Here is a 144,179-nt window from a genome sequence, read left to right as displayed (position 1 = left end):
AAATTCTGGAAGGAGCTAGATGATGTAGTTCTGAGCATCCCAGACAGAGAGAGAGTCGTAATTGGTGCAGATTGTAATGGACATGTTGGTGAAGGTAATAAGGGTGATGAAGAAGTGATGGGTAAGTACGGTATCCAGGAAAGGAACTTGGAGGGACAGATGGTGGTAGACTTTGCAACAAGGATGCAAATGGCTGTAGTGAACACTTTTTTCCAGAAGAGGCACGAACATAGGGTGACCTACAAGAGCGGAGGTAGAAGCACACAGGTGGATTACATCTTGTGCAGACGATGTAATCTGAAGGAGGTTACCAACTGTAAGGTAGTGGTAGGGGAGAGTGTGGCTAGACAGCATAGGATGGTGGTGTGTAAGATGACTCTGGTGGTGGGGAGGAAAATTAGGAAGACAAAGGCAGAGAAGAGAACCATGTGGTGGAAGCTGAGACAGGACGAGTGTTGTGCAGCTTTTCGGGAAGAGGTGATACAGGCTCTCGGTGGACGGGAAGAGCTTCCAGAAGACTGGACCACTGCAGCCAAGGTGATCAGAGAAGCAGGCAGGAGAGTACTTGGTGTATCTTCTGGCAGGAAAGGAGAGAAGGAGACTTGGTGGTGGAACCTCACAGTACAGGAAATCATACAAGGAAAACGGTTAGCTAAGAAGAAGTGGGACACTGAGAGGACCGAGGAGAGGCGAAAGGAATACATTGAGATGCGACACAGGGCAAAGGTAGAGGTGGCAAAGGCAAAACAAGAGGCATATGATGACATGTATGGCAGGTTGGACACTAAAGAAGGAGAAAAGGATCTATACAGGCTGGCCAGACAGAGGGATAGAGATGGGAAGGATGTGCAGCAGGTTAGGGTGATTAAGGATAGAGATGGAAATATGTTGACTGGTGCCAGCAGTGTGCTAGGTAGATGGAAAGAATACTTCGAGGAGTTGATGAATGAGGAAAATGAGAGAGAAGGGAGAGTAGAAGAGGCAAGTGTGGTGGACCAGGAAGTGGCAATGATTAGTAAGGGGGAAGTTAGAAAGGCATTAAAGAGAATGAAAAATGGAAAGGCAGTTGGTCCTGATGACATTCCTGTGGAGGTATGGAAGCATCTAGGAGAGGTGGCTGTGGAGTTTTTGACCAGCTTGTTCAATAGAATTCTAGTGCGTGAGAAGATGCCTGAGGAATGGAGGAAAAGTGTACTGGTGCCCATTTTTAAGAACAAAGGTGATGTGCAGAGCTGTGGCAACTATAGAGGAATAAAGTTGATGAGCCACACAATGAAGTTATGGGAAAGAGTAGTGGAGGCTAGACTCAGGACAGAAGTGAGTATTTGCGAGCAACAGTATGGTTTCATGCCTAGAAAGAGTACCACAGATGCATTATTTGCCTTGAGGATGTTGATGGAAAAGTACAGAGAAGGTCAGAAGGAGCTACATTGTGTCTTTGTAGATCTAGAGAAAGCCTATGACAGAGTACCCAGAGAGGAACTGTGGTACTGCATGCGGAAGTCTGGAGTGGCAGAGAAGTATGTTAGAATAATACAGGACATGTACGAGGGCAGCAGAACAGCGGTTAGGTGTGCTGTCGGTGTGACAGAAGAATTTAAGGTGGACGTGGGACTGCATCAGGGATCAGCCCTGAGCCCCTTCCTTTTTGCAGTGGTGATGGATAGGCTGACAGATGAGGTTAGACTGGAATCCCCGTGGACCATGATGTTTGCAGATGACATTGTGATCTGCAGTGAAAGCAGGGAGCAGCTGGAGGAACAGTTAGAAAGATGGAGGCATGCACTGGAAAGAAGAGGAATGAAGATTAGCCGAAGTAAAACAGAATATATGTGCATGAATGAGAGGGGTGGTGGGGGAAGAATGAGGCTACAGGGAGAAGAGATGGCAAGGGTAGAGGACTTTAAATACTTGGGGTCAACCGTCCAGAGCAATGGTGAGTGTGGTCAGGAAGTGAAGAAACGGGTCCAAGCAGGTTGGAACGGGTGGAGGAAGGTGTCAGGTGTGTTATGTGACAGAAGAGTCTCTGCTAGGATGAAGGGCAAAGTTTATAAAACAGTGGTGAGGCCAGCCATGATGTATGGATTAGAGACAGTGGCACTGAAGAGAAAACAGGAAGCAGAGCTGGAGGTGGCGGAAATGAAGATGTTGAGGTTCGCTCTCGGAGTGACCAGGTTGGATAAAATTAGAAATGAGCTCATCAGAGGGACAGCCAAGGTTCGATGTTTTGGAGACAAAGTTAGAGAGAGCAGACTTCAATGGTTTGGACACGTCCAGAGGAGAGAGAGTGAGTATATTGGTAGAAGGATGATGAGGATGGAGCTGCCAGGCAAGAGAGCTAGAGGAAGACCAAAGAGAAGGTTGATGGATGTCGTGAGGGAAGACATGATGGCAGTTGGTGTTCGAGAGGAGGATGCAGGAGATAGGCTCTCATGGAAAAGGATGACGCGCTGTGGCGACCCCTAACGGGACAAGCCGAAAGGAAAAGAAGAAGACAAGAGCTGTAGCTACAATTCTGCCTTTATTAAGATAATAATGTTAAATTTTTCCTCGACATAGTCAGAGAGGTATTCATTTAAGCAGACAGTATCATGCAGTGTAGTGTTAAAGCAACATGTGTTCCATTAATGGTAAATATATCAGAAATTACTCTTGCTTTGCATCTCATTAGATTGAGATGTATCGCCCGTTTTTAGATTTATATCATTACTATTAATGTTCCATTGTCTCCCTGCGTTTAGGTGATCTATGACCTGGGTGCTACTTTCATCTCCATCTTGCTGGTTTGGGCCGGTTGCGCCTGTCTGGTCTTCCTTAACTGCTTCATCAACTGGCCTCTGGAGCCCTTTCCTGGCCCAGAGGACATGGACTTCACGTAAGAAACCAAATCTCTCTGAACATATCCATGTGAGACCAATTTGTGAAAACAAGGCCTGGTTCCATGTTACTGCAGCTATTGTAACCCTCTCACAGTAGTTATTAATCTAATATTTGAATGACTCTAAATACTGTGTTGTACCTGTGCCCACACTAGCTTTGATCCATTTCCACGCACACATGCACCATAACATAGACATTACATGCCCCTACTCATCTGCACATTTAATCTCAGTGCAATTCTGCCAAGGCCTCAAGACAGGAAAGACTTTAAAACTACAAAATTCACTGTCTTTGCTTCTATTCAACTGAATCTGTTGTTTCTCTTTTTTTTCTTATCTTTATCGCCCCCGATCCAGTTAAATACTATTGTTGGTCATCATCTTTGACATTCTCGTATTTACACAACTCCCTCCCACAGAGTGAAGATCAAGTTTAGCTGGCTGGGATTTGACCACAAAATCACAGGGAAGCAGTTTTACCGGCAGGTGACCACCGTGGGGCGCCGTCTGAGTGTGAGCAACTCAGCGAAGCCGCAACACCAGCCGTCCAAAGACCTCACATCACAGGACGCCAGCAAGATGTGCCTGTCCACCGTCGACCTGCAGGTGACGTGCAAGCCGCCACAAGGTGGTAAGTCTACAGTTGTGGAATTTGTTAGAAATTAATTTGTGACAAAAGAAGACGAGAATACTCTTAGGTTTGAGAGTGTGGATGGTTGTTTGTCTCCATGTGCCCTCTGATTGGCTGGTGACCAGTCCAGGGTATAACCACTTCTCTCGCCCTAAGTCAGCTTGGTTCGGCTCCAGCTTACCAATGGTCATGAGAACAAGTAGTACAGAAAATGGATGGATTTACAGAAATACTTCATGTTAAAGTTGTCTCAATTTATTATAATTTTTTTAAATAAGCAGCTGAGGAGCCATGTAAGAAATGAATGAAATCCCCAACCGTGTACTTGGTGTCTTTAGGTTGACAAGAGGCACTTTTACAGTTCAACAAAATAAGCATTCCTTGTGCTGTGACCTTTCAGTCGGCACTGAAACAGTCCAAGTAATTGTGATGTGCCCTTCGTCAGCATTTCAAAATCCATCGAAGAGCGTATGCACACGAAACACATTCTGAACTGTGAATGAACCACGTGTGCCAGCTTTGTGTAAATGAACAAACAAACAAATTGTAGTCTAAACCATAAATAAACCACAAAGTGTGATCTCAAAGCAGTTCGTTAAACCATAAATATACCACAGAATATGATCTCAAAACAGTTAAATATCATTTCAAACTCATCTTACTTTATGCGTAAAAATAAATTGCTTACAGATTTTTTGATTTTGGAAAAAATGCACTTAGACTAACAACCCAGAATCAATTTTGTTCCTCCCTGACATACAAAGATTTCTATAACTCAGTTGAGATTTATCACTTCAATATTTTCCTGATACCAATTACTGCTTTCCTATTAGCCAGGGCTTTGGTGCCATCTTGTGGCATTTTAGGGCATGTCCAAAAGAGCACAAAAATATGCAAATAGTGAGTTATTTTTTTTTTTTGTAAATAGCTGAGGTAAGGTTTTGCAAATAGGTGAATTTGTGAATGGGGCGGAGGAGGGTTCACTGTACTTGAGTTCAGACATGCTCAGTAAAGTAACTTTATTTAGGGAGCATATTATTGTAAACTGATTACAGAATCATAAACAACTGGAGGATGCCCATTGTGATACATTGTGGTCATCAATTGATTGATGCATAAACAACATTCCACAGTGGAACATAAGCATTGGAGAAGCAGTTAATGCAATGAAGTGAGTGAAAAATCACAGACCCACCTCAGATTTATAAACCTTTGAGGCCTGACCTTGATCTATACAAAATAATTGGACACACTAGTACGTAATGTTCCTCTGAAATCCCCTTTTACCTCTGGCCTACATCAACACAAATGCTGCTGTTACCTCCTGCTTACAGCAGTCAATCCAGCTCACTCCCAGGCCCTTTGGCTTTCCCACTTTTTTGAGGGTCAGGGACTCCCAGTGGGGTGTGTAGGTCGGCTGGTTGGATTTGGTATTTTCCCTCTTTGTCCCTTTTGTACCAAATGGACCGTGGAATTGATTTTGAACTCATTTTTAGCAAATCCACTCAGCGGGTGTAAGGCTTTTTGGAATTGTCAAGAGGCAATAAAGCAGCATTATTGTGTAGACACAAAGACAGTAGGATTATGCAAAAATGGGAAATATGGACAATTTTAATATCAATCAGTTTATCCGGAAAATTATTTAGTGTCTGTTTATGATTTAGTTTCACTGTTCATCCATTTCTATACGTCTACTGTACAGTCAGGTCACATGTAACTAGACCTCCACTCGAACTACTAGCAACTTGAGTCAGACTCGAGCTGTCACCAGATATTAAAGGTGACAGATGTGATCTCGCTGTCATTTCCCGTGCAGATCAGACGTTCATGAAGAGTGTGTTGAGCCCCATCTTCCTCCTGAGCCTCATCACAATGTGTGTCACCCAACTGCGCCTCATCTTCTACATGGGCGCCATGAACACCATCCTGGAGTCGCTGACGGAGGGAGATCTCAGCACGGGTGTGTGTGTGCGCGCGCGTGTTCTTTCACATAGCTTGGTAGTGTTCCTCCTTTTGCCATCTCACCGCTTGAATTTCTTGTGCTGGATGTTTGTTTTTAACCACTTCACACGGTTTATGCTGATACTGTAACGCCTAACAATCTTCTTTCACCCAGCAAAACTGTTCTAAACTTCTGGTTAACACCCCTCCTTGTTTGCACTTCTGTCCATCTCTTGCTCATTCCTCTTGTCCTGTCATGCTGCCTTCCTGTTGCTGTTGCAGTGGAAAGGATGCAAGTGGGTAAGAGACTTCCAGCCAACCATTACAAAAATCTAACACCAGTGCTTTTCAGTTCCCTTCCTCAGCCGTCTTGATGTTGTGAAAGTACGTCTGACTAAAAACATGAGGTCACAACCTAAAAAGGCCTGCGACGTCAGCCGAATCTGCTCTTTTTACCTACAAATCTACACTTCTTTATGCTTTAACAACACAAAACTTATTTTTAACTTTAATATCACTGTTGTTTGTCTCTCAGTAAGCACATACACGTCCATCTTCGGCGTACTGCAGCTATTGTGTCTGGCGACGTCCCCGGTGATTGGCTACGTCATGGACTGGAGACTGAAAGACTGTGAGGACGAAAATGATAAGAGTACTGTGAGGTGAGATATAATCGAGACACATACAGTATCTAGCAGGTTGGAAACAACAAAAATAACTAAAAATCCAACTTGCTTAATTGTTCGCCATCAGGGAGCCTGGCCAGCCTCGTCGGCCTGACAAAAGGATTCAGAAGATAGTCAATTCCACCCGAGCCTTCATCTTCACCAACTTACTCCTGGTGTGCTTTGGAGTCACTTGCATCATGCCCAGCCTCCCGCTTCAGGTACGCACACACAGACGCCATGGTAAATAGAATTGACCCACTTTAATCCTGGGCTTGTTGCGCTGTGCACACTATAAGAACAAAATGTTCGGACACAGTTAATCAATCAAGGGTTGGACAATACCACCCTGAGCCCACTTCCATCTTACCAAGACAGTGGGAAATATTTGGGGAATGGGGTTTTTTTTTTTGTTTGTTTTTTTTTTGTTCCAGTGTTCATAAAGGCACACAAGGATGAGCTTAGTGTGAAAGAACCTCAACCACATCAAACGCCTTTGGAGAATGCACGCAGTGTTGAAATCATAGGGATTTAGTGACATCTAGTGGATCAAATACACATTGAACCGTATTTGTTTAGATTTATGGAAGCTACTGCAGCAACTGACTTGCTCGTTAATAGAAAATGTGTAATTTTATTTTGTTTTCAGATTTTGTCTTTCATCCTACACACAATTGTCAGAGGCTTCATCCATTCAGCAGTTGGAGGCCTCTACGCTGCCGTGTAAGTGTATGATATGTTCAGTCCTGTAATACACATGATATCATGGAAGAACCTGCATGTCCGTGTTTTGGATTCCGCAGTCTTATTCCTTATAGCGCAAGTCTGCCTATTTCACATAATGTCTGGTGTATTGTATGTTGTTGTCTTCTCATGCTCTTCTTTTAACACCACTTGTTGAGGCTGTTTCATTGTTTTGGAATAAGTGTTGCCAACAAGCCACAAAAGTCAAGGAAAAAGTGAAACGCACAGTTAATGCTTTGATGCCTGTTGAACTGAGATTGGTGAGATACTGTATACCAGGGGTACCCAAACTTTTTCTTCCAAGGGCCGCATACAGAAAAATCGAAGGATGTAACGGAGAGTAAACAAGCGTAATCTGTTTTAAGATGACCTCGACACAGAGCAGAAAGTAGAGCACAGAAAATAAAAATGCGATTCAAAGGCACGTCGTGCCGAATGATGTGTGATTGGTGGAAAACAAGGAAGTAGGAGATGAGAACGAATTTCGTTTTCTTCTCTTCTCCTGCGTTGGCACCCAGTGTAGAAAGTAGAGTCACAAAAGGCAGGCATTATGACCTGGGCTGTGTCACTGTGAATTTAGTATATGCCACATGTCTCAAGGCAGGGTCGTTTGGGGCCACTCTGGTAGAATACAACCATGAACCAAATGCACATATTTGTGTTTTACGATAAACCTTCATAGTCTGCGTCGAACATTAGTACCCATATACCTCAAAGACAAACTATTATGATGTTCTTTCCCTGCAGGTACCCCTCTTCTCAATTTGGCAGCCTGACAGGCATGCAATCTCTGATCAGTGCTCTGTTCGCCCTGCTGCAGCAGCCTCTATTCATGGCCATGGTGGGACCCCTGGAGGGAGACCCCTTATGGGTAAGCAAGCAAGCCCATGGACAAATATATGATTATCAATAGAGAGGGCGGTTGATTTTCCTCCTCAGCACGGTATAATCCATAGCACGTGTGACAGATTCAACTTCATGCGTCTTCAGGTGAACGTGGGCCTCTTGGCGCTGAGCATGCTGGGATTTTGTCTGCCCGTCTACCTGATGTGTCACAGCCGACACCTGCAGCGTCTCAGAGACGAGCGCGATGACGACCCAAAGATTTACGTCAAGATGGAAAACGGGAGCAAGATTGAGGCCTATGTTTAGACCGAGAGGAAGCGCTGAGATGAGGATGACTTCCAGAGACTTGGTGAGATGAACTACACAGATGACGAGAAGAAAAGAGACAAGACGGGAGTGGCAGAGGTCGCTTGCCTCTTGTAGGGACTCCATACTGTTGCTGTGGCGCCTCTCTGGGTTTGTCAGTGTCCTGAATATGCACACAATCACAAACACGGTCATTGCTGGCTAACTGTGTTTCCTGCACCACTGCACACAGTTTCACCATCACTGACATTGAACACTGTGAGAAACTGGATACACGCAAAGACATGCATACAGCATGCACGTCATTTCAAGTTCCCTGGCGGCACAAATGTATCACTGAAGTGAGCAGTAAACAGCGACAGAAAGCAACGCTGCCTGTAACAAGACATCCCTTTCAACCTTTTTCCATTTTTATCCAAATCATACTCTGCCTTGTTACTGCTCAGTCTGTTCTTCTAATGAGAGATCGGAACAGCACCCTAAATGGAAAGCCCCAGTGCGCAAATTTACCAGAAGAGTAAATGAGTACTGGGCTTTGAAGCCACAACACAAATATATAACCATGAGGACTTCTGCTTCGGGACTGGTGTGCTCTCACATAACAAAAGACATAGTCCAATTTCACATATAATAGACATGCAAAGTGATGTTGTGGCTCAAGTAATATTTTCTTGCACTTGAACTTGAGGGCATTAAAAGGAAACACAGACAGTAGTATTGGTAGCAAAACGGTGGTGGACATATGTTAGTTAAGTCACGCCGACATCATGCAGCGTAAGAAAACGTTTTCACTGCATGTTAGAGACTCAGGCTGCTAGCTGCGTTGCGTTCAAACTGCCCTGTCTGTGTACTTTGTATCACCACCTTATATCCAAGTTTAAAAATGTGCTCTTTTTCTTTTATGTTTTGCAGGATATTGTTCAATCATTGTTGCTTATATATGTTACAATCATGTCAGGTTTAAGAAAAGGAGACAGGAAAAATCTGTAAAAGGCGTGGTGTGGCGCTGGACTGCCACGTCATTTGTTAGTGTGGCTTAGCTGTAGCAATAAGTGCCTCTGTGAGTTGCCAGCCAATCACACAGTCAAGCAACATACATTCGTTTACATTTTTCCGGTACTCTATTTCGAAATTTTACAATGTGTTCAATAAAATGCAGCAAGAGGAGAATCTGGAATCACTTTACACACTGTATATTTCCTTGGTTTCTTTTCCATTTGTTTTGATCCTCACTGTAAAGCAAAGTGTAAAAGCGATAGCAATACATTTACACTCACCTCTAGAGAGTCAAAGGGAACATTTTACAATGACGTCTGAATATGAGCAATAGAATCCAAAGGGATGAGAATAGCTGCAAATATCTTATGTTGACAATCCAAAGATGTGTTCTGTCTGGCATTAACTCACCGAGGCACTTCAAAAGATGGCCATCACCCTAAGAGTGCCTCTTGTTATGTACAAATGATGGAAGAAGTGTGTCGCACCCCTCTCCCTTCCATCTTTTGTTTCCATCCATCCATCCGTCCGTCCGTCTGTCCACTAATGACTCCTCATGACAGCGGACTGAGCTGAGAGTCAAGCCTCGGCCCCCGTTAGATGCTTCCCATGAACGACTCGCTGAGAAACGAATGGCACACGATGCACTTTAGACCCCTAGAACGGATCTGTATTTCTGAATAGTTTTGCCCCTGTATGGGGCAAGAACAATGCTCGGCTGCTGGCTGGTGGTGCATGTCGCAAAATAATGTAAAAATCGAAATATGGGAACAGAAAGACAGAATATTTTTTTAGAAACACGCGCAAAAGAATATATTTCATAGCATGAGCATTACGTTGCGTTTATGTGCAGCATTGGGTTTATGTGCAGGGCACAATATGAGTCTTGCCTCTCAGCTCAAGAATGTCCATCTAGACAGATTGGAGGCCTTCTTAAGTTCATAAATGTATGCAAACTTACTTAAATTTCAGTGGCTATATTTACGTGAACATAATGATGACTTTCCCGCTGGTTTTTGTTCAGCATGCATGATATTTATGCGAATGTGACGACTGACATAATTTTGTACTTTTAAGGCTCTCGCAGATGCAGATACAGAAATCTAAGAATAGAGAGCAACTTAGAATAATTCATTTTACACGTTAATATAGCCATTGTTTTCGGTTGTTTGTTTTTCAAAGTATATATTGTTTTGTTCAGGCCAGACAGTGCGCGCACGTTACACTTTTTTTTTTTTAAATTTCAACCAATAGTATACTCAGCTTAGATCCACAAACAAGCTTTTGTACTAGTCATACATTGTGCGCACAGAAAATGTCCTACGATCAGTGTGTCCTACGTTAATTTTTCACATGTCACTGCATTATATTTTCTTTCACCCTTATGTTTTCAAAGAGAACTGAAACAATGAGTGATGTGTTGTCAGCTAAAATCTCTATTTGCTCCCAATGGAGAGAATGACTGCATTTTTCCTTCGTGTTATAAATGACACCCCATCTATTCTTGATTTCATCACCTCTCTGGTCTGATGTGATTAATCACAGCCTCCTAGGCTAATGAATTTGCAGTCTGATTGATGTATTGATGAACTGTTTGTCCAGTGACTGTCAATCAAGGTGCCATATATTCCCTTAAGATGCTTCATGTTATGTTTGTGATGATCGAAATCTGAGCTGAAGCTTTCTTTTTTTTCCCCTTTTTCTTTACTCCGTTGACAGGAAATTTTGTATGAACATGTTTTTATTTCAACTTCTTAGTTGTTTTTAGGTTTTCAATTCCCCCCCCCCAATTTTCTTACGTTATTATATTTTATTTTATTATTGTATCACAATCTATACATTGTCCTTTTAAATCATGTTGTAACTTGATGAAAAAAAAAATCCATTCAAAGAATACAGTGTAATTTGTATAGTGTGTAATTAAAACACCAGTAATGCACATTTCTGCATCGTTGAAGTACATCACTAGAGCAGTGGGAGGCAAAATTTCACACAAGTGTTGGACCGTACAATTGGTAAACCTGATGAGCAACAACTTACACCACGGTAAAGTTATTTCAAGAACATCGATAGTGGTTGTGACATAATAAACCGGTTGGACCTGACTCTACCGTTCCCATATTAGTTGGACAATGCACGCTCCATCCATTAAACCAGAACCAATATTGCAGTCTATTTTTTTTTAAAAAGCAGACTTTTGGGCAGTGTGGAGGTGAACATGAGTATGGAAAATGTGGACCTGGAGAAAAGTTAAAAGCAAATTTCTTTATGCTTTATTGCTGAAGTAATCAATTGCACACTCCAAGCTGAACATAGAGCAGAAAAATAGATTGTTGTGAATAGTGCCACAGACTATCTAGATATTAAAGGAATAACTTGTAGGGGGTGGGGGTAGGGGGGGGGGGGGAAATACATGATGAACTGAGAAACGGGGAAAATATACAAAATGAGAGAGATTCTCAGTGCCATCTGGTAGAATAAGAACAAATTGTCATTAAAGTTACGAAAGAAAGAAATAAGCTATGATGAAAATGTGAAAATTCATTCATTGTAGACAACATAAAAATGGGTAATGGAATAAATTGGAATTCATGCGCCACACAACTATGAATTACAAAATTATGAAACAGAAAAACGAATGAATTGAAAGAGAAGAGACTTGAAATGTGTAGGCTAAAAACAAATATAAAAGATTAACAGGAAATTGTTAAGTGTAAAAATATGAGTAAAAGAGGAACAAAATAAGTGTAATAGGAGAGATATTTACATAAGAGGATTTTTGAGAAAATACGTCAAATATATAATAATTTGACATCTACAGGGTGGCCCAAAAGTTGCCATTGTTTCCTTCCTTCCTTCCTTCCTTCCTTCCTTCTCTCCTATATTGCTATCGAGTGCACTTTCTTTGTTCTTGCCTCAGATAATCTGAGTGGCCGTTGAGTTGTATTAGGAGTTAAGTTTGCCGACTCGGGTCCAAGTGGGAGCTCGGAAAGAGATTTGCCACCTTGAGCATTTTGCCATCGTCTCCGTTGATGATGATGATGATGGTTTTTGCGACGCTTGAGCGTTGTGCACTTCGCCTTTAAAATGAGTCAACGCGTGAGCCTGCGTCACGAAGAGAAAATGGCTTTTGGAGAGACTTCCGGCGACGGACCGGAGTTACCTGAAAGTAGGTGGGGGGGGGGGTGTGCCCCTCCCTTCAGTGCTCGAGGTTCTCTTTATCCTGGAAGAGGCGAACCGTGCGAATTGACGACTTTGAACACTTTAAAAGAAGCTGCTCGGGCTTTCTTCCCCCCCCACCACCCCCCCGTTCTCTCGTTCGGACAGCGGCAACATGCATATTCGAGAATTGTGAGTAATTTGCGGTGGTTTCAAACTGGCGACGAATGAAATTTTAAAGGTTATTATTTTGAAAATGTTTGGAAACGAGCTCGAGTTGAATGACTAAAAGAAGCGTCCGCCGCGACGGGTTCCAGGTCAGCAGCACCACGTGACACCGCGACGTCATGCATTCGCTGCCATTGACGGGTGTTTAATTAATATCTCTACGTTAACATGGGACGACTGGCACTGAATGAGTTGAAACGGGGAAGAGGGGGACATTACATTGCTGAACTTTTGTATGGAGTTGCGCGGTGACGGAATTGTTTTGCTGTTCACTTTGCTATTATAATTGACAGCGTAACTTTTGTTGTTGCGTTACGACGGCCAAGTCAAAGAATGAAAGCATTATTGGTGGGCTTAACATCCAGGAGTGAGCTGTCGTTGAAAGGCGCAGACGCATGCCTCGTCTTAAAAGTAGATTTTCTATCAAACGTTTTGTACGTTTACTTGGTGATATTTAACTTTAGGTTGGTTTAAAGGAGAAAAAAATAAATACAAAATTTGTAACTTTCACTCATGAAAGTGAGCGACAGGTGGCAATTAATTAGCTATTGTGTCAAGGAGCATGGGAATGCTCCTATTGGGACTCAAACGCACTCAGTTTACTGTACATGGTTTACACCCAAGCCTTTGTCTTTAGTCACATCACAGTCTTGATTTGTTTGTTCAGTCCCTCTTCCTCCTCTTCTAGTTTCTGTGGAACTTGTTTAGTTTGTTCAGTCTCAAATCACATGAAAGCAGAGATCTGATTAAGTCCCTAGTTTGGTCTAAAGATGAATGAGTCGATATTTTAAATACTGACTACATTTATTTTAATTAGTTTGGGTGCATTTTGAAATGTCACTAATGCTATTCAGCCTTTACCAGCGGCACTGGTTGCTGTACATTTGGTACCTGGGTCTTCAGTGGGGACTTAGTATGGAATCAGATTCGTACCAAAAAGAATCAAACTTTTTCAGTCGCAAACAAACAAACAAAAAAGATCAAACAAAACTTTTGAATTGCAAGCAAAAAGTATGACATTGAGAGAAATAATCTAGCTCAAGCAAAAAAAAATAAAAATTCTTACTTTCAATGAAAATATTTTTTGCTTGCGATGATGATATTCGCGTGTGCGTTCCCTGACTTTGTGCTCTCGTTCCAATCTCTGCGCAAGTGCGCTCCCTGACTTTGTGCTCACTTCCAATCTTTGTGCGTTTCCTTTTTTTTGGCAAGTCTGTGAACCAAAACCATTTAAAATGGCTCGAAACAGAATTAGTCGATTCCAACCCCAGAACCAACTCGCCCTGGAGCGCAATTGGCACAGATGCCCACCAAGGAGCCCGCCAATCCACCTGACGACCTGCCCCCACCGCAGCTCTGGCAGCGGTGGGGGGCGAGCGCCGGGATCTCACCAGACGGAACCGCGACACATTCCAGGGCTTTTTTTAAATGCACAATCACCTCTACTCTTCATTTTCTTAGGAGCCATATTAAGGGCAATGTGAAACATTGTTCGTTCTGGGCAATATAACTTTTTTTTTTTTTTTAAATTTCTTTAATTTATTTTTACACACACAACACATCAGGCTGAAATATCTGATTGGACGAATAATTTTAACATACCACTACTGGAAGCAGTGCAGGCAAGCAAAACGCTACTAAATTAAGAGAATAGACTGTTGGGAATGCATAAATACAATTTCATGGAACAAATATTATAATTTAGGTTCTAAATATAGGTCAGTGCTTCTGATAGTGTTTAGACCAGCTAAGAATGCCTTGCTGGCCCTGATCGCTCACCTCTGGCCTTTACACACCAAGTCATCAAATGCCTGTTCATTCTTGCTGGTCTCTGCAGTTTCTGCTGTGTTATAGGTCAGATTTCTAGCATGCTGTACATTCAATTTATCTACTGTAGTTGGAAAGTAATTCGAAGACAGTTAGATTAAAGGCTTGTTTGGAAATATCAGGCAATGTCCATCATTGGAAATTGACTTTGACCAAGAAAATTGAAGGATTTGAAAATTTTAGACATTGTGTTTGTTGACATTTAATAAATAGAAAATCTTGTTTTCCGTTGTATTCCAATGTTCTAATATCTGATATTTGTGTTTCTATCCTAGCCGAATCGTCCTGCCCATTTCAGTGGATGAGGTAAAGACTTTCATACATACTTATTTTATCAAAGGACTGTTAAGTTGGATGTTGTTAGTCAATTCTGATAATTGCAAAACAGTCTGTCCAATGTTAATTGAGCTATTTCTTTTCTCTGGACTAAAGACATTAAGACTGAAGAGGTGAACCATTTCAGGAAATAAAAATTTCACATTGTTTTGGTAATTAAATGTCTTCACCCACACCGAATCTTTAGAGCATGATTCGACAGAACAGCGACGTGTACGTCCAACCGTGCGTGGTACCGCTAGCTTACTAGGCTACATAACATTTTATTGCCGAGCCGTAGCGTATTAAAAGTATGTCAACATACCTCAAGCAAGCCTTAAACGAGCGTCCTCTCCTGTCCTGAGCACCGGTGACCACCAACACAGGTTTTTCCCCATTTTGTCCTTATAATACAGTTGGCATGCTCCACTCTTGTTGTCGTTGCCTGGTAACGAGTGTATCTGGTCGCACTTGAGTTGACAAGATAAATGATCCCAATGATCGTAAAAAACAGGATGCGGAATACAAGATTTTATTGCAGTAGTCTGACAGTGCAATCATGAAAGAGCAAATTTGTCTTTTTTTTAATAAATAACTTCATTGGCCATCAGATATTTACAGTACTGTCAAAAGACACGACAAGGCTAAAAATAAACTAGCCTTTGGATTCAAATATACTGTGCACGTGACGACACGGAGTAAATGTCTTTTGCGGAGCCGATCAATGGCAAATTATGACATTAAAGCCAATTACCCGATCAGGATAAAATGCTAAATATCGGCCGATGCCGATAAAAATCGGTATAAAGTCTAGACGTAATTGCACAAATCTGTATCTGTAATAAAGCAACAACAGTCACATAGCGGAGGATTACTGTATCTGTACTCTGTGATGATAAATTGCAGGGATTCATTGTTCCAAGGCTGGGACTTACTGTTTCCAGACATGTGCATGTTCGCCCGGTACGCATGAGGGTGTTTAAGAAGTCATCATGGGAAAATCAGGGCAACTTGACAGCATGCAAGCCAGCCGTTTAAAAAGAAGACAGCAACGGGGGTAAATATGGCCCAATGCGCGCAGTCGACGTGTTCAGTCCAATGATAACAAGTTTGACCTGTTTGCTGATTGCAGTTGAATGTAAACTGGCAGCCCTGAAATCTCACAAAGGCTGGGATCACATCCTTTAGGTGGAAAAGAAAACATTCGAGTTATACATGTTATACATAGCTAGTGACATTCCTAAGTTCCAAGTCAACTACCATGGACAACTCCTCTTCATTCAAATGTTGTTTGTCTGTATTAATGATGAAAGATAGTCAAACAGTGGGATAAAAAAAGTTTCTTAATTATATGCATAAATTGGTCATAGTGAGTCAGATTTTTCTCTAAATCACAAGAATAAACAGTCTGCATAAACTAATACCACACGAACAATTACACTGTGTTAATATTTTTATAGAGCATAACAAACATTCACAGGACAGGGAAGAAAAGTAAGTGAATCCTTGGAGTTATTAACTGCCAACTTTTTCACTTACCGATATTGCAGCCTTGAGTTTTGGTTGATACCGATAGCGGTCCGATCCGATTTCAGCAATAATCACACATAATTTACTTATTTGTTAGTATGGAATGTTAGAAAAGGCTTGATCAAAGTGATATTACTCAAACATAGAACGATAATTAGCTACAGTAGGTATGGGGAAAAACTGACCCATTTATTACCCAATGAGTTATATAAAGTAACTGCTGTGCATGTCTTGACCTTGGAAGGCAGTGTGGTGCACGGAGACAATGAGATGCACATTTGCAGTAGGAAAGAATGTAGAAGGCGGCACTGTGGGCGACTGGTTAGAGCGTCTGCCTCACAGTTCTGAGGACTGGGGTTCAATCCCCGGCCCCGCCTGTGTGGAGTGTGCATTTTCTCCCCGTGCCTGCATGGGTTTTCCCCGGCCACTCCGGTTTCCTCCCACATCCCAAAAACATGCATGGTAGGTTAATTGACAACTCTAAATTGCCCGTAGGTGTGAATGTGAGTGCGAATGGTTGTTTGTTTGTATGTGCCCTGCGATTGGGTGGCAACCAGTTCAGGGTGTAACCCGGCTCTCGCCCAAAGATAGCTGGGATAGGCTCCAGCACGCCCGTGACCCTAGTGAGGATAAGTGGTACAGAAAATTGATGGATGCCAATTATTAATAAAATTGCATTTATGGCTATGACTGCATAGCTGCCAACCTATAGAAATTCACTTTCAGAACAATTAGAATTTCCATACTTCCAAATTATGTCAAGAACATTACCGTGGGACAGTTATTTCAGTATATTATGAATGTTATATATATATTATTATGTACTATGTATGGCATACTGTTCAGTTTTACAACAATCATTGATGATTGTTAATTATGGCTTCAATATTTATTTTAAAGTATTTATTGAATCAACCTGCCAGACTAATGTGACTACCAACTAATGACTTATTTGGGTGTTTTGCGACTGTCATAGCTTAGCAATTAGCATGGTGTTCCTATCTGTCTCGTCCATACTTATTACGATACTTGTCAAAAAGTGCAGTTTATTCACTGTCATGGAGGCGATGATTAGTGACTCATGCTGTGTTGACAGTGTGCCTCGCGGCTCGGCACTGTATTTAGCTGCACTTAGCTGTAGCTCATGGGTAGCTGGAGCAACGCAAAATAGCATGTAACAGGCATTCCACCCGCAAACAGCGGAAAGCAGTAAGCTTGGGTGACAATAGGTATGCTCCATTTGGGCTAGTAGCTGCTAGCATGATGACGGAAAAGCCACACGGTTCCCATAATTCGTTGCGACATGCAAATTTGAATTATTACAGTAAAAAAGACGTTAATCTTGACTAATGCGTTTGTGTTACTAGTAGTTTGAATGCATGTGTAATTTAACATTTATGCTTATTTAAAATGTATGGTTGATTGACTGCACTATGTCATTATCAAATCATGAGTGTAGGGTGTGTGTAATAAAGTGACCTCCCAATCAGTTGAACTGCATATTCAGCGAAGCTCTATAGAGCATTGCTTCTTAACAAAAAAGGATTCTCCCACTCGCACGTGCCAGGCCTCAGTTATCAACATGTGATATGTTATTTCGGTCCAATACAGAAAATGCACTTTTGGGCTATTTTCGACCGAAACATTTCTGGGGCTGAAATTCTGGCACATCACTGGTTCACATACTTTTTTCCTTCCACTGTAATCTTTCCTAAATGGCTAAATGTACCACTGATATGATGCACAAGTGGATGACGAGACCAGAATGTATAGCAGGCAGATGTTAGATGAGTTTTTCCCCTGTGCCTGTTTTTTTAGGGTTATGTAGGTCTGAACAAGCCATTAATACAAGCGTGATGGGAGTCACTCTTTCCTATGTCGCCTGTGGAGAGGAAGAGTTGAGGGTGTAGGGGCAGTGGAGAAAACGCTTACTTTGCTGATTTCTAAATGTCGTTTTCTTGGTCGTCTAAAGGGAAAATGTTCACTCGTGGTCCATAAAGTTACAACGAAGTTAATAATGTTAGAGGTTTATTCCTTAAATTGCCTTGATTGAGTCTGGTGACATTTGATGAAATAATCCATGATTTTCTTTGGTTGTTACTTAGTAAAGCAAGTAAATAAAACTGTCTTGTTTTTCAGTATCAAGTGGGCCAGCTGTATACAGTAGCAGAAGCCAGCAAGAATGAGACCGGTGGAGGAGAGGGCGTTGAAGTGTTGGTCAATGAGCCCTATGCGAAAGATGGGGAGAAGGGACAGTTTACCCACAAGGTCTACCACCTAAAGAGGTTACTTTGCACGTAACTACCTGAACATTCATTGGCCCACCAGGAGCAAACCAAAATGACCCACTAATGAGAAAACGTTTTCTTTCCATTTGTATTTTATTCCATTGCTTAAATGTGTGCCATTCACAAGATCAATTCCCATATCCTGATATGTGGAATCATGTAAGGCTTTGATATTGTTTGGAGTGTCTACCCTAAAATGCTGTACCATTGTACACTGGTTTTATTAACTTTGTTTTGCTCCACATAGGCTTGCCAGTTGAATGAACTGTCTTGCCAATTAGAGCTTACTTTAGCAGCCAGTTGCAATTCAAAACAAAATCCTTCATATGACATGAATGTTTGCTCCTACAGTAAAGTGCCACGCCTCATGCAAGTACTTGCTCCAAAGGGTTCTCTTGAGGTTCATGAAAAGGCCTGGAATGCATATCCCTACTGCAGAACCAGTGAGTGCCATTGAATGAATACTACAAAAAATAACTTGATGCAGCATAAATGTATAGTCTGTAAGGTAAGGTGGATGAAATAGACTTCTATGAATGGAAATATGTATTAACTAAAAGTCTCTACTCTCCACTATATCCATTACTCATGGACACCCCTGATAAAGTTCTCAGTGTAAGTAATAGTTTCCTTTTTATTTGTACTTTGGTTGAAACACTTGTTTATGAAAGATGGCGACAGTGGCAAAAAAAATGAAATGCTGCAGTAATGTAGCTAGACACTTGAGTGCACACACAGATGCTTATAAGTTAACTGTAAATTCACAGAGCGCATGAAATTTGACTGACCCAATGGTATGTGCCCTATGTTTCCAGAATGAATACATGAAGGATAAATTCATAATTAAGGTTGAGACATGGCACAAGCCGGACATGGGAGAACAGGAGAATGTAAGTCGTGTCATCTGCTTGTTAAGTCGTAGATGTGCAGTATATACATTGGAATGTATTGGGGTTGTCTTATAGTTTATCCATCCATCCATCTAATCTAGCTAACATATCTCTAGACACACCCATGTATTCCTTCACCTGAATGTTTTAGAGGTGGATCTCAATAAATGTGAATATCATAGAAAACTTTAATTTATTTTAGTCGTTCAATTCAGAAAGTGAATTTCATACATTTGTCACGACACGATGGTATCAATTTTAACTGGACCCAGAAGCAGGTGGAGGCTGAAGAAGTTTGTGGAGAAGGGTTTATTGAGAAGGGATTCGGAAGTGGAGTTATGCTATAACGTGGTTACCCACTTAGCTGCTTAGCTGACAAAAGCGACTTTGGATTGTTCGGTGGGGTATCTTAACAGTTGTAAAATGAAAATTAGGGAGGAATTTGCTGCACTTACCCAAGTCCCCAGAGTACGTCTCGGGGGGGAGGAACATGAGGCTCTTTGTACGGGAGGCGGGATGGATTGGAGTCTGCCGACTCTGAAGGCGTATTTATGGGAGGGTGGTCGGATTGCATTTTGGAAGAAAGGTTTTATGAATCTGTACCTGTATATTAATGATGATATCACTTTCTGAATTGAACTACTTAAATAAATGAAGTTTTCTATGATATTGTTAGCCTAATTGCATAGTTGCCGAAGTATTTTTTTTGAAATGTTTTTTGGAAAGCAGTGGGGGGGAATAATAATAATAATAATCAACAAACAAGAGGAGTCCATTTGCACTGATTCAACGTTTGTGGATTACCATGACCTGGCTACTGATAATCTACATATAGAACAAAAACATATATTTTTTTAGCAAGCACATTGGTATTTTTTATTGATATTGTGACAGTAAGTTAAAAATTACTTGGAACTATGTTATTAGGATAAATGATATTGTAATTTATTGCAATGTACTTGTATTTTTGAAAAGTAAAAGAACTACCACCATGTCTTCATTTTACATCTTGTTGCAGATACATGGACTCGACAAAAGTGATTGGGAAAAAACTGAAGTTATCAACATTGATATTGCTGACAGAAAATGTGTAAGCGACAAGGTGAGATTAAGAAACAAAAACAACTTGGCGCTACACAGATTCCATCACAGACTACTTGGAGTAGAAAATGTTCTTTTTTGGTTGCTTGACATCTATAACTGTGTGGTTAAAATGCACATGCATTCTCTTTTAAGGACTATAAAAAAGATCAGGATCCAGCCAAGTTTAAGTCAGAAAAAACAGGAAGAGGGCCCCTGGGTCCTGACTGGAAGGTATACATTGTCAATTGAAAGAATAATGGCATTTTAGTGAAAGAGTCATGAAACAGTTTGGGGTTTTCTGCATTTTGTGTTTTCAGAAAGAAGTTCTCGACAACCCTAGCTGTCCACATATGTGTGCCTATAAACTAGTCACAGTAAACTTCCAGTGGTTTGGCCTGCAGTCAAAGGTGGAGAGCACCATTCAAAAGGTTTGGAAATCATATTAGCATCTATTGGGCTGATAGATGAACTGCCACACAGGTGCGTGTGTGCATGCACGTGCATTTTCCGTGTCAAATTGTGTGCTTGTAATGTTCTCTCTTCTGCAGATTGAGAGGCGTATTTTCACTCACTTCCACAGACAGTTATTCTGCTTGATTGATAAATGGATTGATCTTTCCATGGATGACATCCGGAAAATGGAGGAAGAAACCAAGAGAGAGCTGGATGAGGTGATTTAACAGTAGCATACTTATTTCATTGCTAAAGACAACCATGGTGCCTTTTAAACATCTTTACAACCCATCTCTCACATACTAGGTACTTTACGACAATGTATTTCTACCACTGTATCATTTTGTTTCATTTTCCTCATCAAGCCTTCTATAATCTGTCATGATGATGTTACATTCATGATTTTGAGATGAAAAAGCAATAAGATTTCAAACTTAAAGGTCCTACATTTTGGCTATTCAGACCTCCATAGAGTGACTCTCTCACATGGATTTAGTATAAAAGTTTCAAATTCATTTAACTTACTCAAAATTTGATTCGCCATTGCACAATGTAGCAATTCGCAGATTACGGCCAATCAGAATGCACATAAGATTTCACACACAAAGAAAATACATTTTCGTATGTATCCCCACATTCTCACCCACATCCTCTCTCTGTAGCAACCCGCTTCTTCCTTAACCGTCACTCTATCTTTTTATGGTTTAATTTCGGTGCTAAAATACAATATACCATATGCGCAGCTTCAAAAGCCTTTACAGGCTTGCCGTTCAGGGTTTCCATAAATCAAATTACTCAATGTGCTAGTGTGAGTCTCCAACTGTCATTTTTTTCGCGATGGTCTGGTCCAAGTCGTGTTCGGTTGCATCGTTCGGTGTGCGACGGGCCGTAGGCAGTCTCTCCAAATCACCTGCAAATTATACAAAATGCACCGTATTGTAGGTCACAGTTTGTGTGCTTTTGAGCTTTATCCATCCATCCATTTTGATGAGCGACAGGCTATTCCAACCGACTTAGGGCGAGAGATGGAATGCGCCGGAGACTGGTTGTCAGTCAATTGAAAGACACATATATATAGAGGCCAAAACACATTTACACCAATGCACAATTTGGAGTCTTCAATAAACCTAAAATGAATGCTTTTGGAAGGTGGGAGGAAGTTGGAGTACCCTTAGTAAACTCGCGCAACTCCACTTAAGAGGGACTGAGCCCAGATTTGGACTTAGAACCTCTTGACTGTGAGGCAGGCGTACTAACCACTAGCTCAGTGTGCCGTCTAGTCATTTTATGTTAATTCTATAATTTTTTGAGGGCAATTTTTGTTGATGTGGAATTGGTTGCTATACTCCACTGCAATGATGCATGTCTACAATATCCCTCTTTGTAACGTGTGTCTTTCCACAGATGAGGCAAACTGATGAAGTCAAAGGCATGGACATGGATGAATGAGGGGGTAAAGATTTCTTTGGTTAAAGTTGATTAATAAATCGTACATTTCACCTGTTGTTTTATCTTTCAAAAACAGTATTCTGCTTTTCAGTTGGTAGCTCTCATGCAGACTCCCCCCACGACACACTGGACCAAGACCTTTCCCTCCTGATCCAAGAATACTACAGTGCTTCAATTTTAAAGCAATTGGGTTTATTTATGTACCTAAATACAAAAACAGTAGCATCAGTAGACATGTTTGCGAGGTGCTTAAACCTTGTAAATTGACTGGCACGAGGCAACATTTTTCGGTTATCCTATGTCAGTGATTTGTCATGTCTCGGTTGTACTCGATTGGTGCATTACCATTTCATTGTTGATTTGCCTACAAAAAATCAAGTTGCCAGACTTTTAATATAGTTCACCTTTTAATGCAATGAAGCACATGTTGCCTTTGGGACTTCTGTCTTGGCAGTGACTATTGTTTGGTGCTAACAGACGATCCTCTGTTCACCTGTTTCCGGTTTACATGCCATATGGGTTTCACTAAAGCTCCATGATATTGAGAATTTCCATTTTAAAAGGCTCATTCGGAGGAGGATGGAAATACTGATGTGTAGTGGCTGGTTGAGGTTACTGTTGTTTGGTAAATTTGAACTTTTTCTTTTTTTTTTTTTGGGTGCAGGTGCTATTGATAGTATTATTGTACTGACAGCTTTGCAAAGTTTTGGTAACCTTCTTTCTTACATGACATTATATTGGTTTTAAAGTAATCTGTTGGGGTGTCTACATTCAAGTGTATATTAAATGTACAATTTTGTCATTTGTTCTCTTGATTTACATTTGCATAACAAACAATTGTTAGGAAATGAACAATGCATACATGAAATGCTGTTTTGTGTATGAGTGTAGCGATCATGCTTATACTAGCTTTACGATAAGGTCAGTCATGAGACCGTAGAATATAGTCGAACCCAATTTCAAGCGACACACTGCGTTTACATTCACAGAACACACGAACCAACCCCCATGCACAGTTGCCCAAACTGCAAGGAAATAACTTCTCAAGCGTCAACAGGAGACAGTTGGAAGTAAACCATAATACATAAATACAGTTATACAAATATTAATCCTTAGCAGTGGCGAGGATAGCCCTATTTTGGGTGGGCTCGAGCCCACCCAAAACTTTCCTTATCTTACCCTATAGCTTTGTCTTTTATTTATTTAATTTATTTTCTCCTTCCCCTCCATCGTAAACTCATTTTGTTCATGATCGAGAATGAACTGCTGCAAATGTTCGGTCGTGTGCCTTATGACCATTTTATAGCCTATCAGCCCCTTCTGTTGGTGGAGAGTTTATACTGCAGTAAAGGTCCCCTCTAATGCTGTGAACGTTGGCACAGTGCACCCGCAAAGTATTCACAGCGCTTCACTTTTTCACATTTTATGTTACACCCTCATTCCAAAATGTTTTGCAAATTTATTAAAAATACAACCCCAAGAGATCACATGTACATAAGTATTCACAGCCTTTGTCAAGAAGCTCAGACTTGATCAGGTGCATCATGTTTCCACTGATCATCCTTGAGATGCTCCGACAGTTTAATTGGAGTCCACCTGTGGTAAATTCCGTTGATTGGACTTGATTTGGAAGGGCGGACACCATTTTATTTTATTATTTGTTTGTCCTGTTTGGTTGTTCGGTCAAGCATAATGGAAAATCTGTATCCCTTTTATGCCAAAACAGTTTTACTGTGTCGCAGTGTAGTTTTTAAGGTTCTGCTTTGGTATTATAATTGAGGTTTATTGAGAATCAGACTTGATCAGTCGAACAGAACAAAGTTTCTAGAAGGGAGAAAGAAACAAAGACAAAAGACAAAGCACTAATTGTAAACAGGATGAGAGAAGTAAATCATTACATTATCGACAACAATGAAACGCTAAATATGAGTGTTGCATGGGGCTGCAGTGCTACACCCTGTGAGGGAAGGACAGGACAAGATAGAACAGGACAAGGACAGGAGAAGAAGCATGCAGGACCAGGGTCGTGAACCCGGCTGTACAACTGAAGTGTGGCATTAATTATGTGAATTATAAAAGTCTACAGGACGAGAGAATAAGTGAGGGGATACACAAACGATTTGCATATTCATGAGTTATTTGTTGCAGTAAGGGGTGTGTGCCTGCGGATACATGCAGGCAGGATCAGGCCCAGGGGTCCACCCGAGAGCAGCCCGGCGGACGGGACACGTCCCACACCGAGGGACCCAGGACGGTCAGCCGCTTCTGTTGGTGGAGAGTTTATACTGCAGTAAAGGTCCCACACCGAGGGACCCAGGACGGTCGGCCGGCCCCACCGAGGCGCCCCGACAAACGGCCACCCAGCGGGGGGCACAGGGACCCAATGCCATCCCCCCCAGCCAACCACCCCACCCACTGCCCCAGACGACCCGCAACCCCCTCCGTCAACCCCCAGGAGAGCCAGACGCCAGAGGGCCCGCAATGCAGCCAGTCCCCGCCCAGGCCGTGGGAGGGAGAGTGTCCCTTGTTTGTTGGAAAGGAGGGCGGATAGGGGCACCCGACAAGGGAACGATAAGGGGGGCGGAACCAAGGAGCAGACCGAGAGGTCAGCCCCGACACCAAGCAGTCATCCAGCCCGGCCTGAGGATCACCGCCATGCAAGTAAGTGAGACCCATCTCCCTCCCTGCTACTATGACTGCCAGGTCCCTGACTAGCAGTCATTGGCCCTACCCCGGGGTGGGGGCAGGGCTGCCAGGCACTACTGCCTAACAGCCAAATCCCACCCCACCCACGACCCACCGCCCCCCCCAGAGATAGGTGTATGTGGTGCATTAAAACATGGGGAGTGTGTGTGATGCATTTAAAATCTAGGCGGGGCAGGCAAGGCGGAGGGGCAGGGCGCACGGACCGGGAAACAGCACAGACGTACTGAAACCCTATCCAACACCCACACCCTCCCGATCCCATACCAGTCCCCCAGGAACCCTTTGATGCGTGTATGTGCCCAGATGTGATTAGGGAGAAATATATACAGTGAATAGTGTGAGTGTGTGCGAAGTGAGTGATTAAGTGGCATGGCTGCTGCAGGTCGGGCCCACTAGGGCCGGACAACCACTGACGAAGAGGGCCATCCCACCCAGACCTGCGGCACCAACCCTGGTCCCCCCACACCCCCGCCAGCACCCACTACCCGCCCTTGAGTGTGGGAGGTGGAACCCCCCCCCCCCCAAACCAGGCAGGGAAAAGAACCCCACAGCCCGCAGGGGACCGCCCGGCTCCCCCACGGGAAGAGGAAGAGGCGACCGCAGTGGGATGCAAGGAATGGAGAGAAGAGGAGGAAGCAGGCCAGAGGAGCGACAACGGGGCCCCACCAGCAGCCAGAGCGGGCGACCCAGGCGTGTGCCAGCCGGCACCGCCCCAGCACCCACGGAACATGGCCGAGTCACCATCACACCACCATTACTCCCCAGGAGGTAACCCCAGTGGTTCCCCACACCTCCGAGATCAGGAAGGAGTGAAAAATAGTCCCTGCCCCTGCAGACTCCGGAACAGCAAACACGGGGACAAGAGAAGAAGATCCCCACAGCATGCATGTGTCTTTTCACCATGCAAACCGATCTAAAATGTGTGAAAATAAAAAGAAATATAATAATAATAAAACAACAATAACCTCGACAACAAAGAATATAGAATTCCATTGTTTACTTTCACAGTTATGAAAATAGTCATGCTATTGTCAAATGTCAAATGGCACCCTACACAGGCAAAGGAATCAAGAGTCTAGATTTAGCATGTTGAGGAAAGGTGACCAGCTATCTACGTATATGTGTAATTGATTTTTTCGTTCTGCTGATATTTTTTCTAACGCAATATATTCTATGATGAGATTTAGCCACTGATTGATGTTAATAGCTCGTTTGTTTTTCCAGTTTAATAGAATTGTTTTCTTCGCGGTAGCTAATGCGACAAGTAATGATTGTGAATATTTATTAGGGTGGTCAATTATGCCTAAATTGCCAAGTATGCACAATCTTAGAGAAAGTGGAATCCTGCAGTTTAAAATATACGAGTTTTTGTATAACCGAAGACCAAAAGCATTGAATTGGTGTACATTCCCATATAGCATGAAAATAGGTGTCTGGGGTATTTTTGGTGCATTGCACGCATACATTAGATGGAAAGAAGCCCATTTTATGCATAGTGTACTGAGTAAAGTGTGTTCTATGGAGCACTTTATATTGAATAAGCTGTAGATTTGTGTTTTTTGTCATTCTAAACGTATTGTTACAAATCTGTATCCAGTATCTGTATCCACACGTGCACTTGGCACCAGAACAGCCGAGGTTGATTGACTTTGTGGTCGTGTCATCGGACTTGCGGCCGCATGTCTTGGACACTCGGGTGAAGAGAGGGGCGGAGCTTTTCAACTGATCACCACCTGGTGGTGAGTTGGCTCCGATGGTGGGGGAAGATGCCGGTCCGACGTGGCCCAAACGTATTGTGAGGGTCTGCTGGGAGCGTCGAGCTGTGGTTCGTGACCGAAAGACCAAGATCCCGGATACAAGTGGTCGAAATGAGTTTCCTCCGCAGGGTTTCCAGGAGGATCTCAGAGTAGAGTCGCTGCTCCTCCACATCGAGAGGAGCCAGATGAGGTGGCTGAGGCATCTGATTCGGATGCCTCTCGGACGCCTGCCCGGTGAGGTGTTCCGGGCACGTCCCACCGGGAGGAGACCCCGGGGACGACCCAGGACACGCTGGAGAAAAAAAAATTACCAAACAAAATGGTTTGCCAACCTCTCCACAGGGCAGGGGTGAAGGTATTACAATCCACTGTTCGAAGACTTCGAGAGAAGAAATATACGTAGAGGCCATACAACAAGATGCAAACCACTCATCAGCAAAAAGATTCGGAAGGCCAGATTAGATTTTGCAAAGAAGTACAGAGATGAGCCACAAAGGTTTTAGAACAAAGTTTTATGGACTGATGAGACCAAGATTATCCATCCATCCATTTTCTGAGCCGCTTATCCTCACAAGGGTCGCGGGCGTGCTGGAGCCTATCCCAGCTATCATCGGGCAGAAGGCGGGGTACACCCTGGTTGTCAGCCAATCCCAGGGCACGTAGAAGCAAACAACCATCCGCTCTCACATTCACACCTACGGGCAATTTAGAGTTGTCAATTAACCTACCATGCATGTTTTTGGGATGTGGGAGGAAACCGGAGTGGCCGGAGAAAACCCACGCAGGCACGGGGAGAACATGCAAACTAAACACAGGCGGGGCCGGGGATTGAACCCCGGTCCTCAGAACTGTGAGGCAGACGCTCTAACCAGTCGATCACCGTGCCGCCTTCTACTTTCTTACTTTCTTACTGCAAATGTGCATCTCATTGTCTCAATTGGTGCATTTTCACCGGTTTTAAAGATTTGTAACAGTAAAATGATACTTATATCACTGGTCTTTAAAAAATATGTGCGATAATGCCGGCCTGGTGCAAATTAATTATACTTAAAAATTGAATGCACATACTTATTAAAGCCACAATCTCTTTGCTCAATGTTCAGTCTTCTCACCCTGCTTCAAAACTCGTGCGGGTAAAAGGTGAAATGAGACTTAGTGCCTCCCACCTGTATTGTTGCGGCCAAACACCGCACACTAATAAAGATTTTTGTTTTGTTTTGGTCGTCTATCCAATTCAAATGCATCAAATGGATCTATTCTATAAATTTGCACCGTAAACAAAACAATACGTCAAGCTCCAAAATGGCCAGCGCGGGCAGGTGCGTGACGTCACCGGAAAACTGTACAGTAAATCCGATTTGTCCGTTTGTCAGTCGTCGCAGATTTTTATTTTTATTTTTTTTAAATTCCATCCACAGTTGGAAGAGGCCTGATTCCGCTGTATTCACGATGCCATGACGCTTTTGGAAATTGTGCAAACCAGGCCGGGCGGTCGGTCAAAGTGACTCGTCGAGGCTCGCCAAGCGCTTTTATTTTGAAGGCGACGAAGCCCTTCTTCCGCAATAGGGGCGGTCCCATCAACATTGTCACAGTACAGTAGAGACATACTAGATGGCTCTCAACTCTCACAGCTCCGAACTTCGAAAACAAGCGCCTGCGTTTGATCGTAGACTGAAATACGATTAGAGCGTTTGATCCATCATCCCAAAGCTGCTGTTAATCTTTTTTTCTTTTTTTTCCCCCCATAATCAACTCGTTCTTAACGTTCTGTTTCCATGGCCACAGATAGACCAGCACGGTGAATGTTGACGTTATCACTCGGTACGTTATTCGAGCATGTTGGGTGCTGCTTGTGTCTTTTACAGTTGTTGTGCTCCAAAGCTCCAAAACGTAACTTTCAGATATGGCATCGACGGAGCTGAACGGGTGTCTGCAGCGGGGGGACTACGAGGGAGACAACTTTAGGTAAATAATAATAATAATAATAATTAAAAAAAAAAACAAGTTTCATCTTTTGCTTTGTGGCAGAGATCATATTTCTTCACTGGTGTCAAACATAACGTGAACAACTATTATTTTTTTTTGAACATGTAAATGTTCAATCATATATCACAACAATTTGATGGGTAACTAGTGTTGAAATCAGAAGTCAAAGATAGTGGTTCGTTCAACGATTGACCGGGTTACTATATAACGAAGGGGTTTGGCAACGAAAAAGGTTATTGCAATATATCGTCATCATTCATTACGTATGACTATTAGAAGATTTTGTGCAGATTTGAGCAAGAATCGTGGCAGTTGATGCACATGATTGGCTTTCGCGGGCCACATAAAATGAAGTGGCGGGCCAGCTCTGTCCCCCAAGCCTCGGGTTTGACACATGCGGTATACATCAACTCACAGTCCAATTTATCTGCCCTAACAAATTTGTTCGTACAGAGAAATTGCTACTAGCGACTGTAAGAGAGTTATTCGTTCATGGACTTTGACGTGGTGTAGAACGAAACGTTGAAGTCTTTCTAATGTTTTGGTCGTATTTAGCTGCATTCGAAGGGCCAAAAACATTCATGCATCACATCTTGTTCACAAGTCAGTAGATTGTTTTGTTGTTTATTTGAATACAAGTCAGCACAGTCATAATTGCGGATTTGTGGAGGTTTGTGGCTCATTCCAAATCGGGTGCGCTGTAATAGTAAACATCACAACTTTCACAAAAGCCGACAAATCTATTTCAGGATTAGGTTGCCAAACTCTTTACCTCACCTAATCCGGATTTGAAGAAATAACAGTCATGCTGTCCTGTCTGAGAAAAGATCAGCTGTGCGCTCAACAGCTTAGAGAGCGACTTGAATTTGAAATGTTAATTCAATTGTATAAACAGTTCTAATTCTGCAGGATTAAACACACATTGGAGCACTGTAGACTTAGGAACCAGTTCCCTAATTACTCAGTCGCATTCTGTTGCTTAGTCGACTCTACGGAAGGCAGCAAAATGTCAGAATGTTGCTCATTTCCTTTCTTCTTTTTTCTTTTTTCTTTCTTCGATTTCCACTCTTCACATTTGGATTTTGGTGGCAATTCACTTCAAAATACAATGCTTGCTTTCACTGCTTGTTCCTGTGGCAGTCTTCCAGGAAGACAGCTGACATTGCTCACGTCAACACCAATATTATCGCTCAGCTAATGAGTAATCCTACAGTTACAATCTCATGGATGCCGCGCTGTCATTTGGATGGAAAATCTGCACAGTGACAGCGATTGGGCACAAATGACTCCAAAACTTCAAGTTGTGAGAAAGCGGTGACAACCGTATATAATGCCTTACTTACTCTTTGATGCAACAACCACCAATGTAGAATAACATTCTGAAGCGGGAGGGATATTAGATCAGATTATTGGACGGAATTAATGGCATTTCAATTCTTTTCCATGGGGAACATTGCTTTTATATGTGTGTAAATTGCACTACGAGCGAATTAAACTAGTCAGGGCGTCGCTGTATTTGTGCGTGGAAGCATTACTGGTCTGCATTAAATGTAAAAGTAGTGTATGTGGTCGCAGCAGTGTGCAAAACTCATTTTACAATGCAAAAAGCATTCTGTGGGTTTGTACTCTGCCATGCTTCCTTTTATGGCAGCCGGATGTAAATCTTTCTCTTTTTTTGTTGTCAATATTGTCCTCAGGCTACACATGGTGACATGGAATGTAGCCACTGCTGATCCTCCAGATGACATGAGCTCACTTCTCCAGTTAGATTCTTCAGAAGGTGCAGACCTCTACGTCATTGGGTAGGCGGCGTAGGGAATGGAAAGTGTTGCAGTCGGTTTGTACACCAAGCTAGGGTGAGCAAAGTGATTGAAAATGAACGTTGATGTAAGCCTGCAGGAGGTGTGCTCTGGGCCGTTGAGATTCATGTCGGATGTTCTATTCGATGACCCTTGGAGCGATGTGCTTATGACTGCCTTAGCACCTAGGAAATTTGTGAAGGTACACAAAAGCCCTACTAATATTAGTTTCTGCTCTATACGTGACCTGTTTTTTTTTTTTTTTTTTTTTTTTTTTTTTTTTTTTTTTTAGAAATAAATGTGTATATGCGTTTCAGGTGTCCTCTATCAGAATGCAAGGTCTGTTGCTGCTCCTCTTCTCCAAACTGGAGCATCTCCCTTTCATCCGAGACATCCAAGCCACATACACGCGCACTGGCATCTTTGGCTATTGGGTACAATGTAGAGTCAATCGCAGTGTAAACAAACATTTCAAAATCGCAAATGAGCAATTTGTCCTAATCTTGAAGCGGTACGGTCAAATCTGATGTTTAATTTTGGATAAATTGTACTTGTCAGAGTAGTTTTAATGCAGCATACGTTTTACTTTTACTCGAGTATTTATGTTAAGAAGAAACGGTAAGAAACGGAATGTGTTGCAGCCATAAAATTCCAAGTTAATGATTATTTGCTAAAAACAATCAAGTTGATCAGTTTGAACATTAACTATATCGTCTTTGCAGTGTATTCAATTAAATATAGGTCGAACATGATTTGCAAATCATTGTATTCGGTTTTTATTTATGTTTAAGACAACGTCCCAACTTTATTGAGTAAACGTTTTGACTGTACTGTAGATATATATAGATATATATTTTGCTGGCCAAACACACATAACACTGCTAAAACAAACACTAACATTGCATTGATTGCTTGGTGTTCTTGCCCAGTTGTGAAGAAATGCTTTTCTTCTGCATGTGTCAGGGCAACAAAGGTGGCGTGTCCATTCGTCTGTCTCTCTATGGCCACATGCTTTGTTTCCTCAACTGTCACCTGGCTGCACATATGAAACATGCTGCCGAGCGTGTGGTCGAGTTTGAGCACATTACCGACACGCAGACGTTCAACTGTGAAAAGTCCGAGAGAATTCTTGACCACAGGTGAGCGCATACAGTGGAACATATATATATATATATATATATATATATATATAATATATATATGCACACACACACACCATCACAGATGCTAGCTTTTGAACTTTGCGCTGATAACAATCCGTATAGTCCTTTTCCTCTTTGGCCCGGAGGAGACGACATCCATGACTTCCCAAAATAATTTGAAATGTGGACTCACCAATCAAACCACAGCGCACTTTTCATCAGTCCATCTCAGATGAGCTCGGGCCCAGAGAAGCCAGAGGCGTTTCTGGCTGTTGTTGATATATGGCTTTCGCTTTTCACAGTAGTTTTAACCTGCAGTTGTAGATGTAGTGATGAATTTTAGTGTAGTGATTAACTGACAATGGTTTTCTCAAGTGTTCCTCAGCCCTCGTTTTTAACGCAGCGCTGCCTGAGGAATCAAAGGTCACGGCCATTAAATGTTGGTTTTTCAGCTTTGCCACTTGCGTGCAGAGATTTCTCCAGATTCTCTGAATTTTTTGATGATATTATGCACCGTAGATGATGAAATCCCCAAACTTCCTTGCAATTGTACCTTAAAAAAAATGTTGTTCTTAAACTGTTGGACTACTTTGCTCAAACAGTTGTTCACAAAGTGGAGTTTGTATTTTATTCTCTCTCGTTTTACCTCTCTGTCCTGTTTACCTTCAAGGCTTGTCTTCTGGTTTGGAGATCTCAACTTTCGAATTCAGGACCATGGAATGCACTTTGTCCGAACATGTATCAGCAATCAAAACTACAGCTTGCTGTGGAGCAAAGACCAGGTTGGACAAGTCTGCCTATTCATATGTCAGCAGCACATTTAGGCCCAACTAACACGGATACTATTAGTCATGGTTTATTCATGTATTTAGCGTAGAAGGTCATGGAATGTTTTGTGTGATGATGTTTGCAGCTGATCATGATGAAGCAAAAAGAGAAGTTGCTGCAAGAGTTTGAGGAAGGACCCCTCGACTTTCAGCCCACGTACAAGTTTGACGTTAACACCGATACCTATGACAGCAGGTAGCAGACGTTCATTGTAATGAGTCATAGTTACACTCTGAAAAGCACCTCACATTTCCTGTGCTTGTCCTCCTAGATTGACAATATAATAATAATAACGAAGACTTCTCCTTGCCTGGCCATATCTCTCCACTATAAATCACAATGTGTATGCGTGGGTGTGTGTTTTTGTGTGGGTGTGCATTTTGTTTTTCACGTGTTTACATGTGTAGGTGGGCTATTAATGTGTATATTTGATATGCTCCTCTTGTCACCTTCACAGGCTCTGCAGAACATGGTTTGCCTTTAAGTAAGACTTATAACACATTTACTGTATGTCCACACCAGCTAATGTATATCGCAACTGTACTTTGGTGTGGATGTAAATGCTATTTAACAGCTTTATAATAAAAGAATGTAGAGTCTTTAGTATAACACATTTATTCTCACCTCTAACTAACAGAGATTTTAAATAGTTGAACTAACTTTCTAAGTTAGGATAACTTCGCTCTTGTATAAAAGGTGGGTAAATCAAAAGCTAGTTGTTTTCATTGAATAGACCCTTTGGAGTTTGTGGTTCTCTGTGCAAATCCCACATGATGACATCCCCTCCAATTGTTATTTACGCTTATAATCAACATTGTTATGGTGACAGCAAATGTGAAAGTAAATGAATCAATTACTAAAGAGCCAAAATGAGGAAGAATAAGCACACATTTTCAAACCTCTCATTCGTTGCAAAAGGTTAATGTCGTCCTATTTAACCTGAAACCTCCATAGGGTTACTGTTAAATAGTCAAAGTGCAACTCGTCCATATCAACACTCCTTTAACATACGCAGGAGCTTGTTGATGTGAAAGTTTGGTGCTAAATCTGGGGGTCCTGCCACAGTTGCAACATTACCGCTAACATGCATGGTGCAACAGGGGCTATGTTTGTTGGAATTGCAGCATGTGATTTGGCTTGTACCGTGCTTAGAAGTGACACAAAGCTTTTATTGCTGAGTATGCATGTTACAGTGAACCCCTGTTTATCCAGCGGGATCTCGTTCAGACTAGCCCACCGGTAGCGGAAAATGGCATTTGAGAAGCGTGCGACCGACCCCTCCGTTAATAAATCAAGTGACAGTAATGAATAGAAATGAAAGAAAAGTTGACAGTGAAATGTTAAACATTTCCGTCAGCACCCGTCGACAATCATATTTGAACGTGATAGTAACATCAGAAATCGGTCATCTGTTGCTTTGGACATGAATACAACGTGTCAAAATAATAATAATAATAATAATATTATCAACATTCACCCTTAGTCTATAAAACTGGTGACGCATCGCACGATTTTGAGTCAACAGTATGTTTTCTGTAACTAAAGTAAGGCACCTCGTGAGACATTCTTTTCCCATTTTACAGCAAGAACCCAACAAACTGCAGTTGCACGCCTTAGAGCCGTGAAAGTATCTTTGTACTTACTTTACTTCCGTGACATTATTGAACGTCATTGCGTCAATATGTGAAAAAAGGCAATGCCGTAGGAGTGCTTTGAGCACATTGAAGGCAGAAAGGTTCATTTTAAATGCAGCATATTTGTATAAACAGGACATGTTCTCTCTCATCACCACCAATCAGCAGTAAGAAACGCAAGCCCGCCTGGACGGACAGAATTCTGTGGCGACTCAGACCTAAAGTGCTGCACACTGACAAGCAAGACAAATATGGCGATGGACTGGACGCAAAAGACCTCAAGCAACTAGATGAAGCTGAAGAATACCCTTTAGAGATCAGACAGGACCTGTACACTAGCAACATGGAGTACAGCATCAGTGACCACAAACCTGTCACTGGTATCTTCACACTGAAGGTGACTTGTTGTCAATTCATGCATGTTTTTGGGATGTGGGAGGAAACCGGAGTGCCCGGAGAAAACCCACGCAGGCACGGGGAGAACATGCAAACTCCACACAACTCATCCAAGCTTTGCACTACCGTATACTGGCTATTTAAACCCGTAAACCTCTTACAGTGACCAAAGAGGCAGTCTGACAGGTCGCACATGCTGTCGAGTAACGGCACACTTCGCCGCGCTGTGTCATGCAGCGGGAGGAGAAACCCTTTGGAATTTCATACATTTTTGCATGAATTTGTCATAAAATGTAGTCTGATCTTCATCTACAGTGTGGAACAAGTGCTCTTTAGCAAACTTCAAAGGTTTTTTTTTTTTTTAGACAGCAACGGCTTCCTCCTCGGTGTTCTCCCTTCTAAACCCAACGGCCACTCTTTGGAAGAGCAGGAGCAGTGCTGAACTTTCTCAATTTATGGACAGTTTTTTGAACCGTGGACTGAAGAACATCAAGACTTGTAGAGATACTTTTATGAACGTTTTCCAGCTTTCTACAATTAATCGTAGGTCTCGCGAGAGCTGTGTTTTGAGTCAGGCATGGTATACACATCAGGAAATGCTTCTTCACAGGAGGCGTTTCGAAACTGACGTGTTTTCTGGTGGCCGCGGCATCTTTAAGCCTCACTTCCAATCTCGTCTCATTCATTGGAATCCAGGCTGGCTCACAGCTGACTCTCATTCGCTCTTGGAGAATCCGTAGCTGAAGATCAGAACCAAATTTTATCACCAATATATGCATAAATTTATGACATTTCAAACTGTTGACATACTTTCTCTTCTTCTTGGTTAAGCGTTGCATCGGTTTGCGGGGGTCGGTCGGGGTGCTACAACATCTAATGCTGTCATCTGCCATTGATGTTAATTTGACTTAAAACAGGGCCTTTAAGTTAGCACCTCTCAACGATGTGCTTTCAGGTGAAGAAGATGTACACGTCTCCACTGGTGCACCTGCAGGCTGAAGGCGAATGGAGCGCAGACATTGACGCCACGTTGCTTTACAGCCCGCTGCAGCCATTCCCTTCCAGTACATGGGACTGGATTGGATTGTATAAGGTCAGCCGTACGAACAATTGGCCTCCACTGACTTTAACTACCAATTTACCGTCAAGTCTGGACTTTTTCCCATGTAATTCAGGTTGGCTTCACTAGTGTGTCAGACTACATCACATATACTTGGGTCAAAGATGACGAAGTGTCCATTAATGAAGACGCCATTAAGGTAGTAAATAGTGAATGGAGTAAACTGGGCATTGTAAGAAGAATATGAGAAGGTAAATCTTTTTTTTTTAGGTGTATGTCAGTAAAGAGGAGATCCCAGTGCGAGGAGGAGACTGTATGCTGGGCTACTACTGTAATACTCTGCAATGCATTATTGGAATCAGTGAACCATTCAAGGTGAGTGGTGTGTGACAATGCATGGACATAATGGCATGAGAGCACATCCAACTAAAAACACCAATTAGCTATTTCATTCTCTTGGTGACATTGTTACAATCCTTACTGAGGTACATACTTGAAACCCACACCCACTAATCTGTTTTTGCCTCCAAGATTGTATCCGCAAGTATTGAAAAATACATACTGTATTTGGGGAAGGATTCAAATGCATTTATTACATGTTGTTTTATGTAAATGTAACTTTTGTGGTATTGCTGTACATCCGTTTTGTTGTCGTCGTTCGTGTGTAACAAAGAGCCTCCCGTCAGAGAGGCATAAAACAGATAGAGCCTCCCCTGTGGTCCTGCCTTGGAGATATTCCACACTATACTCTAAATCAGCGTTTTCTGACCTCTGTTGAGCCAAGGCAAATATTTAACAAAGAAAAATCTCATGGTTCACCACCAAGCAAAATTGTCACAAAAATATACAGTATATACTGAAATAAGGATGAGCTTGTCTCAATATACTCACAAAAATAATCAAAATCTTGGCCAGTTTGAATTTTTTAAATGTTAATTTCATTTAAATTTTAAACAAAAAAGCTATTATTCTGCTGCATAAATGGGAATGGGTTAATTGTACCTTCTGCCATCAAGTGGAAGAGCATTGTTCTGCATGTCATTAACATTGCTGGCACAGAAGGGTGAACAAAAGATACATTATTTGTAGTAAATAAATAATCATTTTCCGACCAATTCAGTATAAATTGGATAATTTCCCTGCTTATCTCTCACGCCAGTAACATACACAGAACAGTGGTTGGGAATAATTGAGATTTAGTTGTTAAATGTTAGGTTCAGGCGGCACGTTGGCCGACTGGTTAGAGCGTCAGCCTCACAGTTCTGAGGACCCGGGTTTCAAATCCGGCCCCGCCTGTGTGGAGTTTGCATGTTCTCCCCGTGGCTGTGTGGGTTTTCTCCCGGCACTCCGGTTTCCTCCCACATCCCAAAAACATGCATTGATTGGAGACTCTAAATTGCCCGTAGGTGTGACTGTGAGTGCAAATGATTGTTTGTTTGTATGTGCCCTGCGATTGGCTGGCAACCAGTTCAGGGTGTACCCCGCCTCATCCCCGATGACAGCTGGGATAGGCTCCAGCACGCCCGCGACCCGAGTGAGGAGAAGCGGCTCAGAAAATGGATGTATGGATGGATGTTAGGTTCGATGTTAATTATACCTATGATTGTCAATATGGTTGGTGTTGATTGTGGCCACTTGTACATGAAAAGGATTTTAGGATTTTCTGTGAAAAATAACATTATATAAAAACCTCAACACAATCATTGCCAAAATCCTTTTAAATATCCACACTCTCTCCCGTTTTCCCTTTGTATTCTTAAATATAGCAACAGCAGCCAAGAAAATCCGCTTCTTCCTTGAAATTTGTGCTAAGTTGTTTGTGGTTCAATGAAATGATGACGCATGGCGTCTCAAAACATTTTTTTCCCAATAAGGACGCCAGGAGTCGCAGCTTTTCAGTTGCATGGACAACCGCCAATTCCAATGAAGTTGGGACGTTGTGTTAAACATAAATAAAAACAGAATACAATGATTTGCAAATCATGTTCAACCGTTATTTAATTGAATACAATACAAAGACAAGATATTTAATGTTCAAACTGATAAACTTTATGGTTTTTAGCAAATAATCATTAACTTGGAATTTTATGGCTGCAACACGTTCCCAAAAAGCTGGGACAGGGTCATGTTTACCACTGTGTTACATCACCTTTTCTTTTCACAACATTCAATAGACGTTTGGGAACTGAGGACACTAATTGTTGAAGCTTTGTCGGTGGAATTCTTTCTACCGCTTCAGCTGTTCAACAGTCTGGGGTCTCCGCTGTCATATTTTACGCTTCATAATGCGCCACACATTTTCAATGGGAGACAGGTCTTGACTGCAGGCAGGCCAGTCTAGTACCCGCACTCTTTTACTACGAAGCCACGCTGTTGTAACACGTGCAGAATGTGGTTTGCCATTGTCTTGCTGAAATAAGCAGGGCTGTCCATGAAAAAGATGTTGCTTGGATGGCAGCATATGTTTCTCCAAAACCTGTATGTACCTTTCGGCATTAATGGTGCCTTCACAGATGTGTAAGTTACCCATGCCATTGGCACTAACACAGCCCCATACCATTACAGATGTTGGCTTTTGAACTTTGCGTCCATAACAGTCCGGATGGTTCTTTTCCTCTTTGGCCCGGAGGACACGACGTCCACGATTTCCAAAAACAATTTGAAACGTGGACTCATCGGACCGCAGAACACTTTTCCACTTTGCATCAGTCCATCTTAGATGAGCTCGGGCCCAGAGAAGCCGGCGGCGTTTGTGGGTATTGTTGATAAATGGCTTTTGCTTTGCATAGTAGAGTTTCAAGTTGCACTTACGGATGTAGCGCGGAAACGTTTTTAATGACATTGGTTTTATGAAGTGTTCCTGAGCCCATGTGGTGATATCCTTTACACATTAATGTCGGTTTTTGATGCAGTGCCGCCTGAGGGATTGAAGGTCACGGGCATTCAATGTTGGTTTTCGGCCTTGCCGCTTACATGCAGTGATTTCTCCAGATTCTCTCAACCTTTTGATGATATTATGGACTGTAGATGATGAAATCCCTAAATTCCTTGCAATTGTACGTTGAGGAACATTGTCCTTAAACTGTTCGACTACTTTCTCACGCACTTGTTCACAAAGCGGTGAACCTCGCCCCATCTTTGCTTGCGAATGACTGAGCAATTCAGGGAAGCTCATCTATACCCAATCATGGCACCCACCTGTTGCCAATTACCGTTCACCTGTGGGATGTTCCAAACAGGTCTTTGATGAGCATTCCTCAACTTTCTCAGTCTTTTTTGCCACGTGTCCAAGCTTTTTTGGAACAAGTTGCAGCCATAACATTTTTAGTTAATGATTATTTGCTAAAAACAATAAAGTTTTATCAGTTTGAACATTAATTATATTGTCTTTGTAGTGTATTCAATTAAATATAGGTTGAACATGATTTGCAAATCATTGTATTCTGTTTTTATTTATGTTTAACACAACACATTGTATGTGTGCCAGGGTCAATCGCTGATTTGATTTGTTGGCCATTGTCGTGTTCAGCTCCGTCGTCGGTGTGTGGTGAGCCAAAGATGTAACAAGTGCCTCTCTCTTCCAGGTCCATGAGTCCAAGGTGGCCATCGAGGAGGGTTTACTGCATGAGAAGATCAACAGTCTGGATGAAATTGTCGCAACTGAAAACGTTCATAACTGAGATATCATATTTTGGTCTGGTTTACCAGAAACAAACAACGCTTTTAATACATTTTATGTCGAATAAGCAGTTGAAATGCTTCTTTATCATATAGTTGCATGGCTCCGCGGCCCCAGCTCTGATACTACCAGCAGCAGCGATCAGTAAACTGTGTGCGCGAGGTGGCATCATGACTTAGTGATGATGCACTGCTTTGATGTACTCGTGTGTTTTGGTCAGGAAGGGTGCCAAACAATACGCCAGATGATAAGAGAAGCACAGTATGTTGGAAGCTGCCCTGTGTTGAGTGTAAAAAGTGAAATTCTTGTGCAGGTTTTCCTTGCTTCCATTTTGCAAAAACAGGTCGGTACTAAAGCTCGTCCACGATCGTACGCTACTCATGAGTGTGTTCGTTGTAAAGCTGACAGAATGCTGGAGTAGGTGATGGACTGCAGATTCTTATTTTGTGGCTGCAAATTCCCCTGCACATTTCAGTTTTTATATCATCGTGCTCTTTATTTCCCTCTTATGTTTTCAAAAGCGACGTGCAGTATTAACTTAGTAGGAATTCGTTGTGTACTGTATTGTAGATGGGATGCCCTGACGATTGTGTAATCTGTAAACTGGATAGATACGCGTGTTGACTGTTTTTATTTCATTTTCACTTTTTTGTAGGGGTTCACTGTGTCGAATCCAATTACTGTGAATGCGCTGCTGCCGGAAGGGTTAATTCACTCCTTTAATTCACTTCACGCGCTCCTGGTGGACTTGAAAACTGATTTGATAACATTTGCAAAGAAGCTAGCGTCGTAGGCCAATAGCACCGCTCACTTGTTCAAATATGGCGTAAGTTTCGTTCAAATGTTGATTTATAGAGAATCTAAATATATTGAACAGTGTTATGTGTCATGCTAAAATATATATTAGTTTGTTCAAAAAGGCAAAGCTGGTTTTGTTTCAGCAAGTGCCTTTTAAAGTGTTTTTCAAGGGTCTTACTGTAAAATCCGAAATTGTACATAGCTTTAAAATGTTCACCTTAAACATTGTTTCTTCTGCACAATACAGTTGTTTATAGCGGTAGCACGGTACTGTATTTCTTTAATAGTAATGAAGTCATGTGATGTGCTGTATCAGAAAGACCTTGCTGGCTTTGAAAATGCAATTGTTAAAATATATCTACAATGTCGCCACTTTTTGTGTTTTATCATTTTGGTGGACAAATGAAAAATGTTCGGAGGGCGCCTTCGACGTTTGTTAGCTGTTGCTATAGTAACCGCATTCGATTCGGCGGCTTCGCAGCAAGAAGTTATTCCCTGCAGCCGAGAGGTAACACGGTAGGGCAGAGGGCTAAATTGTCTTCTTTAAATCGACCAAACAAATTGCAAAGTTTTGCTTTTTAACCGAGAGCAAAGGCTGCGTTCAAAGTCCGGAAAAAAAAAACAAAAAGTAGCACAACCGGACCCTATAACTCGAATCGCCGTTGATTCAGGTATTATTACCCATAATATTGTTTCAGTCATGATTTAAAAAAAAAGTAATATATATATATATATATATATATATGTGTGTGTGTGTGTGTATTGGACACGTCAGTCATGAATGTCGAAGCAGCAAATTATAATCGCACCATATGACTGCAGTTTTAACATTCCTGCTTACAAACGGTCATTATTATTATTATTATTATTTTGATTATTCGTGAATAGACGCATTTCAACATATTTCAACCATCCGATTTTTAAATGTTGCTGAATGTTCTCGGACATTTAATTATTCCAAATGTTGTGCTTTGAAAGAGATATTTTTAGTTCAACAATATCTAAAATAAATAAAAATAAGTCTCGAGTCATTGAATAAAGCGGTTGTGTATTCATAATTGCCGACAATAGTGATTATTCTGATTGACACCTTTTTCATTGTAATTATTTTTGTGTAAATTTGATGATGATCTGTTACCCCAAATTCCAGAACAGTACTTTTGATATGGAAGGAATAAACATTTAAGAATTTAAGCGCGTCTTGATACATACCGAAAGCTTTTGAAGGTTTGGAGTGGACAAACGTAACATCCATCCATCCATCCATTCATTTTCCGTAAAGCTTCTCCTCAGTAGGGTCGCGGGCGTGCTGGAGCCTATCCCAGCTATCTTCGGGCGAGAGGCGGGGTACACCCTGAACCGGTCGCCAGCCAATCGCAGGGCACATACAAACAAACAACCATTCGCACTCACATTCACACCTAGGAGTAATTTCAAGTCTTCAATTAACCTACCGTGCATGTTTTGGGGACGCGGGAGAAAACCGGAGTGCCCGGAGAAAAACCACGCAGGCACGGGGAGAACATGCGGGTTCAATCCCCGGCCACAGGCCACATGCTTGTTACCCGAAGTGGATGCAATTATCAGTTGGGAGGTTAGTTTAAAAGTTAGAACATTCATGTGGCTTTAAAGCTATAATCCACAACTATTTTTTGTAAAAAAAAAAGTATTTTTAACCCAAGCAACTCCAAGAAGCCTATCAGCTTCTGATACATTGTATTTCAGTATCAATTTTTTGTATATATTTGGTGACTATCCTATACCTTCCCGCGTGGGATTACTTGGTAGCCTTCTAAAATGACGTAGCGGAAATTGCATATTTTACCTACGAGCGGGCATGCTGATATATGAACAGCGCACAGGTCGACTGAGCCATAGCGAAAGGAGAAAGCTTGCCGGGGTTTGGAGGAGGAGGAGGAAGAGGAGGCCGGACAACCATTTAGCCTCCATCGTTTCGACGCGACAAAGGCAGGATGTGGTAATGCTGAATTCCAGAGTTAGGAGGCGCCAGAAATCGAGGATTATAGCTTTAGATTTATTTTTCGCGTGGGATTCGGAAATTCCTGTTTTCCACTGTAAGGGGATTGGTGTAATAATAATGCCTTCGACTTACAGTGGGGCAAAAAAAGTATTTAGTCAGCCACCAATTGTGCAAGTTCTCCCACTTGACAAGATAAAAGTGGCCTGTAATTTTCTCACCTATGAGAGACAAAATTTGATTTTTAAAGAATTTATTAGCAAATTATGGTGGAAAATAAGTATTTGGTCAAAAACAAAAGTTCATCTCAATACTTCGCTTTATACCCTTTGTTAGCAATGACAGAGGTCAAACGTTCAGTGTAAGTCTTCACAAGGTTTTCACACACTGTGGCTGGTATTTTGGCCAATTCCTCCATGCAAATCTCCTCGAGAGCAATGATGTTTTGGGGCTGTCGCTGGGCAACACAGACTTTCAACTCCCTCCAAAGATTTTCCATGGGGTTAAGATCTGGAGACTGGCTAGGCCACTCCAGGACCTTGAAATGCTTCTTACGAAGCCACTCATCCGTTGCCCGGGCGGTGTGTTTGGAATCATTGTCATGCTGAAAGACCCAGCCACGTTTCATCTTCAATGCCACTTGCTGATGGAAGGAGGTTTTCACTCAAAATCTCACGATACATGGCCCCATTCATTCTTTCCTTTACACGGATCAGTCGTCCTGGTCCCTTTGCAGAAAAACAGCCCCAAAGCATGATATTTCCACCCCCATGCTTCACAGTAGGTATGGTGTTCTTTGGATGCAACTCAGCATTCTTTCTCCTCCAAACACAAGTTGAGTTTTTACCAAAAGGTTCTATTTTGGTTTCATCTGACCATATGAAATTCTCCCAATCCTCTTCTGGATGATCCAAATGCTCTCCAGAAAACTTCAGATGGGCCTGGACATGTACTGGCTTAAGCAGGGTGACACATCTGGCACTGCAGGATTTGAGTCCCTGGCGACATATTGTGTTACTGATGGTAGCCTTTGTTACTTTGGTCCCAGCTCTCTGCAGGTCATTCACTAGGTCCCCCCCGTGTGTTTCTGGGATTTTTGCTCACCATTCTTGTGATCATTTTGACCCCACGGGGTGAGATTTTGCTTGGAGCCCCAGATCGAGGGAGATTATCAGTGGTCTTGTATTTCTTCCATTTTCTAATAATTGCTCCCGTAGTTGATTTCTTCACACCAAGCTGCTTACCTATTGCAGATTGAGTCTTCCCAGCCTGGTGCAGGTCTACAATTTTGTTTCTGGTGTCCTTTGACAGCTCTTTGGTCTTGGCCATAGTGGAGTTTGGAGTGTGACTGTTTGAGGTTGTGGACAGGTGTCTTTTATACTGATAACGAGTTCAAACAGGTGCCCTTAATACAGGGAATGAGTGGAGGACAGAGGAGCCTCTTAAAGAAGAAGTTACAGGTCTGTGAGAGACAGAAACCCTAACCCTATTTCATTGAACTGTCTGTATCAATTATTTGATTGAATCGTACACTAAAATACATTTTAAATTAAACAATGTTGCTTGAAACTACAAATATTATTTTGATTAAAATGTAATTAATCAAGATTAAGAACTTGCAAAGCCTCTAATTAAATAGATTATTTTTTAATCGAGTCCCTCCCCTAATAAAACACAAGGAATACAATGTACATAGTGTACGGTACTACTGTGCATTACTGTATGTTTAAGAGTATATGAAGTGTTTATGTTATAGGGTAATAAAAGTGTGGGGAAGATTAATGAGAGTCTGGGGAGGTTCATACAGCTTTAAAATATGTATAAATAATTCAAAATGTATATTAATAATTTAAAAAAAAATGTGGTCCCTACTTTGCAGATTTCGCAATTTGCGGGGGTGAGCCAGAACCTAACCCTCGCGATAAACAAGGGATTACTGTGCTGAATAAATGCTGAAACAGCTTGCCATCGAGGCAGCCATATTGTTTATTTACTTTTTGTTGTTGTTGATATAGTTAGTGACCTACTACCTTTGCTGAAGGATGTCTACGCGGGGAAAGAATACCCATCTGATCGGTGGATCAACTCTGGAGAGCATTGATGTCATACGGAACCACTCCAAGCTCTTCAGAGGAGAATGCACGAGGCTGATCGAGGATTTCAGCAAATCTTGCCAGCGCCTGGAGGACGATGACAGCGAGAGGCTGGGTAAGCAGTACGGTACAACTCGATTAACTTGGCAAGACTATACACTCACTGATGAGGCGTTGCTTGGTGCCGCACAGATCATCGTGTCCGAGACATTCATTTTGTGAAGGAGGAGCTTGACCTGAAGTTGGAGGAGAACATTTTGGAGATAGAGCAGCTTATTGCACTGCAGAACAGAGTGATGAAAGCCATTGAGTCCTGCGAGGAGCCTCTCAGAGTCACTCTTCTCTGTATAGATGAGCGGTGAGTCAAATGAAACCTATATCATTCAACTTTAAAGGGGTCAAATTCAGGGAAATGGTCTGATGTATAGAATTTAGTCTGACGCCATCCCAAATATTTTGGTGTCAACATGCAAATTTTTTTTGTAATCCCACAATATATATTGTTGATTTTCACACTGAAGTGGAATGACAAAAAAACATGTCTTGAATTCATGTCATTCAAATAAAGTTTGTGTTTAGAAATGACGTGGTTTTGCCTAAAAATGGAAAAATGAACCAAAATGATCAGCAAGTGTGCCAAGTGCTTTAACTTGATTTATTCTGGTGACTGTGAACCCCCATACCCACCACAATCGGCGAAAGACTGCGATACGGTGAGACTGTGCAATTGAACAAACAAATTGCTTTGCCATATGCTTGATGCACATTTAAACTTATTCGGACACGTTTCAAAGTATTTGTTTGTCTCACTTTCTCGCTAGCACAGTTCTCCAAATAAGATGCAAATCGTGTTAGCTTTAAGCTGTTTATTTGTCCTCCCTCTTCATTTTGCCCTTAATTACACTGCGTCTCTGAACCTCAGTGCTGTCTGTATGTCGTGGCACAACATGGTGCTACACTGAACTCGACTCTAAAGTCAGACTTTGCTGCATACTGTAAAAACCCATTAAACCCGATCACTTAAAATGCACGAGGTAACCCATTTATTCCCATTATGCAAATTGGTGCTTAAGGGCTGCACAGTGAACTAGTGGTTAGCACGTGTGCCTCACAGCTGAGAGGTTTTCGGGTTAGAATCTCAAGTTCATGGGCCTCTCTAGAGTTTGCAAGCTGTCCCCATGTTTTTTTTTTTTTTTTTTTTAATCAGCTACTCCATCACATCCCCCAAAACAAGCATGTTAGGTTCATTGAAGACTAAATGATACATAGTCATAAATTTGAGTGTGAAGGGTTCTTAGTCTCGACTGCATGCGCCCTATGATTGACTGGCGACCAGTCCATGGTGTACACCACCTCTCGCATTACAACAATGCAGAGCGGCTGGGGATGAATTGCCTCCAGAGTATCCGTTTTATTCCATTTTCTAAGTAACCTGAATTTTAAAGGATATCTCTTGTTTCTCCAAATCCCCTTTATTTAGCCACATTTATAGACCTAACATGATAATATCATAAACAGTCAGTTATAGTTGAGAAAAATGAAAGCACATGTCTGTGGAGTGCAGAAATAAACCCCTTGAGAAGGTGGATGATGAAGTGGGCAGGGAGCTGCTGAAGGAGGCTGACCTCACCAAAGGAGTTATGGCCCTCATGCAGCGTGTCGTGAAGCAGATCGCTGAGCAAATACGGTAAGGGAGCGCTTCGAAAAGAATTACAGTATGGAGTCAGCCCGTATTGATTCCTCAAATCATCCAATTTCTATTCCAGATTGAACCAATCAGCTAAATTCCAACTTGAATGGGATCTCAAGGAAAAATATGAGGCGCAACAGTTAGATACTTCTTGTGCCTTAATGACCCCACATTCCCTCATCGACACACAGCAAACTTCAAATGGCAAGACAGGTCCCCCTAGGTGAACGGCCGTGTTCTTGTTGAGAAGAATCGATCGATCGCCCGACTGACCGAACGAGCGACCTGCCAATGTTGGAATAAAATGTCATCTTATCTTCTTTCAGTTTATCTGTGACACCCGCACAGTGGGGGAACCACTCTGATTTCAACATCGCTAAAGCGGAGCACGAGAAGAGAAACTCTGTGTCCCTGAGGGCCCTGGTAGAGTCTCTGCTGGCGCAGACTGCCGTTGATATGCAAAAACAGTTCGAGGCGACATCAGCAGCCTTTCAGTTCAATATCAAGCAGCTTAAGACTGTCAAAAGCCAGATGGAGGAACAACTCTCCAAGGCAGGGCAACATTTTATTTTCATATAAGTGAACAAGTGCACTGCATGTATTCCAAACTCGTGTCTTCCAATCGGGCTATTTATTTGAGAGAAGAGGGGTTATAGTGTGGTGATTTACAGAGCTGCCTTTCATGCATCTGGTCGAGGCTTGATACCTGTTTTATACAGCTGTCCGATGACTGACTGATGATCAGTCTAAGGTGCAACCCATGTGTGGCCCTGAACCCTGGCTTGCTTGTGAACTTGAACAGTATCTTTGTAGAAAATGAACTGATGGCTTGGAAAGAGTAGTATAGATCAGGTGATCACATATGGACATGAATAGTATTAAGGATTAGGATCTAATTGTAGGTGGCAGTTTAACCCTCAAAGGGCACTCTTTTGGGTGTGTGGGAAAAAGCTCAACATTTTAATTAACCCCCAGAAAATGATTGTATTACATTGCAACAAAAACATCCTTTTTATAATTCTCTCTATTCTTCTATACCGCTCACCCTGTCCAAGGCCATCTTACTTCAGGCGAAAGGGAAGATTACACCCTCGGCGCTGTTGGGCTTGCTAGTCAATAACAGGGCACATGTACAGACAGAGAAGCATTGACACCATCACTGAGTGGGAACTGAAACTACGTTGCACTACAATGTCAGTAAAGTTAGTTTTTCTGATTCTTTAATCATGATCTTTATACTAAGGATATATATCAAATACAGATTCTCATTTCCATCAGTTAATACAGTTTGGTTCAGTTTGGGTATGCCATTATACCTACTCTATACCATGTAACCATTTTGCCACCCTGCATTGGGGGTACCAGGAAAGCTCCCTGCAGTCCGATTTGTTTATTGTATCGTGCGATTAATAGTTTGAAAGGGCTGAGGAAAAGGCTTTAAAGATCAACCAATGTCAAGAACCGCACGAGAAAAGACCTCATTGTGAAGCTAACCACCTACTAAGAAAGAGTGCTCGAGTGGACAAAGGGCAGTTCATTCATGAGATTACAGAAGAAGCAGAAACTGAGCCAGCCAGAACAGCATGAAAAGGTTGTTTGTAATAACACAAACTCTGTTGGGAAAGCCCATCAACCTAAGCAAGTCAGTGAAGGAGAAGAATGGTCAAAAGTCATCGCAAATGAACTGAAAAGCGCATCAACCTAAGCAAGTCAGTGAAGGAGAAGAATGGTCAAAAGTCATCGCAAATGAACTGAAAAGCGCATCAACCTAAGCAAGTCAGTGAAGGAGAAGAATGGTAAAAAGTCATCGCAAATGAACTGAAAAAAAAAAGACCATGATGGGCAGAGCATTTTGAGGATATCCTTAATCGACCACCTCCACCAACTGTTCCCGACACAGCACCAGCAACCAAACAGCACAATTTGGACACCCATCCACCAACCAAAGGTGAAATCATCAAGACCATCAAAACAATGAAGAACAGCAATGCTGGAGGTCCAGACGGCATCCCTTGTGAGACACAATCAGGGCAAATCCAACAGCAAAAGGGCAAATGTTTCAACCCCTCCTAAAAAATATCTGGGAGAAGGAAGAATTCCCAGAAGACCGAGAGAGCGTGACCACATAATTAAACTCCTTGAAAAGGGTGACCTGTCACTGTATGGAAATTGGCGAGAAATAATGCCCATATCTGTCCCCGGTAATGTCGTGACCAGAGTCACACTGGAGGGACGGAAAAAGCTCTTGACAAGAGGCTAAGACCTGAACGAGCAAGGTTCTTCCAGGACAGATCTTGCGCAGATCATATCGCCACCCTGCATATCACCATCAAGCAGTCGACTGAATGGGAGTCCTCACTATATATAATGTTTGTAGACTTTGACAAGGCCTTTGATAGTGTGGACAGAGATATCATCTGGAAGCTGATTTGCCGCTATGGCATTCCACACAAATTGATCAACATTATCTTCTGTAAAAGGATTTTACCCGACAAGTCATCCACAATGGGGAGTTAACCAACCCCTTTGAGGTAAAAACTGGGGTTAGACAGTGTTGTTGTCTCCATCAACTGTCTCCTAACTTACGAACCGATTAGCATCCTGCCAACATACCATACGACAGATCATGGTTTACCATTCTGTGGTAAACAGCATACAGTTAAGATGGTGTTTGTGCACATTCTTCTGACTGGCATGTTGTCTACGCTAGGTCTTGTCCGAATTTGCCAGCCAACAGAGAAACCGAGACGATCTCCTGGTGGCTGTCGCGGAGAATGAGCATTTCCTGAGTTTGGCTCAGGCGAGGCTGGATTTGCGTCAGCAGCGGCCCCGTAAAGAGCAATGCCACGATCCAGCGCAATCACAGCTCCTCGCAGAAGTCGACCAGCTTACTTGTCAAATCGCCAAGTACGTCCAGGCAGGACACGCTCGTCACATGCGGGCACTTAAATGTGTTCGTTTTGCTTTAGATGCCATTATGTTCCTGATATAATTGCTGATTTGTTCATTCCTGATTTCCTCCGTTGTCAGGTTGCATGAGACAGTCGAGCAGTCAGAAGAGCAGCAGAGGGCGCTGGTTCGCTGCCAGCTGGAGCTGCAACATAACATTGAGGTCAAGGCCAGACTCCTCTACGTTGACGAGGTCATCTGCGGCCAACTCAGGAAGCCTATTGTCATACATAACTTCTGAACAGGCAATCTCCTCTCGACACGTGTTATTCAACTTATTTATGAATGAATGAAGTTCTAAAATGTGGTCCATCAAAACATTTTCAACAAGTCATTTCTATAACTAAATAATCAATTCACTACCAACCCTCCCAGTTAACATGGACATTTGGATTCTGTCAATGGTAATGAATGAGATAATGCTTCGTCTTGTGAAACACTAGCTTGATACCGCTTTATAATAAGGGTCCCTTATGAAGGGTTCATAAATGGTCTAGTAAGTGTTTATTAATACATTTCTTAGCATGTAAGACTTAACCTGCTACAACTAAAAGCATCAAGACTCACCTAGTGCTTGGCAAATATTTTTGCCCACTTTTTGCGCTCATAAGATCAGAAGAGTTTGATCTTTAAAAAAAATTAATCTGCACATATTGAAATACCATTTTTAATTGCTAATTAATGATTAATAAGTATTTTGAAGACTGTCAGTATTGGTCCATTTGCAAACTATAAACCCTTTGTAACTTATTGTAAAGCGTCACCGCTAACCTTCCTTAGTTTTTCTGTAATACTAGTTATCAGTTTTTTAAAAAAATCTCACATTTTTAACTTTTTCACCTTTTAAGTTGCGTCAACTTTTGGGAAAAACTTAACTTGATTGGTAACGCCAGTGAACTAACGAACTATTCGAGAATTCATAGCCTAGAGATTCACTTACCATATTTTCTCGTGTATAATGCGCATTTTTTACCCCAAAAAATTGTCAAAAGTCAATAGTAGGTAGTATTCATAGTTATAGGAGAAAATGAAAAAGACTTGTTTATAAATGTATGCCGCCATCTAGAGGTTATGAAAAAGCTGCACACTTTCATTCCACTATGCTACCGCCCCCTAGAGGTTATGAAAAAGTTGTACACTTTTATTCTAGTATGCCACCTAGAGGTTATGAAAAAGGTGTAGACTACTTTCACTCCAATATGACGGGTGCATATGACTGCATCTATGTACAATTGTGCTCATAAATTTACATACGCAGGCAGAATTTGTAAATTAAAAACATATATATATATTTTTAAATACGACTGATGACTGAACAACAACCATGATTAATTTATTTATGATTGTTTTGTTTAATGATAATGCTTTTCTGAAATGCGTGACAGTTGAATTTCAATAAAATAAAATTAAATGTGTTTCGCCTGGTCCTTCATGTTTTCTTAAAAGAGTTGTTTACATCTTACAAATTTGGCCTGGGTTATCAAACATATGAGCACAACTGTGTTTTCTCATTTACTAAATAAAAGGAGGGCTGTGAATTTCAAAATAAGAGCAAGTAAATAAAAAGAAAGTATGTGTTCAAATAAAGTGCTAAACTTCACAATAATGTTTTGAAAAAACAAAATAGATAGATTTTCGTTTTTATCATATAAGTAGAAGCAAAATTAGGTGTGGTAAAAATGCATTATACATGGGTTGAAGGGGTTTCCAGAATTTTGAGGTCAATTTTGGGGGTGCGCATTATACACGAGAAATTACAGTACTTTTTGCTCCCGTCCTGTGAATGTTTACATGTTATTTTTTATAACGATATGAGAACATAGAATTGTTGTGTGGTATAAGTTTGTGTGGCCTATTTTTTTATTCTTCTCTTATACTATTTTATGACCAATTTATGCAGACATTTGAGAAATTCCAACGGGTCGGCATCGTTTTTCCTCCCACTTCAGGTGTCTGCTTTAGTTAGTTCGTACCTTTAATTTCACTTGAAGTGAGGGAACGTAAATCAACTGCTGCATTGACTGCAATCATAATTTTTGCTCATTTCTACACCACAACACAAATTCGAGCTTTTTATTTATTTTTATTTTTTAAACATGCTTTAATTCAGTCAGATGAGGAGTCAGAGTCTGAGCTGCTTTCTGTTGCAGCAGTCTTTGCAGGAGTACCAGTTTTTGCAGGAGTTGCGGTTATTGCTAGAGCAACAGCGGCCAATGCAACACGTGTGACAAGTTTAGTTATAAATGCCTTGGTTAGTGCAGGTTTTTCATCGCTAGATGAAGAGTCTGAATCTGAACTGCTTTTTCTTGCCGTCGCACCAAACTTTGTGGCAGGAGTTGCAGGCTTCGAAGCTGGGGTGGCTGTTTTACCCATTGCTGGCTTTGCTTTCACCAGTTCATCATCAGATGAGGAGTCTGAGCTGCTTTCTGCTGCAGCAGTCTTTGCAGGAGTTACGGTTTTTGCTAGAGCAAAAGCGGCCAATGCAACAGGTGTGGCAAGTTTAGTTGTAAATGCCTTGGTTAGTGCAGGTTCTTCATCGCCAGATGAAGAGTCTGAATCTGAACTGCTTTTTCCTGCCTTCGCAGCAAATTTTATGGCGGGAGTTGCAGGCTTAGAAGCTGGGGTGGTTGGTTTACCCATTGCAGGCTTTGCTTTCACTGGTTCGTCGTCAGATGAGGAGTCAGAGTTGGAGCTGCTGTCTGTAGCAGTGGTGGCAGCGACCTTAGCAACAAGAATTGCAGCCTTTGCTGCAACTGGCTTGGCGTAAGCTGGTGCTTGTGAAGCAGCAGATGGCGTTGATGGTGCAGCAGCTTTGGTAGCAGGCTTTGCCGGAGTTTCATCTTCTGAGCTGCTGTCTGAATGTATGACAAACTATTATTAAAAACAATGTACTGTATTGTACATGAACAGTTGTGAAAAAATACTCTTGTCTTCCTGACAGGTCAGCTCCACTACCAGGCCAAAAGTGTAAAGTAAGAAAGCTAAATTTGATGCCACTTGCCTGAGCTTGAGGAGTCTTGAGTTGCCACTTGAGCTGGTGTGACCTCAGCTGCAGGCTTTTTAGCCTTCTCTTCATCTGAGCTTGAATCTGAGAGGACTAGTTTAGTGTTGAACAACACAAGGAACAGGATTTAGCCAATGAGAGACAAGTTGCAATATTTGCTACCTGAGCTCTCAGGACTGGACTCCTTTGCGGCAGACTTCTTCAAACCAACTGGTGCAGTTGGAGCCGGAGCTCTCTGTCTCGAAGCAGGAGGCGGGACTGCCCTGTATGCTGCTGCTGAGATAAAAGTTAAATGATCGAGCCAACTACACATACACAGGTCCAAAAGCATAACGGCAAGAACCAAGTTAGTGAGATCTCAGTGTGAATTGAAAAAGAAACTGTCACCACCATAAAACCTTTTGGCAATTGCTCAGAAAACTACCGCTATTATTCCGTCTCTCTATCTATCACACAATAAATCATATAATAAAATGCCAATAGTCCACACAACAAACAAGGAATCAATAGTTACCACATACCTGTGGAATTTCCAGTCTTCTGCACTTTATTGCTAATCATATCAGCAGTCTTCAGTCTTTTCTGTCTGGATGTTTACAGTATTTGTAAGAATCGTTAGCTCTTTCATCCTTTTCCCAACATGTCTTTTAGCTTTATATACTTTGCCTAACATGTCATATTAATAAAAGTATTTGTGACATCATAAACACCTGAAATGTCATGGTGCCATCTCGTGTTCGTCATTTAAACTGAATAGTTTAAACTATTATGAGTTTATTGGTTCACAAAAAATAAATCAATTTTGGGGTTTTCTTAATGAAAGGAGCCTCATCGTCAGATGAGGAGTCCTTCCTGCTCAACTATGGCTCTGCAGCAACAGTTTTCAGGTGCTTGACAAGAAAATAAATATAATCAGATGAGAAGAACTGATCAATACTTTGAAATGCTGGCTTGTAGATACACATTTTAACATCTGGGTGAAAGAATCAAAACGTGACAACATAGCGCTGGATTTGCACAAGAAGGTTAAAGAGATAATTTACTCACAAAAGAATTGAAATTGGGTATAGGCCTCTTTCAAATGTGGATATCTGTAAATGAAACTGAGCGTGGACTGACAAATCAAATACGCTGTCCTTGTGAAAGTGTAAAAAACATGCACACCCTAACCTGCCTCTTGTAGATAAAAAAAACAGACCCTTGATCAAGAGATATTACTTTACAATAGAAGCATAGACTTTACATATAGTCCAAATATGATACATTAGAGGTGCCTAGTCCCATATATTAAGAACATTATTGTAGAAGCCATTCAGTGAAATAATAAAGTCTGTTCAGACAAAGAAATACAGTAACTTAATTTTATTTTTATTATACTTCCATTAAAGTCTGTTCAGACAAAGAAATACAGTAACTTAATTTTATTTTTAATCCGTGTCGCTGCTGCCCAAGCTGACAGTTGCATGCATTTTTTCAGCAGTAAAATGCATTAGAGGCTTCCACCTTTGGTTCCATTTGTTTTGAAGCCTCAATCTTTGGTTCTTGTGGTTTGGAGGCCTCTGCAAGCCATTCACTACTACTGTACACCAGAATGTGAATGTGCCAAATAGAGTGGCGTATTTGCCATTAAATTAGCAGCCTGACATTCATTCGGGTGTGCAACTCGGTTAGAAAAGAGTGGGCTATTTTCTGACCTGATGTTTGAAGCTGATCTTTAAACTCAAGCGTTGGACTTCCTTTGTGAATTACATCATGTTTCAATTGGTAGTCCATTTTTAAAGATTTTTTTTTTTTTAGGGTTAGATATAAAATATTTTATGTATGGGTTTCATTTGGAGCAAAATTTAAGAATAAACAGACTGCAGCTGCACACTTGACTTGGGAATTGCAGCGAGCTAAATCTGTGCAGAAGAATGGCAGCAATGTTAACCTGTGTGTGCTCTGGTATGCCCACTTCAGAGAGAGGCAGAGTACTGTCTGCCTCACCTCGTGCTTTTTGGTTTTATGCCGACAGCAACAGCAAACCTAAATATGTAACACATAAATATTAAATACATGAGCCTGACAAGGGGAGATTAGAGTACCGGTACATATAAAAAGTGTGAAAACATTGTATTGGAGATGTGAAGAAGCCAGTAACAGGCACTTGCCGATTACAAACTACCTCAACCCAGTTAGTGAGAGATTGCACAATCTTCATGTCCTACCCATGTATTTCAAACAATGCAACTCAACAATTTTTACTATGAAATAATTGATATTATTGGATTAAAAAAAGAAATTAATATAAAGCACATACCAGAGAACTAAAATGGTGATTTTTTTTTTTTTAATCCTTTTTCTTTTCATGAGAAACCTCACTTGACCACATGTAGTGTACACAATTCTCTGTAGAGACAGAAAATTTGAACAATAACACTGATTGTAAGAATATACACAAATATTTAGTAGCAGAAACCAGCATATATCAAGCATCTTCTCCTTTCTTCAAAAAAAACAACCTATCAAAAAGGCACACCCAACATACAGTGCATGCAGCTTCTTTCTTAGTGATTCCTATTTAATAATCCACAAGTCCATCACTGTATTCTTTTCACCTACAATTCAAAATATCACATTCTTTTATGGTAAAGTATCAGACTATTACTTATGGAAGTATTTGTTGAAGCGATTTTAATGTGTTTTGTAGTGCAATTTCAAACAGCCGATATTGAAAATGTCCACTTGTCAAGAGGGTGCAAATATTTTTCAAGATGTTTCCAAAGGCTTTGTCGAATAGGCTGCCTATCTGTCTAAAAGTAGCACACATATCCAAAAACTATGTACAATGCAGTAAGTACAATTGGCCAGACAACTAATTGTTTAAAGGGAAAAAATGCAGCAAAAGATGATTCTTTCATGTGAAAAGTTATTCTTTCAAGTTTTCCTTGAACTGTTTTCTTCAGCATCACAACGCTTCTGGTATGCAACATAACAGAACTCGAAAAGTGTCTGATGCATCACCTGGAAACACTCAAAATGCTGACCACAATATTTCATATTTTTATAGTAGTAATTAACAATGTGATCATTCTTATCTAATGACTAGAAATGCATCATGGTTGAAGACCACAATATATTTTAGCAGGTATGTGGATTTTGTTATGCATTCTATCTGGAAAATAAATTGTAGTTTTTCTACCTCATGGTTAAGTTGATCAATTACTTCAACCCTTTAAAAGAAATGAAAAACATATATATATATATATATATATATATATATATATATATATATATATATACCCAATTCCAATGAAGTCGGGAAATTGAGTTAAACATAAATAAAAACAGAATACAATGATTTGCAAATCATGTTCAACTTATATTTAATTTAATACACTACAAAGACAAGATGTTTAATGTTCAAACTGATAAACTTTATTATTTTTAGCAAATAATCATTAACTTAGAATTTTATGGCTGCAACGTTGTGGACGTCACACAATTGTTATATGTCTATACTATATTATACTTTGAAATGTCATTCGTGTTTGGGAGGAGCAATGCTGGACGGACCACAAAAATACATTACAATGTGTCAAAACTACAATGGTACAATAGTACAAACGTTTATTGCTGTACCTGTATGTGTATTTGTCTATCCCATCATATTATAGTAATAATAATAATATTGTGAAACTACACAAAATTGTTAGGAATCTCTGTCTCTTACAACAACAACAACATAGAAAGGGTGAGAATCTTTTCATCTTGCCTTACCAAAATGTAACATGTTTAATGTTATGAAATCATGAAAGAATTTGAAAATTCCAAGTGAGGAATCAAAAGTGCGGCTCAAGTCCCACAAACACACTCAGGTTGTTGTTTATATGCACCAACAGAGGCCGCTGTTGTCCAACAAAAGCGATATACTGCAATGACAGCGACAAAACCATCTGAACAGTTTCCGAGCTTTTGTTGTAAATCAGTCAGGTACAAACGGACGGCAATATGAGAAGAATATGTCCTTATTATTTTGGTCCAGTGACATTGCTACATTATAATTTAACTATAGCTTATTAACACAGTGTATGCCTTTATGGATGAATCTGTAACAGAAACCCAATTTGAATGAAGTTGGGACGTTGTGTTAAACATAAATAAAAACAGAATACAATGATTTGCAAATCATGTTCAACCTATATTTAATTTAATACACTACAAAGACAATATATTTAATGTTCAAACTGATAAACTTGATTGGTTGTAGCAAATAATCATTAACTTAGAATTTTATGGCTGCAACACGTTCCAAATAAGCTGGGACAGATGGCAAAAAAAGACTGAGAAAGTTGAGGAATGCTCATCAAACACCTGTTTGGAACATCCCACAGGTGAACAGGCTAATTGGGAACAGGTGGGTGCCATGATTGGGTATAAAAGCAGCTTCCCTGAATTGCTCAGTCACTCACAAGCAAAGATGGGGCGAGGTTCACCTCTTTGTGAACAAGTGTGTGAGAAAATAGTCGAACAGTTTAAGGACATCCATCCATCCATTTTCTGAGCTGCTTCTCCTCACTCGGGTCGCGGGCGTGCTGGAGCCTATCCCAGCTATCATCGGGCAGGAGGCGAGGTACACCCTGAACTGGTTGCCAGCCAATCCCAGGGCACATATAAACAAACAACCATTCGCACTCATATTCACACCTACGGGCAATTTAGAGTCTCCAATTCATGCATGTTTTTGGGATGTGGGAGGAAACTGGAGTGCCCGGAGAAAACCCACGCAGGCACGGGGAGAACATGCAAACTCCACACAGGCGGGGCCGGGGATTGAACCCCGGTCCTCAGAACTGTGAGGCTGACGCTCTAACCAGTCGGCCACCGTGCCGCCAGTTTAAGGACAATGTTCCTCGATGTACAATTTCAAGGAATTTAGGGATTTCATCTACGGTCCATAATACCATCAAAAGGTTCCGAGAATCTGGAGAAATCACTGCATGTAAGCGGCAAGGCCGAAAACCAACATTGAATGCCCGTGACCTTTGATCCCTCAGGCGGCACTGCATCAAAAACCGACATCAATGTGTAAAGGATATCACCACATGGGCTCAGGAACACTTCAGAAAACCAATGTCAGTAAATACAGTTCGGCGCTACATCCCAAAGTGCAACTTGAAACTCTACAATGCAAAGCAAAAGCCATTTATCAAATACACCCAAAAACGCCACCGACTTCTCTGGGCCCAAGCTCATCTAAGATGGACTGATGCAAAGTGGAAAAGTGTTCTGTGTTCTGATGAGTCCACATTTCAAATTGTTTTTGTCCTCCGGGCCAAAGAGGAAAAGAACTATCCGGACTGTTATGGACGCAAAGTTCAAAAGCTAGCATCTGTGATGGTATGGGGCTGTATTAGTGCCAATGGCATGGGTAACTTACACATCTGTGAAGGCACCATTAATGCTGAAAGGTACATACAGGTTTTGGAGAAACATATGCTGCCATCCAAGCAACGTCTTTTTCATGGACGCCCCTGCTTATTTCAGCAAGACAATGCCAAACCACATTCTGCACGCACGTGTTACAACAGCGTGGCTTCGTAGTTAAAAGAGTGCGGGTACTAGACTGGCCTGCCTGCAGTCCAGACCTGTCTCCCATTGAAAATGTGTGGCGCATTATAAAGCGTAAAATACGACAACGGAGACCCCGGACTGTTGAACAGCTGAAGCTGTCCATCAAGCAAGAATGGGAAAGAATTCCACCTACAAAGCTTCAACAATTAGTGGCCTCAGTTCCCAAACGTTTATTGAATGTTGTTCAAAGAATGGGTGATGTAACACAGTGGTAAACATGACCCTGTCCCAGCTTTTTTGGAATGTGTTGCAGCCATAAAATTCTAAGCTCATGATTATTTACAAAAAGCAATAAAGTTTATCAGTTTGAACATTAAATATCTTGTCTTTGTAGTGTATTCAATTAAATATAGGTTGAACATGATTTACAAATCATTGTATTCTGTTTTTATTTATGTTTAACACAACGTCCCAACTTCATTGGAATTGGGGTTGTACTGTACGTGTACTATATATAAACATTTACAATACGTACACAAATACACAATACCATGATGTTACGTGCTTCTGCGTGGCAAAACTTGAAGCCTTCTCAAAAGGCACTACCATTTGACCAAGTTTTTTCCACTGATAGCAATGGCAATGGCCAGCTCATGCCACGCCCATGGCCCTTGAGCCCTGTTATGGGTTCTCTTAGCTACAGTCATGATGAGCTGGATATCCTTAATCACTCTGTCTGGCTGCTTTTTCTTGTGCGGTGTTATGTATGTTCAGCATTTTTAAGGGACACTCTCAGCATCCCTATTACCCAGGTTACACAGTGGCGCGATATGGGTGACATCTGACCCATTTCGGTAAAGGCTTTTCAGCCGGCTTTTGTGCACTGAACAAAGAAAACAAATGTGCCAAAGATGCAGTTTAATCAGCTTCTTCATGCACTTTATCAACAGCATTACTGTATGTCAGGAAAATGTGGAAAAGCTTCACACTGAGGCTGCATTGTTGTGGAAATTCCGGTTTGTCTGGGTGAGATGAAGAAATAAAGTATCTGATTCAGACACGTGTCTTAAAGAATCTGTATTATCTTAGTACTAAGAGAAAAAAAGAATTCAAAGAGTGCATTTCGCCAAGCATCTCTCTCCCTCGTCTTCTTGCTTTCAGACTCACATCATAACAGTCTCTTTATTATACCTTTATTTGAGAGGGGGGAAGTAACCCCCCTCCCAAATACAAAGCATAGGAAAAACATAGATTACACTCAGAATCCTAATAAATCAACCCACAAAGCATCTTGCTGTCTTGATGTTTTGCAGAGCATAGGAGACAGTTTTATTGTAGCTATCACCTCGCCTACTCCCCTCTGACGAAGGAGAAGTTGTGCTGATCACATTTCGAAGGACAGATGTTAGAAGGCTTCCATTCGTGATTTCAAATTGCAAAAACATCTCATGGTAGTCTTTTTTGAGTAATTTTTCCATTAAATTTCTCTCCCTTGATCATAAAAAGTCAGAAAAAAATATAACATCTAACATATCACCCTTCACAGTTGAAGATACATCATCATAATGTGTTTCTTAGAAAAGCCTCATTCTGATATTAAAACAAACTATTTGTTAATAGAATTAGATCGTGTTCCATATTTGTTTTTCACCGCTCAGGGGTCTATTGTGCCCTGTAAGAATGGCCATGTCTTTGTTCACTCTTCAGTCACTCACCAATGACCAGGGTGAAATTCTGTGAAACAGACGACAGGTTTGATGTATGAACAGCACAATGTCATCTGGTGGGCTTCTTTATTTGAGATGAGTTGGTGACTTGGCACATCACATGTTAGAAAGGCGCTTATTTCGGCCCTTCCCTAACCGTCAGGTTTTGGTTGGTCGTGTCATTTGGGCTTGGCAGCTTCCTGCAGTGGATGGCATGGAGCCAAGTGATCCTTTCTCCAACCTTCACTGTGGTGCGGGTGGTCAGTGAAACCTGGAACGGGCCATGAGGTCCCTGTTGACCACAGTCGCCTGGTTGGAACTGGTGACGCATAACTGCTGCTAACTTCGGTTGGCGTCAGCTACCACTTTTCTGATTCTGACAAGTTTAAAAGATATTACCCCAATAGGGCAGTGTTCACACAATTTTGTGGAAGTGTCCTGGGTGCAAGATTCCCATGTTTGGACGAGCTTCAAACCAGATTTCAAAAGGAGATAGACTAGTCTGAGTTTACTTTCTCTGCCTCACGCACATTACATTAGTGCTAACGGCAGTGCTTTGTCCATGGTGTTTTTTTTTTCCCCTTAGAACATTGAGCACATTTTTGAGTGTGCCATTTTTAACTTTCCACAATGAGTTCTCAAGTTAATGCCCAAATAATGGCTAAGCTAACTGATTGCTTCATTAGCAAAATGTGACTCATTGTCGCTGGACAACCTAGCTCGGATACTCCAACATGGGATAATTTCAGCGGTGGTGACAACGCTAGCAGTTTGTTTTAGAAGCTCGGCCCTTTTGGATCATATCTACTAGAACTAGATAGTGCCTGTATTCCTTTCCTTCTGAGGGGTCAAGTTCAATAAAATCTATGATCACTAGGGTTAGGCATTGTTTGAATTTGAGCGATTCCAGTCCCGATTCCGGTTCCTCATTTCGATTCCGATTCTTTTAGGGGGCTGGGTCAAAAAAAGTTTGTATGGTTTAAATAAAGGGAGTCCAAATTATGAACATCCATTTTCTTAGAAGCCCGCAGCATAAACTGAAATGAACATTTTACTCGGGGTTCTTTATCATCAGTATCAATATAGAACCTATGAACTAAAAGGTAATGTGTGTGGAACTAACCCAATTGACTTAATATTCATTAACATAGTTAAGACACACTTTTGTTTGGAAGGACATCTTCATGTGCGTTCTTCTTCGCAGTGATGTGCGGTGAGGTTCATGATTGGCGAGGGACTGACACCGTCACGTGATTGGAGCTCGATGAAGCTCAACTCAACACTACCACATGCTGGTTGTGGCACCGTAAATACCAGACTCCACTGTGCACTTTTAGTGGCTTTTCTGGTCGATAAGAAAGACTAAATGTCACACACTTTCATTAAATATATTAGACAGTCTTTTAAACGTCAGTAAGTGCAGTACATGTGTGATAAAATGTATATTATTGGCGATGTAATGAGGAAACACCAATGTCTCTTGTGTGAAGCCACGGACCAATCACAGCCTGCCTGAATGGATGTGTGCGTGGTCTCTTGAAGCATCGTGCGAGCGAAGACTCAACGTGACTCGTCGTTGCGCTTCCTATGCATTTCAACAGGAAATGACAATTCAGCTATTTTAATGATGAACTCATTGAAATTATTGGATTGAAAAAGAAAATCGATGTAAAGCACGGACCATAGAAATAAAATGGAACAATTTAATGTAATCATAAGGTTTTATTTACTATTCACATGCAGTGGAAAGGAAATACCACCAGCTCTGCCTCACTTGCCTACCCTGACGTCACCGCTTTGTTGGTTTTCACCTCTTCTTCGTTGGTTTTCACCACTTTCTTCTTCGGGGTGGGCGGACTGTAGGCATCAAAATTGGGACCCGAAATTTTTAAATTTGAACGATTCCGGCAGAACCGGAATGTTAGTCACGGTTCCAATCGGTTCTTGATTCTCGATGCCCAACCCTAATTATCACATGTTCAAATTGTCTGGACAGAGGAGGACTGGCTGCTGGTGTGAGCTGTGTTGTCCTTCCTGTATTGTGAGTTGCACATGTAACACAGGTCTGTCAATTTTTTTGAGCATATGTAGAAAACCCAGCATGCACGAATAATTTCTAACATCAACATATGTTAACGTTCCATAGTGAGGAAAGAAATGTTTGGGTAGACAGATTATTGTTTGGCCAATATCAGACACCACTGGAGGGACTTTAAGTCAACAGATGCGGGACCATGTGAAATGTCAGGAGGTATAGCAAATAGAAGCTCAAAGCAGTGGCCTGATGGTCTGCGTGTTTAGCCGCAGCATCTGCTCTCGCATTTCCTTTTGACACTGGGTCTGAAGAGTCTGTGTAAGATGCGCATGTGCACAGAGCAATGGCGAAAGGGAGAAATATATAGTAGCTTCTAAAAGGGGAGATGATGATGAGAAGATGGGCTTGCCATTTGATTTGAGGAAATCACGATGACATCACAGTGTGTCAAAATCATGCATAACGCCGAATGCATACAGTACCTTGAGTCAATGTAAATGGGAACCGATTTGTCTGCTGCTAGTCTACACACCTCTGTGAGTACAATCAGTTCAACTGCCTGTACAGACATGGAGCCATCCACAAACAATACAAAGTCAGGATTGAACAAAGGTTTGGCAGGACGACGAGAGCACTGGAGATAATGTTCAGCCATGCAGTCATACGGTTTGTCATCCTTGGGAAGAGAAAGTAGATACTCAAGCAAGATGGTGGCCTGAGCTGTTGCAACAGCCCGAGCAGTCGCAGCAACCTGGTGCTTGTGAAGTTGCAACAAAGTTAGGAGTAGTTTTAACAGTTTGTTTTGCTTATTTGTGTGTTTTTACCTCTATTCTCTTGAGTGGAATAGCAGTAGCACATTTGCAGTACAGCAGGTCTGACCTGCTTGCAGCTTGCGACAGCCATTCATTCGGCGAAGGCAACTTGGACTTCATTCGGCCGGCGAGCCGCACAACAGCAGACCTCTCGTTCAAGATCACCGTGCTGAAGTGGCGCAGAAAATGGCACCATCGAAAACATAAACCTAACCCTAACCCTAACCCAATGGACTTAAAGAAATGCTAAGCCCTCAAACCGGGCCTTCCATGTCTCTCCCTCGCCAACTCCCGGACACTAAACAACAAGATGGATGAGCTTCAATTTTGGATTACCACTCGCCGGCTCGATTACTGTGTGATGGTAATAACAAAGACTTGGCTGGACTCTTTCACCCCAGACTCCGCTACTGAGCTAGCAGGGCACACTAGCTTTGGAGCAGATCGAACCACCGGATCTGGTAAGACTATGTGTGTGTATGTGAATATTAGATGGTGCACTAACGTCACAATTAAGACATTTGCTGCTGTCTGGACATCGGATCATGGATCATTCAGATCACCTCTCTGCCCTTGATCCCTGCTTATAAACCTAGAATCCGTAGACACAACCATCTGTAAAAACAGTTCAAGTGTGGACTGAGGATGGCACAGCATTCCTGGAGGACTATTTTGAAACGACAGACTGGGACATATTTGCAGACGAGACAGACCTGGAATCGCACACATCCGTTGTGCGTTCCTACATCAACTTTGGACAGAGAGTGTGACCTCAACAAAGACCATCAAAGAAGTTCCAGAACCAGAAACTGAAGCTTAACAGCGAGGTGCGGATACTGCTCTGAGCATGGGATGATGCCTTTAAGTCATGAGACTGGAAGGCCTACAAAGAGGCACGCTGGTCCCTGCAAAGAGCCATAAAAAAAGCCAAACAGAAACACAAACAGCGAACAGAGGGACACTTTAACAGTGACAACACGAGGTACGTGGCAGGGGATTAAAGAACTCACTGTCATATCCTCTTTTGTTTTGCACCCGTGCTGATTGTTTCTTCTTTTTTTAGTTTCTTGGAGCTGATTGGTGGGCGGAGTCTCCTACCTCGCACCTGCCAGCCATCATTAGTGGGGTATGTAGTTGGCGAATTATTGTTCTTTGCTAGTTGCCATTGTTATTTTTGTTACGAATACTCATATTTCCGTGTGCTCATATTTCTCTGCCAGTACTTCTACTCCTGTGCTTTAGTAAGTACTACTGTGTTTTCTGTTCTACTTATTTTCTCTGCCTTGTGTTGGTGTTTGAGTTTTTGTTTTTCCTTCTATTATTGCAACTTCTGTAATACCTACACCCCACCTCTTGTTTACAAGTAAATACAATATAATGAACAAGAACTGTGCAATATTATCTGGCAAAACTGTGCAATACACATATGTAAAGAATCACATAACTACCATATCATATGGCATGTTAACAATGTTAACAATTGTTTTCACTCTAAATAAGTGAAATTTTGATAATTGTGTGCTTATTTCTTTTTTACCTCAACGTTGCAAATTGTGAGGTGCCTAACTGATTATCATTGTTTCTGTGGTAATGACAGTAGAGTTCTAATCTATTCTAGAGAGATGGGCCTAAAGATGGTGCAAAGTTTAACATTTGACACGCCCAGAAGTGCTGTTTAGTATTGCCCAAAGTGAGCTGCGGACACATGAGAAAGCTTTTGGTCATCCATAATGTGAGAAACCTCATGCGGCACTTGGAAGACCACATCAGAGAAACCCACAAAGTCAGAAGAAGCGCTTTCTCTGCTCCACCAACTGCACGAGGTCTGTCCATTTTTGCAGAGAAATATGCTTCAGGCCAAAGATGGTCCCCATGTTTTTGGAGGAGGACTGTCATACAGCCTGAACATTCACCAACGGTCTATGTGAATGGTTTGGTGGAATCAGGGTAGTGTTGCACTTGAATGAGTTCAAGAAACGAAAGTTCATGAACTCGTTCATGTTTTGGACGAACATGAACTGAACTCTGTTTATTTCTGCCTGATGTACATTATTTAGAACGCACCCATTCTGGCCTCTGTGAACAGTTTTTGAACGGCAGTTCAGTTTCATTCATGTTGACATTAGTGGTGGGCGTATCGGTCCAAATAGCAATAGTATGGATACGAAGTCAGAATCGGTATCAGATCGACACAGTGTGATGAGATCGATACAGTATTTTCAGTTTCACTCAAATCGACAGCCTGGTCGGCGGACTCACCACTTCTGAGCTTCTCAGCATGGCAAAGGCACACTTTGTTCTCCTTCCCCTCTTGTGTTTCAATGTTGTGCCATCATGTGACACACACGGTGCCTTTCTTCCTCTCTGGCATTATACTTTAAAAATAATTGGTTTTACATTTTTTATATTTGTTGTTTATTTTAATTTATTTTCAGGTGATCCCTTTGTGCACTTTGTTTATTTATGAAAAAAATCCATACATGACAATGTATGGGGAAAAATGTTATTCCTTGTTCTATTCTTTCTCTTTACTAATAAACTTTGCCCTGATAGTCCTGGGTTTTAACGATTTAATCATAAAGGAAACACCACAAAAACACTTAAAGGTCATGACAATTAATTGAGATTTAGCAATTTGATGATGAAGCTACCTTAACTCACTCAGTGCCAGCCATTTTCAGAAAAGACAACCCCTGAGTATCATAAATTTTTGACGATTTTGACCGATCTTTCAAGGCCTACATGATGTTGACATGGTCATTGTTATACAAGATCTCAGTTATACACATTTCTGACACACACAATTGTGCTAACTACTGCAATACATACTCTGCGAATACTACAGTGTATATATGTATACCTTATCTCTTCGAGTGTGAAAAATGCTTCAGCTCGTCCGACTTCCAGCCAGTACATATGCACCCGTGTGTGCATGCATACAATCAAGACTGAGAGTTTTTGTCAAAACTAAAACGGTGCATCACTGCCCTCGGCTGGCGATTTTCGGTAGAAAACAAATGAAACCCAACTTGAACATTACAGTGGAGTTACATCAGACTCTTCTCCGGCCAATGCCGTGAAAAAAACATATTTGACTAGAAAAAAATTTAACGGTCGGGAATGTATTTATTCTATTTGATGAGTTAATTGGTCAATGGCACTGAATTAGTGATTTATTGAAAAGTATTGGTATTGGTATCAGTATCAGCAATACTGGCCATGGATTTACTTGGTATCAGATCGATACCAAAATACAGTGGGTACGGAAAGTATTCAGACCCCCTAAAATGTTTCACTCTTTGTTATATTGCAGCCATTCGCTAAAATCATTTAAGTTCATTTGTTTCCTCATTAAAGTACACACAGCACCGCATATTGACAAAAAAAAAAAACTGAATTATAGAAGTTTTTGCAGATTTATTAAAAAAGAAAAAATGAAATATCAAACCATAAGTATTCAGACCCTTTGTTGTGACACTCATATTTAACTCGGGTGCTGTCCATTTCTTCTGATCATCCTTGAGATGGTTCTACACCTTCATTGTAGTCCAGCTGTGTTGATTATATTGATTGGACTTGATTAGGAAAGCCACACACCTGTCTATATAAGACCTTATAGTTCACAGTGCATGTCAGAGCAAATGAGAATCATGAGGTCAAAGAAACTGTCTGAAGAGCTCAGAGACAGAATTGTGGCCAGGCACAGATCTGAACAAGATAATATAAAAACAAATTCTGCTGCACTTAAGGTTCCTAAGAGCACAGTGGCCTCCATAATCCTTAAATGGAAGACGTTTGGGACGACCAGAACCCTTCCTAGAGCTGGACTCCGGCCAAACTGAGCAATCGGGGGAGAAGAGCCTTGATGAGAGAGGTAAAGAAGAACACAAAGATCGCTGTGGGTAAGCTCCAGAGATGCAGTCGGGAGATGGGAGAAAGTTTTAGAAAGTTTTAGAAAGTCAACCATCACTGCAGCCCTCCACAAGTCGGGGCTTTATGGCAGAGTGGCCTGACGGAAGCCTCTCCTCAGTGCAAGACACATGAAAGCCTGCATGGAGTTTGCTAAAAAAAAAACACCTGAAGGACTCCAAGATGGTGAACAATAAGATTCTCTGGTCTGATGAGACCAAGATAGAAATTTTTGGCCTTAATTCTAAGCTATATGTGTGGAGAAAACCAGGCACTGCTCATCACCTGTCCAATACAGTCCCAACAGTGAAGCATGGTGGTGGCAGCATCATGCTGTGGGGGTGTTTTTCAGCTGTAGGGACTGGTTGCAATCGAAGGAAAGATGAATGTGGCCAAGAACAGTGATATCCTGGACAAAAACCTTCTCCAGAGTGCTCAGAACCTCAGACTGCGCCGAAGGCTCACCTTCCAACAAGACAATGACCCTAAGCACACAGCTAAAATAACGAAGGAGTGGCTTCTGAACAACTCTGTGATTGTTCTTGAATGGCCCAGCCAGAGCCCTGACTAAAACCCAATTGGACATCTCTGGAGAGACCTGAAAATGGCTGTCCACCAACATTCACTATCCAGCCTGACAGAACTGGAGAGGATCTGCAAGGAGGAATGGCAGAAGTTCCCCAAATCCAGGTGCGAAAAACTGCATCATTCCCAAAAAGACTCATGGCTTTATTAGCTCAAAAGGGTGTACTTAGGGCTGTGTGATATTTCAGTTTTTCTTTTTTAATCTGCAAATATTTCAACAATCCCATTTTTTTGTATATGGGTTGCTGTGTGTACATTAATGAGGAAAATAATGAACTTGATTTTAGTAAATGGCTGCGATATAACAAAGAGTGAAATATCTAAGGGGGTCTGAATACTTTCTGTACCCACTGTATGTAGTACCACCCACACCACGAGTTGACATTAGGCAGGCATGTTGCAGCTGCATGAGTGTGCGAGACGCGTTGAGGGACACTGCTTAAATTGGGGTGAATATGTTCTTTGGCCCAGGAGAAGATGTACTTCCTGCGGCTTCTGAGGAAGCACGGCCTGCCACAGGAGCTGTTGAGGCAGTTCAACACAGCTGTTATTGAATCAGTCCTGTGTTCATCCATCACAGTCCAGTTTGGTGCTGCCACAAAAAAGGACAAACTCCGACTGCAACAGACAATCAAAACTGCTAAAAAAATTGTCGGTACCCCACTACCCACCCTTGAGAACTTGCATACTGCCAGAACTAAGATGAGCATGCAAAATCCTCTTGGACCCTCCACATCCTGGTCACCACCTCTTCCAGTTCCTTCCCTCAGGTAGGCGCTATCGAACAATGCAAACTAAAACTAGTTGACATTCCAACAGCTTCTTCCCTATTGCCATTAACTTCTTAAACAGTTAACTTACAATTCCATTGTAACATGCTGCCAATTTTGTCTTGAGATTGTTGTCACATCTCTGTCGGGCCAATTATATATTACTTGTGCACTCACTGTAGTAAGTCTCGCCACCCTGCACTACTTGCATATCTGTTGTTGACCAATACTGTGCTTGTGAAGTACCTGCGCCATTTGCACAATTGACACTGTTCCAGATTATTGCTCTATCCGTTATTTGAAACTGCTCTAAATTGCTAGGGGACTTTGCATCATTTGCGCAATATAGTAAAAAGAAAAAAGTATCAGCATTACTACATTACCGATAACCTTTCATTGCTCAGTGACTTTCCGTGCTGTGTTTTTATGTCTCAGACGTACTTTCTGTCAAATGGCTGTCTTTTTTACTGGAGCGGCTCCAACTACCAGAGACAAATTCCTTGTGTGTTTTTGACATACTTGGCAAATAAAGATGATTCTTATTGTAATAACTGTCTTCATTTTTTCGAGTAGTACTTAATGGACCATCCATCCATCCATTTTCTACTGCTTATCTGAGGTCGGGTCGCGGGGGAAGTAGCTTTAGCAAGGATGTCCAGACTTTCCTCTCCCCAGCCACCTCATCCAGCTCTTCCGGGGGTATCCCGAGGCACGCCAAGGCCAGCTGGGAGACATAGTCTCTCCAGCGTGTCCTGGGTCGTCCCCGGGGTCTCCTCCCATTGGAACGTGTCCGGAACACGTCACCGGGGAGGCGTTCGGGAGGCATCCAAATCAGATGCCCCAGCCACCTCATCTGGCTCCTCTCAATGTGGATCAAATCCCTGACCTGAAGAGGGCACGCCACCCTTTTCCGACTGAGGACCATGGTCTCAGATTTGGAGGTGCTGATGTTCAACCCAGCCGCTTCACATTCGGCTGCGAACCGCTCCAGTGAGAGTTGGAGATCACGGTTGATGAAGCCAACAGAACCACATCATCTGCAAAAAGCAGAGACGCAATACTGAGGCCACCTAACCGGACCCGCTCTACGCCTCGGCTGCGCCAAGAAATTCTGTCCATAAATGTTATGAACAGAATCGGTGACAAAGGGCTGCCTTGGCGGAGTCCACCCCCTTGCCACCAACGAGCTTTATAACCACCTCGGTGACCTCAACCGCAGAGATAAGAGAGCCTGCCTCAGAGAACCCAGACTCTGCTTCCTCATGGGAGGGCGTGTCGGTGGAATTGAGGAGGTCTTTGAAGTATTCTCCCTACCGACTCACAAAATCCTGAGTCGAGGTCAGCAGCGCCCCATCCCCACTATACACAGTGTTGATGGTGCACTGCTTCTCCCTCTTCAGTTGCCGGATGGTGGACCAGAATTTCCTTGAAGCCGTCCGAAAGTCTTTCTCCATGACCTCACCGAACTCCTCCCATGCCTGAGTTTTTGCTTCAGCGACCACCAAAGCTGCATTCCGCTTGGCTAACCGGTACCCATTTGCTGCCTCAGGAGTCCCACAGGCCAAAAAGGCCCAATAGCTGCCTGTCTTCAGCTTGATGGCATCCCTCACCCTTGGTGTCCACCAACGGGTTCAGGGATTGCCGCCTCGACAGGCACCGACTACCTTGCGGCCACAGCAACGGTTGGCCACCTCAGCAATGGAGGTGCGGAACATGGTCCACTCAGACTCTATGTCCCCCACCTCCCACAAAACATGAGCAAAGTTCTGTCGGAGGTGGGAGTTGAAACTCCTTCTGACAGGGGATTCTGCCAGACGTTCCCAGTGGACCCTCACAATATGTTTCGGTCTGCCACGTCGGACTGGCATCTTCCCCCACCATCGGAGCCCACTCACCACCAGATTGTGATCAGTGGACAGCTCCACCCCTCTCTTCCCCCGAGTCTCCAAGACATGCAGCCGCAAGTCCGATGACACGACCACAAAGTCGATCATCGAACTGCGACCTTGGGTGTGCTGGTGCCAAGTGCACGTGTGGACACTCATATGCTTTAACATTGTGTTCGTTATGAACAATCCGTGATGAGCAGAGAAATCCAATAACAGAACACCGCTCGGGTTCTGATCGGGGGGGCGTTCCTCCCAATCACGCTCTTCCAGGTCTCACTGTCATTGCCCATGTGAGCATTGAAGTCCCCCAGCAGAACGATGGCGTCCCCAGCGGGAGCGCTCTCCAACACCCCCTCTAAGGGCTCTAAAAAGGGTGGGTACTCTGAACTGCTGTTTGGTGCATAAGCACAAACAACAGTCAGGACCCGTCCACCCACCGAAGGCGGAGGGATGCTACCCTCTCATCCACTGGGGTGAACCCCAACGTACAGGCGCCGAGACGGGGGGCAATAAGTATACCCACACCTGCTCGGCGCCTCTCACCGTGGGCAACACCAGAGTGGAAAAGAGTCCAACCCCTCTCAAGAGGACTGGTACCAGAGCCCAAGCCGTGTGTGGAGGCGAGGCATGAAGCCCCAGACAACTTAGGTCCAAGGATCATTGGGACACACAAACCCCTCCACCACGATAAGGTGACAGCTTCCAGGATGAACCATTGTTGGCAAATCAAAACTTCTTTGTCCCTCTTCTACTGTAAGCCAGTGTTTCCCAAACTTTACTGAGCAAAAGCATACACATTTTACAAAATGTCACGGCACACCATCAATCCATCCATTTTCCTTGCCGCTTATCCTCACTAGGGTTGCGGGCCTGTTGGAGCCTATCCCTGCCATCTTTGGGCGAGAGGCGGGGTACACCCTGAACTGGTTGCCAGCCAATTGCAGTAACGGCACACCACCAAACAAAAATATATGTTTTTATTTTGGTGTTTTGAAACATTTTGTGAGTACCTGAATTACTACCGCTGCTGCTGCTGCTCCTCCTCCTCCTCCTCCTCCTCCTCGTACTACCGCCACTATCATTCAGTCAAAACCCATATGAGATTTGAGCTCATGAATATACATGCATATATTCCAGGAGATTCACCGAGTCAATCCAGTTGTACCTGATAAAGAGAAGTCCACCATCAGCTATACGATAGAGATGGGCCATTGCTAGAGGATGAAGCCTGTGAGCACACACACTGATAACACACTGATAATGACCCAAAGCCACACACAACACGACACAGGAATTTGTATGTATTTATTCAAACACTGAACAGCAACCATAGAGAGCAAGCGATAGCAATCACGTGAACTAGCAGTTGCAGTCATGTTTTGGATGAGTGATCCACGAATGTCTGTTTGAGCTTGGTGGTGTTAAGTGTCAAAGAGACTGAACATGCTCTTTGTCAAATCAACCATACAACAATAACAGCTGACTCACATTTGGTATTCAAAAGCATTTTCTTGAAAACAACACTGTACAAATACATTAGTCAACCATGGGAAAATTGTTTTAGTGCACACTGCATATACAGTGCTGTATTTTGTTATGTTCTGATTTGACCATAAAGTGATCGAACGCACTGCCTCTCTCTTGGTTACTGAGGCTCATATAATTAAATCAGTTTGTCTAGAATGTCCAATTTAAAAGGCCACTCAGGAACCTTTTATTTACCAATGCCAGCTCCTTAATTTGCTGATGAGGTGAACGTTGTACTGACTTTATGCTACATTTCCTGAGAAGAAACGTCAATAATGAATCCACCTTGTACAAAAAAAAACCCACTTGACTGCGCTTGAAAAGGTACAAATACTGTAACAAGAGAACAATGCAGGCAAACGATACAACAGTCATGACGGTTAGCTTTGCCCTCTAAACCACAAGAGCAACAACCAGCGTGAATACAGTATGGAACTAAAAGAGAGACATTTAGCGACGCAAAACAATGCTGTCATTGCAGTTAAGAAATCTGCTCCAGTCTGCACTGAAATCACCCTTCTACCTCCTGTACTATGCTGAGAATGTTCTAGTTGATGCATAAGAGGATGAACTAGTCAAAAAGTTTGAAAGTAAAAAAAAAAAAAAAGTAAAAAAAACCCAAACCAGCTTTTGTATGAAATACACAATGGACCTCATATATTTTCTGTAATACAAAAATAGATGATTTGAAAAAAAAATATAGATATATAAAAATATATATAAATGATATGTGTAATGTGCATGAGTGATGAGACTAGCTTGGTTAGTAGACAATGCTTTCTTCTGCTGATGACAGTACGAGGATCACTAATTCGTTACGTTTGCATTGAAGATTAACTTTTATCCTCAAGTAGAATGAATGCGGTCAGATTGCTTGTGATGAGTTAGTGGTAACGTGTGAATATGTATTGTGGTCTTCAAATTACGGCCATCAGATGCATTTCCAATGACGTCACCATACAGAACATTTGTCAACAGGGTTCATGGGGGTACCCTTCGGACAATCGAAAACGCGGGAAAACTCATTGAATTGGGAAACGCTGCCAATCACTCTGAAAGGTGAGAAATGCATAATATATTAGTACATTGGGAAAGCTATGTACATAAATGCAACATGATCTGATGTTATGCAGTTGTTCGCCCACGTGTGTATTTAGTGTGTTCAATTTACCTGTAGTGTTCTGGTGCATGTTTATCTGTTAACAACTGCAAGTAGATTGACTGAGATCTTCTTTTCATACACCAGTTCTGAAATAAAGAAAGAGAATAATTAAATAGGTTGCACTACAAATGCAAGTATACAAACGGGAACTCGATGCCTAAATTTGAAACAAATGATGCATCTTTGGTTCATGACAATTAATGTTAGGCCTTGGTACCTGTGCGAAGGCAATGAAGAACAGTTGTTCATGTGTATATTTGAGCCCTGGTAGGGGCCTCTCTGGGCCATGTTCTCTCACCCACTTCTGATATGCCTAGACAGAGTGAGTGTGACAGGGAATATGATTAAAAATAAGACATACAGACATTTACAGAAAATGGAATAATCTAAATTGTCAATAGGTGTGAGTGTCAGTGGTTGTTTGTCTATACTGTATGCCCTGCGATTGGCTGGCGCCCAGTCCAAGGAGTACCCCAATAGGCTCACCCGTGACCCAACAAGTGGCATAGACCAGTATAGAAAATGGATAGGTGAATGGAACTGTATACTGTAGTTGGGCATTTTCAATCAATAATGACAGTAAGTTTGTTTTTCTGGACATCTACTGAACATGTCTGTCTCTCCAAAAGAACATTCAGAATTCGTACTTGTGGTAAATCACATAGGCACATTGAGCATTTTGTCTTTCCAAATGGCACCTCTTCAACAGATAGATGGCTTTTCTGTGACTGGTACAAAAGCCACCTGAAAATGATCACGGTACAAAGTAGATTATGAAATAGTAGAATAAAAAAAAAAAAAAAAAAAAAAATATATATCTATGAACTTTGAATTAGCAATAAATTGCAAAACTTTTTTAAGACATTGGGCTACCCAATCATCTGGTAGTCGATGTCTGCTACTCACCTGTCACCAGTCATGGAATTCAGTTTTTTCCAATGTTCATTGTACCAAGGCACATATTTTACATCGTAAAAATCTCCATCCATCCATCCATCCGTATAATTCCTCATTTTGGGGTCCGGTTGTTGGTGAAGCAGCGTAAGCAGGGAAGCCCAGACTCCTTTTCCCCAGCCACTTCATGCAGCTCATCTGGGGGAGGATCCTGAGGTGTTCTCAGGCTCAACCGGGAGACATAGTCTTTCCAGCGTGTCCTGGGTCAACCCTGGGGCTTCCGCCCAGTGAGACATGCCTGCAAAACCTCACTAGGGAGGTGTTCAGGGGCATCCTAACCAGATACCTGAGCATTCTGATGCAGAGAGACAGCAACTCCACTCTAAGCCCCTCCTGGATGACAGAGTGTCTCACCCTATCTCTCAGGGTAAGCCTGGAAACCCTGTGGAGGAAACCAATTTTGGGCGCTTGTATCCGTGATCTTGTTCTTTCGGTCACGACCCACAGCTCGTGACCATAGGTGAGGGTAGGAACGTAGCTCGCTCGGTAAATCATGAGATTTGTCTTTCGGGTCAGCTCCTTTTTTTTACCACGACAGACCAATACAAAGTTTGCATCACTGCAGATGCTGTAACAAACTGCCTGTCGATCTCCCGTTCCCTTCTTCCCTCACCCGTGAATGTGTGTATGTTTGGGTTCATCAGGTTGGACCGGCAGTCATCGGAGACAACACACACAAGTTGGTCATCGGGTGAAAGCTCAGCCCTTCTCTTCACCCAGCTGACCAGAACATGTACCCTCAAGTTTGATGACACTGCCACAAAGTCAATCATCGAACTGCAGCTTAGGGTGTCCTAGTACCAAGTGCCCGTGTGTTTGAACATGGTATTCGTTATGAACAATCCGTGACAAAGGAAGAAATCCAATAACAGAACCTCGGGTACTGGTCAGGGAGGTCGTTCCACCTTCTCACGCAATGAGGGACACAAGGACCTATATATTAGATATATATAATAGAAGGCAGCGGGAGGCTACCCTCAGACAGGCACCGCGCCGGGTGTCAATAAGTATGCCCACATCTGCTCAGTGCCTCTCACTCTTGGCTTCTCCAGCATGAAAGAGAGTCCATCTGCTTTCAGGAGGACTGGTACCCGAGCTCAAGCTGTGTGTCAAGGCTAGCACGACTATCTGGTTAGAATGTATCGACTCCACCAAGGCCAGTTTCTGATATGGGGAGAACCGCCAAGTGCGACATTCTCTGGGGTGTGATCTCTTAGGTGATGCTAGTCTGTGCTTATACTGTAACTTTGTGTTCCTTTTGCCTTTGACATGATAGTGCTTTGACCGACAGGGTGGTTCTTTCACTCTGGCACTTCGTCCAGCCGAGCTGATCCTGTCATCTTGGTGTGGCGTGATTATCAGGGGCATAGCCATCATTTCCGAAGTCAGGGGGACAAATTGTTCAAGAGTAAGCCAGCTTTTATGAACAAATCATCATCGTCTCGCATTCAACTGCTCTTCTCTGGAGTGGCCAAAGAACTAAAAAACAAAACTGTCAAACTCTGGTTGAGGTAAAACACAATTACAGTAAAGCATAAGTAGCCACTAGCCAGATAATTAAATGTTAAATGGCTACACTGAACACAAAATTTGAGTAAGCTTATTCAGAATCAGAATCATCTTTATTTAGCAAGTATGTCCAAAAAACACACAAGGAATTTGTCTCCGGTGGTTGGAGCCGCTCTAGTACGACAACAGACAGAGAACACTTTTGAGACATAAAGACATTGAGAAAAACAGTCACTGAGCAATAAAGGGTTGCTAATTATCTGGTAATGCCGGTACAATTTTTTTTGACAATTGTGCAAAAAGATGCAGAGTCCTCTATCACTTAGAGCAGTTCGAATGACTAATTTGCAATAGTCCGGTGCAATGACCATTGTGCAAAGGGTGCTGAGACTTCAAGGAGTGTATGCAGTGTAAAGTGACGAGTGGTGCGATAATCTGGGACAATGTTGATTGTGCAAATGTTGCACATACTCCTCAGTCCGTGCGCAAATGGGGCAGATGCTACTCTGGCATGAGTGGCCAGTATTGGTCAACAACAGATATGCAAATAGTGCAGCGTGGCGAGACTACTACAGTGAGTGCACGAGTAGTATATAATTGGCCCGACAGAAATGTGACAACAAACTCAGACAAAAAAATTGACAGCATGTTGCAATGGGATGGAAAGTAAATGAAATGGTTTCGAACCATTTTTTAAAATAATACTTATAAAAGTCTAATAACTCAGCTTCTCAAATGTGAATAACTTCTGATTTTCTTAGTCCTCCATGAAAGCAAACAAACTGTCTTTGAGTTTTAAATTAATCAAAACAATCATGGACATCCCCTTGGACTGATGAACATTTTTGCCTATTTTCTGACATGCTTTAAATTTAACACAACCCCCGTCATTTCCATACTTAGAGTGACAGGGCCCAATTTAAAATCTTAAAAAACTCAAACCCAAGACTCGAATCAGATTTCATAACCAGAATAATCCTCAATTATTCTGCATTTTATGACCTGTACGTAAAAATGATATTAATGCATATTCTCAGTTATTCTGCAGTTTATATGATCAGATTCTGAGGTATGAGGCTGTACTCACATAGTATGACAGTTTGAGTCCTCCCATGTCTGCTATGTTCTCTCCCAGTGTCAAGCGACCATTAACCTAGATACGGAAAACACATTCATATTGCATTCTAAAATCTTAACTCAAAATACTTAAAAGGGCTGCAATAAAATGTTTTGTTCCCAATGATGTCTAGTGGGCACAATGGTAATGAAAAGGGAGTGAACTGCTCATTCACACAGGGCCATATTCTTCTGTTCACGTGTAAGTCATAAAAAAGACTTGCACCTGGCGTGTGCACCTTTCATCGACGCACATTCTCCCGTCCAGACTTCCAAGTCCCGACACATCACCATGCTTAACCTTGGAATTGTGTTCAGCCGTCGCGGTTCCGTTGCCGGGCCGTTCGCTAAATCAAAACGTGCAATATGATGTTTCACCTTCATGGGGCACCAGACCTACTACAGCCTCTGGAGTGTGGAATAGGAAAAATACTTAAGTCCACAGGAGAATGCTCGCAGTATGCGCGTTGAGCCAGATTGAACAGGGAAGAACAACATTTTAGTGTTGCTCTAACCAGAGTGCGTACCTGGCATGAGGGTGCGTAAATGCATGGAGAATGTGTGCAGCCAGAAAAGCGCACAACTGTGCTTCTTTCTCACCGAAGTGCAGGGTCATAAATCGGTCATGGAGGGAAAGGACTGACTCCCCGAAGGACTTACAATACTTAGCTTAAATAATATTTACAATGAAAAGTGAGAACTCTCAACTTGGTCGAAGGGGTGATTGAACGCGCTGCATGGCTGACATCATGTAGCAAGAAAAAACGTTTTCTCGCTCTTTGCATCAAAATTACTGTGGTGGGAGCAATGGTGTGTGTGTGTCACTCACTTTCACGTTTACGTACACAAACACACAAAGGCCCGCACACTCACACAGTTGCTTTCATGGACCACAGTCGGCAGTTTTGTAGTTTTGTCATATTTCCTGCTCTGGTGAGTGCTTTGTTTCGTAGTGTCTCTTTGTAACTTTGATTATTGATTTTGGTATGTTGTTTAGTTAGATTGTTCCATGTACCTTGGTTGCCTGTTTTTTGTAAATAAATATTTTTTTGTAATTCCTGCACTTGGGTCCACCACCTTCTTGCCTCCAACCTGCACAAATCTGACAGTACCTACTCAGTTTGCCACGGTGATACTAGGCGCTCCCTGCCATAGTTTAGGGTGGTCGACTTTCCTCTACAAAAGAGGACTGCTATAGTCCTCACAGGAACTGTTGTGATGTCACTAGTTTGAAGTCAAATTAATTGTATCTTTGAAGAAAATTTGGCAAAATGATGTGCACTACTTGGCTGCAACAAGCAGAGCCACTGTTGATTCTGTGTCAAATTGCTTGCGGTCTGAAACAATCTATCAAAACAGGGGTTCAGATGGTTTGGCGATAGTCTGTAATCCCACTAATAATACTTTTCAAAATAACGATTGAATGTTGATTTTCCTAAGAACGTTTAAATATTCCTTCATTGCCTGGGCAGTTAAATGTTTTATGATGCCATCAGGTATAACTTGTAACAATACATTATTTTCTTTACATTACATTATACTCTATACCACAGATATCAAACTCAAGGCCTGGGGGCCAGATACGGCCCGCCACATCATTGTATGTGGCCCGCGAAAGCAAATCATGTGCCTCAACTCCTGTTATTCTCGCTAATATCTGTACCAAAATTTAATTTAAAATGTAATAAATGTTAAATTACTGCAAGCATTTTTTGTTACCAATCCCCCTTTTTTTGTTTTTACAGTAAGTGAACACCCTAGTATCCTTGACTTCTGATTTCAGAATTGGTTATTCATCTATTTGTTGTGTATATGCAATATATGAGCGATTAACCACAGTCGTAACGGCCCTCTGAGGGAAATCGTAACTACAATGTGGCCTGCGACAAAAATGAGTTTGACACCCCTGAATTGTGTACAAACTTAGGATGTTCTACTGTATTTGCATATTTTGATACACTTGCCTTGACATAAAAAAAAAAAAATCGTCAGATGTAAGCCACCCATTGCGTGTTAACTTTTATTTTACCTGGCAAATGTTACATTCCTCTCATTGGGCAATTATAATATTAGTTTTTCCCCCGTGGAAAATAAAGTGGAGTAGAAATAAAAAGCACTTAATTTGAAGACAGATGAGTAAAAAATTGGGAAAGACAGAAATAGGACTTGGAGAGAGTGGGGCCTCATGGACCAAGATATTCATTATCTATTAATTAGCATTTTAAAGTAAATTTAAAATCGAATTTTCAAACTTTCAGGCATCGGATGAAAAGCCTACATACAGTATATGATGTAATAACACCTGACTTTTACTGCTCTACCAGGCCCGCACTTAAATCGTGGCTCCATGTTAATGTGTCATCACATTATGATGCAACACTTTTACTGCAACTTTCCGGACTTTGTGGCTAATTTCAGGTTGTTCTATTTAATTTTGCAAACATTCACAATGATTATACAAGTCAAGTTTGGGTACCAGTGCTTGTGCATGAGCAATCATGCCCATGTCTTCAACTGTGTCTTGGACATGGGAATGTTCAACTTGGGATAGGAGGTTTGATTTAACTAGTATCCATGTTTTTGTTTCATTTTCATTTTGTCCTAACTTTGAGTGGAATTTTACCAAAAGACCTCGATTTTTATGTAAAAGACAAAATGTGGCGGAATTTTCTCTGCCAATTGAACATGCATTTGAAAACCTACAGGACAAGGAAGTAGAGACTCACCCTCTGATTGTAAACTGTGAAATTATCGTAGAGTTTAACAATACATTCAGCCTTCTTCTGGAACTTTCTGTAACTGTCCTCAGTCCACCACTGTTGGAGGTTGCCGTGACGATCATACTGTCCCCCTAGGTATGGGGATCATTGTTGAAAAGGCATTTAAGAATGAGGACATTCATGCAACATTATTCAAACATTAAATGGATATTTCTGTATAGATAAGAGCTCAGGTTTGACTGTGTATGGTAAAGATAGCATTGTTATTTTAACATCACGTACTGTAAATGTTTTCGGTTAAATAAAAAACTTCAAACCAGTGATGGTACAGATAAACCAGGAATATTGCATGTGTCGAAAAGTATTCTTACCCCAGTCATCATATCCATGGGTTAGTTCGTGGCCAATGATTGCTCCTATTCCCCCATAGTTCAAAGACCTAAGCAGGAGTAAAGACAAAATTGTTACAAAAGACCGTCCAAATATTTAAATCTGGATCAGAAAAACAACTTAGAAGGCAGCATTATTTTTAATATTTTAGGGAGAGGAGGTGTGTTGGAACTGATAGCCTGAAAATAAATGAAAATGAATTAGACGGTACTGTATTTAGTTGCAAATAATTTGGGTTACTTGTATACCATTCCACCAAGTTATTATTCTGTATAACTTTTCATAGATTCCACCCAGTAGAAATCCATCGATTTAACTGTATTTCTGGGTAGAGGCAAACCCTAGCACACGCTTGTCTGCCATTTAATGGGACTGCGCACTGAGCCCACTCATGCAGGTACACACGCTAATGGACTGGGCAAAGTCATAACTTTTTATGCAATATAGTGCTGAACATTTTGTTGTCTGTTTTACAAATCAGATGAGAGCTGGGAATGTCATTCTCCCAGAGAAATTCAACACCTCACATATATACACACACACACACACACACACACACCCCTGCCCCGCTGCTGACCCTCACCGGAAGCCAGCTGTCTGCAGCTCATGCAAAGGTGCGAGTCCAATTCGAGGGCAGAGGCGAGGCTATTCACATGGCTACGTCTGAAAATGACTTTCTGACAGCTAGTCGATACGCTGCCTCGCAATGAGCCGGACTCCCTCGCTAAAACTAACTGGCTGATTGAAGCTTCAATTACTGGAGGCGATAGTGAGGTGTGTGTGTGTGTGTGTGTGTGTGTGCGTGTGCACTTGTGGGAGTTTTGGAAAGGGGGACAAGTCCATCCACAACCAATTAATATTTATCAGCATGCATGGCAGCAGGTAGTGGAATTAGTGGCGATCTCCACTAATGAAGACATAAAAGTGTATGCTAATGTTTAGCACACAAACTGTTTGCGCTAATGATCTCATTTGTGAGTGTGTGATTATATAAATAGAGTGCAGCAATTTGGACTCATTTTTAAATAGTTCCACTTGGATTAGAATCATTTTGAGCAGCAGTCAGATTACAAAGGGGTTGAATATTAGAAATGCTCTGTATTTGTGCTATCAAATAGTCTCCAATGCATTTGTTTAGATCACTTTTCAAAACCAAACATAGTGCACCAAAACGAGCTTCTTGACTGGAATTCATACCAGAATGGTTTGACAATGAAGTTGTAGCTTGATGAAGATGCAAAGTGCATGACAGACAATTAATTGTCCTAATTTTAATTTCATTTCAGCTGCAGTCTCTGCTCTGGGTTTCTTTAATTTGTAATGCCTTACTGCTCAATGAAGTTCCAAATGGATTTTTAGTCTGTACTTGAACTAAATGAATGGAACACAAAGGCAGCATAGAGACGAGCGCAGGTAAATGACAGAGACTTTATACCCGAAAATAAAAACACGTTAGGTTTCAGTGTTTTTAAGTGACACCAAAGAGATTTTATTGTAAATATACTGTACAATACATTTAACAGATAAATTGCACTATTTCTTCTTCTATCAGTGGTTTTGTTTTGTTTTGACCAATTTTGTTGCAACAAGTACACCTGCACAAATACCCAAATAAGTTATATCAAAGATTACACCCTTAAAGTGATAAAGTTAAATTTTGATTCACTCCAAAGAGATTAGTTTATTATTGGGTTATCATCATGTTGTTGGATGTTATGCAATTATTTAAACAATGTTAAGCATAGTCGTATTTAATTTATTAATTGTGCTCAAAACAGCATATAAAACACTGACAATAAACTAAACAAGTTTGATAGTAAAACTATGAAATATCTCATATCGCCAAGGAAGTCAGTTGGATAGTAAACTGTGTGTTTTAATTTAAACGTATTCACGAGTTAAACCTAGATGTAAAGTGAGCTCGGCCTGGTTCATACTGTACTTCTCATTCATGGGAGCTCTTCTGAAAGCACAAGATGAGCAACAAGAGAGAGGAATAGATGAGACACTGACAAAAGAGGAGTCCCCTCTTCTGTCAAGTTCCGTCCAATTATTTCACTCCAAGTCAAGGAGGCGACCTCGCAATGAAACCTGTTCCATTAGCGGCACCTTGTTCACTAATTGAGCTCTTTGTGGCTCGTTAAATTGATTAAATCAGGGGTGCTGGGCTTTTGGGGAAGGAGAGGCTTGCCAGAATACCTGTGGGATGTAAAACGGGACAGGCACTTACTGTGGGAATTCAGGGTTGTACAAAGTGGGCTGAAGGATGCCAGCTGGGAAAACTGAAAAAGAATACAGACACAACATGATTAAAGCCGCTATCTCAACAAGCTCTCCTGGTAGATGTAGAAAGTGAACACACACTGTTAAAACACTCAAGTTTTTCTTTGCCAAACAAACAGTTGGAATTATGTCCCAAAATGTTTAAAATTGGTTTCATAAGGCCGTAATACATTTTCCCTCATGGGAAGTGCAATCTGCACGGGACACTGTCCTTTTAGATTGCAGATTCCTGTAGAGGGGGGAAAATATATTTTAATTTAAGAAAAGAAAAAAACAATATACAGTACATATCCATGTGTATGACATTCGTATCTATAAAAAAGTATAGATTAGGATGTTTGCACTGCCCCCTTGTGGCAAAGCAAATCAATTAGTGCAAACCAAAGTTAACAGGGTACTTCTGCACTGAGCAGATTCTTATTGGAAACGTAACTCGATTGCTGGTTGAAGAAAATAAGCTCAGATGGTCACTATATACTCATTCTGACTGCAAAGAGTGAGTCCAACATTTAGTAAAGTGATAGGGGTGAATTAATTTCATTCATGTACAATGAGGCAACAATTAAACAGATAATCATTCTTAAATTCCCCATAGAATAAACACCACATGATATAAATGGTTTGTGACAAGTTTATATGCATTGTAAAAACTCAAGTGCCTTCAAACTCCTTTTTTGTCAGAATGTTGTATTATTTGCATGATTATTGAAATAAGAATGTTCAATATTAATTAGAGACAAAGCCCAACTGAATTTTCAGAATCAGAATCCTTTTTATTTTCCATGTATATCAAGAACACACAAGGAATTTGTCTCCTGTATTTGGAGCCGCTCTAGTATGACAATCGACAGCCATTTTGACAATAAATACTTTTGAGACATAAAACTACGGAGAGTCACTTAGCCTCTAGTAATTTGATGGCAAGAGGGAAGAAACTGTTGGAATGTCTGCTAGTTTTAGTTTGCATTGATCGATAGTGCCTACCTGAGGAAAGGAACTGGAATCAGAATCAGAATCAGAATCAGAATCATCTTTATTTGCCAAGTATGTCCAAAACACACAAGGAATTTGTCTCCGGTAGTTGGAGCCGCTCTAGTACAACAGACAGTCAATTTACAGAACACTTTGGAGACATAAAGACATTGACAAAAAACAACAACAAACAACAATTGTGCAAAAAGATGCAGAGTCCTCAGTTCGAATGGCTAATATCGCAATAGTCCGGTGCAATGACCATTGTGCAAAGGGCACTGAGACTTCAAGGAGTGTATGCGGTTTAAAGTGACGAGTACTGCGATAATCTGGGACAATGGTTGTGCAAATGTTACAGATACTCCTCAATCAGTGTGCAAATGGAGCAGATGCTACTCTGGCATGAGTGGCCACTATATGCAAGTAGTGCAGCACGGCGAGACAACTACAGTGAGTGCACGAGTAATACATAATACAGAAATGTGACAACGAACTCAAGTCAAAAAATTGCCAGCTTGTTGTAATGGAATTGTAAGTTAGCTGTTCAAGAAGTTGATTGCAAGAGGGAAGAAGCTGTTGGAATGTCTACTAGTTCTAGTTTGCATTGATCGGTAGCGCCTACCTGAGGGAAGGAGCTGGAAGAGCTGGTGACCAGGGTGGGGAGGGTCCGAGAGGATTTTGCACGCCCTTGTCTTAGTTCTGGCAGCGTGCAAGTCCTCAAGGGTGGGTAGGGGGGTACCGACAATCCTTTCAGCAGTTTTGATTGTCCGTTGCAGTCGGAGTTTGTCCTTTTTTGTAGCAGCACCAAACCAGACTGTGATGGAAGAGCACAGGACTGATTCGATGACCGCTGTGTAGAACTGTCTCAGCAGCTCCGGTGGCAGGCCATGCTTTCTCAGAAGCCGCAGGAAGTACATCCTCTGCTGGGCCTTTTTGAGGACGGAGTTGATGTTGGTCGCCCACTTCAGGTCCTTTGAGATTGTAATTCCCAGGAACTTGAAGGTCTCGACGGTTGACACAAGGCAGCTGGACAGCGTGAGGGGCAGCTGTGGCGAAGGATGCCTCCTGAAGTCCACGATCATCTCTACAGTCTTGAGCGTGTTCAGCTCCAGGTTGTGTCGGCCGCACCACAGCTCCAGCCGCTCCGCTTCCTGTCGATATGCAGACTCGTCACCGTCCTTGATGAGGCCGATGACAGTGGTGTCATCTGCAAACTTCAGGAGTTTGACAGTCGGGTTCGCTGAGGTGCAGTCGTTCGTGTAGAGAGAGAAGAGCAGCGGAGAGAGGACACAACCTTGGGGCGCCCCAGTGCTGATGCTGCGTGTGGATGAGGTGGCGTCCCCCAGCCTGACCTGCTGTGTCCTGCCCGTCAGAAAGCTGTAAATCCACTGGCAGATGGCAGGTGAGACGCTGAGCTGGAGAAGCTTGGATGAAAGGAGTTCAGGGATGATGGTGTTGAACGCTGAGCTGAAGTCCACGAACAGGATCCTCGCGTAGGTCCCTGCACTGTCGAGGTGTTCTAGGATGAAGTGCAGTCCCATGTTGACTGCATCATCCGCAGATCTGTTCGCCTGGTAGGCAAACTGCAGGGGGTCCAGCAGGGGACCTGTGACACTCTTGAGGTGGTCTAGCACAAGACGTTCAAAGGACTTCATGACCACAGATGTCAAAGCGACAGGCCTGTAGTCATTCAGACCCGAGATTGCAGGTTTCTTGGGGACTGGGATGATGGTGGAGCGTTTGAAGCAGGATGGAACTTCGCACATTTCCAGTGATCTGTTGAAGATCTGAGTGAAGACTGGCGCGAGCTGGTCCGCGCAGACTTTGAGGCAGGATGGAGACACGTGGTCCGGGCCTGCCGCTTTGTTAATCTTTTGTTGTTTGAAGATGCGTCTCACATCCTGTTCATGGATGGTTAGTGGAAGTGGGGGTAACCATGATGTGGAGGCTTCAAGAGGATTTTGCATGCTCTTGTGTTAGTTCTGGCAGCGTGCAAGTCCTCTAGTGTGGGTAAGAGGGGACCAACGATTTTTCTGGCAGTCCTGATTGTGTCATGAGCCGCCCTGCAGTACTGTGGTTGGAGCCTGGGTGGCGCTTTTCGCCATCTCGCCCTCTCTCTCTCTCCCCTCCCCGCTCTCTCTTTCTAGCACCTTCCTCGGCCACACCTGTCACCAATCAGCCCACGTTACCACGTGCATAAAAGCCTGCCAGATCCCGGAAACTGTTTTTCCTTATCCTCAGTGTTTCCTCCGGGTCCCTCGCCAAGTGGATAATGTCCACCACACTGCCAATCCATCAGCCTGCCCTCGTCACTGCCTGGCACGGATTCTCTGCCTCAACAACCCACCAGCACATCTCAAGGACCATCTACATTTCCATTTTCAATAAACTGTTCATCACAACCTCTCAGCCTCCGCCTGCTCTTGGGCCCAGTCTCCATCCGTTCGTGACAGATTGTCCGTTGCAGTCGGAGTTTGTCCTTTTTTGTGAAAGCACCAAACCAGACTGTGATGGATGAACACAGGACTGATTCGAAGATTGCTGTGTAGAACTGCCTCAACAGCTCCTGTGGCAGGCCGTGCTTCCTCAGAAGCCATCGGACGTACATCCTCTACTGGGCCTTTTTGAGGATGGAGTTGATGTTGGTCTCCCACTTCAGGTCCTGAGAGACTGTAATTCCCAGGAATTTGAAGGTTTTGACAGTTGACACAGGGCAGTTGAACAGTGTGAGGGGCAGCTGTGCCGAAGGATGCTTCCTGAAGTCCACGATAATCTCTACAGTCTTGAGCGTGTTAAACTCCAGGTTGTGTCGGCTGCACCAAAGCTCAAGCTGCTCCACCTCCTGTCGATATGCAGACTCAGCTTTGATGAGGCCAATGACTGTGGTGTCGTCTGCAAAACATCAGGCCTTTTGACAGCTGGGTGCGGTCTTTCATGAAGAGAGAGAAGAGTTGTGGAGAGAGGACACATCCTTGGGGTGCCCTGGTGCTGATGGTGCATGTGGATGAGGTGTTGTTCCCCAGCCTTACCTGTTGTGTCCTGCCCGTCATGAAACTGTGAATCCACTGGCAGATGGCAGGCGAGATGCTGAGCTGGAGAAGCTTGGGTTTGGTGATGATGGTGTTGAACGCAGAGCTGAAGTCCACAAACAGGATTCTCGTGTAGGTCCCTGCGATGTTCTAGGATGAAGTGCACTCCCATGTTGACTGCGTTTCCACAGACCTGTTTGCTCGGTAGGCAAATTGCAGGGGGTCCAGCAGACTTTGAGGCAGGATGGTGACACAAGGTCTGGGCCCACTGTTTTGCTGATCTTTTGTAGTTTGAAGACGTTTCCTGTTCATGAATGGTCAACGCAGAAGTCAGAGGTGCGATGATGTTCTGTGGTATGGCTGGGTGGATGTGGGCTGTTCAAATTGTCAGCTAGGCGTCTTTTGTTCTCCGCTTGAGGGGATGTTCGCTTGTACAACCCCAATTCAAATGAAGTTGGGACGTTGTGTGAAACATAAATAAAAAAAGAATACAATGATTTGCAAATCATGTTCAACCTAAATTTAATTTAATCCACTTCAAAGACAAGATATTTAATGTTCAAACTAATAAATGTTTTTGTTTTTAGCAAATATTCATTAACTTAGAATTTTATGGCTGCAACATGTTCCAAAAAAGCTGGGACAGGGTCATGTTTACCATTGTGTTACATCACCTTTTCTTTTAACAACATCCAATAAACGTTTGGTAACTGAGGACACTAATTGTTGAAGCTTTGTAGTTGGAATTCTTTCCCATTCTCGCTTGCTGTACAGCTTCAGCTGTTCAACAGTCCGGGGTCTCCGTTGTCGTATTTTACGCTTCATAATGCGCCACACATTTTCAATGGGAGACAGGTCTGGACTGCAGGCAGGCCAGTCTAGTACCCGCACTCTTTTACTGCGAAACCACGCTGTTGTAACACGTGCAGAATGTGGTTTGGCGTTGTCTTGCTGAAATAAGCAGGGGCGTCCATGAAAAAGACGTTGCTTGGATGGCAGCATATGTTCCTCCAAAACGTGTATATACCTTTCAGCATTAATGGTGCCTTCACAGATGTATAAGTTACCCATGCCATTGGCACTAACACAGCCCCATACCATCACAGATGCTGGCTTTTGAACTTTGCGTCCGTAACAGTCCGAGTGCTTCTTTTCCTCTTTGGCCCGGCGGACACGACGGCCACAATTTACAAAAACAATTTGAAATGTGGACTCGTTGGACCACAGAACACTTTTCCACTTTGCATCAGTCCATCTTAGATGAGCTTGGGCCCAGAGAAGCCGGCGGCATTTCTGGGTGTTGCACCTCGACAGTGCAGGGACCTACGCGAGGATCCTGTTCGTGGACTTCAGCTCAGCGTTCAACACCATCATCCCTGAACTCCTTTCATCCAAGCTTCTCCAGCTCAGCGTCTCACCTGCCATCTGCCAGTGGATTTACAGCTTTCTGACGGGCAGGACACAGCAGGTCAGGCTGGGGAAGGCCACCTCATCCACACGCAGCATCAGCACTGGGGCGCCCCAAGGTTGTGTCCTCTCTCCGCTGCTCTTCTCTCTCTACACGAACGACTGCCCCTCAGCGAACCCGACTGTCAAACTCCTGAAGTTTGCAGATGACACCACTGTCATCGGCCTCATCAAGGACGGTGACGAGTCTGCATATCGACAGGAAGCGGAGCGGCTGGAGCTGTGGTGCGGCCGACACAACCTGGAGCTGAACACGCTCAAGACTGTAGAGATGATCGTGGACTTCAGGAGGCATCCTTCTCCACAGCTGCCCCTCACGCTGTCCAGCTGCCTTGTGTCAACCGTCGAGACCTTCAAGTTCCTGGGAATTACAATCTCAAAGGACCTGAAGTGGGCGACCAACATCAACTCCGTCCTCAAAAAGGCCCAGCAGAGGATGTACTTCCTGCGGCTTCTGAGAAAGCATGGCCTGCCACCGGAGCTGCTGAGACAGTTCTACACAGCGGTCATCGAATCAGTCCTGTGTTCTTCCATCACAGTCTGGTTTGGTGCTGCTACAAAAAAGGACAAACTCCGACTGCAACGGACAATCAAAACTGCTGAAAGGGCTTGCACGCTGCCAGAACTAAGACAAGGGCGTGCAAAAATCCTCTCGGACCCTCCCCACCCTGGTCACCAGCTCTTCCAGCTCCTTCCCTCAGGTAGGCGCTACCGATCAATGCAAACTAGAACTAGTAGACATTCCAACAGCTTCTTCCCTCTTGCAATCAACTTCTTGAACAGCTAACTTACAATTCCATTACAACAAGCTGGCAATTTTTTGACTTGAGTTCGTTGTCACATTTCTGTATTATGTATTACTCGTGCACTCACTGTAGTTGTCTCGCCGTGCTGCACTATTTGCATATAGTGGCCACTCATGCCAGAGTAGCATCTGCTCCATTTGCACACTGATTGAGGAGTATCTGTAACATTTGCACAACCATTGTCCCAGATTATCGCAGTACTCGTCACTTTAAACCGCATACACTCCTTGAAGTCTCAGTGCCCTTTGCACAATGGTCATTGCACCGGACTATTGCGATATTAGCCATTCGAACTGAGGACTCTGCATCTTTTTGCACAATTGTTGTTTGTTGTTGTTTTTTGTCAATGTCTTTATGTCTCCAAAGTGTTCTGTAAATTGACTGTCTGTTGTACTAGAGCGGCTCCAACTACCGGAGACAAATTCCTTGTGTGTTTTGGACATACTTGGAAAATAAAGATGATTCTGATTCTGATTCTGATAAATGGCTTTTGCTTTGCATAGTAGAGTTTCAAGTTGCACTTAGGGATGTAGCGCCGAGCTATATATATATATATATATATATATATATATATATATATATATAAATAACTTCGTGGGTTTTCTCCGGGCACTCTGGTTTCCTCCCACATCCCAAAAACATGCATGGTAGGTTCATTGACAACTCTAAATTGCCCATAGGTGTGAATGTGAATTGTTCTTTGTTTGTATGTGCCCTGCGATTGGCTGGCAACCAGTTCAGAGTGTACCCCGCCTCCTGTCCGATGATAGCTGGTATAGGCTCCAGCTTGCCCGCGACCCTAGTGAGGAGAAGCGGCCAGAAAATGGATGGATGGATGGAATATCTTAAAACAAGTTAGTAAAAGTTAACCGTACTAAATAAATGTACAATTCATTTTCCGCTGTTTTCATTTTAGTGTTACACTCAGCTTTTCACATACAGCACAGATTATTGGTGGCAGCGCAACACTCAACAACACAAGTCATGCTTTAATTTAACTGGGATAGATGCTTCGGCATGTAGCCTGAGTACTGTACCCTCTATATTGTATTATTGCTAAAAATGGCTGATATGGTGCCACAGTTTTCCATCCATCCGTTTTCTATACCGCTTGTCATCAATGGGGTAGAGGGTAAGCTGGACCCTATTCAAACTGACTTTGGGCAAGGCACAAACTGTAGACAAACAACCATTCACGCTCACATTCACACTGATGGGCAAAAGAGACAGAGTGTTCAATTAAACTCCCATGCATCTTTTTGGAATGTGGAGTGCAGAGAAACCCCACATGAGTACAAACAGAACATGCAAACTCCACACAGGAAGTTTCGAACCACAAACCTTAGAACTCTGAGGCAATTCGGCCACCATGCAGTCCATCACCAGGTTTTAAAACTTGTAAATATTTATATTGTGACAAAAAGTAGAGAAGCAGCAGCAGTAGGTCTATCCATCCATCCATTTTCTGAGCCGCTTATCCTCACAAGGGTCGCGGGATTGCTGGAGCCTATCCCAGCTATCATCGGCAGGAGGCGGGGTACACCCTGAACTGGTTGCCAGCTAATCGCATATAAACAAACAACCATTCGCGCTCACATTCACACCTACAGGCAATTTAGAGTCTTCACTTAACCTACCATGCATGTTTTTGGGAGGCAGACGCTCTAACCAGTCGTCCACCGTGCCGCGCAGTAGGTGTAATTGTTAAATTAGATTTTAATTGCTAATTAAAAGAGGAGGAAATTAAATTGGTTGAAGCGGCTGCATTCGTAGTGAGATAAATAATGTGTGCGGGACAGGGCTAGTTTGACCCCACCTGCCCTCTACATCAGCTTACGAGAAAACCATTGATTTTTTTTTCAGTGTGGGATTTAAACCAGGAGGAGACAGCTGGCAGACAGCAAAGAAGGTGTAGCCTCCTAGTGAGCGACAAGAGTAAGGAAGGGGTGAAGGAGCGAGGTTATTTGTTCTTTGCACGGAGTTATTGCTTGTTGGTCCCTAAAGCGAGGTACACACATGCCAACAATGAGTATTTTTCCCTCTTCTGATCAAAGTCAGCAAAACCCGATTATTGGATGTCTGTGTGCAGTGTGCGGTGGTTGTGTTAAGACTCATTATTCCTCCCTAGTCGACTATCAAAAATGTTAAACCTGTTCAATATCTACAATCACAAATCCTTATGTGTGTGGTCAACATCAAGTTCGGCTGAGCCACAGACTGTGTGATTGTGATTTGAAACGGAACAATCGCCAATTCGGATGTGACCTGAACTTAGCGCTGTTGCAGGCACCTTGTGTTCAGTGTTTGTGTAACTTGTCTTCCAAGTCATTCACCACAGTAAAAATTACATTGAGTAGAGTTCGCAAATGCAATGTAGTTACCAGATAAGCTGAGCTTCTTGTTTTTTTTCTTCTACACACACGCTTTCTTCTTCTTAGTTCTTTTTGCATGGTACTGTCCTCATCTCCTTCGGCGCTATGGCCACTATAGGGATAGGGTTGCTAGGGAGTTGCAGTGAAATCGAATATGTTCGATTTCATCAGAAAACCTTTTGAGACTCCTCTCCCTACACTCACTATAGAGAAAAAGCTTAATGTTGCTTACTGTCAGAAAACTCCAAACAATTATCGTCAAAATTTATGTGAACATCTTTACTTAGGCCCACTTCATCGTATCATAATATGAGAACGATTGCCCAGAGTTTTCCTCATTATAGAGGAACGTGCCGGCGTCCATGCTCCTGAGGCTGAGCACAGAGTGCCGCCGACGAAACCTCAGGACGAAGTGATGCAGCACATTGCAAATTTTTCTTCAATTCTAATGGTTTTTTTTTATAATTCCGAGATGCCCAAGTCTGTTAATGTTTAAGTTAAAAGTGTGAACGGTTTCATCTGAATTGTGAGCTGACATTAAGGCTAAATCAATATTGTCTACATCCTTTTCTTGAATTTTGTTTTAGGAAAGAAAAGAAATGTCAATACTTTCAGGTAAAGAACTGACTTTAGATGTAGTTTTAATCCGGTCCCCAAAACGCACTAGTGTAGACTTATTGCGTGATTGTCTGGGCAACCATCCTTGCTTTCAGTTGCGTACCCCCACCACCATTTTTACCTCTGATTGGCTTTTAGTAAAATTTTACTCTACACCAGCCAGTCATCGTCACTTGTGCAATTGTCTTGTGACCCGTCATGGAGAACAAAAAAAAAAAGAAGAAAACCTGCCTCTTGGTTCAGAGGTCTCGCTGGCCTGATGAAAACTTCAGCTTCAGTTATCTATTAATTAAAGTAACACCTTGTTTTTGTTTTTTTTGCAAGAACGGTAACGCCGTTATCATGATTACAAAAATAATTAATTAGATTTCACACTGAAAATAGTAACGCAGTCAGTAACACCATTTGTTTATAATGCCATCACTCCCATCACTGTATTTCAAATAGTCGTACCAAACATTGCTGGTGATGTCATCACACGTAATGGTCTGTTTCAGGATGCCAAGTTGCTGTGTAACTATATCCCACCTTCAATGGATTCAAGAAAAGTTGGATAAATGCTGGCTATTCTGTTACAACTCTGATGTGCCAATGTAGGGGGTATCTCTGTGTACCAGAGGCTCATATGCCCTGTGATTAACAGTCGATCAATCCAGGTTGTAGTCTGCCTTTCAAAGAAAGTCAGCTGGGAGAGTCTCAGGAACAACTCAACAGGATAAGCTATAAAAATGGATGGATACCTGGATATGGCCAAAATTATTGGGATACAACTTTCGATTACCTAGTCAATTAGGCGTTGGGTTAGACGTGCTTCCACTGTCAAAGGTTGAGGTACTACTGTCTGTACAATATTATTTAATTATTAGGCTTACCGAGACATGAGACATGTTTGACAACTGCTTCCAGCTTTATGGGAATGGTTTAGGGAAACCTCTTTTCAGTTGCAGCCAGCATCACTGTGCAGATACCTGAACTACATTCATCAATTCATTTTCTGTGCCACTTATCCTCATTGGTGTTGTGGGTGAGCTGGAGCCCTATCCCAACTGACTTTGTGCAAGAGCTGGGATACACCCTAGGCTGATCGGCAGTCAATCGCAGGGCACACATAGACAAGCAACTATTCCCACTCACATTCGCACCTAAGGACAATTTCAAATTTTTTGTGGATTTTGGGAATTTGGGAGGGAGCCGAGGTAACTAGAGAAAACCACGCAAGCGTGTACATGCAAAATCTGGAGGCTGGATTCAAACACTCAACCTCTGAACTGTGAGGCAGCTGTGGTAACCACCTGCCGTGCCACCAGCCTTGAACTCACAAAATCCCACAGACATAATCCAAAATCTTGTAGAAAGTCTCCCACGAATAGGGGAAACAAAACAGTCTTGAATTTTTAGGCCATACAGACCAATATTTCTGTTCATAGAATTTGAGCAATCACTCACCCATTTGGTTCTTGTTTGGAAGATAGTAGGCATTTAGGGCCTGTGGGGGGAGAATCCACCTGTGGAGATATCAAATAAACAACCCCCACACACAGGCAGGCAGACAGACAGACACACACACACACATACACAGAAGTACTGAATAGAATACCGGAACATTCTCTCTCTCATCTCTGTAAAACCCCCTGGTGAGAAGCATTCAGTGCCTGTGATCCTACAGTCACAGCTCTCTGCACTTGAAAACAAGGACAGTTCCTCTATGCTAATCCACTTGACGCCAGACCAATCGATTGCCACCAAATTCCCCAAATGACTAACTCTGAGAGTGAGCGATGCCCTTGTTCCTGGAAGGAAAGACTGATGGCTCTGCGTGGGCTGTGCAGCGTCGAATAGGAGCGAAACACAAGAAGGAGGAGAATTTATTTATTTCTCAGTGACAAGACAGAGCGAGCGAGCAATGAAAAGTGCACTTTTTGGTGATAAAGGAGGAGTGCGTGATTCAACTCTTTAGGGTATTGAGCGTGGGCTAATGGAGCAGTTGTTCCGGGCATCTTGGAATAATAATGTGTGTCAGTGCAGAGAATCACTCAATCCAGGAGTAGCAGGCTGCTGTATTTTACAGAAATGAGCTTCATGTTTCACAGCACGTTCCTATGTCTGGCTGCTGTAGATAAGTAACTCAATGGATCTTCTCCAGCTGTGTGTGTCAATTTTAAATCTGTTTGTTTTGTCACAATGGTGCAACCACTAAGGTGTCAAACTAAAAAAGTACATCACAGAGGCAATCGCCAAGAGGGGAAACTCACACTGTCTTGTCCACTTCTTCATGAATCTTCTTGACCGACAGCTTAATGTTAAATTTGATGGTGTTGAGAATGTTCTTGAAGTAGGTTTTCTCATCCACATCAAACTGCAAAACCATTAGATATGACGACACCAATTGGTTAGTATACAGTAACTGGCAGTTAGTTCTTAATATACAGTTTGTAAAAAACACCTTTCATTTGAAAACCACAAGCTATTGACTCCAGTCCTCCTGCAGAGTTTGCTTGTTTTCCCCATGCTTGTGCCCAAATTAAAAACATGTCTATGCTATTACTAGGTTAAAAGAATAAAAAATGCCCATTTGTCTGTACGGTATGTGTCCTGTGACTGTGGCTGACCGCCAGTCCAAGAGACAGCCTGGTACTCGCCAAAAGTCAGCTGGGACAAAGTAGCCTCCAGCTCCCATGCGATCCCAATGAGTAAAAGCCGCATGGAAGCTGGATGGATATATTTTTAGCAAAGTCAATAGTGGAATATGCTGCTTGTTTTTTTATTTTTTATTTTTTTTTACCTTCAGTTAGGTACACAATGTTTAATTAAATATGTCCGCATTTATTCAAAGGGTCTCATAAAATGCACCTGTTTTAAGATGGACTCTTCAGCAATTTGTCAAATAGTAGTTAGTTACTACTGACTCTGTTGGCCATATTCGTGTGACAGTTGATACACGGAAAAGGTGGCAGAGTTGGTTGTCGCCCATGGCGTTATCAAAGTGTCCATTAGCAAGATACTGAGTCCCGCAATACCATGCCAAAATTTAAATAGGTTATCAGTGTTTTTTTTGTTTTTGTTTTTTTTTTGTAGCGTAGGATATAGTCGTAGTCAAGTAAAGTAAAGGTGCAGCATCATAATCCAATATCATGGTGGAAACAAACGGTATCTGCCTGTTAAGCACAGAAACACCAAATATTGTTGTGGATCTGGTAAAAAGCTAAAAAAATCTCATCAACAACAGCTGGATAAAGTCCATATTTTTGCAAATACGGCCATTATTGACTCCCTTATATAACTTGCTTTTCTAAAGCTTCTATTCCTCGCTCTGACCTTGCTTCCATGTGCCTTTTATCTTCTTGGGTCTCACCCAGCCACATGTGCCTCTGTTATCTGGACTGTTTCAAATTTGTGTTAGCAGATTACCTCAATATCACATTTCTGAATATTTTCTTTTCGTATCACAGATACCCAACCTCTATTATGGGAATGTTTTCTGTAGAATTTATGGCTTCTCCCATTCCCTTGGGTAGCTAACCAGTAACCCGTTCTGAGCGTAACCTAGTGTAGTGTACAGACATTGATCTTAAATGTTATTCCTGCTTGAATCAGCATACTGAATTTGAAGGGCTCATTTTTTAAAATTTTTGTTTTTTAAATTTGTACTATGTATGCTCTCTCCATTTAAAATGTCTCCCAGGATTCATGGGAATGCCTGATGGGGAAAAGAAAATGAAGTAGAAAGCAATGTTGAGGAAGTGAGAGCTTATGACTCACCCCGTATTCTCGATCTATGAGTTCAGGTTTGACCAGGAAGTCTGGGTATCCTGTCATGACCATCATGTACTTCAGCTGAGAGAGAAGAGTAGGAGGATGATGAGGGGTGAAGTATCAGTGGAAAGTGAGTAGAAAAAAGAATATGTCAATTGACATTTGTGTCTGGAGTCGGGCACACACGTCTGTGCAAGCACACACGTCACCTAATCAAGCAAACCAAGTGAAATAGGATTACAGGGAAGCTCTTTATATTCAGCACGACCCTATAAAGGGATTATAACTGCGCATTGTAAATGTATTAGAAGGGATATCTTGCTGTGCAGACCCTAAATCATCACCACAGAGAGATCCCTATTCTCAAAGTCAAGTCCTTGTCATATTCTATCACTTGGTTTCATCTACCCAGGCAATCGGTCAAATCCCCAGAAAGAAAAGAAAAAAAAAACAAAAAACAAATCCAAATCCTACACCGGCTCTGACAGGAACTTTTATGTGTGAGTTGGAGAAGTAAACTTTAAAACCTTTGCTCTGGCTGCCTCCTTGGTGGCTTCATCCATCCAGTCGAGCTCCTGCAGTCGCAGGTCCAGGGAATGCTTTATATCCTCCACCAACTCCTGCACCTGGAGGGGGATCACATTACATTTTAGGTCCCCTTAAAACATATTTTCTCACTCAACTTCTTTCCTGTAAAGGAGTAGGCTTACCACAGGAACATAATATTTTTAGCAGATGTTGACGCAGTTATGGTTCTTTGACATTAAACCACTGGTGATCATCCATCTTACTTTTTGGATGCATAAAGGATGTAATAGGCATGATTAACAAGAACTAGAGTGTCACTCAGTAGAGCAAAGACCACTGAGACAAAAGGGGAAACAAAAGTACAGATCTCTCTATTTGTGTTTATATCTGGAATACATTGTGGTGAGGTTCTGCCATCCGCGTTCTGTGCTGACAAGAATAAAGAAGTATTGTGATCCCACACACAAATGCAAAAGACGGGGATCTCTCCACGACTCTCCCAGAGCTTTAAAATGCCAAATCACAACATTTTAAGAAATGACATTTCCCGATCTGCATTTTTATCCAGATTTGTGCTGAAATTTAATGGTGTCTTGTCACCCTTCCGCACATGAAAAAATAGGTATGTAGGTTTTCCATACTCCTGTAAATGCAACAAACCCCAAAAAAAGAAAGAAATCAAAACGTCTTGCGTTTGAACTTCCTCACTTGTAAAAAGGCCATTTTAATGTTAATAATGATCACTTTTGTTGTGAGGAATGTCAGTTGCTCCATCACATCATGTATCCCCCCCCATGTTGGGTACTCGGGATGACAAAACACTCGTCTTGAAAGCTGCCTCTTGTTTACCAGCTCAAGCTCCCGAGGCTTTGTTATTCTACTTTAGGCTGTGGTAAGTGTCATCTGTCAAAGCTGCACATCACAACTGGCAGCTTTACCGAACTATGTGGGCATCAGATGCTTTAAACGTCTCATATGAAACACCTTCTTAGCCTTTTGTAATCTTTAGAAAATCATAAGGGGTTATATTTTTATGAAACTGCAATTTCCAACTATTCCAATGAGGATTTACCACGTGAGATATTAAAACAATGGTCAGTGAGGTTATATTTTCCAAACTATGTGCACAATGATTATGTGTCCAGCTTCTGGCTTTTTATGAAATAAGTTTGCAAATAGTGGTTCACCATAAATGCTGAGTTGACAGGCTAGTTACGAGACTATGGGGTCGCAGATGTCATTGGGAACTATATCCCCATGTCCTAGAATGGCCAAGAGACTGCGACAAGAAAAACAATGTGTGAGAATCAAGGTGGGAGAAAGATGGACAATAGGTGATAGAGGGCCAGAGGTGTGGGATTAGTCAGAACTGGCTCAGAGAGCATTATGATGGCCATGGATCAAATTTCCTGATTGGAGCTCAGAATCATCTGATTGTGTCAGAAGCCAGAAATAAAATGTAAGAGAGAAACACATGATATATAAATTCATGTTAAAGTTTTTTTTGTTTTCTTTGGATACAAGTATAGAATGAGCATTTTTAACAAATGTGTTTTCTGAAATGAACTTCAAAAACACATTTGAGGCCAAGGTCAGGTTTGAGATTTTCTCTTATTGCCTTGGAAAGCTGTAACGGTTTCACACTGTTCAGATTCCTCTCAAAGCCAATAGCCCTCCTTTACAACCAATCACTGGAGACTAGCTCATATTTTATGCATTGTTAATTTAACAAACGACACACAATGAAAGGTATGCATTCATTGTTCCATTCATTCACTCCCTAGCTTGCATTCTTACCTTGGCCTTGCTCTGTGAGGAGAAGTGCTGCTGGACGAAGAGTGCTCCCAGGGCCATGCCAAAGTGTTTGTTGGCCTGCGTGAGGCACAGTCTGCCCAGCTCCAGCTGCTGCTCGGTGCCATCAATCTCCCGAGAAAACTCATGGATGGTGCTTCGGAAGGCGGTTGACAGATGTTCACTTAGCGCTGCCACAATGCGCCACAGCATGTAGTTATGGAGAACCCTAAGGTAGAAGATACAGGAAGCCCACAAAGAAGATTATTATTAGATAAAGCATACAAATCATTGAAAAAGTATCTCTGTGTTTTCAAGAGCTGTTAAAATTCCATCAGTGCCTTTCTAAGCGATACTTGATCCCACTACATACAAGAGTATTATTTTGCTTTTTATATCAATGTTTTTTTAAGTCACATCTCCCCTGGAGACTACCACAGCACTTCAGGGAAGACATGGCAGCTTGAGAAAAATTAAGAAAAACAAATTGTTGGACTATATGCACGGCAATGCATGACGCATTTCTGTTGGATCGCAATGACAAGGTTCAGGGGTGGTTGAAGCTTTGTCCCCGCTTCCCTTTCCCTCCCCGCTTGGCGCCAACTGGCTCCGGCCTACCAAGCAACTGCCACCGTTGCCAACACGAAGCTCCAGTCACTCATGGGGGACTGAGAAACAATCGAGCTGTGAAAACATTGATCCTGACAGTACTACTGTACAGTATATGCTTGTCATTATTCGTTTTTTAATTGCAGCAATTATAATATTAATATTATTAATAATTCCAGTATAGAGCGAGTATAATTTGAATAGTTTTATGCTGTTGTTTTATTCTGTCAAAATGACTGCTGTGAGAAAGGTAATCAATCAACCAAGCCAATGCACTGTATTTTTTAAATATCTTAAGACTCAAACAATCTACTGAAATCCAAACTTAGGACTGTACTGCTGTTTAGAGGTGTCGCTAATATTTTACCCTCTCATGTAGCCAGGGGTGGGTAGTAACGCGTTACATTTACTCTGTTACATCTACACAAGTAACATTTTGGACAAATTGTACTTGTCAGAGTAGTTTAAATACACCATACTTTTTACTTTTACTTGAGTATTTATGTGAAGAAGAATCGATACTTTTACTCCGTTACAGTCATCTACATGCTACTCACTACTGTTTTTTTCTTATTTTGTTTTAAAATCAATTACTGCGTGCGCTATCTATTTTTTAGACTCCAACTTCGACTTCCGCATAGGGCAGCATTGTGCCAATTCAACGTGATCACTCCAATTCACCAATCAGACCGCACAAAGCAGTCATATGACCTCACACAAAGCCTTCGCGGGCCAATCAAAGTGACTCATTTTGGGGGGGGGGGGGGGGAAACCTGCCATGCGAGAATTTACTTTACAGACTCCAAAATACAACAGCTTTGTCATTCAGCTCTTATATTGTGACTGCCCAAACTTGGATATTTCAACCCACTTCTAACTTGAGAAAACACTGTGGTAAGTTGTTTTTATTGTTGTTTTGGCAGTGCATCTGGCAACATTAGCCCTATCTTAGGGTCTCTCTCTCTCTCACACACACACACACACACACACACACACACACACACACTATTAGTGAGTCTGGTCAGCAAACTGATTTTTCATTCAGTCATTTAAGTGAATAAAGCAAATATTGTTTCTGTAGGCCCCAATTCATGTGTTATTGTTTTTTGGGCATTTAAAAATAGAAATGGTGGCAGGTGTGTGTGGACTCCCATATATGTTTTTATTTTTTTATTTTTTTTATTTGAACGTTCATGCTCTGATTTTTATTTAATTTTTTTAATCTGAAGTTACTCACAAGTTACTCTTTAATTGAATAGTTTTTTTTCATTGAGTACATTTTTATTCTTAAGTTAATATTTCGAGGGCTACTTTTTTCTTTTACTCGATTGATTTTATTCTCAAGTAACAGTACTCTTACGTGAGTACAATATTTGGCTACTCTACCCACCTCTGCATGTAGCTGAATAAAGAACACAGTATTACAAGTACAATCAATTCTCAATATGATGCAATGCAATTCCAGAACATTTCAAAGTTCAACCCCAATGGTAAATATTGTTAAATGAATATCTCTTTGACAGTGCCAATGAAATTTGAGAATTAATTTTTTTGATTTAATCTTTATGTATCCACATAAGGCAACTGAGAACAGATTGTCATTTGAAACGCCGACCTGGCTGAGAACACAGAATGAGAATTGCTCATGCATTGTCTCTCATGTACCTAATGTTGTGGTGACTGAGTGTACCATGGCCTACAGATAGGACACGTCAACAAAAAGTGGTTGATAACCTGACAACAATGCCATGGAGACTATCTGGACCAAGCTTACTTTTTAGCTCTTAAAGTATCTCAAGAGTGTAAGTAGTGAGAACTGAGAGCACAAGACAAAGAATTAAAACAAATGGAGAGTGGTCAGGTTCAGTCTAGTTCAGTGTGGCAAGAAGAGGCACTAAAAGAGAAAGGGGATCATTCATTTATGCATTCAAGTTGAGTCTTCTCCCTCAGATGACAGAATGCTGGTATGCTCTTGTGCCCTACTCTGCTGGGTGCACTCCTTCAATGTGCTGTGGGGGACAGACATCCCACTCCCATTGTGAGGATTCATCTGAGGCTCAAGGCATGTTGTTATTGTTTCCTCCCCGACTTTATTTTCCCTGTGTATGACAGATATGGAATCAGAAGAAGCTGGCAACAGTACCTGAAGGCCCTGCCAATAGAGTACTTGTGTTGTGAATGTAATTGGTGGCAAAAGGTAAAGCAGGGTGGCGTTGGAGGATGGACGCTAGTAAATGATAGATTATGGGTTGCAGAGCAAATTCAACATATCTAGAATATATTCAAAACATCTAGATTGCTCAGCTGCAATTTACATTTAATTTTGTACATACAGTATACACACATTATTTGCATTGTTGAAATAATGTACTTTGACCCATTCACTGTTGGACAATGGGCCTCATTCACTAATTTTTTTCCCCTCCACATAAATGTGTTCTTATGTGCTAGTTACATTTCAAGGAGAATGTACCATTCACCAATGAAGTTTTTCTAGGAAAGAGCATGCTCTTACGGATATGTGGGGCAAGTGGTTGCACAACATAACAGTTTACTGTGTTTTCTTGAATTTGTCTACTAATAAAGGATTTTATTGAGAGTAAGAGTCTTAATGTGTAAAATTCACTGATGTTTCTTTAGCATGTTCCAAGGAGATTTCTTAGTGGAAATCATGAACTGCAGACCTTTTTGAACTTGTGTGAGTAAATCCATTTTCTTATTAATTGTAATTGCCTACCTGCTGCTCCTAATTACTCCTGAGGACTTGCACGCTGCCAGAACTAAGACAAGAGCGTGCAAAATCCTCCGCACCCCGGTCACTGGCTCTTCCAGCTCCTTCCCTCAGGTAGGCGCTACCGATCAATGCAAACTAGAACTAGCAGACATTCCAACAGCTTCTTCCCTCTTGCGATCAACTTCTAAAACACCTAACCTACAATTTCATTACAACATGCTGGCAATTGTTTGACATGAGTTTGTTGTCACATTTCTGTGGGGCCAATTATGTATTACTCGTGCACTCACTGTAGTTGTCTCGCCATGCTGCACTATTTGCATATACTGGCCACTCATGCCAGAGTAGCATCTGCTCCATTTGCACACTGATTGAGGAGTATCTGCAACATTTGCACAACCAACATTGTCCCAGATTATCGCACCACTCGTCACTTTAAACCACATACACTCCTTGAAGTCTCGGCGCCCTTTGCACAAAGGTCATTGCACCGGACTATTGCAATATTAGTGATTTGAACTGCTCTAAGTGCTAGAGGACTATGCATCTTTTTGCACAATTGTCAAAAAAATAAATAAAAATGTACCGGCATTACCAGATAACTAGCAACCCTTTACTGCTCAGTGACTGTTTTTTTTTTTTTTTGTCAATGTCTTTCTGTCTCCAAAGTGTTCTGTAAATTGACTGTCTGTTGTCGTACTAGAGCGGCTCCAACTACCGGAGACAAATTCCTTGTGTGTTTTTGGACATACTTGGCAAATAAAGATGATTCTGATTCTGATTAGATGAGGTAAACAGCCTCCCTCCTTCATTTTCTATTGTAAATTCAAATTAAAACATTTAGGTGGCCAAAGGAAAGGATCTGGATCTTGTTTGGCTTATTTCTTCCCTGCCGAACATGAAAGACAAGTATGGTATCCTGAAATGGTGAACAAGTCATGTCTACTGCCAAAACCTTTTAATTTTAAATATGTCATACAATTTTGAGGCGCCACATGAACCTTTGAGACCTCATTTAGCTTCCCAAATTTTTTATTAATTATTAAAACATTGCATACTAGGGTTAATGAACAAAATAATTATCCATCCATCCATTTTCCATACCATTTGTCCTCATTAGGGTTGCAGGTGACTTTGGGCAAAAAGCGAGGTACACCCTGAATGGGTCAGCAGCCAATCACGGAGCACATATGAACAAACAAATATTCACACTCTCATTCACACCCATGGGCAATTTAGAATCTTTAATTCACCTGACATGCATATTTTGGGAAAGTGGGAGGAAGCCATAGTACTCAGAGAAATCCCACACAGCTATGGGGAGAACATGCAACCTCAACACAAGAAAGCTGCAGGGGAGAGTCAAACCCAGAACCTCAGGACCGTGAGGCTGATGAGCTAACCACTAGGGCCCCTATGACACATCCATCCATTGATTTTTCGCACTCCTTATCCTTATGCTGCACTGATCACCAGTCAAACACAGAGAAAAGACCTCCATTTATACTATTCAATTAAACTAATACACATGGTTTTGGACTGCTGGAAGCAGTAGTACCTGGAGCATAGAAGTACAAGCTGTAAACTCGGGGCTACCTGCAGTGATAGAGCAGCCTCTATAAAACATTTTACATGAAACATCTTTTCACACCACTTTGCCTACTTTACTGCCACCTAAAAGGTCAAGGCCTCCTGCCTGATGACATGCATATGTGTCAGTGTGTACATTTGCAGTAACAGCAGATCAACTAGTGGGTCTTAATTAGGGAAGGAGTGAGGGCTCATTAGCTGAATGGATTTTAATGAGGCTAGTTAGAGAGATGAAAAGACACTGTCCTCCCATTAACTAAGGTAATGACCCTGAAGGGTAATGGGTGAGGATTGATAGCCTCCTATATTCCAAACCTGCAATAGCAAAGAATGCTACAACTGTAAAATATGTTTGTATACTGTCGTGAGATCATTTAAAACGTTACATGTTTTCAAAGTGGAAAACCACTCATCTACGCTCTGCAACTGCAAAGCCAGAAATGAAAGAGTCACAGTGTATGATTTGGAAGAGGCTTTTATCTAAAGTACCTTTGTATATCACAACTGCTTATTTTCAGTTCAGATGCGCTTTAAACATTCATTTGTGAGCGTGAGTGCTAAAATGAAGGCTGAAGCACCATAAAATCCGGCATTTGGTGAACCGTAAATTACGTTATGACTCGACTATTTTGAAATCAGGACAACACACAGAATCATGAGCTGAAAGGGCGGACACACATACGGTAACGTACATGTAAGTGCACAAATACAGTGTCAACATAAATTAGACCATACAGCACTCTCCCACCCCAAGCTTGGACCGCCATTAATTGGCAAACCATTAAAAATGACACACACTGGCGTGCCAAGCTCACCCTCACACACCCTTGAAAATGACGATGAACAGAAGGAGGAGACGGACCAGGAGCAGTGGTGAGGGGAGGAATGTGTGTGAGAGATTCTGGTGTTGTCATTATGCTTTCTCCTCCATTGGAGGCTTGCTCATCTGGCTAATGGGATCGGCTGCAGTCACCGCAGTGGCTGGAGACAGCACAGAGTAGGCTGTAAAGAGGGAAAGGAGGGCAAGTAAATTGGTCGAGTAGGACGAGATGGAGGTGTGATTGTTCTTGGGTAGATGTACATATGACTGAATGCCACGAATGTGACAAAATGAACACCGGGCACAGTGTGAGAAGTAAGGTGCCTTGTTCATTGACACTTAAGGTATTAGGGCCTACTCCTGTCCAGCAAATTGTACTTGCATCCTTTTGGTCACAGGGTGACTTCTTCTTAACCCATTGGCTATAGCTGCAGGAATGAAGGAAAGTGGTAGATTGCCATTTAAGAACTCTCCAGGAACTTTTACTGACCTTTCTGAGAAACAAACTTGATGAATGAGGCCCGCTCTTTCTCCTTCCTTTACTAAACTCAAGTGAAGTCCAGATATGAAAGGCAATACCATGTGTCACAGCTAGGGATGTCCCGATCACGGGATCAAAAATCGGGGTTGATCCCATGATTTTTAAGATGATCAAGATTGGGTGAAAAAGATAAATTTTGTGACAAATTGAAATGTCACAAAGTGGCAAAATGATCCAAAGGTACAAAGAGCTTGTCAAATGGAGCAGTAATAGCTTCATTTTATGTTACGCAATGTAACTTTTCATCATCTGCGGTCTATAATATCATCAAAAGGTTCAGAGAATCTGGAGAAATCTCTGCATGTAAGCGGCAAGGCCGAAAACCAACATTGAATGCCCGTGACCTTCGATCCCTCAGGCGGCACTGCATCAAAAACCGACATCAATGCGTAAAGGATATCACCACATGGGCTCAGGAACACTTCAGAAAACCAATGACAGTAAATACGGTTTGGCGCTACATCCGGAAGTGCAACTTGAAACTCTACTATGCAAAGCAAAATGTCACGGGTGTGTGTTCTGGTTGTTGTTTCCCCCCCGTCTCGTACACACTTGCTCCTGAGAGCATCTTCCCCACCTGTGCCTCGTTTACCCTAATTACCCCGTGCATTTAACCTCGTGTCTCATTCTTTCTGATCGCCAGTTCGTTGTACCTTGTTGTCACGTTACAGCATTCCTTGTGTCCAGGTCACCGACTCATAGTAAGACTAGACCCTGTTCTGATTTTTTACCTTGCCTCGCGTTTTTTGGATACTGTTGCCTTTTCGGATTGCCTGCCTGTGTACCGACCTCTGCTCGTATATTAAACCTCTCTTTTTTTAAACTGTCCATCTGTATTGGAGTCGTGCATTTTGGGTCCTGTCCTCTGTTCCGTTCATGACAGGTGCATTATGAAGCATAAAATACGACAACGGAGACCCCGGACTGTTGAACAGCTGAAGCTGTACATCAAGCAAGAATGGGAAAGAATTCCACCTACAAAGCTTCAACAATTAGTGTCATCAGTTCCCAAACGTTTATTGAATGTTGTTAAACGAAAAGCTGATGTAACACAGTGGTAAACATGACCCTGGCCCAGCTTTTTTGGAAAGTGTTGCAGCCATAAAATTCTAAGTTAATGATTATTTGCTAACATTGCAACAGTTCGAACATTAAATATCTTGTCTTTGTAGTGTATTCAATTAAATATAGGTCGAACATGATTTGCAAATTATTGTATTCTGTTTTTATTTATGTTTAACACAAAGTCCCAACTTCATTGCAATTGGGGTTGTAATAAATAACAATGTAAATGTATTGTTTAGCATCCACTCAAACCAATCCGCCATATCATGTTGAACTTTATATGCCATTCAATTGCATTGGTACTAATTGCGTCCTCAGGAAATAAAATGTGTAAATGCACCATACAATTACATGAAAATATTATTAAGCGTCCTGCACACCGATCTGTAATTTGCTTAGAGCTAAATTTCTACCAGTATAAATGTCATGTGGCTATTTGCTCATATTATGTTAAAAACCCACTCGTTTTATAAAATTATTATGCATTTTACTTGTAATTAAATTGCCTGAGTTGGGCCAATACACATTTTGAGTAGTACGATTTGTGTACCCTATCATCAAATTTGGAGCTAGAAAAAGATTGTGTGTGTTGGTGAATGACCCATATGGTACACACACATATATATATATATCAAAAACCGCATCATATTTTTATATATATATATATATATCTATATATATATATATATAGATATATATATATCTATATATATATAGATATATATATAGGCGGCACGGTGTCCGACTGGTTAGAGCGTCAGCCTCACAGTTCTGAGGACCCGGGTTCAATCCCCGGCCCCGCCTGTGTGGAGTTTGCATGTTCTCGCAGGTTGCATGTTCTCCCCGTGCCTGCGTGGGTTTTCTCGGGGCACTCCGGTTTCCTCCCACATCCCAAAAACATGCATTAATTGGAGACTCTAAATTGCCCGTAGGTGTGATTGTGAGTGCGAATGGTTGTTTGTTTGTATGTGCCCTGCGAATGGCTGGCAACCAGTTAAGGGTCTACCCCGCCTCCTGACAGCTGGGATAGGCCCCAGCACACCCGCGACCCTAGTGAGGAGAAGCGGCTCAGAAAATGGATGGATGGATATATATATATATACACTTATGATGTATATATCTATGTATGTATATGAACTTGAGAAATTTTGATGCATGCTGTTTTTTTTAATGCAATGTTGAATGTATCAAATTGGGAGATCCTTAAAATCAAAGCCTCGGACTCGGGTGCAAAACAATGTGATCGGGACATCTCTAGTCGTAGCTTTTAATTGCAAGCCATGTTCAATGTTCATGTTCCAACTTTGGAACATGTGAAACCAATTATGGGGATGCCCTTAAAAAGTCCATCGAGGCATGGTTGGACATGTGTGGCGTTGAAGAACTTGAGAGCCCTGACTTCAAACATGTTCAACACTCAATATACCAAAATGCTCCCCTATCCAACATCTGTGATCTCTGACTTCCTAAATGTTCTTCGGGATGACTGGACAAAATGCCCCAGAGAGTCCCAGATGGATGAGGGGTGGCGTTGGTCACCCAAGTCCATAGTTTATTTGCTCACTCACTCCCTCAACCCAAAGCCGTAAATTGATTTAAATCTTGTTGATTCTTAATCTTTCATCCACAGCTATTAGGGGTGTAAAGATTCACTCACTAAATCGATGTATCGATTTATATTTTTACGATCCAACTGCATCGATCTGCACTCGGCACGTTGGTATTCAGGATGAAAATATATTGACTTAAAAATCATTTTAAAAGGTAATCAACTGATTGTATCAAGAGTAGGAAATAAAACATTGGATTTACACACGACAGATTTAATATGGATGTGTTTGTGACTCGCCTCGGTGCATGCTGAAACCTTTCAACTAAGGGAGGTTAGCTTAGTGTGAAATGAAGAAATATCATCCTTGAATCAAATCGGCAACCACAAATTCTCATACGAATAATAACTGTACTGGAACACCTGACAGCCAGTACCTACCAGTGTGTACCTTTAGACTTTGCAGTATGTATGACACAAGCTTAGAATTATAGATAATGCAGCAGACTTTCTATGATTCATTAGCAGCAACTCCTCACCATGTTATTCAATGAAGTAATCACACCGACCATGACCCTCAACTCCCACGATGTGAAAACAGTGGGAGTGTGTATGGACATGTGTGCACTGTAAAACTGTATTTGTACAGGTGAGTTATTGTCTGTCTTTTCAGAGCATTTGGTGATTAGAAGTATAATTATGTGATCTGTAATAATTTCATTAAAGGTTCTAAGCTTTAGATTACCCTCAACTCATCATCAAATATACAATACTGAAGCTCTCATGACTGTTTGCTTAGCTGAGAGGTAAACACACCAACACGTGTATAAATGCTCACATCCATATCTGTATGTAGATCCCACTGCAATAGGACAACATCTGTCTGTCTATATAACACACAGTCCCTCCTGTGTCACAGTCATGACACAGTATAGTGGTATTTATGAACAAAATGGTGCTCATGACAAGCACGGCACTTTTGTGGAGTTCACTTTGAATACCTGTAAACTGTTGACAAAGCAGAAAATAAAATGCTACTATGTAAAAAAAACAAAAAAAAAAACGGGCGTATGTCAATATGGTAGTTCAGTCTGAAAGGATAATTGAGAGAGTTGGGGCTCTGCATTCAGCTGAAACTAAAATCCATTATTGCAGTGATGCTATGCTGGACATTAGGGTAGTGGACCAGGGTGTTATGGTTCTGGCAGTTCATCCAGAACATGTTTGGAATTACTTTTTCCAATAATTGGTACATAAAACAGGCAAGCTTATCAAATGAGCGGTTTAATTTTCTACCTTTCTATGCAAAGGCCCTGCATTTTTAGTGCATTTGGCGATGGACTACTCTTGCTCGCCAGTTGGAACAGCTTGACAGATTTGTTAAAGTTGCTACATAACATTAAGGGGCACCACAACCAACCATTGTATATGAATCCCCTCTAACAGCTGAGACATTTATTTTTTCTGCTTGAAAGTGAAGCAACATTGTAGCATTAACCCCTCCAACTTTTGAATCTCATAGTCATATATCATGTTATGGCTTCCAACCTCATATCCAGTTTAATGGCAGAGAAGTTTAGAAGCTGCCAAATGTTTAACCTATCATCACAAATCAAACATTTAAAATAGTTGTACTTAAAAGACATAAACGAGTTTCCATTGATCTTGAAAACAATTTTCTGTATATGTGGATGGAAAATGCTTGCCTCAAAGTCAAACGTTTCTTGGTTCAAATCTCAGCTTCAGCAGGGTTTGCATGTTCTCCCTGTGCTTGAATAGGGTTTCTCAGGATAGTCCAGCGTTCTCCCATACTTCAACAATATGCATGAAGGGTAAATTAAACACTCGAAATTGTTAATTGGTGTGACTGTCAGTGTGAATGCTTGTTTGTCTACATGTGCCCTGCAATTGTCTAGCGACCTGCCCAGAGTGTACTTTGCATCTCGCACAAAGTCAACTGGCACAAGCTCCAGCTCACCTGTAACCGTTTGAGGACAAGTGGCAAAGAAAATGGATGAATGGCACTGTAATTTAATTAGCTAAAATCAAGTTCACGTCTTGAAAAGAGTTGCTGATGTTTTGGGTGCAGACAAGCTATGTTGCTACCAGGCTTAAAAAGAACATTTGAAGTTTAAAACTCCTTCCTATGATCATGAAAAATGTTCATGACTGAAAATGAAAGCTGTCCTCCCTATAGTGTGCATGTACAACTTTTCAAGCGCTGATATTGATACTTCCATTGGAAACTGTTGACAGACGGAAAGTGTGAGGGACTGAATAGGAACAGACTAAAGGCCACTTGGCAAGACACTGACGGACTCGACTTTCCCATTCATTGTGTGTGTGCTGAGAGGGCGTCAGAGCGTTTTGACGTTTTGGCCTCTAACGCTCAGCGTTGCCTCTTCGGATGGAAAAATGTTCTATTCTGGACCGTTGAGGCCGTTACATCAACAAGCTCCTCCAATGGGAGAGAGGCTGCCGCAGTGATTTCTGAGTGCTATTTGGGCGGACTTGTACCATAAATGGCAAGGGGGAAATGGAGGACGCTCTAATGCAAGCGGTTTCTCTTTGTCCCCAAATCTCTGCTGAGCCTGAAATATATCTCCAAGCGGTCTTGGTAATATTGTAGCTCACAAACAAGCCTAAAAAAGACAGCGACATTTTCCCGAGGTGCACTCTAGTTCTTCAGTGGGAAAAACCTTTCTGTTTACTTCCTGATTGGTCGCTAGGTCAGCAGTTTCAAATATGGGATGGCCGTTGCCGTCGACATTGCGCTTTGACGCCGGGGTCTTTCACACTGAGCAAGTGCAGTGTGAAAAGGCCTTAATGTAGCAGGATGTCATATAAATGATCAGTTGTAACATTACAGTGTTCCATTAGAGGTATACCTATTGAGGTACACTATTATTTTTGTCCCCTAAAATCTTAATAGAGCTGCAGTTTACTGTAGATGGCTGATGTATATATACAGTATGTATGCATGTAGGAGTATGACACGTATGACATCTATCCATTATTCCACATTAAAAGTGAAGTAAGCAATTAGGTAAAAAACACTTTTTATCATATACTGTATATTATAAGGCGGCACGGTGGACGACTGGTTAGAGCATCAGCCTCACAGTTCTGAGGACCAGGGTTCAATCCCCGGTACCGCCTGTGTGGAGTTTGCATGTTCTCCCCGTGCCTGCGTGGGTTTTCTCCGGGCACTCCGGTTTCGTCCCACATCCCAAAAACATTGGAGACTCTAAATTGCCCGTAGGTGTAAATGTGAGTGCGAATGGTTGTTTGTTTGTATGTGCCCTGGGATTGGCTGGCGACCAGTTCAGGGTGTACCCCGCCTCCTGCCCGATGATAGCTGGGATAGGCTCCAGCACGCCCGCGACCCTAGTGAGGAGAAGTGGCCTGTAATTTAACTTTCATTATTAATTTAGAAAGTCTCTGTGACGGAGAGAATTGTCCAATTTGACACTGTATAGACTGGAGGCGTGGGCTGGGAGTGTGTCAATCATTTTCTCATGTACGCGCATTTATACCAGAAGGAAGCTGTGGGAACAATGGATACAACTCAAGGATAAAACATGAAACAACTTCCATGACGAACTGAATATTATTCCATTGACAATGTCTGTATGTATCTGTAGTTTCATTGTGAGACAATTTTGGGCTCATTCTCAAGTATTTTTTCCGGATGCATATTCATTTATATTACCGTGTTTTCATGACCATAAGGCGCACTTAAAAGTCTTAAATTTTCACCAAAATGGACGGGGCGCCTTATAATGCGGCGCGCCCTATGTGTGCACCGAGTTCCAAAATATGTAAATGTTGTTGTGTGACTTTAATGAGCGCTCCGCTTCACTGACTGGGAGCATTTCCTGCCAACACGCTGTTTATATCGAGGAAGGTGGACGTGACTGAGGACAGCATGCGGACGTAAAGTGGGAAGGGTGCGCGTGACAGAGGACGCTAAAGACATAGGTATATAATTATGGTATGTGCATCGGTTTGACTAAGGACCCCCGAAAATGGCACCTACGAAGAGATACGCTTACGAAGCACAGTTTAAACTGCAAGCTATGAGTTACGCAGAGGAGCAGCCGCAGCAGTGAGAGAATTCAAAATCATCAAATCCATGGTTTGCAAGTGGAGGAAGCAGGAAAACGAGTAATGCCAAGTCAAGAAGAGGAAGCTGAGTTTCCGCGGAAAAAGAAGAAAAACAAAACGCGGAAACAAGGCGAGGTGGCCCGAGTTGGAAGACCAACTCGAGCAATGGATTAATGAGCAAAGAACAGCCGGGAGAAGCGTCTCTACAGTCACCATTCGACCGAGTGCAATAACTCGGAGCTTTCCATCATTCCAGGCGGCTTGACGAAGGAACTCCAACCGCTGGACATCCGTGTAAACAGGGTGTTCAAAGTGAAGTTGCGAGCGGTGTGGGAGCCATGGATGACAGCTGGCGAACACAGTTTAAGTAAGACTAGGAGGCAGCGCCGGGCGAGTCACAATTTGTGAACGGATTATGGATGCTTGGGCTAACGTGTCTGCTTGCACTGTTTTTCGAGCTTTCGTAAAAGCCGGCATCATTTGTGAGGAGCCGCACGGCAACAAGACTGACTCCGACAATGATGAGAGGGAACCTGCCGTGTTTGATGGAGAACTTGCCCAGCTTTTCATTTCGGATACAGATGAGGACTTTGATGGATTTGTGGATTAGATACAGATGAGGATTGATAAAAAAATAATGTGAGTACATTGTTAAATACTTCAACAAAGTGCAACCAAACTCAGTTTTGCTCCCGCTGCCTTTTTAAAAACATTGTTTTAGCGTGCATGCATGCTACCGTATGTTTCAAGCTATCGTATGTTTTACCATGCCTGCGCCCAATAATACGGTGCGTCTTATGTATGTCTTAAATACAGAAATAGACCCCGTAACTGAGACGGCACCTTTCAATACGATGCGGCTTATGGTCGTGAAAATACGGTACATGATATATATAGATTATTTTCCCTTCTGTGAGTGTTTTTGTGTGTGATTTGTAGTTATACAAGGGTCCATCAAGGTCACTGCCCATGAAAAAAACCTGAGACCTCCACCTCCTGCTGTTTCAACAATTGTTACAGGAGAGAGTCTCTCTGACTGGTCAATGGTGAGTATTTTATATATATATATATATATATATATATATATATATATATATACACATACATAGATACATACACACACACACACACCTGTACAATACCCTGTGTTCTTGTCCTTTACATATACAATAGACCAATTAAAAATAAAATGTAATTACAGGGTTTCTGTCACCAGGGGCCTGTTGCAGCTTACAACAGCAAAGGCCTGATGATCTACTCAAGTGTTGCAAACTCAACTCAGCAGAGGCCAAGGTGAGTTTTACTTCAATCTTATAGCTGTCTCAAGAAACAATAATGTACAAATATGTACAGTATAATGTAATAATAAAAAAATATATATTAGTATGTAGGGTTGTGTGTGAAATGAATTTATTTTCTAAATTTGAGATTTTTTTCTGAAGGACACTACCCGATCAAGATTGGAGTGACACGAGCCAGTCCTGGAATACTGGGCAAACCTCTTAGAATGATGTAATGGAACCATGCATACAGTATATCTTGTGAATAAAATGTTTTTAAATACTTTTGATTCGTGTTATATTTGTTGTTTTAAATATACAATCCATAAACAAGCGTTGTATAGGGCACTGATGTTTATGAACTGGAAGGCGATATGAAATGTAACTGATTTCTGAGTGGAAATTGTGGAGAAGGAAGCATTCATTTTCAGTTTTTTAATTCATAACAATTGAACAATTTCAAAAAGGTAGAGATAAATGTGCAAACATTCCTGGAAGTAAATTTAAAAAATAAACTGTAAATGACAAATATTTAAAAAGTAATTCAGCATGCACATTTCTACTGGAGCAATGCTTCGAAAATATTACATTTTGTTGTCGCTTTGTGTGAATCCTATATAATGTCCTTGGGGATTGTCCAGAATTGGCAGAATTATCTGTTGTTCTCTCCAGGTTCACTAAGGTCATGAGCACCAGATGTTATTTCATATTCGTCTGGCTCTGCGTAAAACTCGTCCAAGATCAAGGTGTCCAAGAGGTTTGTCATGTGTCTGCAGTTATGGCAGACACCAATCCGTTGATCAGGGGCTGAAGAGTTGGAGGAGCTTCCCCATATATCTCGTGGGGGATGTCAAAACATGGAGCTGGCGTCACGTCACAGAAATGTCTTTATCGCAATATGTGTTTATTCTAAACTCAGTCTGCCAACTCTCTCCTGTAAAGCAAGGGATAATGGTGATTATCTTTTGTGTTTCTGAAATTGGCTTTCCATTGTTACAGATATTACAACCCCAATTCCAATGAAGTTGAGACCTTGTGTTAAACATAAATAAAAACAGAATACGATTATTTGCAAATCATGTTCAACCTATATTTAATTGAATACACTACAAAGACAAGACATTTAATGTTCAAACTGATGAACTTTATTGTTTTTAGCAAATAATCATTAACTTAGAGTTTTATGGCTGCAACACGTTCCAAAAAAGCTGGGACAGGTGGCACAAAAGACTGAGAAAGTTGAGGAATGCTCATCAAACACCTGTTTGGAACATCCCAAAGGTGAAAAGGCTAATTGGGAACAGGTTCAGAGAATCTGGAGAAATCACTGCATGTAAGCGGCAAGGCCCAAAACCAACATTGAATGGTTGGCAGCGATTGGCTGGCAACCAGTTCAGGGTGTTCCCCGCCTCCTGCCCGATGACAGCTGGGATAGGCTCCAGCACGCACTTCGATCCCTCAGGCGACACTGCATCAAAAACCAACATCAATGTGTAAAGGATATAACCACATGGGCTCAGGAACACTTCAGAAAACCAATGTCAGTAAATACAGTTCGGCGCTGCCTCCGTAAGTCCAACTTGAAACTCTACTATGCAAAGCAAAAGCCATCTATCAACAACACCCAGAAACGCAGCCGGCTTCTCTGGGCCCAAGCTCATCTAAGATGGACTGATGCAAAGTCTAAAAGTGTTCTGTGGTCCGACGAGTTCACATTTCAAATTGTTTTAGGAAATTGTGGATGTCGTGTCCTCCGGGCCAAAAAGGTAAAGAACCATCAGGACTGTTATGGACGCAAAGTTCAAAAGCCAGCATCTGTGATGGTATGGGACTGTATTAGTGCCAATGGCATGGGTAACTTACACATCTTTGAAGGTACCATTAATGCTGAAAGGTAAATACAGATTTTGGAGAAACATATGCTGCTATCCAAGCAACGTCTTTTCCATGGACACCACTGCTTATTTCAGCAAGACAATGCCAAACCACATTCTGCACGTGTTACAACAGCGTTGCTTCGTAGTAAAAAAGTGCGGGTACTAGACTGGCCTGCCTGCAGTCCAGACCTGTCTCCCATTGAAAATGTTTGGCGCATTATGAAGTGTAAAATACGACAACGGAGACCCCGGACTGTTGAACAGCTGAAGCTGTACATCAAGCAAGAATGGGAAAGAATTCCACCTACAAAGCTTCAACAATTAGTGTCCTCAGTTCCCAAACGTTTATTGAATGTTGTTAAAAGAAAATGTGATGTAACACAGTGGTAAACATGACCCTGTCCCAGGTTTTTTGGAACGTGTTGCAGTCATAAAATTCTAAGTTAATGATTAAATGCTAAAAACAATAAAGTTTATCTGTTTGAACATTAAATATCTTGTCTTTGTAGTATATTCAATTAAATATAGGTTGAACATGATTTGCAAATCATTGTATTCTGTTTTTATTTATGTTTAACACAACGTCCCAACTTCATTGGAATTGGGGTTGTACATCTGTTCTTTCTGATGTCCACATATACAACCCATTTAAACAAGTACTTAAGAAAATCCCTTATACCCATCCCATCAACAAAAAATAATGAATACGATATGGTACCATTTTTGTTTTCATTCTTGTACACATACATTTACATACAGAGGTCTTAAAATCGGCGGCACGGTGGCCGACTGGTTAGAGCGTCAGCCTCACAGTTCTGAGGACCTGGGTTCAATCCCTGGCCCCGCCTGTGTGGAGTTTGCATATTCTCCCCGTGCCTGCGTGGGTTTTCTCCAGGCACTCCGGTTTCCTCCCACATCCCAAAAACATGCATGAATTGGAGACTCTAAATTGCCCGTAGGCATGACTGTGAGTGCGAATGGTTGTTTGTTCCTATGTGCCCTGCGATTGGCTGGCAACCAGTTCAGGGTGTACCCTGGAGAAGCGGCTCAGAAAATGGATGGATGGATGGATGGAGGTCTTAAAATCATTTTTATCACAAGCCACATTGTAGTTACGATTTCCCTCAGATGGCCGTTATGAGGGGAATTAAATGTTTAATTGCCTCATCATATACAACAAATTGATTAAAAACTCGCTTTGAAAGCTGAAGTCAAAGATAACAGGTTGTTCAGTTATTTTTCAAGTTACTGTAAAAATGGGTTTGGTAACAAAAAATGCTTTTGAGACAGCTCAACATTTTGACAATTTGGAAGTTTTGGTACAATTTTTAGCAAGAATCATGGTAGTTGACGCAATTTGCTTGCACCTGTGATTCACAGTTTCTAAAAACATGTTTGTGTATAAATGTGTGTGTACAAATCATGTGACTATTATACAGTGCATAGCGTACCTCCTCGTCTGCTACCCAAAGATGGACTCGGCCAGGGGTTGTAGTAACTGTGCTCGCCTCTTGGGAACTCTGAACAACAAAGGATATAAATTCACCAGACATTGCCTCTATACTACAATGTGGAGTATTGATATTTATAGCTTTTATCAAAGGTACTTGTTGCTAAATGGGGCTAATAATTAATTAAATTTAATGTTCAAACTAATAACTTTCTAGCTATAATGTCATGAGTTAGTTTGCCACTTATATACAGTATGGCATTTTTTTTGTTTTGTTTTTACTTACCAGTGAACAAGACATTCAGAAAATGGCAACGTTGCTTCTTTAAGGTGACGACTGTAAAGCCAGCTGGTGACTTCCGTGTGCAGGCCTGCGAGGGGCGTGGATTCGGCCAGAGGGGAGGGGAAGGGAGTAGTGAAGTGAGGCTACATTTAAATCTTGCTCCCAGTTTCAGCACTACACACTGCACCTTTAATGACAAGAAAGTAATACACCTGCCAATCATCCAGTCAGTCAGCCATGCATGCAACTTGAATGTTGCTGTATAGAGCATGGTGACTATAGGCGAGCTGTCAGTGGCTCTAACACACATCCTGACGTGATGTAACCCTGCGGCCTGTCAAGAGCAAGAAGGAGAAAGAACAATGTGTGGTGTGTGCGCAAGTGGGAGAACAGTGTTGGTAGATCAATAATAATCAGCTGCTATAGACCTGGAAGCTAATTCAACAGAAACTGATGTGCACTAACATACTCAAATGTGCAAGCACAGAAGAACCTGAAAAACACGCTATATGACAGCTCCAAACAAAAGACCATGCAACAGCAGTATCCACTCACCCTGCACAAAGCAATTTCAAACAAAAAGTGCTTATACATGCTCATAAAGAACCAACCTAAAATGCATACATCAAATATAATCGATTTTGGAGCTTACGAGTGGCCTTCTCTCACCTTGCCCCAAAAGCCAACCCTTCAAAAGCTCCCCAGTCACTTGCTTACTCACTTATTGTTTACCTTTTTGATGTTGTCTTGATGATGTCGGACACTTTTTGTATGTAATCTGTGGCAAGCACCACTATCTCCTTTTCTTCAGAGAAGCTGTCATGGAAGATTTTATCCAGAAGGCGTTTCCAGTGAAGCTGTGGTCAGACATTTAGTCATCAATTGGCATTGCAAGTATACATTGTCATTTCCCTTTTAATGTATGACGCTTATGAAATTCTTTGACTGACGAATACAAAATATGAGCCCCTTTTTTACTTGGTTCTTGAAAGCTAATGTTATCTGAACTGCGTAAATGCTGATTGTTATTTACAACAGTAGATTGTTCAAATTACGTCAGATGTCTCCAATATCCAATTTTCATTCTCAAATGATGTTTTTCTTTCTGCTTATTAATGTTGAGGCTTTTACTGTGTTGTTTCTCATAAACACAAACAGGAACATCTGTGGTGCGCCGTCCGCAATCAGGAGATTGGGCATACAGAACCACGCAATTAGTGTATTAAGAAAGCAACAATGCTTTAATAATGAAAAGATTTGGCAAAATAATTTTGAAACCACACGTAGTTTTGAGAAAATGCATGGTGGAGTCTCCTGCTTGTAAATGTATTCAACCCTTTTCACCTCTCCAAACCTAAATTCTTCTGGTAAACACTACAATGTCACTTTCAAAACCAACCCAATTAGTCAGATGTTCTATTATAATGTCGAAGAATACTCAAGAAGGCGTAATCACAGACTTCAATATAATACATCTGTTCTAGGCTGGACCATTACCTTAATGAAAACCAAGGTAAAAATTCATAAGTCAATATTCCCAGTCAATATTGCAAATTGTTATACACTACTGATTCTGCTGACTCTCTTTATTATCATATTTAAACCTTGTTTTTGTGGTGTTCAAATTAAATTTAGGAGTCTTTGAACACTCCTAATAAGGCCATACTATGGCAGGAAGAAACGAGTAAGCGAGTGAACCACTACACTATCAGTGTACAATATAGTACAATACAATATAGTACAGTACAATATAGTGTGTCAATATACAGTAATATTAATAGTAATACAGTATATCCTATTATGTTTAGAGTAACTAGTAATATATGTGTAATGTAATGTAATGTCTAAACTTGGGAAGTAACTTTGTAACCGTAAATCTCTATAAACAAATTTCAACTGTTTTCCGAGAACATGAGAATAGGAGTCTAATGTGCTACAAAAAGTCAGCTCTTTGACACGCCCCACAAACATGGGGGGCATGCTGCAATGCTGTGCTACACTACGCCCCTCGCAACCCCCACCCCCCCAAAAAAAAAACTAAACAAAAAAAACACGATGCAACACTCAGCAATGATTTCAAAGCGGTTAGAATTAGGGAGGCTGGACTGTAGTGCATATAATTTTAATAACAGTAATGAATTTAAAAAAAGAACAAGAAGTCAGAAAAATATGTCAGTTTTCCAATAATAATAGCAGTGTTTTTCACACAAGATCCATTAAATTGATGAGAATGTGCTCGCTTGTTTGACAAAGGACTGAGTCTGGTGTGAGATTTGCCTCAGGATGCAAATAATTAAAAGCAAAGACCAAACAAACGAAAAAGATCAAGAGCAGTTCAGAGCAGCTGCCTCCCACAAATTCATTTTGTGGAATCAGTTAATAAAGCCTCTTAATTACGCATCATGTAAACAAAATTTGCATCCTAAATTCATCAGCATCCTCCAGATCCAATTGAGAGCAAATTGGTTGCGGCAGCACAGAGTGCTTCTTACTCTTCTGCTTCAGTTGAATTTCCAATCTGAATCTTTGGCTCCATTTTAATGATCACATATTCACTCTCACAGTAATTCTTTTTATGTATATATTTAATCTCTTTTTTTGGCTGAGAATTTGAAATCAGGCATTTCATCTTTGGAGGATGTCTGTCAGCATGCTCACTGCTTCAGGGTAGTGCCTCCTCCTCCTTCTCCTCGCTCGAAATCCAATTTACCTTTCCTCCTCCTCCCGACATCATGTCTAACCCCCTCCAATGTCCGCTTATATTCCTTCCTTCTTCTTGCATTCAAGCCTCACTCTTAAGTCCTGCAGGGCGGACACTTGCGATTCACTTGGATTGTGTGTGTGTGTGTACAGTACTCACACCAGGAGCGGTGCGCTGTAGCTGCCTCAGTGTAATTCGGTTGTACATCGTGCTGACGTCCTTTCTTTGGTCATCATATTCTGACATGGTGATCTGGAGAGAAATTTTACTGAACACTACACATAAACCTGCAGATAAACAGCCGCACACACACAAACAGCTCACGTTGGCTAGACGAGTCTCCAGCTGTATAATCTCCTTGGACTTTTGTGTAGCGTTGTGAGCTCCCAGCATGCTTAGTAAGCGCTCCATCAGGGCCTTGTACGCCGCTAAGATCTGAAAGGCACAATGACTTCAGCACTAATCGAGGGGAGGAGCATCATCAATAACAGCTGGTGACGGCTTGACATATGGCGAGGTGCAAAGGATGATAAAAGCACAGTGGGAGATGAAAGATAACAGGTGGATTAATGCAAATGAGTGAGAGAACTAAATAGAACAGATGGAGGAGAGATGGGGAAGTGAGGGAAGAAAGCGGGAAAAGACAAGCAGGTGAACTCATTGACAGTGAAGGTATCAGAAAGGGGTTGGAAATAGGATGAAGTGAAAGCAGGACTGTGAAAAGTCCGCGGATTTTCCTCCTAGAGAAATCACTTATGTAAATTGCGGAAATTTGCCCCCCTCAAATTTGCCCCCCCGGAAATGAATACCTTCACAAAAATATTAGAAAGATTAAAGAACCTAGGAAGGTATTCTGCATCTTTGTGTCATCAGGATGTGAAGTATGGATCTGGAGGGAGAACACATTTGGTCGATCGCATCAACGGAAAGAGGCACCCAAATTATAGATTACCAGATATTTTACTGTCACATTTCTATGAATTTGCTACATACAGTACTTACTAACGTAGTAAACGTTAGTTCTTCAACTTGTTGTATTCTACATTTATGTAATGCATGTGTGTGTGTGTGTGTGAGACCCCCAACCCCCCTTGCTAATTGTTCCCCGAATTGAACTTTTTCCATTTCACAGCCCTGGTGAAAGTAGAAGGGGAAGGGAAAGTGCAGGGAGAAAATGGCAGTGAAAAGTAAATGACGGATGGTCTCAATAAACAAAAAGTAGGGCTTTCTACCTTGACGCTGTCTTCATCCTGACCCAAGTAAAGGCTTCTCTCAGGCAGTGTGAGTCCTTCCTGATCAATCTATATAAACAACACACGTAATGTAATGTAATGTCATAGCATAGTCCAAATCGAGCCTATATTTACAAGCTATTAAACCATCTTGCAATCAAGTTATCATTCATATATGTATAGCTATACCCGTATATATACATAGCTAGATAGATAGCTAGATAGATAGAGTAGATATATATATATATAATTTTCAGTCATCTTCAGAGCCTAATGCAAGTCCATTATGTTAAAGTTTAACAAAATGGATGTGCGGTCTTTTAATGCAGTTACAATATTGCATGACATTTGCCAGACGGTTGGTAGTATATTAAAGGGACATATTATGACTTTGGAGTTGCTTGTGTATACATAGTTGGGTCTCTGGAGTGGCTAAACAACTAAGTAAATCTTTTGTCATCTGCCCATTTCTGAAAATTTGTGAGCGAGCTATTCGCCACTTCTGCTTAACTGTCCCACTGCAGTCGGGCTAATTTACATAATAAATACTACCTTTTATTATGTTAACTCAGTTTGGGGTAACTTATTATCAATTGGTCTTTTAATAAGCGAGAAGTGTGGTTTTAGACTTGCTCCATGTGTAAAGTGCCCCCAGTTATGATTTGGTGCTATAGAAACAAAATTTAATTGAACTGATATTGAATTATCCAGAGCCACTGTTTGAAATTTGCAGTACAGTATTATAATGAGGGTCTTCTAAAGGCTAAGGTTGAATAACATGAATTTTGACATTTAAATGAAATGTTTTCTCTCCTTTTCATTTTCTTATTTTTTAACCAGAAAAATATATTGACACAGTCACAGTATTTGATCCCGGATATGCTCCATGTGGTAAAATATACCGATGTGATCAAGTTCAACGCCCTTGTTTAAGCATACTGAAATTAGTAAATTCTGTGACAACAAGCTGTGTTTTCACAGAGGATTAACCCTCGAGCAGAATGATACACACACACACACACACGCACGCGCGCACACACACACACACACACACATGCACAGATTAGAAATGGACACTGTTTCTCACCCTGATTGCATTCCGAGAAGAGTTTTTGTCATCCACATTGACAGTGAGAGAGAAGAACACAGCAGTGCTGTACACGCCCTGTGTCCTATAAAGCATTTCATTGAAATCTGGTCTTTGTGGGGCGCCCTCTTTCTCCCAGCCAGCAGCACCAGGAGGAGCCCCAGCCAGATCCCACCCTCCGCAGCTGTCTATCACCTCGATCATGGGGTTAGAGCCCAGCTTGTCGATCTCCTGGATGTTGACACACGATCTATAAAACTCCTTGACCTTGCGCTCTGCCGAGGCAGGCTCACGCCTCTGAATTGGCTCCAGAAGGATGCGCTGCAGTTTCTCTTCATTGTGCTCTCCTATTGCTGTAATGATCCCATAGCTGAGCTTGTCTTCTGGGATGGCGTGACGCCTTAGCCAGCCTCCACACGCGAAGGAGTAAAAGTCCTGGCAGGGTTGGATGGTGGGGTCAATATTGGCCTGCACAAAGCGCGCTGCCCGCAACAGTACGCGTCTCCGCTGGCAGTCTTGCCTGCACTGCGGATCCTGCTGGGCCTCCAAGGAAATGTATTTTAGCGCGAGCATACTTCCCAAAATGACACACATGCCCGCTGCGAAGACTAAAGCCGAGAGGAGGCAAATCTCCCTCCTGCTCCACCGGGGGAGCCCGCCACTGCTGCTTGTGCTGCTTGCATCTTTGTTGCGACCATTTGACCAGGTGCCTCCCCGCCCGCGCGCCGTGTGACGGTCCAGACTGCCACCCAAGTGAAGGGTCATACCATTACTGAGGATGTCACTGCTGTAGCGGCTGCCGTATTTCACTTCCTGGAACTCATCATAGTGTGCGGTTAGTGAGTACGTCTTCTCCATGACAATGGGACGTTATGAATTAGATGTCAATAGCAGACGGCTGTGGGGGGGAAGGGATTAGGGGATTTATTTTGTGTTCAGATTAAGACCATGACTCTGACTGAGATAAATAGAGGGAGGCCACACAGGGCAAAACACAGACGATACGGCCTTCTTAGGCTACGCTGCCTTTGTTCCTTTCAAATCACAAGCCGGCAGAATGAGGACTTCCATTCTGCATGAGGAATCTCCCGGGTCTTGCTCTCTAGCTCGCTCATCCTCTTTCTCCTGGCTATCTTTCCATTTGTTCTCCTCCTCTCCAACCAGTTCCAGGTCACCTGCTGATGAAAATAAAAATGATTTAGGAGGACCTTGAAGGCATAAGAGAAATATTGAAAAAAAAAATGAAACTTTTGCCACAGTTTTCTCACACATTCTGCCTAATTATATTGTGTGCCAGCTAAACGTGTTGGGTTTATAGTCAACTCTGAGGATAGTTTGGATGACTCACAACTTTGGATGGAATAATTGGAGAGAAGAACTAAGAAGATGGGCATCAATCTGCAATTTAGAGGTTGGGTTTGGCACAATAATTGTGTGCTTAAAAATAAAGTGCACTCAGTGAATGTAAACAAAGACATAAACCGTTGTCAACTGAGGAATCAATGGCTAAATTACTATTACCTATCACCCATGTCGTATCCAACGGAACAGTAATAGGATCCTATCAGCTCAACAAATGAAATCTTGATCAGATGAAATGTTAAATGGGGTTTTCCATATCTGTAGTTGCAGTCTTAAAAACCTCAAAATATACTCTACTTTAAAAACAAAAACCCTACAATAAGGTTCAACGATACAGAATAGATGCAATTGTGAAAGCGCATAGACTCACATGGGAAAGGTACATACAAATAGTCCTGGGCTGCCTGCTCTTACAAATCCACTACCCATACTGCCTGTAGGCGATATCACACACCACAATGAGAGAGCCTGACAGATAAATTATGCTGTACTGGCGTGACTGTGCCTGACGGCTCAGTGGTTAGTCAGCGTGAACCTGCTCAGAGCTGTGAAGACCATCGGTGATACCTGATCTGTGAATAGCTTGCTGCAGTGTAGATGCATATAAAGGTGCTTGAATAACATTTTGAAGATGTAGGAATGTTAACGATTTTCTCAAGCCACTAAAGTGTGTTTTATATGTGACCTTCTCATTGGAGAGGGTTGCTCTATTCCCATTTTACTCCCTCTGTGAACCACATACTGTAAGCAGCCGTGGCCAAGTGGTTAAGATCACCGCCTGTCACTGAGGGGAACCCCGTTCAAGTCATCGACCGGCAGAAGAATGCGGGCATAAAAAACATCAGATTCGGCAAGTGCGGACAGTGTAACAACGGACCATCCACCCCAACATTGCACGACCCACTGCTGTGGCGTCCTTGAGCAAGACGGCGTTTACCCTAAACTACTCCCCGGGCGCTGACGCATCACTAACAGTGTGTTTGCTGTGTTCACTACTGTGATGGGTAAAAAGCAAAGGGTGTGTATTCAAATTATTGCCAAAAACATCATAGTGCTCATCTTCATCATCACAGTTTTACTTGTAGTAATTAAGCTGTGTGCAGCCATAGGCTATTAAGTTACGTTCTTTGATTTGTCAATCATAAAAGTTTTTAATTTATTAAAGTGATTCACTTGGCTGGCTTGTGCTGATACATTGGTTGCTATACATAGTTATGCATTTTTTGTAATGATGCGCCCCTTCATCAATATATTCCAGATTTTTACTCAGACCCCCAGGAGTCTGAAGACCTAACACTAAGTGTTGGCCTTTTTGGTACAAAATAATCATCAGTGGAGGCTGATATGCTGCTGCTCTGCTCTCAGACATGGCCTGACTTGGTTTGTAGTGTGTGCCCAAAAGAACACACGTACATACTGTACGTATGTAGTTGTCACACGCTAGTCAGGTGTTTGAACTTTTACACCACCATCTGTATTCTCCTAAAACTCGAATGTAATTGTATGTATTCCAATGTTATAGTTGAAAACGAAGAATATTTTACATTCTCTTTTTGTAGCATCTACTAAAGAACCTTGCTGTGATTAGTGCCTTTGAGTTTCTATTGCTTGTTATGGTTGTTCGGTGATTCGCACCCCCCTCATAGTGTTAGTTGGACTGGACTTGTCTGACAAAACTTTCAATCAGCATGCCCTCCACTGACGAAATGGATTTGGATGGTTCAAATGCAGCAACCATGAAATTTTTCCATGAGCAAATCCCCTACACCCCACCGCCGACTGTAGTCCGGCCCCCCTGAAAAAAACCTTTGGCCCCAGTTTGGGCACCTTGACTAAAATCTGTCTAGAACCGCCATATTGGGTATCCAAAAGGGCAGAGAACTGGGGGAAATAAAGTGTCTCAATGAGATGTCACTGTCCCCCCAAATTTTCATCTATCAAAACTCCACTTTGGTATACATGCTCGATAAGAAATTTGCTACAGTATTTCTGTGAGGCTATATCTTATGACATGTTTCATGTACTTACAGTAATGGATGAGCACATATTCCCTCTACCTTATTTATTATAATGCACAGGTTATTGGATTACATGATTCAAATATATGCCTCCTCTCTTTGCAACTACTCTCCTCTGCGTTTGAAATGCACTCACTCCCTCATGCCACAGCTCCTTAAACATTACAATAAATTAGGGCAACACACACTCACCTAGAAGCACCCAAACACACACACACACACACACACACACAAAACCAATGGATAATGGATTGGTTCTTGTGGGTTCCATCACAGAGAATGGCATGTGTGATGAATGGCTATTTACTGATCATGACAGCCTCTGATATCTGAGGGTAACTTATGCTGAAGTGTACACACACGCACACACACACACACACACACACCGCAATGGCATGGACACGAGACACATGTGGAAAGCATGCATCTCACGAGACGTACTTTTGCCCAGTCAATTTTAATCTTTAATCAAGCTGTACATCCTAACATCTGTATACACCTTTAAAAGTATTCTCTTAAAACAAGTGGGAACTCATCAACTGAAGGGGGAACATTTTGTTTTGAATGAGCCTCATATACTAACAGTTCTTGATGTTAGTGAATGTTATGTTGAAGTCTTAAAGTGCACATAAGAAAATGTACTTATTGTTTGTATACAAGTAGTTGGGTCTCTGGAGTGAATGCCCACCCACCACCTGTCAAATTAAACACCCGAGTACGTCTTTGGTTGTCTTCCTATTTCTGAAAATGTGTCTGTGACCGAGCTGTTCTGAATTTTCCCTAACTGCAATATCTCATACCATCGAATTTACATAATAACTGCCCCCACACTGAGTTTTCCACCTATGCATTTGCAGCAAGTCTGTCTGAGGATGGTCGGAGTTCAGTGCCGGATTACATGGGAGCACCATCGTGTTGAAAACAAAAGATAAGCATAGCTGCAGTGTTAGAACCGATTCAGGTCAGCCATCAGTGTTACCAGCTAATTTGTCAACATGGGAGTGGAGAGTATTTGTGTTTGGCAATGCCATGTGCCACACTACTACTCTAATTGGCAAATTTAATTTGGCGGCTTGGTAACGAAGTAACTTCTCCTTGAGTGAAAATACAATGGAATCTGTATGGACCCTCACTTTATGGGGGCATGGGAGTGTGTCTGTTAAGAAAGTTTCTGCAGAAAACTCAACTGCAGGAATATTGGCACCTGTGATACTAATTCCATTTACTTATTAATTCCAAGCACCCGCCAGCTGGTCCCAATTAGATGCCCTCGCATTCTGCATAGGACATTAGACAGGAGATGTTAAGAGATGAGAGCACATACAATGACAGCCTTGTGATTTGCCATTCATGAATGAATGTGACACACTTCTGCATACAGTACGTACATCGTCCACATATGCATAAAGTTGGTCCTTCAGTATTTATGTTTTGCGCTCCAAAATGCCAAGGGGCAGCCAAAGCGACAGGTTTTTATCAGAGGGGTGTTACCTTATGCTAAGTCGGATCAACAGGCAGGCACTTGAACTGTCACATGCAATTACACTTGGCCAAATCTATTGTAATGACTCCCTAACGTCAGTGTGATAAGCCACTGCCCTGTGCCATCATTTCTTAATGAAACACTTTTAACTTTTATTATTGCAACTTTCCAGACTTTGTGTATTATATGGAGTGCCGCTGCTTTTCTGTTGCATTACACAAGCTTTGATTATACAAAACGTCCAGCTTGAGTGGATGAGCAATCGTGCCGAGCCCAAGACCACCTCTTCCAATCGGGCTGGGGCCAGGAAAGTATACAGAACTTGAACCCAGCACATAGCACTTCTACAATTCAGAGAAACCAAACAATCGGTGTCAAATGTGCTCAAGCATGGTACAAATTACATTCTGTGCTTGCACTCTTTACTACTCTCTTACTTAAAGGGGAACTAAACTTTTTTTTTTTTTTTTTTTGCAAGAATATGTTGTATGTCCCCCAAAAGTCTTAAGGCGGTATTCAGATTAATATTGCTTTTGTGAAATAAGATATCAACAGATTAATTCATCAATTTTCATCCATCTCAAGGGCATCATTGGGATTCCCACATATTTTCTAGTACTGCGTGAGTCTTTTTTTTCCTACTGCCCAGGGCATAATAACCACAAGAGAGTCGTAAGTATATACAAGGAAATCCTCACATCTTGTCTGTGCCCCTTTGCCGCGGCGACGAGATTTACTTCTCTTGCTGGCAGTTGAGGTCCCGATGGCCGTAGGACAGATAGATCTTGCCACTGCCTGAACCATTTGTACAACCAAATGCCACACAATATGCCATCGTGAAATCGCTAAATCATATGACAGCAAACATACAAGGACAGAAACAACAGCATGGAACTATAGCACATGATGCCAAATGAACAGGCTGTTTGGCTAGTGTTACATCACAGCGCCAGATAGAGCCGAAGACCGGAAGGCGCTAGATGGAAAAAGCAGAAGGCTCATTCTGTTTGCTGCTGTATATCTGCTATATAATCACTTCAAAATGGCAGAAATGGTTTATAAAGGGGTTCTAGAGTTATCAAGAACATTCTTAACATATTTGTCCTCTGACCTTTAACCCCCAACCCTAGCGGACTTCCCGTGCGATAACTGCAGCGGAGGGGGGGGTACAGCAGTGGCTCATTTGCATGAAACGGGATGATGACCCCCCCCCCCCCCCCCCCACCCCCCCTTCCCAAAACCGGCTGCTCTCAAGAAGACTGAAAAAAAAAAATCTGAAAAATGTTTAGTGCACTCTAACTCTTGGGATATTTTGAGCAAGAAACTGTATGTATAATACGTCTGTTTAATATGAGGCATTGCATTGTGTGTGTCGTTTAAGAACACAAAGCCTTCTTTTGCCTTAACATTACTCTCTTCAACATCGCTGCCGTAACCGGTGAGTCACACAGTTTGTCTGCTTGTTTTTTGGCATTGAGTATGTTATATTGATTTTCAGAACAATTTCTGTAAAAGTAACTGCTGCCTGCAGCAGAGGAATTATGCACCGGTGCTACTCTCTTTTAAAACCACAATTATGGATAAAATATAACTTACCTTTAACACAGCGTTCGGAACTTAAAGTGGTGACCAAAAATAAACTGTACTTCTATCTTTTCTTAGTTTAGAAGTTCTCGATATATTAAATTACTATCCCGAGATTAAAATAGTTTCAAAACTTGGAGTCAACTCTTATCAGCAGCTGCCAGAGGCTGCATTAGAGAGCAATGTTGAGTGTTATAGCTGCAGGTTTGGACATCAGCCTTGGACATTGGACTTTTAGTAACAGTAAATTCATTTAGGCTTTTTTTTAAAAACAAAAACAACAGCGACAACAACAACAACAAAACAATGCAAAAACGTGATCATGAAATTTTACCAATTGCCTCACACACATACTGTACATTTATAATCTGCCAAGATACCTCACACATGTAGTTGATGCTCCCCGCATAAGCCTACATACGCGCACACACATGGGGAACACTGAATTAAAGAAGTTTACGATTGATATTAATTTAGATGATGAATAGATTAATATACAATAACTGTGCGAATGCTTCAAAATTTCTTACCTTATAAGATGGCTTTGAGTTGGAGAATAAATATTCATTTCAGCTGTAAGTTGAACCTGAACTTTCGTATACTTTAAGAAGTAACTTTGTGTGACGCAAATGGGTACTGTACGGGTGTGTGTAAAAATGCAACCACTTCTGGGGGCGCAACAACCCACGCGATGGTCTCTTTGATTAGACGACAAAGATGCGAAGCATTATGGAAAAAAAACTGACAAACAACGTTATTCAATTGTTAAGTGCCCACTGAAAAACACTTTAATGAGTGTATATTAAAGTATCACTGTCATTCAATGGGCTTACCATAGGGCCATGTGTGGGTAAAGTGACGAACAGCACCTTGGGGGTTGTTCGGCTTCAAAGTTACACTTCCTAATTGAGGCACGTCATTAAGTGAAATTAAATAAAAATAATAATTAAAAAAAAAGAAAGAAAAAAAAAGCACCTGTCAGGAGTATGGTATGTTATACGTGAGGTCTATGCTCGGGAGTAGCAGAAACTTACCTGTGGCGAGTAGTCTAAATCAAAAGAGCTGGTGGAAGGCTAAAAGTGCCTTACCCGTGTGAGAGAAGATAATTGCGATCCCCTCCAGTCGAAGTCCAAGTAGAAGATACGCTTCCCTTGGCGCACACACCGGGATGTGCACCGCTTATTACAGCCGCTCTAGCTCCCAACTCGTATGAGGGTGGGGGGAGAGGGAGGGACAAAGGGGGAAGGAGAGAGAAGGACAGAGGGAGAGAGAGAGAGAGAGAGAGAGAGAGACCATCTTGGCACACATTGATTATTCAAGTGTCCATATGTCGATGCTTTAATAACTGGTCCCTTCTTTTTTGTGCGTATTTCACATTTATTGTACAGTTTTTAAGTCAGCATGACTAGGGTATTATTTTCATTGGATTGTCTAATGCAGTGGTTCTCCAACTTAATGGGTCCTTAAAATGTTTTTAGTTCTTCAAGTACCACCATCATGACCAATATTGATACTGTATACAAATAGCGTAGTAGGCTCAAGTGTTCATTAAAATTGAGACAGAGGTTTTATTCACACAAGTACACAGTTGATTATTTTAAGCCACTGTAACATGATGGAGTTTAAACATTAACACTGCACTTTAATATAGGGAAAAAAAACTACTTGAAAATGATTCAATTAACATGTTTTGCACTTAACAGTTATAGTAAATTAGAACTGTACCTAAGTAAATGGTTAAAAATGACCAGTTTTTAAAGATGTATTGTACTCAAACGTTAAATACAACCGAACTCGACTTAGGAAGGGATTCTTTCACGTATCACGCAAGAGAGGTCATGGACCAGTAGTTAAATATTTCCATCCACCCATATACTGTACCGCTTATCCTCATCAGGGTCGGGGGAGAGCTGGAGCCTATCCCAGATGACTTTGGGTGCGAGGCAGGTTACACCCTAGACTGGTTGCCATCCAATCACAGGGCACATATCGTAGACTAGGGTTAGGAAAAAATATGAATTCATCAATGCATTGCAAAACTCCCCCCTAGCAATTCAATATCGATTCAGCAAATCCTCTGAATCTCCTGGCCAGTGGAGGCCGGGTTATGATTTGCGTTGTATGGACGAAAGCTGCACTCGAACAACAACAAGGAAACCATGACTAAAGCAAGCAGCCGTCTGACGTTTGGGCTCATGTTGGATTCCTCATTGAATCCTGAACAGAGGAAATGGAGGAAAGACACTTAAACCACCGTCAGCAATACCAACACAAAAAAAACGTCAGAAGTCGCCGTCACATGCTGTACACAGAGCTAAGACAGCCGTTTTGGAGTCGTTGAACTCTGCAGAAAGAGTGACTGACTACTACGTGTAGCGTATGAGTTAAATAAAAATGTAATGAATTTCGGACAAAAGAATAAGCTGGAAGCGAGACCTGCGTTACTTCCAGTTTAGCGTAATTTTAAGTTTAATCGTTAAAATAAACTATTTTATCTAGTAAAGGGGCACCACGTCACTTTTTAGATCTATAAAACTTCAGGACAAAGTGACGACAAACCAATCTTGTAATTTGAAGGTTGCTACATGAATTAGATAAGAGTTCTAGACAGCCAGAGGTTTTTTCCTCGAACCCAAACACACATAACTAATGCAGGTAGTGAATTTTTATAGAAAATTTAATGAGATCTAACACGGGGATCTACAAGAGAAACAATGCAGGAAGAAAACCAAAGCAAAGGACAGACGAACATTGGCAAAGGAGACTGACTTGTGATGTGAGGGTGGAGTGAGCGTGAAGTGACAATGCGTATAGTTGGGGGTTCCTTTTCTCGTTAATTTAAACCCAAATATGTACTCATCTGTACCTTTAGTAGACTTCAAGTTGGACTTACGTGTGTTGAACACAATTGAGGCAGGCTAGTCGAGCTTCCGAATGTTCGGCCGGCCCGGTCCGCACGGGGGAACAGGTGGGTTGGGCGGAAAGGAGGAAAAAAAAAAAAAGGGAGCACAAATTTTAGTGGAGACTTGGGGTGGTGTAGTGTCCCGTGATCCGTGATCATGACAGTGAAATATACCAATTTCAGTGGACTTTTATTTTGAAATGCCACATCAGATTTTGATGGGACCTCTTTTTTTGGAGACTTGGGGTGGTGTAGTCTCCCCCAGAACTGGACTGGTGTTGTGATAACTAACAGATTTTTTTAAATGAATTTTTGAAATCCGTGATCATGACAGTGAAATATACCAATTTCAGGGGTCTTTTATTTTGAAATGCCACATCAGATTTTGATGGGACCTCTTTTGTTGGAGACCTGGGGTGGTGTAGTGTCGCCCAGAACTGGTCTGGTGTTGTGATAACTAACAGATTTTTTTTAAATGAATTTTTGAAATCCGTGATCATGACAGTGAAATATACCAATTTCAGTGGACTTTTATTTTGAAATGCCACATCAGATTTTGATGGGACCTCTTTTTTTGGAGACTTGGGGTGGTGTAGTCTCCCCCAGAACTGGTCTGGTGTTGTGATAACTAAGAGATTTTTTTAAAATAATGTTTGAAATCCATGATCATGACATTGAAATATACCAATTTCAAGAGTCGTGTATTTTGAAATGCCTCATCAGATTTTGATGGGACCTCTTTTTTTGGAGACTTGGGGTGGTGTAGTCTCCCCCAGAACTGGACTGGTGTTGTGATAACTAACATATTTTTTTTTATGAATTTTTGAAATCCGTGATCATGACAGTGAAATATACCAATTTCAAGAGTCTTTTATTTTGAAATGCCACATCAGATTTTGATTGTTGCAGACCTGGGGAGGTGTAGTGTCCCACAGAACTGGACCGGTGTTGCGATATCTCATTAAAAAGATTTAACAGATTTTTTTCAGTCAGGGGTAATGAAAGCAACATATGCAGTTTTCAGAGATTTTTATTTTGAAATACAATATCAGATCTTCATCAAACCTCTTTTCGTGGAGTCCTTGGTGGTCTGTCACACAGATCTGGTCTTGTCTTGCGATAGCAATGGGATTATGTTGGGGTGGCTTTGGCTCAGTAGGTAGACCAGGTTCGAATCCCTGCTACGACTGTCCGCATGTCGAAGTGTCCTTGGGCAAGACACTGAACCCTAATTTGCTCCCAGTGGGCATGGCAGCGCCTTGCATGGCAGCAGTCGCCCATTGGTTTATGAATGTGTGTGTGAATAGGAGTCTTTGTAAAGCGCTTTGGGCACTGTGATGATGTAGATAAAGTGCTATATAAGTGGAGTCCATTACCATTTATTTTTCCTAAGATATCAAATAAAGTACATTTTTTAATGTATGTATGTATGTCTGTAATGTATTTCAAGATTCAAATTAACTTTGCTGGTTGCATTCCTAAACCGAAGAGCACTGACGTCCGTATTATTGGGAAGCTTTTATTTTGAAGGTGGCTTCGCCGCGAGTTGGCGACCTATTACCGTAATGCCTAGTATGAACAAAATTAGGGGCGGCTGGCTTGACTGCTACTTTACGAGTGGAGGCTGGCTTGACCGCAGTGGCAGGACGGCTGGAGCCTGGGTGTCGCTGCTCGCAAGACGTTAAACAATAAATGAACGGGGTTTGACGAAGAAAGTACTAGCCATTGTCACAATGCCACAAACATGCTACCTAATTAGGTATTACTTAAAAACCCTACAAATAATAATAGTAATCCGAACCGTCATAGAAAAAGAAATGTGTTTGTTTAAGTGTAGATGCACTTTCAACACAGAGCTGTCATCATGTGTTCACTTTTGTACCCCATATGCGCAAATCTGTTATTATTGTGCTTTTTTTGTTTTGTTTTTATTACAATTTCTAAGTGGAAATAAACATTACATTTACATGCACTTTACATTGTCAGTGTTCATACAGAGTTGTCATGTTGTTTTACTTTTTCAGGTGCTGCACAGGGGTGGCTACAGCCTTTTGGCCACCCCACTCGTCAGTCAGTCACATAGATCCTAGCGTCACTTATGCGTTTCATTCCAAATGCACAGCCAGTCAGCCGCAACGCCACCCGTTGACAATTTGTTATGGCCATGCCAACCTCCATCGACGATTGATTTCAATCACCCCACCCAAAAAATTCTGGCGGCACTCCTGTACTCCACATGCACAAATACAGTCAAATGCTTATTATTTGTTTTACTGCTTAAAAAAAATTACATGTGACATCCGACATATGTTTACATGTCATCGAAAATAAATATTTAAAAATGGTGAAAACTTACTCTTAATTATTTGTGTATTACCGCTTCTTACTGAATCGATATTGGCACATTAAATCAATATCAAATCAAATGGAATTGCAACCTAAAAAATCAAAATCAAATTGAATCATGAGGTTCCTAACAATGCACAGCCCTATCGACATACTGTTTTGTGAACCTCACATGAATGGGAATGTGGGAGGAAGCCAGAGTAACTGGAGAAAACCCACGCACGAGGACAACATGCAAATTGCACACAGGAAGGCCAAAGCTGTGATTGTAACCCTGAACCTCAGAACTGTGAAGCAGATGTGCTCACCACTCTTCTGCCCTTTGAAGAAATATTTGAAAAACATTTTATTTTTTTTGGTACAGCCCAACCTGGATCATCGCCATCTAACCACCACACACAAGGCAGAGACAGAATCATTTATAAGCAACAAGTCGTAAACCAGTCAAACCAAAATGTTCTACTGCAAATCACTTTATTGACTAACTGGCTATTTTATTACCACTGTTGAGAGGAAAGGCAAATATATCATTTTTACTTCTTAAAATGTTAATCTTTTAGAGGGTAGTTGGAGATGGTAATGTCGATGTAACATTCGACATTCCAGGGTTACAAACGGTGCACAACGGTCTAGTTTACGCAGCGACGTAAGAATACGTCATCATTCGTCATGTGATACTCATTGGTTTTATTTGATAGTTTTATTTCGTGGCCTAGAAGTGTTTTTCATCCAAATATTTACTAATAATTATGACTTTACAATTGCATTATAGACTACGGCATGTTCAGACTCACATGCAAACTCAGTATGCTTTTGCACCTCTCTGCTTACCTAGGAGGGCGGAATCTACTACTACTGCTGTACCACTACTACAATTCTTGGGTGATGACCACTCTGCTCGACCAATGAATGAGATCCAGTACTAGAAATAGTACATCACAGAGGAGCCAGATGAGGTGGCTGGGGCCTCCCGGACGCCTCCCCGGTGAGGTGTTCTGGCCACGTCCCATCGGGAGGACATCGGGGACGACCCAGGACACGCTGGAGAGACTATTTCTTTCGGCTGGCCTGGGAAGGCCTCGAGATCCCCTCGGAAGAGCTGGATGAAGTGGCTGGGGAGAGGGAAGTCTGGGCCCCCCTACTAAAGCTACTGCCCCCACGACCCGACCTCGGATAAGCGGTAGAAAATGGATGGATGTTTCTGTCGGGACCAATGCATGTGTTGTTGGTTTCTCTGCACTTAGAAATTGAAATGGTGGCAGGTGTGTGTGGACTCCCATATGTTATTAATTTTTATTTTATTTGAAGTTCATGCTCTAATTTTGAAGTTACTCATCACTTACTCTTTACCTGAGTTGATTTTTTCACTGAGTACTTTCGCACTCTTACTCAAGTAAATATTTGAAGGACAATTTTTTTACTTTAACTTGAGTCATATTGCTTTAGAGTAACATTTCTCTTACTTGAGTGCAATATTTGGCTACTCTAGCCACCTCTGACCAAATGCAGCCCAAGCAGTGTGTGCACCATGGTTCCCCTGGATGATTTTTTTCCACCCTCCTTCTCCTCCTCGCCCTGCAACCGGCAACTGTAAGCCTAACGCCGTTGCGCCAGACCCCTTACGGTTCACCGTGTGGGGGCGACGGCAGAGACACAGTAGCATCAGGGGGTGTAACCACATGCCAGTCAGTCACATAGATTTAACGGTGGAAAGGTTCTATCAGCATACCTAGTCTATATCTGGAGTAACAAAAAAAAAACAAAAAAAGAAAGAAATCACAGTAAAGCTGGAAAAGCTAGGAGCGAAAAGTGGGAACTAAAGCAAACGTGGAAGCAAAAACAAACAAGCATGGATGCTTGGAAATAGAAATCCGTCTTTGTGGGAATACGCCACTGGGTCAAGGAGACATGAAAAAAAGAAGAAGAAGAATCATCTTTATTGTCATGAACTTGCATGCATGCACACGAAATTTGTTATCTGCATTTTACCCATCAGTGAACACACGGCAGTCGATGATCTGAACCTTTGGGCCATGGCCCTTTCGAACATAGGAAAGGGCAACACTGTTCCAAATGAATTCGGCTCAACTCATAACTGACGTCATTGTGCGATGGTAGTAAAGTCTCGAGCTTGCAGGTTTAACTGAACAGTGTTTACTTAATACAATGTAAAAGGTGTCTTTTAAAATAATCCACAGATTCTACCCACGTAAAATATTTCTACAAACGATTAAAAAAATATACGCACAGGTATACTAAAATAAAGTCAAGCAACATTAGTACCATTAGACACTGTGAAAGCCATTTTTGTGAAACGGTCATCTGCCTGTTTGCCACTGATTGTATGTCACCCCCTGGGCATTGTGTTTGTATGTTCTGTTTTCTGAATAAGTATTCGAGAAAAAAAGTCTCTATCTTTTTCTTTTGTCCTTTGTCTCTCTCACTGGACATTTTATTCCTTGCAGGTGTTTCTGTATTTTACAATATATTTTTTTTGGGTATGGATATAATATTTGAGTTACAGATATGGAGGCAAAGTTTATGTTCAAATTGCTATCGTTTACTAAGACTGTATCCTTGATGCATTTTTGTTTATATATACTGTTCTGTACTATTTTTTAAATTACAATTAAAGTTTTATTTAATTATATTTAAAGTCTCTAACGTGACACTCAAGTGTCTTCTTGTCGTCTGTAAACCTTGTCCTGGTCTGTTGCTTTAAATATTGCTGCTGTACTAAAGGATTGTGGGTAATAAATTTCCTTTCCTGTGTAAAGGATGCTCAGGAGTAAACTGTGCTAAAGGTTGGTTAAAGGGGACATCGAGGCACCTTTCCTAAGCATTATGTACAATTTGAACGACCTGTCCTCCAAGTATTTCTGGTTCAACTCGTTCGGATAGGATCGGAAAGTAAAGTTTTAAGCAAAATGGAGAATCCGAACAGGGCCGCTAACTATTTATACACAGGGGAATGCAGTGGCGTAACTTTAGTGTGAAAGGTGGGGGACAAATCTTATTGGGGGATACCTCCCCCGTGGTGATTTTTTTCTTATTGTTTTCCTTTTTCAAATTTTAAGTGCATCAATCGGGTGCACTTTAAGTGTCACATGGAGAACAATTATGTATGAAGGAAGTCTAGAGCAGTGGTTCTCAAACTTTTTACACCTCAGAAAATACTTGGCTCACCAAGTACCTCCATCATGACAACAGTAAAATACAGTAGCGTAGTGGGCCAAAATGTTATTACAAATGAAGCCTATTTATTTCATATTATTGTAAGCCACACCCTGCGACTGACTGGCGACCAGTTCAAGGTGTAGTCTGCCTTTCGCCCGAAGTCAGCTGGGATAGGCTCCAGTTGCATGACCCTGAACAGGATAAGCGGTATTGAGAATGGATGGATGGATTGTAAGCCACCATAACAGTTTGAACATTAAACACTGTGCTTAAATATAGGAAAATGAAAAACTGTCCTTGAATAAGGATTCAGTTAAACAATATTACATAGGAAAGTTTAGTAAAGATTGTACCAAAATGTATGAAAAGAAACCGTTCTAAAAGATTCAATGTGAATGTATTGTACTTTAACATTAAATACAACTGAACTGTACTTGTAGTGGTGCACTCGCCTGACTTTGGTGCAGGCAGCGTGGGTTCAGTTCCCACTCAGTGACGGTGTGAATGTGAGTGTGAATGGTTGTCCGTGTCTATATGTGCCCTGCGACTGACTGGCGACCAGTTCAGGGTGTAGTCTGCCTTTCGCCCGAAGTCAGCTGGGATAGGCTCCAGTGCCCCGCGACCCTGACCAGGATAAGCGGTGTTGAAAATGGATGGATGAACTGTACTTATCAAATGAAATGTAGTGGATTGAAAAAGTACTATATTGTTCTCAGTCTTCATATCATATCTTCAGACATATTTAGTCATATATTTAGAAACAAAACATGAAAATGACTTAAGTGGGTCTCTTTACGGTTGAGTCCAGTTGGGACTTTTACACAGGATGACTCAATTCAGGCCGGTGACTGACATATGATCAGTCCAGGCTGTACCCTGCCTCTTGCCCTTGGTCAGCTGAGATAGACTCGAGTCCATGTGTCACTTAAAACCAGGTAAGCAGTATAGAAAATGGAGCGATGGAAGGGAATGGAAAGGTTTACACTTCTCAAAGTTGCGATTATACATGTAAATGATCAAGGTGGAGCCAAATGATCACACACACACACACACACACATGTTTTGCCCACCTTTCCATTTACTACCTGCACCTAGACAAAAAATGTCTTTGCTGGGGTTGTTTCATTGCGTCCTAAGACAATTTCCCTTTAGCTACGGGGAAGTATGTCGCATTTTCCCCAAAAGTCATCTTACTAACAGGTAACAGTGGGAGCAACGAGTCACTCTGGCCTATAATCTGGCTCAGTGAAGCATTTCATTTGGGTTCAGCTGTCAGCCTGCACATAAGCAGAACACTTGGCACAATTATATCCCAAAACAATTGCGGCCTACAGGCTCAGAATTATAACGAATGCCCTAGGAGACCAGAGGGGAGGGAAAGAACCCGCCGAACCAGGGACAGTGATCATGAGCAGATGAGCTGGGATCAATGCTAGAGTCCAACTTAACAAAGGCGAGGGAGTGTGACGAGGAGTGGTGCTTGGGGCCCTCAGCACTTTCATTCAAACAGATTTGCATTAGAGTGTTATTTACACACCTGCTGCCAAGGGGATGGGAAAAAAGCCCTCTCACCATCTCTGGCCGCTATATACACACACGTTATACAAACAAGAGTACTGGTGGGGAAACAAACACATCTGGGTAATCCTCTCCAACTACACAGACTAATTTTATTGGGCTCTAAACATGTCATCTTGTAATCAGGGTTAATCAAGAATGGATCAAGGTCCTTTCAGCTGTAAGGAACAATGCGTTTGCTTCGCTCCAGAGCTCCGCCTCCAGTTGTGAAATGAGTTAAGAAGAAGCCAAGCCAGTAGAGTAGGACCAAGTCAAATTGCCCTGTCGTCATACAATTAGGAGTTTGAAGATAATCGTAGCACAAAAATTATTCATTTGAACGGCAGTCATGAAAGGCATGAGAGTCCTCAGCAAATCTAGTCTTGATCAGCTCAGTGAGCATCTAATTTTTTTTTATATTGGTTTTAAATTTTACTTTTATGCTTAGCATCCAATACTTTTGTACTACCACCATTTCTTTTAAAAAAATTTTTTTTTACAAAAATAAATTCCTTAGCTCTTTAAATGAGAGGACAAGCAGAAATCCAAACTGGATGCTCACTGCGTCTGTACTTGTCGTCATCATAGTTGGGTTGAGAACACAATTTTTTTTATTTTTTTTATGTTTGGCAGTTAAACAGTTAACTTATTTTTAGGATGGGTAAAATGAGACTTTCAAATTGCCTGCACAGTTGTTTAATGGTGCCAACATCCCAGCTATCTCCAGGCGAGAGGCGGGGTACACCCAAAACTGGCCGCCAGGGCACATAGAAACAAACAACCATTCGCACTCACATTCACACCTATGGGTAATTTAGAATCCTCAACTAACCTCCCATGCATGTTTTTGGATGTGTGAGGAAACCGGAGTCCCCGCAGAAAACCCAGGCAGGCACGGGGAGAACATGCAATCTCCACACAGGCGAGGCCAGATTTGAACCTGGGTCATCAGAACTGTAAGGCAGATGTGCTAACCAGTCGGCCACTGTGCCGCGTCATTGAGTCAATATATGTACATCCCCAATTCCATGAAGTTGGGACATTGTGTTAAACCTAAATAAAAACAGAATACAATGATTTGAAAATCATTTACAACCTATATTTAATTGAATACACTACAAAGACAAGATATTTAATGTTCAAACTGATAAAGTTTATTGTTTATAATAATCATTAACTTAAAATTTTATGGCTGCAACACGTTCCAAAAAAGCTGGGACAGGTGGCCAAAAAGACTGAGAAAGTTGAGGAATGCTCATCAGATACCTGTTTGGAAAATCCCACTGGTGAACAGGCTAATGGGGAACAGGTGGGTGCCGTGATTGGGTATAAAAGGAGCTTCCCTGAATTGCTCAATCATTCACAAGCAAAGATGGGGGGAGGTTCACCTCTTTGTGAACAAGTGCGTGACAAAATAGTCGAGCCTATCCCCGCTATTATCGGGCAGGAGGCGGGGTACACCCTGAACTGGTTGCCAGCCAATCGCAGGGCACATACAAGCAAACAACCATTCGCACTCACATTCACACCTACGGGCAATTTAGAGTTTCCAATTCATGCATGTTTTTGGGATGTGGGAGGAAACTGGAGTGCCCGGAGAAAATCCACGCAGGCACGGGGAGAACATGCAAACTCCACACAGGTGGGGCCGGGGATTGAACCCCGGTCCTCAGAACTGTGCGCGGCTGACGCCCTAACCAGTCGTCCACCGTGTCGCCGTCTTTGTAGTGTATTCAATTAAATTTAGTTTGAACATGATTTGCAAATCGTATTCTGTTTTTATTTATGTTTAACACAAAATCCCAACTTCATTGGAATTGGGGTTGTATAATGCTTTTTTAAATGTTTTATTATTATTATTTTTTTAATGTGGGAGGAAGACAGAGTACCTGGAGAAACCCCACGCGAGCACAGGGAAAACATGCACAGGAAGGCTAAAGCCAAGATTCAAGCCCTGATCCTCACAACTTTGAGGGTCTAACCATTCGTCTGCACTAGTCAATTATCTGGAGTCACCATGGGAACGAAAGAGACACTTTTAACTTTATCAAGAGCCACTTTGCTATCAGTTTATATTTAGCGGTTTTAATTGCGTTTGTGCACCACAGTGGTACAAGTGGTCACTGTGGCTGCCTCATAGTCAAAATAATTTAGTGTGGGTTTTCCCAGGTACTCTGGCTGCCCTGTGATTGACTGTCCACTAGTCCAGGGTTGTACCCCACCTTTGGCCCAAAGTAATCTGGGATACGGTCCAGCTCACCCATGACCCTGAACAAGAGAAATGGTAGAAAACTGATATTTGGTTGGATGTTTACTCTAAACAAGGTAACCAAAATACACCAATATCAAGAGCAACGCATCTTAGTATGATAAGTGTATACCTCTTTAACATTGTCAAAAAACAACAACCCAGCAACAACAAATATTTGTACTTTTTGATACATGCTGGTATTAATCTCATTACATTGTGCAGGTGTACTGAATGCTGTAGCTGCTGAGCGTGTGTCAGCATGATCACTGATTTAGACCAGCTTCTATATGGGTGGGTGAAAAAGAACAGGATGAACTTGCCTGCAGATTGCGTGCGGGCGTAGGCGGATTCATGATGGATGGATATGGCTTGTCTAAGGAAGGTGGACAACATCATTTTTTTCTTTTGTTTTTCTCACCACGTGAGCCTGACCCCACCCCATGCATCCACCCTCTCCCACTCAGACTGACAAATGGGAAGATCCATTCATATTCTCCCACCATTACCTCACTTCAGGGCAACGTTAATGATCCATGTGCGTTTTTGTTCTGTACTTTTAAGAAGTCAACTTTGCATTTTTGGGAAATATGTATTCGTAGTAACTATTTTGTTGGTGGATTATTAGGTTATTAAAATTTGGGGGAATGTATTTGCGTCATGTGTTCCAGTGTACTAATATTAATTGAAACAATCAGAATATTTCTCCTGAATTATATTGATTAACACTGGGATTGTACATGTTTCCAGTCTGAACATCTGCAATTGTATTTTTCCTTATCTGCATTTATTTATTTATTTTTTGCATCAAAAAATGTGCAATAAAAAGCTGGCTGATTTTCCATTTACTAGCTGTCTCCATCTTAGTGCACATCCTTGTTTGTCTGCATGCTTGCTTAAGCAATAGCATTTACAATGTGTCAAAATATCAGAACATTTGTAATAATACACTGTATTGTCTCATTTATTCAAATACGTACTATATGACAGTTGAAAAAAATGGTTTAAATTGTAATTTCCTTCAGGAGCTTGAGTTTTAGGATCCTGGTATCGAGAATGCTGGCTCAATTTCATAGTGTCATGCTTGGGTCTACTATAGACATTTGTTATTCTAAGTTCCTCCCAATATGTGCACAATCTAAGCACAATTCTCAGTTGCTGCAGCTGGTGAAAAGTACAGACGACAGGTCCTTACTGTCTCCATATTTATCACAAAGGATGCACTGCAGCTTTTCTAATTCTCACTCATCCCAAAGATGTTTGATGGGGTAGAAATCAACGCTATATCTTCATCTTTTTCTTTTCCTTTTGGCTTGTCCCGTTAGGAGTCGCCACAGCGTGTAATCCTTTTCCATGAAAGCCTATTTCCTGCATCCTCCTCTCAAACACCAACTGCCCTCATGTCTTCCCTCACGACATCTATCAACCTTCTATTTGGTCTTCCTCTAGCTCTCTTGCCTGGTAGCTCCATTCTCATCACCCTTCTACCAATATACTAACTCTCTCTCCTCTGAATGTGTTCAAACCATCGAAGTCTGCTCTCTCTGTCTTTTGTCTCCAAAACATCGAACCTTGTGATGAGCTCATTTCTAATTTTATCCAACCTCTTCAGTCTCTTCAGTGCCACTGTCTCTAATCCGTACATCATGGCTGGCCTCACCACTGTTTTATAAACTTTGCCCTTCATCCTAGCAGAGACTCTTCTGTCACCTTCTGTCTTCTGGCACCTGACACCTTCCTCCACCCGTTCCAACCTGCTTGGACCCGTTTCTTCACTTCCTGACAACACTCACCATTGCTCTGGACGGTTGACCCCAAGTATTTAAAGTCCTCCACCCTTGCTATCTCTTCTCCCTGAAGCCTCACTCTTCCCCCTCCACCCCTCTCATTCATGCACATATATTCTGTCTTACTTCGGCTAATCTTCATTCCTCTCCTTTCCAGTGCATGCCTCCACCTTTCTAACTGTTCCTCCAACTGCTCCCTGCGTTCACTGCAGATCAGAATGTAATCTCCGAACATCATCGTCCACGGAGAGATCATGGTCTGTCATAGGCTAGACACAATGCAGCTCCTTTTGAACTCCTCTGTACTTCTCCATCAACACCCTCAAGGCAAATAATGCATCTGTGGTACTCTTTCTAGGCATGAAACCATACTGTTGCTTGGAAATACTCACTTCTGTCCCGAGTTTAGCCTCCACTACTCTTTCCCATAACTTCATTGTGTGGCCTCATCAACTCATCATCAACATTATTCCTCTATAGTTCCCACAGCTCTGCATATCACCCTTGTTCTTAAAAATGGGCACCAGTACACATTTCCTCCATTTCTCAGGCATTTTCTCACCCAATAGAATTCTGTTGAAGAAACCAGGGCTCTATAAGGGTTACAAATTCAATCTCACACAGCCAACCATGCACGGGCATGACTTACAGGTGCACGGTATTCTGATTAATATTGCATTTCTGAATAGAATAGATTTTAAAGTCCTGCTATTGGTCTATAAATCACTAAACGGTTTAGGTCCTGAATACATGAATGAAATGCTAATGGTATATAAACCCAGTAGGGCTCTGAGATCGACAGACTCAGGTCAAATAGTGGAGCACAGTCCAAAGCAAACATGGTGAAGCAGCATTTGGCTATTATGCTGCACACAAATGGAATAAGTTGCCAACAGAAGTGACATCAGCCACAAGTGTGCATGTTTTTAAGTCCTGGTTAAAAACTCTTCTTTTTTCTCATGCTTTTAAGAGCATTTCCACTTTTCAATTATATTTCTTGCACTGTACGCTGTTTTAATTGTATTTTTATTTTAACAGGTTTGTTGGTATCCAACATTTGGTCAACCAAAGGGTCTTACAATTACTTATGTGGATATCAACTACATCAACAACTACAATATCCAATTCAATTCAATCCACATTATTTATATAGCACAATTTAAACAATTGCTGTACAATGCAATAAAAGCACAACAAAAAATACAAAATACGGACACAAACAATAAAATAAAATAAAATAAAATGAGATAAAACTACATAAAATGAAGTTGGTAAAATCAATACCATCAGTGATGTATTCCACAACGAAATCCATCCATCTGTTTTCTATACAACTTATCCTCTTAATGGTCGCAGGGATGAGAACCTAACCCACTTGACTTGTGATCGGTGGAAAACACCATGGACTAGTTGCCACTCAATGAGTGATTGTGACTAGCAAAGTGTGTGAGAATTAAATTATGTTAACTGAACAAAGTCAGTTATGGGCTGGTCAAAACACGTGACCTGTATCAACATATTTTCTTTTCGTTGGAAGATGTTAAACTGATGAAAAATTGACTACCAGTGCAAAAAGAAAAATCTTCCTACAACATGCTGGTATGTCTCCCATGAGCCCCAGCTGCAATGTTCAATAATTGCTTAATTAACTGTTGCTGTCTAAAAGTCTCCTTTGGAGACTTTTGAATATTGTTTATGTGTGGCCAAGTACACAGACATAAACAGCTACACGTTGCTGGTGCATTCTTGCATGCACACTTGCACACATTGCCAAAAATGCAATTAAACTTTCAAAATAACAAAGGAGCAACTTTAAGTGCAACAAAATGCTGCAAAAGAACGTCTCAGTGGAATTTTACTTTCTGTTATGTTCACAGACCAAGGGGTTTTTCTATAAAACTAATTATAATGTGCCTTCATTTACTTCTTCCACAGTCCCTCTTCTCCATCTTTTTTTTACTTCTTTAGTCTCAAGTGTCTGAAACCCCATTACAGTATTTACATCAGTGGACCCTCAAAGAGCTCTCGTTCAAAGAGCTGTGGAGGGAAGGATGCATAGAGGCGAAGAGATATGGTTGGAAGGAAAAAGATGGATGGAAGGAGCTGAGCAGCTACACAGAATGATGTTGGTGAGATGAATGGGTGGGGAAGAGGATGGAGAAGCGAGAACAAACATACTTCACAACAAAGGAAATAAACAGTGAACAATAACACACAGCCCAACTCTAAAGTGCACTGGTAAACTGTTTTGGCGTCAGTAAATCAGTAGCCCAATAATTTAAATTCCTACTATAATTATCATAATGAATTTTCTGAGTGACTGGCACCCTCCACTCTTTCAGAATGGATGCTACCATTTGCTCAACGCCTTTACAACACAAAATAGACTAGAACCATTTTTTTTTTCTGTGGTGTTGGCTCTCATAGAAGTTACATGTTGGGGCCTAATTAGTTTTTTGATATTCATATGAAAGAGTTATAATTAATGTATATAAGATGTTTGTGTTTTGCTGTTCATACTTTAAAAATGCAAAAAAAGAAAATGGCTTTGGTTTTACAGAAGAAAAGCTTGTAGAGTCACAAAGGACAAAAGCCTCTCCAGAAAAAAACGAGGAAGAGGGCCAATTTATTGTGTTGCAAATCTACTAGACAGTATTTATTAGCAAGAATAGTCAGAAGCAGCATGTTGATTTGCGCTCTTTCTTCTTTGTCTAAAAGTGTAATCAAACAGATGAAAGTAATTTTGCAAGTATTTAAAAAGGTAGCAAATTCATTTATACTTATTTCAGGGTGAATGTAATTCAGCCTTGTTTTCAGTCCTTTGCATATCTACTAAGAATGTGTTCCAAAGCTTCAATAATTAAGAATTTAAATTACAGTTCTCGACCCCAGTACCACATTGGATGCATTTCCTTTGTTGTCAGAGGAAATTGTAATTACATATTTATGCATCCTTTTCTTAGACAAGAATAATCGATGATTGACTTACTGGACATCCATTTTTTTTGTTTAGTTGTTGTTTTTGTCACTGGATTCCCAAGAGGAATAAAATCGTTACTTTTTTAGGTGGCGTGGGGATGGAGGGGCTAACAACTCAGACACGTTGAGCAAATCTCTATTCTGGAATCGAAAGTTTGTTGGCAATTGGTTGTACAAATTAAAACCAAGAAAGCAGACTATTTAAAAAAGAACTTGTAAATGGAAACAATGCACACCACATTACCAGCTGATTTCCAAGAGCATTTGAGAGAAGGGTAGGAAAAAGGCAGGTGTTAAGACCCAGTGATAAAAGCCTTGGAATTAGAAGAGTTATGGACACTGAAAGGTGGACAAGGGAGGACGAGGGAGAGATAGAGATTCAGCAGCAGGAGTGCTTAGTGCTGTCCCCCTACATTGAAATTCTGAGATCACATTTTGCTAAAACCCCTCCCCTCTTTTTATATCCGAGGATGATGTCATTTATATGGATCCTTTGGTCAGAGGCCACCATCGCTTACAACTTTGTCATTATTACCATTTGCACACAAACACACACACACACACACACACCACACAAGCACTTAGCCTCACAGCGACCTACATCTTAATGCACATTTGCTGCAAAGGACACAAATATATCTGTATCGTTAGATGGGATGGAGTCAGCAGGGACCAGGCGAGAGTGGAGTGTATGATGGACTATCGCAGAGTCACGGTATTCATATAGTGAGTGAGGTGGAAAGCCACCAATACTACGAGAGCTTTAAGGCTGGTTTAGGCTTGCTAACCAGGCTACTTAAAGCCACGGTGGGGGATGTAAATTTTAATATGTGAGAGTGGTTCCAGTGGTGACTGTCGTGTGTGGGAAGGTGGAGCCAACAGTAAATCATTACAAATCATTAGGAATTCAGGGAAGGGAGGAGAGGAGTTGAGGTGGGTGTATGTGTTTTTTAATAAAAAGAAGGTGGCCAAAGGCAAATGCATGAATATTTTATTTTGATTACATTTAAGACCACCACATGAGGGGCCAGAGAACAAAAACCCAAATTATTGTCTTTTCTCCCATTAATTTTTTCGAAAATTCAGCATAATGTGCAACCCCAATTCCAATGAAGTTGAGACGTTGTGTTAAATATAAATAAAAACAGAATACAATGATTTGCAAATCATGTTCAACCTATATTTAATTGAATACACTACAAAGACAATATTTTTATTGTTCAAACTGACAAACTTTAATGTTTTTAGCAAATAATCATTAACTTAGAATTTTATGGCTGCAACACTTTCCAAAAAAGCTGGGACAGGTGGCAAAAAAGACTGAGAAAGTTGAGGAATGCTCATCAGATACCTGTTTGGAACATCCCACAGGTGAACAGGCTAATTGGGAACAGGTGGGTGCCGTGATTGGGTATAAAAGGAGTTTCCCTGAATTGCTCAGTCATTCACAAGGAAAGATGGGGCGAGGTTCACCTCTTTGTGAACAAGCACATGAGGGGGCAGCCGTGGCCCAATGGTTAAGATCATTGACTGCCACCGGGACCTAGGTTCAAGACCCCGACTGGACCATCCGCCAACATCACCCGGACTCACGGCTGTGGTGTCCTTGAGCAAAACACTGATACCCCGAAATGCTCCCCGGGTGCTTCAGGTGCCTGCTGCTCCAGTGTGTTCCACTAACATGTGTACCTGTTCACTGTGATGGGTTAAATGCAGAGAACAAATTTCATGTGCATGCATGCATGCATGTTCCCTTCTTCTTCTTCTTCTTCTTCTTCTTCGTCTTCTTCTTCTTAAAAATAGTCGAACAGTTTAAGGACAATATT

At 41.8% G+C, this 144,179-nt stretch overlaps 5 protein-coding genes and 3 long non-coding RNA genes across 24 annotated transcripts in view; 6 read left to right on the top strand and 2 right to left on the bottom strand.

Moving 5' to 3' along the window:
* The window catches only part of LOC133481974 (large neutral amino acids transporter small subunit 4-like), a 28,017-nt gene extending 17,068 nt beyond the window's left edge, over positions 1–10,949 (top strand). The window contains exons 7-15 of one of the 2 annotated variants that reach the window (XM_061781415.1): positions 2,742–2,875; positions 3,299–3,510; positions 5,327–5,470; positions 5,734–5,751; positions 5,987–6,113; positions 6,205–6,337; positions 6,766–6,839; positions 7,608–7,731; positions 7,851–10,949. In XM_061781415.1, coding sequence (XP_061637399.1) covers positions 2,742–2,875; positions 3,299–3,510; positions 5,327–5,470; positions 5,734–5,751; positions 5,987–6,113; positions 6,205–6,337; positions 6,766–6,839; positions 7,608–7,731; positions 7,851–8,012 — 1,128 coding nt within the window. In that variant the 3' untranslated portion in view covers positions 8,013–10,949. The remainder of the gene's footprint in view (positions 1–2,741; positions 2,876–3,298; positions 3,511–5,326; positions 5,471–5,733; positions 5,752–5,986; positions 6,114–6,204; positions 6,338–6,765; positions 6,840–7,607; positions 7,732–7,850) is intronic. The other variant, XM_061781416.1, reaches the window with a different exon arrangement.
* On the bottom strand, positions 6,273–15,653 carry LOC133481980 (uncharacterized). The gene is made up of 3 exons (XR_009789659.1): positions 15,473–15,653; positions 14,863–15,007; positions 6,273–6,408 (listed from the first exon to the last, which is right to left on the bottom strand). It is a non-coding gene; the product is annotated as an uncharacterized LOC133481980 (long non-coding RNA).
* Positions 12,142–23,032, top strand: LOC133481978 (phosphatidylinositol transfer protein alpha isoform-like). Of its 4 annotated transcripts, none has more exons than XM_061781429.1 (12): positions 12,142–12,359; positions 14,498–14,528; positions 18,207–18,352; positions 18,707–18,798; positions 18,963–18,970; positions 19,171–19,245; positions 20,264–20,347; positions 20,482–20,559; positions 20,646–20,756; positions 20,877–20,999; positions 22,186–22,234; positions 22,340–23,032. In XM_061781429.1, the coding sequence occupies exons 1-11, from the start codon at positions 12,343–12,345 to the stop codon at positions 22,228–22,230; spliced, it is 810 nt and encodes a 269-aa protein (XP_061637413.1). In that variant the 5' UTR covers positions 12,142–12,342; the 3' UTR covers positions 22,231–22,234; positions 22,340–23,032. The 4 variants fall into 4 exon arrangements, with proteins under 4 accessions (XP_061637413.1, XP_061637411.1, XP_061637410.1 ...); XM_061781427.1 differs by having other exon boundaries at positions 12,143–12,359; positions 22,307–23,032; XM_061781426.1 differs by having other exon boundaries at positions 12,146–12,359; positions 22,322–23,032.
* Positions 23,033–28,265: 5,233 nt separating this feature from the next.
* On the top strand, positions 28,266–40,390 carry inpp5ka (inositol polyphosphate-5-phosphatase Ka). 6 transcript variants are annotated; one of them, XM_061781417.1, is made up of 14 exons: positions 28,266–28,514; positions 28,595–28,658; positions 30,377–30,481; positions 30,572–30,680; positions 30,796–30,912; positions 31,442–31,617; positions 32,291–32,402; positions 32,534–32,643; positions 32,906–32,932; positions 34,251–34,479; positions 35,434–35,571; positions 35,654–35,737; positions 35,809–35,913; positions 39,123–40,390. In XM_061781417.1, exons 1-14 carry the CDS (start codon positions 28,496–28,498, stop codon positions 39,216–39,218), a joined length of 1,491 nt encoding a protein of 496 aa, XP_061637401.1. In that variant the 5' UTR covers positions 28,266–28,495; the 3' UTR covers positions 39,219–40,390. The 6 variants fall into 6 exon arrangements, with proteins under 6 accessions (XP_061637401.1, XP_061637403.1, XP_061637402.1 ...); XM_061781419.1 differs by lacking the exon at positions 32,906–32,932; XM_061781418.1 differs by lacking the exon at positions 32,906–32,932 and having other exon boundaries at positions 28,267–28,514; positions 34,248–34,479.
* A 150-nt stretch (positions 40,391–40,540) lies between these two features.
* On the top strand, positions 40,541–52,436 carry tekt1 (tektin 1). Of its 3 annotated transcripts, XM_061781424.1 has the most exons (8): positions 40,541–44,201; positions 44,279–44,444; positions 45,651–45,773; positions 45,853–45,999; positions 46,103–46,328; positions 48,487–48,683; positions 48,807–48,970; positions 51,667–52,436. In XM_061781424.1, the coding sequence occupies exons 1-7, from the start codon at positions 44,036–44,038 to the stop codon at positions 48,964–48,966; spliced, it is 1,185 nt and encodes a 394-aa protein (XP_061637408.1). In that variant the 5' UTR covers positions 40,541–44,035; the 3' UTR covers positions 48,967–48,970; positions 51,667–52,436. The 3 variants fall into 3 exon arrangements, with proteins under 3 accessions (XP_061637408.1, XP_061637407.1, XP_061637409.1); XM_061781423.1 differs by having other exon boundaries at positions 48,807–52,436; XM_061781425.1 differs by lacking the exons at positions 45,651–45,773; positions 45,853–45,999 and having other exon boundaries at positions 48,807–52,436.
* Positions 52,437–57,796: 5,360 nt separating this feature from the next.
* On the top strand, positions 57,797–64,305 carry LOC133482709 (uncharacterized). Of its 2 annotated transcripts, XR_009789881.1 has the most exons (4): positions 57,797–62,817; positions 62,899–62,961; positions 63,056–63,076; positions 63,454–64,305. It is a non-coding gene; the product is annotated as an uncharacterized LOC133482709 (long non-coding RNA). The 2 variants fall into 2 exon arrangements; XR_009789882.1 differs by having other exon boundaries at positions 63,056–64,305.
* A 5,973-nt stretch (positions 64,306–70,278) lies between these two features.
* Positions 70,279–126,579, bottom strand: LOC133482415 (endothelin-converting enzyme-like 1). 4 transcript variants are annotated; one of them, XM_061782513.1, is made up of 18 exons: positions 126,446–126,579; positions 118,911–120,088; positions 117,824–117,892; positions 116,916–117,026; positions 116,751–116,843; positions 114,623–114,747; positions 95,992–96,214; positions 94,194–94,292; positions 93,673–93,747; positions 92,166–92,269; positions 91,360–91,418; positions 80,597–80,648; positions 78,348–78,415; positions 77,983–78,107; positions 75,228–75,293; positions 71,895–71,990; positions 71,687–71,763; positions 70,279–71,567 (listed from the first exon to the last, which is right to left on the bottom strand). In XM_061782513.1, the coding sequence occupies exons 2-18, from the start codon at positions 119,766–119,768 to the stop codon at positions 71,468–71,470; spliced, it is 2,400 nt and encodes a 799-aa protein (XP_061638497.1). In that variant the 5' UTR covers positions 119,769–120,088; positions 126,446–126,579; the 3' UTR covers positions 70,279–71,467. The 4 variants fall into 4 exon arrangements, with proteins under 4 accessions (XP_061638497.1, XP_061638498.1, XP_061638496.1 ...); XM_061782514.1 differs by having other exon boundaries at positions 118,911–120,085; positions 126,446–126,555; XM_061782512.1 differs by having other exon boundaries at positions 126,392–126,537.
* On the top strand, positions 106,600–110,916 carry LOC133482416 (uncharacterized). Of its 2 annotated transcripts, XR_009789778.1 has the most exons (5): positions 106,600–109,367; positions 109,459–109,639; positions 109,940–110,046; positions 110,202–110,293; positions 110,443–110,916. It is a non-coding gene; the product is annotated as an uncharacterized LOC133482416 (long non-coding RNA). The 2 variants fall into 2 exon arrangements; XR_009789777.1 differs by having other exon boundaries at positions 106,600–109,639.
* Positions 126,580–144,179: the final 17,600 nt, after the last annotated feature.

This window comes from Phyllopteryx taeniolatus, chromosome 8 (assembly GCF_024500385.1).
Source record: "Phyllopteryx taeniolatus isolate TA_2022b chromosome 8, UOR_Ptae_1.2, whole genome shotgun sequence".
In the NCBI taxonomy this organism is placed as follows: domain Eukaryota; kingdom Metazoa; phylum Chordata; class Actinopteri; order Syngnathiformes; family Syngnathidae; genus Phyllopteryx; species Phyllopteryx taeniolatus.
The sequence above is the reverse complement of the archived record's forward strand: the minus strand, read 5'-3'. Positions and strand labels throughout refer to the sequence as shown.

What these genes read in the sequence shown, in the direction of transcription:
- LOC133482415 (XM_061782513.1), bottom strand. Translation starts at nt 119,768, where the DNA reads ATGGAGAAGACGTACTCACTAACCGCACACTATGATGAGTTCCAGGAA. An exon ending in AGGATGAAGACAGCGTCAAG is followed by an intron (nt 117,027 to 117,823) that starts GTAGAAAGCCCT and finishes TGTGCCTTTCAG; the next exon opens with ATCTTAGCGGCGTACAAGGC. An exon ending in CCATGGATATGATGACTGGG is followed by an intron (nt 78,108 to 78,347) that starts GTAAGAATACTT and finishes CCCCATACCTAG; the next exon opens with GGGGACAGTATGATCGTCAC.
- inpp5ka (XM_061781417.1), top strand. An exon ending in CTGGTATCTTCACACTGAAG is followed by an intron (nt 34,480 to 35,433) that starts GTGACTTGTTGT and finishes ATGTGCTTTCAG; the next exon opens with GTGAAGAAGATGTACACGTC. An exon ending in GAATCAGTGAACCATTCAAG is followed by an intron (nt 35,914 to 39,122) that starts GTGAGTGGTGTG and finishes TCTCTCTTCCAG; the next exon opens with GTCCATGAGTCCAAGGTGGC.
- tekt1 (XM_061781424.1), top strand. Translation starts at nt 44,036, where the DNA reads ATGTCTACGCGGGGAAAGAATACCCATCTGATCGGTGGATCAACTCTG. An exon ending in TGGAGGAACAACTCTCCAAG is followed by an intron (nt 46,329 to 48,486) that starts GCAGGGCAACAT and finishes TGTCTACGCTAG; the next exon opens with GTCTTGTCCGAATTTGCCAG. An exon ending in CTTACTTGTCAAATCGCCAA is followed by an intron (nt 48,684 to 48,806) that starts GTACGTCCAGGC and finishes CTCCGTTGTCAG; the next exon opens with GTTGCATGAGACAGTCGAGC.
- LOC133481978 (XM_061781429.1), top strand. An exon ending in TGCCCATTTCAGTGGATGAG is followed by an intron (nt 14,529 to 18,206) that starts GTAAAGACTTTC and finishes CTTGTTTTTCAG; the next exon opens with TATCAAGTGGGCCAGCTGTA. An exon ending in CCCTGGGTCCTGACTGGAAG is followed by an intron (nt 20,560 to 20,645) that starts GTATACATTGTC and finishes TTGTGTTTTCAG; the next exon opens with AAAGAAGTTCTCGACAACCC.